Source organism: Talpa europaea, assembly GCF_964194135.1.
Source record: "Talpa europaea genome assembly, chromosome: 7".
NCBI lineage: Eukaryota > Metazoa > Chordata > Mammalia > Eulipotyphla > Talpidae > Talpa > Talpa europaea.
The window spans coordinates 134,680,325-134,801,414 of record NC_140074.1 but is presented as its reverse complement, the minus strand read 5'-3'; the positions used below and the strand labels follow the sequence as shown (position 1 = coordinate 134,801,414).

General features: G+C 57.2%; 2 protein-coding genes across 2 annotated transcripts; one reads left to right on the top strand and one right to left on the bottom strand.

Moving 5' to 3' along the window:
- Positions 1 to 2,107: 2,107 nt before the first annotated feature.
- Positions 2,108 to 12,772, top strand: TMC6 (transmembrane channel like 6; the record flags this gene model as incomplete). Its single annotated transcript, XM_084236527.1, is given in 21 exon segments — positions 2,108 to 2,163; positions 2,278 to 2,420; positions 2,562 to 2,657; positions 2,905 to 3,060; positions 4,156 to 4,261; positions 4,369 to 4,465; positions 4,649 to 4,906; positions 5,136 to 5,326; positions 6,018 to 6,019; positions 6,022 to 6,215; positions 6,513 to 6,668; positions 8,571 to 8,716; positions 8,805 to 8,886; positions 9,046 to 9,143; positions 9,756 to 9,851; positions 10,093 to 10,168; positions 10,616 to 10,749; positions 10,916 to 11,092; positions 11,203 to 11,281; positions 11,824 to 11,891; positions 12,469 to 12,772. Coding segments are annotated over 21 exon segments (2,478 nt in total). The 3' UTR covers positions 12,536 to 12,772.
- Positions 12,773 to 16,248: 3,476 nt separating this feature from the next.
- On the bottom strand, positions 16,249 to 103,887 carry TNRC6C (trinucleotide repeat containing adaptor 6C; the record flags this gene model as incomplete). Its single annotated transcript, XM_084238695.1, has 23 exons — positions 103,781 to 103,887; positions 72,849 to 72,948; positions 72,096 to 72,117; positions 59,544 to 59,870; positions 48,945 to 51,551; positions 42,206 to 42,421; positions 39,998 to 40,164; positions 37,479 to 37,559; positions 36,305 to 36,362; positions 34,743 to 34,885; positions 32,794 to 32,943; positions 31,517 to 31,663; positions 30,066 to 30,185; positions 28,183 to 28,266; positions 27,709 to 27,940; positions 26,249 to 26,416; positions 25,219 to 25,410; positions 24,722 to 24,865; positions 23,438 to 23,554; positions 22,001 to 22,195; positions 21,150 to 21,220; positions 20,546 to 20,685; positions 16,249 to 16,609 (listed from the first exon to the last, which is right to left on the bottom strand). The coding sequence occupies exons 2-23, from the start codon at positions 72,909 to 72,911 to the stop codon at positions 16,249 to 16,251; spliced, it is 5,805 nt and encodes a 1,934-aa protein (XP_084094821.1). The 5' UTR covers positions 72,912 to 72,948; positions 103,781 to 103,887.
- Between the last annotated feature and the right edge of the window lie 17,203 nt (positions 103,888 to 121,090).

Here is a 121,090-nt window from a genome sequence, read left to right as displayed (position 1 = left end):
TCACCCTGCGGGTGGCCGGGGAGGGGCCGGTCAGCAAGCAAAGGCCCCATTTGAAACTTGAGGAAACTGAGTCCCACGGAAACCAGGCTGTTCACCAGCAGCTGGGACACTCGCCAGGGCTGCCCAGCCCAGGCCTGGGGGCGGGGTGCAGGCGGGGCCGGGGTGCAGGTGGGGTTGGGAGCAGGCCGGGCTCGAGCAGGGGCGGAGGCGTAGGCTGGGCGGGCAGCTCTGGCCGCCAGGCGAGACAGTCGCAGGTCGCCCCCGACCCTCCCAGAGGTGGTGGTGCCCAGGCCTGTTCCCGGCCCGTTCCCAGCGGCCCCTTTGGGGGACAGGTGAGCCACTGGCGGGCTCCCAGGTGCCTCCCGGGTGAGTGGGCAGGGTCCAGTCCATCTGGGCAGGACTGCAGCTTCTCGGGTCCTCCATCTCCTCCTGTCCACCCCGGGCTCGAACCCCTGACCAGGTGGCTCCGCCCCCTCCAAACTCCTTTCGGCCTTGGGCGCTGGGCAGTGCGTTCCTTCCTTGGGTTCTGGATCTCCACGTTCTGCCTGGAGGGGCGGGCAGGGAACTGCCGCCCACCGCTGTCCTCCGGCCCTCCCGCCCCCAGGACAGGGTGGTGAAGTGTCCCAGCGGGATACAAGGGCAGGGAGGCCAGTACCACTGGCCGCAGCGGGGGATGGGGAACTGGCCGGCGGGGGTCCGGGAGCTCCCGGCCTTGCTGCAGCCCCCGCCCGGAGCCTGGGCTGCGGCTCTCCGGGTGGCAGCAGCTCCCAGGACGCCCAGCCTGCAGGCCGAGGCAGCTGGGTGAGGTTCCTGGAACGCGGCCCACCCTGCCCCTCCCAGGAATGGTGCGCCCTGGAACGTCCCCGGTCCCGCCCCGCCTGGAGTCGGGTGTCTGAAGGCCGCACCAGCCGGGCGGAAGTCCGCCGCAGTGCCCAGGTGAGCCCAGGTGTGCTGGCACGGTGGGCAGCAGGGGCTCCCAGGCCCTCGGGCTCTGGCGCCATCTCCCTCTCCTGCTCCCCCCCACCCAGGGGTGGATCTGAGCTTGGGAGGGTCTGTCTGGAGGGGAGTCCAGTCCTAGGTGGGGCCTGGACTGCGGGTGAACCCTTGGCCTCTGCTCCCGACCTGCTGGGCTGAGTGGGGTCCACTCTGACCCCACGGTTTCCCCAGGCTGGGCCCCTCCTGGGGCGGGGGTCCTGGGCTCAGAGAGGGCCCTCCTTGGGTGCCCCGATGGGGGTGCACTGGCTGGGACCTGCTCAGTCTGAGTGCCCGCGTCGCCCCCGGCCCTCCCCGCCCCAGTGCTGAGCTCCCCGCGGCTGGCAGGGCGCAGCTCTCCGGAGGCAGCTGCTGGGAATTTGCCCGCCACGCCCCCACCCCGCCCCCACTGGCACAGGGGACAGAGCCCCTGACCAGGCCGGCCTGGCCCCAGCTGCCCTGCTGACGGCAGAGCCTGGACAAAGGCGGCCTGTTAAGCAGCCCCAGCCCCCACCAGCTGCCCCGCCCACCTCTGGGCGCTGGAATGCAGGGGAGTTGGTCTGGGAGCTCTGGCGACCTCCAGCCGCTGTGATGGGTGCAGGGTGAGGGTGCAGCTGGAGGAGGCACCGTGTCTGCTGTGGCCAAGGGAGGGTGAGGGCCCAGGCTGGGCTGCCAGGGCGGCTTTCCTGAGCGGAAGTGCTGTGGGTCACCCGCGGGCGCAGGGAAGGCCTCAGCTGCCCTGACCTTCTCACCCGGCCTGGAGTGGAGGGCCGTCCGCAGGCCGGCTGTCCTGTGTGTCCCCGGGCAGGGGACAGGGAGGAAGCCCATGGGGCCGGCCCAGGCCCCACGCCCTTCCCCACACCCTTCCTTCCTCCCCCGCTCCCTCCCCGGTCTGCTTGGGGGTGAGGTTTATGCAGAGGCGCTGGGGACTGGGGACTGGGGTGGGGCTCAGAAGGCCCCGGCTGTGAGTGGCGCCTCCCACAGTCCCTGGGGACAGGGTGGCGGGGCTGCACGGTGCTGAAGGCCGCCTGTGGTTCCAGGTTCCCTGCCCCGTCAGATGAGCAGAGGGAGGCTGCCGAGGCCAAGGCCCGGCTCTGAGCTGCCCGAGGTCTAGACCGGCTGCGCTGGGCCAGATATGGCCCAGCCGCCGGCCTTTGTCCTCAGTGTCCCCGAGGCTCCAGAGGATCAGGGGTAAGTGCTCGGGGTGGGGGGGGTGTCTGGGATGTTTCAGTTTCGAGGGGCCTCTGGGGCATGGCCTTCCGGGCGGGCGGCTGCTGGCAGGATTCCCAACCCCCTGCCCCCCAGCCTGCAGGAGCCCAGCCCCTACGACGAGAACGAGGTGCACGACTCCTTCCACCAGCTCATCCAGGAGCAGAGCCAGCACGCGGCCGGGGAGTGGCTGGAGCTGCGGCCGAGGGAGCCAGAGGCCGGGACCCTGCGGGACTCAGGTGAGCCGCCCGTCCGGGGCTAGAGCCGGGGCCTGGCCAGATGGGAGGTCGCCCCTCCCGGCAGTGTGTAGGCCTGGGGGGAGGGGGCACCGTGGCCGGTGGCCTCTTGGGGACCTCAGGACAAGCCCCCGTGTCCTGTAGGCAGTGACCAGGAGCCCCTCCTGCGGCCCGAGGATGCCCCTCACCACAGCACGGCCACACTCCGCATCCTGGCGTGCATGCCCAGCCGCACCATCGGTGAGTGGCCCCTCTGCCCGTGGTGTCGGCCCGGCTGCCGGGGGTCTGTCCCGGTCCTTGGCCCGCACCCAGCCTGGCCGCTGCCTGGAGGCCCGGCCAACCCCCGACCGCCTCGCTGGGTTCCAAAAACGCCACGGGGATAAAAATAGGCTCTCAGCGAGGCCGCCCGTGAAGGAACTTTCCAGGGTCCAGGGAAGGGCGGGCGCCCAGGCGCGGGCCCCGCGCTGCCTGTCCCCGTCCCGCGCAGGCCGCAGCCGGGGCGCCATCATCTCCCAGTACTACAGCCGCACCGTGAAGATGCGCAGGGCCAGCCGGCCCCAGCTCAGAGACGCGGGGCGCTCGGCCCGGCCCAGCCTCCGCATGTACGACCTGGAGCTGGACCCCATGACCCACGAGGAGGAGGGTGAGTGACCCGGGCCCCCAGCGGTGAGGCCCCTTTGTGGGGGTGGGTCGTTGGCCGCCCGTTGCGGGGCAGAGACGCGGGGGCGCTCAGTCTGCAGAGGGCTTGGCCAGGCGTCCGCGGCCCCTGCCGCAGCTGCGGGCTCCGGATACAGCTCTGTGCCAGCTTTGGGATGGGATGGAGGCTGGTGGCAAGCAGGCCGCTCTGGCTCTCGTGTGGCTTCTGGCCGGCTTGGTGAGAAGCACGGGAACCAAGTAAATGGATAAACACACCACCAAAGCTCGGATCAGGGCATCTGAAGAAAGGTGCCCTGGGAGCGCCCAGAGGAATCCAGAGAGGCTTCCTGGAGGAAGTGTCACTAGCGTGGGCATTTGCAAAGGCCCTGTGGTGGGAGCATGCCTAGTTTTCTGGGCTGTAGGGGGCCAGTGTGGAAGGTTCTGGGAGCCAGGGAGAGTGGTTGTGGCAGGGCCTAGCATCACGGGCTGGTCTTCTGCCAGGTGGTCTCTGGTGTTCAGGTGCCCCGGAGCCTGGCGCATCCCTGGACAACTTCCTTGTCGTTCCCTTTGGGCTCAGCCCTCCCCAAGCTGAGCCCCCAAGCTGGGCCTTTCCTGGGGCCTTGCCTGTGTCTACCCAAGGTCGCCCGGTGGGCGAGGGAGCACGGCAGGGCAGCCTCGGGGTCTGGGGATGGTCCCTGTTGCTCTGTCAACCTGGCCAGGACCAGCTTTCTGAGGGCCATTTTTATCAGTAAAATGGGGTTAAGACAGCGCCCCTTCCAGTGCGGTTGTGAAAAGAAAAGAGGTGCCAGGGTGGACCTCAGGCCCTGCCTCCCCCGTGGCCCCACAGCTAGGCTGGCGTGGTGGGGGTGGGGCGGGGACCTCCACTGCTGAGGGGACACTGGGGGTCAGACCACGATGCTGTGGGTCCCAGAAGCCCTGGGGCAGACAGAGGGGGACTGGGGCGGGTCTCAGAGGATGAGGGTGCTTAACGGAGCCGGCACCCCAGCTCCGGGCAAGGGTGGGTGAGGAGGCGGGGGGTGGGCGGCGGGGCGGCGGGGGGGGGGGGGGCCGGGGAGATGACCGCACGCCCGTCCTCTCGCAGAGAAGCGGCGGCTCCTGGTGAAGGAGCTCCGGGGCCTGACGGAGGGCCAGCGCGAGCACATGCTCCGGGGCATGCCCCTGAGCCTGGCCGAGAAGCGCCGCCTGAGGTCAGTGCCCACAGCCAACGGCCCCGCTTGCCTGGCCGGGCGGGGTGGCGGCCGGAAGGCCCCCGAGACTACGCCCAGCCGGGCACCGACTCAGCCTCTGCCCGCAGGGAGGACAGCGGGACCCAGAGCGGGAAGCAGGGGGCCCGGCCGGACCGCCGTGGGCGTCCCGCCTGCTGGAGCCGGCTCCGATTTGCCTGCATCCTGGTAAGGGCTCCTGGCTCCACTCCGGGGCCACCCTCTCCCGCTGAGGCAGCGGCCCTCCAGCGGGTGGGTGAGCCCCTCCCTGAGCAGCGCCGCCCCGGCACCCCCTAACCGGCATGTTGGGAGGCGGCCTGCGGTCACTGCCCCCGCCGGGCCGCGTCTCCAGGGCTCCCTGTGGTCCCGCAGGGCCTGCACAGCCTGGGGCTGGCGCTGCTGTCGGGGCTGCACGCCCTGGCCCCGTGGCGCTACGCCCTGAAGCGGATCGGGGCCCAGTTCGGCTCCAGCGTGCTCTCCTACTTCATCTTCCTCAAGACGCTGCTGGCCTTCAACGCCCTCCTGCTGCTGCCGCTGCTGGCCTTCATCGTGGGCGTGCAGGCCGCCTTCCCGCCGGCGCCCCGGGGCCCCCACCCCGCCTTCACGGGCCTGGAGCTCCTCACGGGCGGGGTGAGGCCTGGGCTGAGGCCTGGGTGGGGCGCGGGGCGGGGAGCAGGCGCCTGCGTCAGGGCTGCCTGTGCCTGTGCGGGCACTTGAGACGTTCCTCCTGACTGAACTGGGGTCAGGAGGTCGGGGTCAGCCTGGGTCCTGCTCTGGCCCCGCCCCGGCCCTGCCCTGGCACCCTCGGGTGGGCCGGGGGAGGGAGGGGACCCCTGACTCGCTGGGCCCCTCTGCGCAGGGCCGCTTCACCCACACCCTCATGTACTACGGCTACTACAGCAACGCCACGCTCAACCAGCCCTGCGCCGCGCCCCCGCCCGGCGGCCAGTGCGCCCCCGCGGCCGGGGGTCTGCCCTACAACATGCCCCTGGCCTACCTCTTCACCGTGGGCACAGCCTTCTTCGTCACCTGCATCACCCTGGTGTACAGGTAGGCGGCCGCCCTCCTCGGACAGCCTGGCTCCCGGCGCCCCGGACCCGCCCCTCCGCCCACCTGCCCGCCTTCTGCCCCCGTCCGGCCGCCTTCTCCTTCCGTCCACCGCCCTGGCGCGTCTGTCCTCCATGAGCCAGCCCGGCTGCCTTCCTGCCGGCCGTCCTTCCCTGCCTCCGCTCTCCCACCCTCCTGCCCCCGTTCACCCCCGCTCCCGCCCTCCACAGTCACCCGCGGGCCTGCGGGCCTGGCTCGGGACAGGCAGGCGGGTGAGATGCCCGTCCGTGGGGAGATTGCTCCTTAGGGGAGAAGATGGACCAGGGGGAGGCCGGGAATCCAGGCGTCCCGGGGGGCCCTGTCCAGGGCTCCCACAGCTTTGGAGGAGCCAGGCGGGGTCCCCAGTACTTGCCCCCGACAGGGAGGCTGAGTAAGAGCAGGTGTTTGAGAAACACGGAGGGCGTTTGGTTACCGGGTTGGCAGTGCCAAGGCCCCAGTGAGCCAGCGTTTCTGCGCCCGTGTCCGGGTGGGGAATGGCCCCCGGCCGCTCTCCTAGCCACGCGCCCCTGCACCGGGCATGGCGGCGGAGACGGGGCAGCAGCCCAACCAGGGGCCGGTGCTGGGCGGGCAGTGGGGCGGGAAGGGGCAGCCCAAGCGGAGCCGGGAGGCCGCCTCCCAGTGGGGTGGGTCGCAGTGTCCCGGGCCGCGGCCCCTGGCGCCGGTCACCCTGCCTGCTCTGCCCCCCAGCATGTCCCACTCCTTCGGGGAGAGCTACCGGGTCGGCAGCACCCTCGGGGTCCACGCCATCACCGTGTTCTGCTCCTGGGACTACAAGGTGACTCAGAAGTGGGCCTCCCGCCTCCAGCAGGACAACATTCGAACCCACCTGAAGGTGAGCCACCCGGGGCCGGGGCCCACCGCCCACCCCGCCCGCGGATGGACGACCGGGCCTTGAGCAGGGCTGTGGCCAGGGGTGGGGCGAGTCCAGGGTGGGGACCGTCAGCTCCCTGCTGCAAGTGAGGCCCCGAGGCAGTGTCCTTAGCCTGAGACCATAGGGGGCAGGGACAGGTGACCCCATGGGGGGTGACCCCCAGTTCCTCCAGCCTTCGGGGGAGGAAGAGTCCTTGTGTGTGCCTGCGGGTCTCTAAGTCCATGCGGGAGTGGGTGACGGGCCTGCTGTCGCCCGCAGGAGCTGCTGGCCACGTGGCAGCTGCGCCAGGGCTGCCGGAGCCGGTGGGGGAGGCTGCGGCAGGTGGCTGTGCTGGGGCTCGTGTGGCTGCTGTGCCTGGGGACCACACTGGGCTGCACCATGGCTGTCTACACCTTCTCCGAGTCCATGATTGAGGTGCGGGGCGGGGGCAGACGCCCACTTCCTTGCACTGGGCCTAGGGAACCCCAAGGTCCCGTCTCCTCGCCGGCACCCCTCTGTCTCAAGCTATCCCCTATATTCCTTTTTTTTTTTCAAAACACAACAAAACACCCACATCCATGCATTGCACCCCTCCAGCCTGGCCTCCCTCCCTCCCTCTCCCTGGCCCTCACCAAACCCCGCCCGGCTCTGCTGACCTCATTTCCTCCCTCAGTGTCTGCTGAGGGTTCCAGGTCTCACATGCAGGTCTTTAATCTTTTGGGACTTATCTTTCTGTGTGGAGTTAGCGATCTGGTTTCCTTGTTTTGCGTGTGTCTGTCCATTTGCTGGAGAGGTTTTCCTTTCCTCATTGACGGTCATGTCTCCGTCATAAAGTAGGTGTTGCGATACGTGTGGACTTTTTTCTGGATTCTCAATCCTATTCCATCGATCCATGTGTCTGTTTTCATTTCCACACCACGCTATTTGAATTACTGTGGCTTTAGAACGTAGTTTGAAATCTGACTACGCGATGCCCCCATTTTTCTTTTTTCTCAAAATTGTTTTAATTACTTGGGGTCTTTTTTGTTTCCATATCAATGTTAGTATTTTTTGTTCTAGTGTCTTGAAAATATATAGGAATTTTGACAGAGATTGCATTGGATCTGTGTATTGATTTAGGTACAACAGTCATTTTTGACTGTTAATTCTCCCTGTCCATGAACATGGGATAGCTTTCCAACTTTTTGTGTCTTTTTCTTTATCTTTTTTTTTTTTTAAAGATTTATTTATTTATGCATATAAGAGTAGGAGTACAGGCCAGAGGCGTGGGGGGTGAGCGGATTCACCAGAGACAGAGCAGGGAACAGTTGTTTTTTATTTTTTAACAGTGTCTTAATGTTTTCATGTATAGAATTTTCACCTCCTCTGTTAAATTTATTTCCAGGTATATAATTCTTTTCCATGTTTTTATAAATGAGACTGTTTTCTTAGTTTCTTTTCCTTCTTGCTCATTATTTGCATGTCAGAATACAACAGATTTTTGTATATTGATTTTGTAGCTACCGCTTTATAGCTTTTTTGTTTCTAATATTCTTTTTTGGGGGGAGGTGTCTTCAGGGTTTCTATATATGTTATCACAATGTCTGCAAATAGTGACGATTTCCTTTTTTTCCCCTCCAATCTGGATTCCTTTTATTTCTTGTCTAATCATTCCAGCTAAAATCTCTAACATCAATTAACGTGGTGAGAGTGGACAGCCTTGCCTTGTCTTGCCCTTAAGGAAGGGTCTTCTGCTCTTCTCCACTGAGTGTGACGTTGGCTGTGGGTTTGTGTATATGGCCGGCGTTGTGCTGACGTGGGCTCCTTCTGTTCTCTTTTTGTTGAGTCTTGTCGTAAGTGGTGCTGTCTCCGGTCAGGTGCTTTCCCGCACCTGCTGACGTGACCCCGTGATCTTTCCTCTCGGGTGCTGAGCAGTTGCCCAGCGGCTTTGCCTGTGCCAGACGGGCCTTGGAATAATCCCAGGTGGTCGTGGCCTGTGACCCTTGTACTGCTGTTGAATTCAGTTTGCTGGTGTTTTTTTACCTCTGTGTTCACCAGAGATATTGGCCTGAAGTTTCCCTTTTTTGTGATGTTTATTTCTGTTTATTTTGTCTTTGTTTTTTCTATCTACTGTTCCCTGCCCACCCCCCCACCCCCCCCCACCCCCGCTTCCTGTGTGGTTTGAGCACGACAGGCCTCGTGGGCCCTGTCTCAGGGGAAAGAGGTGCTGCCTCCAGCCCTGTCTGCTCCTCCCGCCCCGGGGCCCCTCAGTCCTCCTACCCCTCCCGTCCTGGGACCCATCCGTGGACCCAGCTGCGTGGATGGGTCCCTGCGCTGACCCCTGCCACCCCCCATCAGAGCCCGGTGTCTGCTGAGCAGGACCTGCTGGCTCTGCCCCTGGTGGTCTGCCTCTTCAACCTGGGGGCCCCCTACCTGTACCGTGTCCTGGCTGTCCTAGAGCGGCACGACTCCCCGGGGCTGGAGGTGTACGTGGCCATCTGCAGGTGCGCATCGGGAGGGGCAGGAGGGCTCCCTGGGCGCAGCTTCTTCTCCGGGCGCTTCTCCCCAGCCTCACCCCCCCGCCCTCCACAGGAACCTCATCCTCAAGATGGTCATCCTGGGGATCCTTTGCTACCACTGGCTGGGCCGCAGGGTGGCCACCCTGAAGGACCAGGTGAGGGCGGGCCTGGACGGTGTCGGGGAGGCCTGAGCGCTCAAGAGGGGACCCTTGGCCAGGGGTGGGGTGTAGGGGGTGCAGGCCATGTGGCTGTCAGGCTGGGTGCAGGCAGATGGCGCCTCCCGGGTGGGGGGTGCTGAGACCCGGTCTTTTCAGTGCTGGGAGGACTTTGTGGGCCAGGAGCTGTACCGGCTCATGGTGATGGACTTCATCTTCACGCTGCTGGACACGCTGTTTGGGGAACTCGTGTGGAGGTGAGGCCCTGGGGGTAGAGCTGGATGCCGGTGGCATCCAGGGCACCTGGGCTTCCCCACCCACAGGTGAGCCTCCTCCCTCCTCACCTGTGAGGCGGGGAGGGGCTACCCGGGAGGGCCGCAGGCCTCTCTGACCGGGGCTGTAAGTCCCCCTTGACCGGGACAGGTCGGTAAACTGTAAAGACACTCAGCGGCCGGGAGGCTCGGGAGGAGCCAGCTGCAGCGAGTGCGGCCCGTCTGCTTGTCAGAGGCGGACAGGGCGGGACGGGATGGGCGCTGGGCCCCGGTGCCTCCTGCGCTGGGCCCCGGTGCCTCCTGCGCAGGCCACGGCCCAGCGCGCTCGCCGCCCTGCAGGGGCTTTGCTTTCCCCCATTTTGGTTTTCCTTGACGATGGATGAATTTAATACTGATGATGAAATAAGAGTTTTCGAAGGCAGCAGAGCGCCGGATGCTGAGAAGGGTGCTGGCGTCTCGGGAGCCTGGGGGGGGCAGGAGGGCGCAGCCGTGGCCGGGGGGGCCCCCTGGCCGGGACCAGACCCCGCCCCGCCTGCGGGCTGGACGCGAGGCCGGTCTGGGCTCGGCCGCCGCTGTGACCTCAGGCCCTCCGCACAGGCTCATCGCCGAGAAGAAGCACAAGACAGGGGGGAAGCCGGAGTTTGACATTGCCCGGAATGTTCTGGAGCTGATTTACGGGCAGACCCTGGCCTGGTGAGCGTCTTCCACTTGCCTCCCACTGCCGGCCCCAGCCGGGCTCAGCCCCTTTTCCTTCTGGGGCCACCATGGAGCCAGGCCCTAGGGTTCTGCAGTGACAGGGCCCCGACGCCCCACCTCCTAGGGTCCCAGTCTGGCCGCTCTCGCCCCCACCCCGTGGTCCTGCAGCCTGGCGTGGGGTGGGCGCAGCGCAGGGGTCATGCCTGGCTCCTGGACTGCAGCCGCCCCCTCCCCCCAGGCTGGGGGTCCTCTTTTCGCCCCTCCTGCCTGCCTTGCAGATCATCAAGCTGCTGCTCCTCTTCTACATCAAGAGGGTAAGGGTGCTGCTGGCCTGGGGGTGCCGAGGGGCCACAGCGGGGCCCTGGGGCTCGGGCGCCCTTTCCACCCGAGCCGTGTGGGGCTGGCAGTCCAGGGCCTCCCCAGGGGTCAGTCCATGGGTGACCCCCAGTTCAGCACCACTGCTGGCAGATCCCTGCTGGGGCTCACGGGGCATCTGTGGGCGGCGGGCGGGGGAGTTGGGAGGACTCTGAGCCTCAGGCCCTCCGGCCTGCGGGCACCGCCCTGGCCCCGTCCTCAGGCAGGTGTGCCGGTGGGTGAGAGCCAGGTTCCCTCTCTCTGGGCCTCTCTCCTGGGAGGGGGCAGCGTCGGGCCGGGGCCTGGGGGTGTCCTGGGAGCACAGCTCTCTATCAGGCAGCCCCGCCCCATCCCTCTGGGAGGCCCCGCCCCGGGGAGGAGGTGACAGAGTGGACCTTTGTCTGCAGACCAGCCTCATGGCCAACTGCCGGGCGCCCCGAAGGCCCTGGCTGGCCTCGCACATGAGCACCGTCTTCATCTCCCTGCTCTGCTTCCCCTCCTTCCTGGGGGCCGCCATCTTCCTGTGCTACGCCGTCTGGCAGTGAGTGGGCCTTGGCTGGGGGCTGGGGCTGGGGGGCTGGGAGGTAGGGGGCAGGGGTGCAGGGAGCAGGGGCCTGGGGAACTGGGGTGCTGGGGGCCCAGGGTATTTGGGTGCCGTGGAAATTGCCCGGGCCTGGCCGGAGGGCTCAAGCCGCCGTCGTGCCCAGGGTGAAGCCGTCCGACACGTGCGGCCCCTTCCGGAGCCTGGACACCATGTACGAGGCGGGCAGGGCGTGGGTGCGCCAGCTGGAGCAGGCGGGCCCCGGCGTGTCCTGGCTGCCCTGGATCCACCGGCACCTGGTGGAAAGCACCTTCCCCACCTACCTGGTGTCGGCCCTGCTCATGTAAGCGAGGGCAGGCGCGTCTCGGGGGACCAGCCCGGGGGGGCCCACCCCACCCCCTCCGCCCCTCCCCCGGCTCCGCAAGGGCCCCAGCCCGACTGCCGTCCCCGCAGGGCCGTGATCTACCTCAACATCCAGGTGGTGAAGGGCCAGCGGACGGTCATCTCCATTCTCAAGGAGCAGATCAGCAACGTGAGTGCCCCCAGCCCCGCGACGGCCGCCGAAGCCCGTCGGGCGCCTGCGCGCTCGGGCCTGGGCTCCGACTTCACCTGCTCATCACAGTCCCTCGTCGCGGAGCGCGGGGGCTGCCCCCAGCGGCTCGGGGGGGCCCGTCCGCATCTTCCGCCCGCGGTTCTGCCTCATTAGTGGCGAAGGGGGGTTGAGGAAGCAGAGAACGGAAGTGGCTCGGCCGATGCCCTTGCGACGGGCACGTTTCTGACTTGGAGGCCAGAGGGGAGGTGGCCGCCCAGGGCAGGGTGGGGAGCGGCGGGGCTGGCTCTTTGGCCCTCACCGTGTGGCCACATTTCCCTTTTCGCCTTGGCTGCTGGGAAGCGGAGATCTGTCTCTCTGCGCTTGCTTTGTCCTTGCCCGGGTTTTGGTGCCTCTCCCCTGGTCTTTAAACTTTTGCTCTCGAGACGGTCAGTCGGGGCCCCCTGGGAGCCCCTCCAGCGCCATTCTGGACGGCGGGCGGACGGGCAGCTGCTTCCTTAGCCCTTGTGTTCTGGCCTTCCCAGGAGGGGGAGGACAAGATCTTCTTGATCAACCAGCTCCACGCCGTCTGCCAGCGGAAGGAGAGGGCCGGGTGAGGGCTCGTGGAGCGGCTGGGCCACGCCTGCGTGAGCGGAGGGAGAAGCCGGCCTCGCCCCCGGGTCTCCAGCCGGGGGCTCCCTGGGTGCCTCTCGGCCTCTTGAGCGCCCCTGCCTGCCCTCTGCCCGCACGCCTCCTCCCAGGGGCTGGGGGCACTTGGGGAGGAGGGAAGTTTCCAAGGTTGTCAACAAAGAAGGAAACAGAAGTGTGTGCAGGGGGCAGGGTGGACCTGGGGGGCTCGCCCACATCAGGGGGAGGCCCTTGTCCTCAGGCCCCTCACCCGCCTGTCGCTCTTCCCGACGGCTGCCCGGGCCTCACCCGCTCCCCCCACCCACTCCGCTCAGGCAGCCGCGGTCGAGCCCCGGCAAGGGAGAGGCCCGATGCCCGTCGCCCTGCTGCTCGGCCGGCGCAGGCTGGGGCCAGCGGTTCTGAGGCCAGGAGCCCCCCCTGGGCGGCAAGAACCCACAGACGGAGCCACCTGACCGGGGAAGGCCGGCCTGCAGCTCCCTGGGGCCGGAGAGACGCCCGGGGCGGTGACCACCGCTGCCCTGGCTGACTCCCCTTTCTGGCAGGGCTGGTAGGGCCCCGGCCACGGAGGCCCCCCAGGACCAGCTCACAGATGACGGTGACGCCAGGTAGGACGGCCGGCCCGGCGTCCGCTCAGCTCAGCATGCCCTGCCCTGCGCCCCGCCATGTCGGCAGACACTGGCCTGAGGCACGCTGGCCTGCCCGGGGGACCCCCAGGGACCTGCCTGGGACACGGAGGCGGTGACAGGACTCCGCGGCCCGTTCAAGCGGCCGCCAGAGAATGGACCAGGCGGGTGCCCGGGGGTGCCCCCCTGTGCGGAACTTATTTATTCAGATTAAATGTGTTTTGCAGAATGGGCTCGTCTCCGGGGAGCCTGTGCCCCAGCCCTCCTGGGGACCCCAGCTCCTGCACTTGCCTCCCTTCTGTTCCTCCGCGCGGAGCCCCACCCCAGGCCCCCCAAGGGCCGGGAGATCCCCCGCGGGGCTCCCCCAGGGTACCCTGGCGGGTGGCCGGCGGCGGGGGGTGACTGCGGGCCCCCGGCTGCCACTCGGGCAAGCCTGCGGGCTGGGGGTGCGGGGCGGGCGGGGGTGACCTTCGGGGGGGGGACCCTCCCCGGCGGGGGGCCGGGCCCAGAGAAGCCGGGCGCTGCGGAGGAGGCCGTGACGGAGACGGGAAGGCGCCCGGGGGGTGGGGGGGCCCTGCAGGCGCGGGGACAGCGGGTCAGGCGCGGGGACGGCCTCCCCGGCCGGCGGGGGGCGACACGGACACCCCGCGTCACCCGCCCGGGCCTCCGCGGCCGTCCTGGGGCTCGGACCCCCGCGGCCTCCGCCCTCCGTGGACGTCGGGGCGTCTGGGCGGGGCCTGCTGCGCGCGGGCGTCGGGGGGCGCCGGCTTGGGGGGCGCGGGCTTCTGCTGGGAAGACGCCGGGGCGCGCGCGGCCGCGGGCCCGACCGAGCTGGGGTCCCCGTCGGCGGCCGGGGGCGGCGGCCGGCCCGTCCCCTGCGGGTCCTGGGGCTGGTTCGGGGCCCGCCCCGGCCCCGGCCCCGGCCCCGGCCCCGGGGTGGAACCTCTTTTCCAGGCGCTCCAGTCCGGGGAGCCCCGCCCCCGCCCCCGCGGCACGGGGCCCCCTGCGCCCCAGGCCCTGCGGCCCGGCTGGGGGTGCGGCTTTCGGGCGGGGCCGCCAGGCTCCATCGGGCTCTTCGCGGCCCAGGCCCGGCTCCTCCGGCCCCCGCCCGCCTCGCCGCCCCCCGAAGCCCCCGGCCCCGGGCGCGTCTCTCCGCCGTGCGGGCGCGGGGAGCCCCGCGACGGCCCCGCGTGCCCGCCGGGGCGCTGTGTCCACGCCCGTCTCCTTCCTCGGCCCGCCCCGCCCCGCCCCGCCCCGCCCCGCCCCGCCCCGCCCCGTCCCGCGCGGGCCCTCGGCCCTGGCGCGGCAGCCCCCGCCGGGCAGGTCCGGCCGGGAGCGCGTTCCCCGGCGGCTGGGCCCGTCGCCCGTCCGGGGCCCGCCTCCCGTTCGGGGCCCGCCTCCCGTTCGGGGCCCGCCGCCCGTTCGGGGCCCGCCTCCCGTTCGGGGCCCGCCTCCCGTTCGGGGCCCGCCTCCCGTTCGGGGCCCGCCGCGCGCCGGCCCTCGGGAGCCGCGTTCGGGCGCTCCTCCGCCGTCACATTCTGTGAGGAAAACATTAAAAGCCACAAACTCGCTTTTTAATCTCAGAGTCACAGACATTTTTGATTCAAAAGAAAAGGTCAAAAAAAAAAAAAAAGACAACAGAAAAACGGGGACGGAACGAACAGACGCTCCTCCGGCTCCAGCCGCGCGGGGTCCGGGGCGCGAGGCGGGGCGGCGGGGGCAGCTGGCGCCGGGCGCGCGCACGCCGGCCCGGCCGCGTCTGCGGGCGCGCGCACGTGCGGCGCGGGCGCTCGGGGCCGCGCCTGGCGCGGGCGGGGCGGGGCGCTCCTGATCCTCGGAACCGGCTCGTGCTGCTCTGCGATCCGGCAGGCCCTTTTCGTGGATTTTTATGTCTTTTGTTCTTTTTTTGCTTTTTTCCTTTTGAGAAAACCGTTAAAAAGCTAATTAAAAAAAAAAAAACGTAATGCACAAGGTTCCTGATCAAGCAGGCAGGGGCACAAGGTCCATATACGTGAGCACACGCGAGGGTACGTCACTCCATTGTCTTTCTTTCTTGCAAAACAATCAAAACATTGATCATTTTTAAAACATAAAGCAATTTTTAATATATAAAGCACTCTTCAAACATCTATTTCTTTTGAGTCCATTATTTGGTAAATATGTAACTGCTACACATTAGAGATTAGGTATGTTTCTTCTTTGTGTTTTTTCCTCTTTTTTCTTTTTTTCTTTCTTTTTTTGTTTGTTTTTTTTTTTTAAATAACATCTTCAGTGCTAGGAGTCGGGTTTAAAAACGCGCCTCGGCGCCGGGCTCGGGCGCCGCCGGCCCCGGCCCTGCAGGACGCGCCTGAAAATAGGTCTCTTTAGGGCGGAAGTCTCTTTTTTTAAATTCCGTTTTAATTTTTTTTTTTTTTAATTTTAAAGTCTGAAGGAGAAAAAAGGTCTGTAAACAGGCGGGAGCCCACGCGCGGGCCAGAGCCGTCGCCACCGCGTCCAAGTGCTTCTTCCTCCCCGGGAACCCCCCTCCTCCGCAAGTATCTATGGCCACAGTTCAGCAACAGTTTTTCTCTTTAACTTTATATTCCAAATGGAAAAATGGTGCAATACTCTGGTAATAATTCTCTTGCATTAGTCCATAATAAAAAGCTGCTAAAGGTAGGTATACATATTATTTCTCCAGAGATATACACTGTCATCTTTAAACGCAATAACAGAGTCCTTGAGTAAACATTACACGTGAATTGTCGCCGGCCCTGTCCTGTGACTTCTCTGTAACGGTGGGATTAGCTCAAGGAAGGGCAGGGACACTCAGTGCAAAGTTAGAAGCTAATAATAGTAACAAACGTCTGACCAATGCGCCAAAAAAAGCATATACTGAATACAAGGGAAACCCACAGTTGAATCCCACACACACGGCACACGACGCAGAGTGCGCGCACGCGTGCACACGCAAGCACGCACACAGCCGTGCACACACACACGCGCACACAAGGCTATGAACTTAGAAATGTCTCCTAGAGCCTGCTTCTGCGTACTGATGTCGACCTGGAAGTGTAGATTAGACTTAGAAAGTGTTCACATTTCATTATTGGCCTGCTGGATTCAAGTATTTGCATGTTTGATATGTCTCTCTTTTTTTTTTTTAACTTTTAAAAAATATCTTTTGGGATAAAAAAAATGACATGAAGGAGCATGAAACAAGGGAAATGTGCATAGGCGGCCCGTGGCGCGGGGCCCGCCCGCCGCTGGCGAGTGGGGCCGCTCCAGCCGCCTCTGTAATGTGCATAATCGTCACAGGCTCGTTTAAATAGGCTTCTCGTCTCCCTCCCGCCCGCCCCCCTCGATAAAATAACCCTTTCCAGCCCACAATCTGAAAAGTGCCCTTCATGATAAAACTATTCTAAGCAGCTTTTATACTTAAAAAATCAAAATGACAGCACACCATACAAGACACGACGACGACACAGAGGAAAAGCTATGAGAACATCCTGTCATTCGTGACACTGACCGCGCAGCCCGCACTGTCCCGGACAGTTCGCAAGGGCTGCGCGAAGGTTCGTCTTCAGTACTGGACAGAGGTACTTGAGGGGCTGCCGGGCTGCTTGGGTCCAGCGGGGTCCTCTGCGGTGCCCGGACTGGAAAGGGTCAGCTTCTTCTTCCTAGTGCTGATGACCGTGGCGCCTGGGCGTCCCCAGGGGCCTAGATGGACTCCCCGCTGAGAAGGTCACCCGGAAGCAGTGTATTCAGGGGGGTGGGGCTCCCGATCACCCGGCCATCCTCGGTGCTGGGCGGGCCCCACAGGCTGCTTGAGTACTGGGGAACCCCGCCCCACAGCAGGTCGCTGCTCCCTTTGCCGGCCAGGCACGGGGCGTTCCAGTGGCCGGCATCGCTCCGCACCAGGCCGTGGGAGCTGCCCGAGGCTCCCAGCCGCGTCTGGCCGGTCCCGGAGCTGGACTGCCAGCTGGAGCTGGGCGGCAGTGCCTGGCCTTGGGCTAAGAAACGATTCACTTCTTCTTCGCCAGCGAACTCAGCCAAGATGGTAGTGTTTCCCAGAACACACCTGGAAGAGCAGGACAGCAACAACTAAGCTGCTTTTTCTTAAAGATAAGGCAAACTGACGCCCCTCTGGCTAGACGAAGGGAAGAAAGAGCAGACAAGCCAGAAAGGAAAGAGGAGCCCCACGAGGACCCTGCAAACAAGGTCTGGAGGCCGCGGGGAATGGCTGGGCGGCGACAGGCTGGGCCACCGGGAAGAACGGGCAAGCTCCAGAAACACCTGCACTTCCAGGGCGGAGTCATGAAGCAGCAGAAAATGTGGACAGACCAATGACAAACTAGCGAGGGAGCCAGTAATGAAAACCTCCCAACACAGAAACAGCCAGGATTGGGCCACACCACTTCGGGGGTGGGAGGGGGGGAGGCCCTTGTCATTTCAGGAACTGGTGCTTCTCAAATTCTGAAAAAAGGGGCAAGGTGGGGACCTCCAAACTCACCCTGTGAGCCCAGAGTGACCCTGAACTCAAACCCAGAGGAGGGCAACTCTAGGATAAACGGCGGGCCAGGAGCCCTGATGAGCACAGACGCAGCCGTCTCAACAAAGCACAAGCAACAGGTCGACAGCACTGGAAAGAATCTCACGCCACGATTTCGTGGGATCCCCCTGGGGGCGTGAATGGTTCCACACACCACATTCATGATGAAAGAGATCACACGATCATCTCGACAGACACCGAAAACACACACTTGTCCTTTCACGACAGCCCTCGACGACAGGGCGAAAGGAACACACCTCGATGTAACCGAGGCCCCGTGACGGACCCACCGCAGCTCCCACCACCGAGCTCGCGGTGGAAGTTTCGTGCTCCCTCTCAGGCTGGGAGCCAGACCTGGGAGCCACGCCTGCCACTTCCACGAGACACAGTCCGGAAGCCCTGGTGAGAGCACCAGGGAAAAGTGTCCAAACTGGGAAGAAAAAAGTAAAACTGTCTTTCTGTGCGATGGCACGGCCCTAGAGACAGACAGAAGACCCGAGAGACTCCGCCGAAAACACTGCTGAGCTCACCCACAAGCTCAGTCATGCTGCAGGACAGAAAACCAACGCACAGAAAACAGTTGCGTTTCTATACACAACTCAGAGATATCTGAAAAAGAAATAAAAAAAATCCATTCACAATAGCATCAAAAACATATTTAAAACATTAAAAAATTAAAAATATTAAAAATTTAATCTTAAAAATGGTTTGTACAATGAAAACTAAGATAGTGATGGAAAAAAATGAAAATATAAGTGACAACTTGTCTTGTGTTCACAAATCTGATGAGTTTTGTTAAAGATATGCATACTAGGGCCTGCCTGGGGGCGCAGGGGTTAAAGTCTCAGCGCTATCAAGTATCGCCAGCCACTGCAGGTTCGGTACCCGGCCAGGGAGCTGACCTACAGGGTGCAGCAGACCTCTCCTGTTTCCCTGCTGCTCCCCTCGGCAGTGGATTTCAGTCAGTCTGCCTGCTCTGCTCCCCGCACCTCTGGCCTACACCCCGGTTTTTGTATGCATAAATAAATAAAAAATAAAACTTAAAAAAAAGATATGCATACCACCAGGCCATCCACAGAGTCACTGCCATCTCTGTCAAAATGCCAATGGCGTTATTCACAGATTTAGTGAAAACAACCCTAAAATTTCCATAGAGCCACAGAGACCCTGAACAACAAAACAATCCTGGGAAAGAAGAATAAGGCCGGAGATATTACACTTTCCAATTTCAAACTACATTGTATAACGATATTACAAAGCTATAGTTACCAAAACACTGCATAAAAAAACAACTTGCAGGCCAATGAAACCGAATTAAGAGTCCTGAATTAAACTCATACCCATGCTGTCAGCTGATCTCTGACTAGGGAGCTAGGAAACGGGCAACCACAAGGGTGCTTCTTGCACCCCTTGCAAAAATTTACTTGAAATGGCTCAAAGACTTAAAAACACAAGATGTGAAACCATAAAACTCAACGCCAAAAAAACCACAAGCGACAAAAGCACCAATCAACAGGTGGGACATAGCAAACTCTTCTTTCTTTCTTCTTGTTTTTTTTTTTTAAACGATTTATTTATTTATGCATGCAAGAAGTGAGGTACAGGCCAGTGTGCAGGAGGTGAGAGGATTCACTAGAGACAGAGCGGGGAACAGAACAGGCAGACTGACAAATACACTGCTGAGGGGAGCAGTGGGCGAGAAGGAGAGGTCTGCCGCACCATGTGGAGAATCTCCCTGGCCGGCCGGGGATCGAACCCGCGCTGCAGAGGCTAAGGACAGCTTCACAGCGCTGCGCTCAACCCGCTGCGCCACCGGGGAGGCCCGTAGAGCAAACTTTTCAAATGAAAACCGAAGTGCGCAGACCTCATGCCTGTGAAGATGGTTGTTACCACAATTATGAGAAACTCCAGCTACCAATGAGGGCACCTGAGGCCTGCTGATGGGCAGGTAAATGGTGCATTACACGAACCACGTGACCAGCCCCCTGGCTCCAGGATGTGCATCTAACGGAAATGAAAACGGGGTCTGCGGGTGCTTGCACCCCCATGTTCATTGCAGCAGTAGTCACACAGGTGAGACGTGGACGCCACTGACGAGTCAACCAATGGATGAGGGGAGAAAGATGACGTGGAGTGCATGTGTGTGCATGCGTGTATGTGCATGTCATAAATCATGACATGTAAATGTTACTCAGCAGGAGAGAGTAGGAAGTCCTGCTACGTGTGGCATCACGGATGGGCCCCAGGGCCCTGTGCTGGGAGAGGCACATACTAGACGACCCCACTGCAGAGGCGGGGTGCGGCCGTGGTTATGGGGGCTGGGGCGGGGAACAAAGCAACAACCAGGGATACACAGCACAGGGAGCGGGAGAGCCCGGGGGTGTGGCGTGCAGCACGGCCACCGCAGTCGCGATGCCGCAGAGACCTCAGCGTCCTCAGAGTGGATCTGGGATGTTCTCGCCACAGAACAGACACGCAGGCACGTGGGGGCGGCAAGCCCACCGCAGCACGTCGAATAGGGCGTCGGCTTGACTCACACAGTGCCACGTGCCAGTTACATCAACAAGCAAACAAACACCAAGCTCGTTATGAACCTGCCACCCCCAAAAGCAGGGAAAGCGCAAGGACTTCATGTCACAGGCCACCCAGGGCAGTCCCGGCCACGTCTAGCACTGCCACTCCTACACACTTGATCTTAGCCAAAAGGCCGAGAAGCGATGTAGCACTGCCACTCCTAAGCCCGCGTGTGACTCTGCTCCCTCGGCTGGGGCTCCCAGAGCGCGGGCCAAGCAGGCGTGTGAACGCACCATTGAACCAGGTGGCGTTAGGGTCCCTGTAATTAAATCTACATCCTGGGCTAAAAACGGGGTGACTAACCCTGAAAATCAGAAATCACATCTCAAGTGATGCGGCTGTGCAGGCAATGCCCAGGGCGCAGCAAACGCATCCCAAGGCAGGAGGGGCAGGCTGTGGGGTGCTCCCGGGGCCTGCAGGTGTTGGCTTGGTGTGGCCGCGCTGGCAGCAGCCTCCTCCTCCTCCTGTCACTGGGGAGCCTCCCCGTGGGGGCCACGGCCACTGAGCCGCAGAAGAAACTGCCAAGTCACACACAGCTGCTGGGGTGAACCATGTCCCTCCCTAAATTCTCATGTTGAAGTCTTGACCCCCAGTACCTCAGGAAGTGCCTGTCTGGAGAGGGTCTCTGAGGAGGCGATGGGAGAAATAAGGTCACGAGGGTGACCCTAACCCACTGTGACGGTGCCCTTCTGAGGGGAGGAAGGTAGGGCACAGGCGGGGTACATGAGAATGGGGCGACGCAGCCAAGGAGACGGCCTCGGGGAGCTCAGCCCACCAGCACCCGCCCCCGGACCTCGAGACAACTGATGCCACGTCTGGGGGCCGAGAGCTCAGTGACCCCACAGCCCGCCCTGGAGCTGCCAGGGCCGCCCAACCACGACAGAGACGTACATGTGCAGGGACTTCTGGGCCTTGGCAGCCTCCTCCTTGGAACTGTAGCGGACCACGGCGTTGCCCTGTGTCAGGTTCAGGTGGAATGTGATGAGGGGCCCGTGCTGCAGGCACAGCGTCCGGAGGGTGGAGCCATCGATCTGGGGGGAGGCGGAGGGCAGTGACCACCTCTGGCACCCGGGCACGGCCGTCCACACAGCCCCCACGCGGCTGCGGGCGCGCGCCTCTGCTCTAGCCGTGGCCGCGCCAGGCCACCTGAGGCTGGCGGAGCAGGCCCGCCCACGCGGTGGCCCCAGACCCACCGGCAGCAGCCCAGCTAATGAAAAGGAGGTTCTGGCTCAGAAGCCCCTGAGGTTCTGGATCCAGAGAGGAAGGAATGGCTGGCGGGGGTGGGGGCCACACCCTGGAGGGGCGTGGGGTGAGGCGAGCAACTCCATTCACGTGTGCCTCTCAAGCCTCCCCAGAGTCAAGGGCAAACACTTGATGAGGGACACAGCTCATGGGCTGGGCGAGCCTGCCCTCGGCTGCCCGTGGCGACTGGCCCCTGCGCATGGTGCCGGGCGGGCCCTCACGCTGGGGATACGGGGCTGCGCAGTGCCTGTACCTGGGGCGTGAGGTTGCGGAGAACGAGCCAGCTGCTGGTCCTTCCCGAGGCGTCCGTGCTCCACGCCGAACCTGGGGGCGGAGGGGCTTGTTAGAAGCGGACGCCATGCGCTTTTTCAGCCTCAGGGAGCCCATGTTATCTTTTGGTTTGAACCCAGAGTCTCAGTCCCTGCAAACCCCAGGGGTGGTGTGATGAGAGGGAGGGGAAGTTCCGGGCTCCCTCTCTGCCCCCCAGAATCAACGCTCTGACGTGGTTGTGCTTGTCAATAAAACAAAGTGGACCCAAAGGGCTGCTCTCAAAAGGCTGAAAGGGCTATTTTCTTTTCTTTTTTTTTTTTTAAAGATTTATTTATTTATTTATTTATACATACATACAAGCACTGGGTACAGTCAGAAGCGCGGGAGGGTGAGAGAATCCACCAGAGCCAGAGCGGGGAGCAGAGCAGGCAGAAGGACCGAAGGACACTGCTGAGGGGAGCAGCGGGCGGCAGGAGAGGTCTGTGCGCCATGTGGGACCCTCCTCCGGTGGCCGGGGAGCAGCCGGGGATCGAACCGGCGCCGCAGAGGCTGCGGGCAGCTTCGCAACCCAGCGCTCAACCACTGCGCCACTGGGGAGGCCCTGAAAGGGCTATTTTCAAACTCTCTCTTGCTGTTTCCTAAATTTCCAGGATCTGTCCCCCCGCCCAGCTCAGAGCAGCGTGCCTGGCGGGGCAGCGGGCTGGGCTGGCCCTGGGTGTGCGTGCAAGTCTGGCCTGGGGAGCCTGGCCCAGTGCAGGATGGCGAGAGCGAGTGGCGAGGTGGAGGTGGGGCCCGGGCTGTGCCAGTGGAGGGGCAGGTGGGGTGGATGCGTACCCGAGGAGTAGGAGCTGGTCCAGCCCAGGGGGCTGGCTCCCCAGCTGGAGGAAGGCTTGGGGTTGGTCAGCCCCGGAGGCGGCCTGGTGGGGGCAGGAGTGTTTCTGGGCACCTTCCACAGTTCGTGAGACAGAGAGGCTTGCGCGTGGGAGGCAGGGCCGGAGGACCACGTTGATTTGATGTCTGATAGTTTACCTGCAAAGGCAGAGAAATGGAGCACAGGCCTTCCTGAGACACGGAGGAGAGTCCCTGCCGTGTTTGGGGACGTACTTGGGCTCGGCTTCCGCGATGCGCACAGTGGCCCCATGGGCTGGGCTGGGCAGAGCCACGGCGGCCCGTCCACTAGAGACCTGGCCACGGCTCTCCTATGCGATCAATTTGCTTGACTTGCTAGACACAAATTTGCCACCAAGAAAACAGCATTTTTGCAATTCTACCGGGACATGTTTTGCAACATCACAGGCTAATGGGGTTGAGAGCCGAGCAGCTACATTGCTATCACTTTCCCTGAGGCAGCCCCTTTCAGAGAACCCCCGCCCAACCCCCAGGTCTGCTCTGGCTACAGACACGCGTTTGAAGGCTCTGGGGTTTGGCTGGTTTGGGAAGATGCAGGCCAGCGCAACCCTAGCCCCGCGGCGAGGGTGGAGTCTCCGGCTGTGTCCCTGGGACCGCGCTGGGACCCGGCTGACCCAGTGGGGGGGAGCCTGCTCCCACCCTGGCAGCCCCCCAAGGTGCCGGGAGGCAATCGTGTCTGGCCCTTCTCCTCAGTGAGGCGCGTCCCTGCATGGCCAGCGCGAGGGTGGGGGCAGGAGGAAGGGTGAAGCACTTCTCTCTCTCGCCCTCTTTTTTACTGAGATGCTGAAAGATATCACAACTGCCTTCCCCTCTGGCCGCCGGCATCGCAACCTTCTACTTTACAAAAGGCCCGAGTGCGGCCAGCGGAGCACCTGCTGTCGCTGAGCCTCCAGGTTTAATGAGGTATTTTCCGACTGCTACTCATCTGCACGTCTACACCTTTTACATTCTTCAGGCTTCCAGATTCAAATGCCTCTGAAGTTTTTATGATAAACAATTCTCAATTCTCCCCTAAGTCTAAAAGAAACTCATGCCTGAAATGACCCTTCACGCTATCGCACAGAAACAACACAGGCCCTGCCTTGATCTGGACAATGGGGTGCGCTGAACCGTGGGCCTGCGCCCCTGACAGCAAGCCCCAGAGCCGTGGTGGCCTCCGTGTCTTCCCTTTCCACTTCTTGGTTCTATAGCCATGGGGGTGGGGGGACAGAGGAACGTGGGCCGAGGCTGAGGCCCCGGAGGGGAGCACACCCCATGCGGAGCAGGCCCGCCCAAGCGGTGGCCCCAGACCCACCGGCAGCTGGCCGAGCGGTCCCATCAGTGGCAGGAAGAGAAGGCTGCCTGGAGGAGGGGGGCGTGTACCTGCGATGCTAGGTGCGGGCGCGAGGCTGCTGAAGGAGCGACTGTAGCCGGAGGCACTGAGCGGCCAGGCACTCGAGGAAGGCAGCGTGGCATTCTGAGATGATGGTGGGGAGGACCCTGCAGAGCCAAGCACGGCACTGAGAAGGTGGCCGCCTCCCCCGGGCTCGGGGCGAGGGGAGAGGCCTGAAGGTCCCTGAGGAGCAGCTGCCCCAAGACAGGCAGGGTGGCGTCACAGGCAGGGAGGTCTGTAGTGCTGGGCCTCCCATGCACAGAACCACTGAGACCCGCCACTCTGAAACAAACCTCTCCCTGCAGGTGAGACTTTAGGCAGGAGCCTCAAGGCCCACTTTGGAAAACAATTCCCGGGCTCTCCCCAGGACAAGCCCCCAGCCCCGCCCCCTCCCATGCAGGGCTCCGGATGACCGCAGGCCACCTGCTGGCCACCCGCAGGTCACCCGCTAGCCGCCAGGGCCGGGCTCCATGGCTCTTTTCAGTGTCAGGTCTGGACTCTCTCTGTGAGGGTGACCCTGGCCCTGCTGCTGGGCCTGAGAAGGACCTGGAGGGGCCCGAGGGTGCCTGGCGTCAGGTGTGCCAGGGCAGATGCCGCTCGTTTTGCCAAACTTCTTCTTCTTTTTTTTAATATTTATTTATTTATACAAGCACTGGGTATAGTCAGAAGCGCAGGAGGGTGAGAGAATTCACCAGAGCCAGAGCGGGGAGCAGAACAGGCAGAAGGACCGAAGGACACTACTGAGGGGAGCAGCGGGAGAGACAGGAGAGGTCTGCGCGCCATGTGGGACCCTTGCCGGCAGGCGGGGATCGAACCTGCTCTGCCGAGGCTGCGGGCAGCTTCGCAGCCCAGCGCTCAACTGCTGTGCCACCGGGAAAGGCCCCGTTTTGCCAAACTTCTTATGGGAGGGAAACTGAGGTGGATGAGTAAAGAGTCAGTTCATTTTTAGTTTAGGACAAAGAAATTTCAAGGGCCTCCCCTGGTGGCGCAGCTGTTGAGCGCTGGGTTGCAAGGCTGCCCGCAGCCTCTGCAGCGCCAGTTTGATCCCCGGCCACCGGCGAGGGTCCCACAAAAAAAAAAAAAAAAAAAAAGAAATTTCAAGTCAAAACTTCTCATATAAGAGCTTAACGGTTAATACAGCGATTTTACAACAGGCTGCTGGTAAAGAAACGAGGGGTGATAGATAAATCCGCACACAGCCCCCCGCCGCAAGTGCCCCGTGAGCAGGGCCTTGAGAGGCCCTCGAGCTGCTGCAGGCCCCGGGGTGGCCTCACCTCCACTCTTGAGGAGGTAGCGGTTGACATCCTGTATGGTGGTGTTGATGGTGGGCCCGGTGGGGACGCTCCCGGGGGTGACGTCAGGGTCGTTCTCGGGGTCTATGTTCTGAAGTCCTTTCCACGGAACTCCAGGGTGGAATTCTGGAAAATGCCAAACAACAGGAAAACCGAAACGGATCAAGCACAGTCATCTAAATCCTTTTTTTTACAACCTGAGAATTAAGCTAAGGCGTATGTTAATTAGACTTTCAGCAAACGGCCAACGCTCAGGAACAAACTCGCACTGGGTTTCGGCTCCCCCGCGCCCCCCTCTTCTGATGGAACCCAAGGGCCACAGAAGAGTCCCTGACACCCACCACACCCCAAATCTATCTGACAGATGGTCTTCCGTAGAAAGCCAGGGCAGCTGACTGCGGGGCCCAGCTCGTGCCCGGGCTCCCCGGCCTCGCCCCCGCCCAGGTGCGGCGGACAGCTCTGCGGCCACGCATGCTCACCTGGGGGCCAGTTGATGCTGGAGCCATTTGAGATTTTGTCACTGTCGGATTTGGCACGTGACCAGCTATGGGGAACAGCTACAGGAGGGCTGGCTGGTGACTCACTGTTCTGGATTAAATCGTACCGACCGTAGGACTCGTCGATGGAGGACTTGGCTGGAGGCCCGATACTCAGCCCTCCAGGGATAGCACCTGAGGGCAGGAGACGGAGCCCGTGAGCAGGGCCCCTGCCCCCCACTGCCGGCCGCGCCCTCTGCAGCGGAGCCCTGCCACCAGCCTTGGCTGCTGGCACTTTCTGAGAGCCGGCTGGGACTTTGTCCCTGAAGCACCGAGGCGCTTTCGGAACCACATTACTTTATCAAGTGGGAGATCCACACAGCGCTGGGAGCTGCCCACGGCACGGCTTTCGGGGGCCACTGTGGCCAGCCCCTGAAGCGGCCCTCTGAGCCTGCCCTGCCCTGCGCCTCCCCAGGGAAGGTCTGGTTACACAGACAACTCAGCCGGCCCCGGCCCTCCTGCCAGGAAAGGGCCAGATGAGCTGAGATTTCCTCACAGAATTCCCGGTCAGGCATTTCCCTTTCCTATTTAGAATGCCTCACAGCAAGAGAACTGTCTAGATGAGACACTGCGTTTCCCCTGCCGGCCGAGGAAAAGGCTTGGTTTGAGAAACAGCCCACACCAGTGGGCGCCTCCTGCAGTCACCAGCCCGTGATTTCTCCTCTTCCTAACATCACTTTCTACTGTGCTGATCATTTTATTGAAGACAATTTTCAGCACAGTCCAACTTTTTGTTGAAATATATAGGCGTACATAAAGACGTCTGCAGACCGATTTATATTCTTTGCATTTTCAAGTACTTTTGGGCTTGGACTAAGATCTGGGGCTTAAGGCTTCAACAAGTCTGGTCACTGCCCAGTGGGATTTCCCGCCATGACGGCAGCATTTTTTTCTCCACGTGGGTGAATCCTCTGACAACACGGGCGGCGTGATGGGGGCGGGGGGGGGGGAGGGCGCCCCTGCCTGCACGTACCATGCTTGCTGGGGTTCTGATCGAGAGGAGAAGCAGCACCGGGTAAGTTATCCATGGGGTTGGGGTGTGTCCACTGGGGGAGGCGAGACTGGGACTGAGACGGGTCCTTGACCGACAGACCACCAGTCATGTCCATGCCGCTGACATTCATATTCGGGTTCAGCCCAGCTGGAAACAAAGACACTGTCAGGCTGTGCCTGGCCTCAGACCCTGCCCCGGGGTGGAGTCTGGTGGGTCAGACCCGCCTGCCGAGCACAGTCCTTGGCGCTGGGTCTTCCTGCAACCCTGCTAGGAATACTGTGCCTGAGCAGAGGGGAAGCGGCAGTGAGTAGCCATGGACTAAAGGAGACCAAGGACGCTTCCTTTCACGTGTTTCGGGGCTGACCCTGGTCCCGAGGCGTCTCAGTCGGAGGCTGGAGAATGAGTCCAAACGACCAGGAAAATCTTTCCTGACATTAGGGAGGTTCACGGGAATGCATCAGAGCAAAACACGCTTTCAGGATGCTGGAGCCCCAGCTCCTGGATGCCGTGGCCAAGTTGGGCCCCACAGCCCCCCAAGGCCCTGTGCCGGGTGGCGTGCCCAGACCCGCGACTACTCTCTCAGACGTCTGCCCAGCAGTGGCATCTCAAAGGGCATTTCTCAGGATGCACCCCTGGCTGGGCATTGCGGGGCAGTGTTGGAAAGTGCCCCTCAGCGTGAGGTAGTGGGCCTGCTGCCCAGAAGCCCGCCCCTGGGAGCTCATGAATCCGACAGCTGACTACACTTGGGCCCCAGCTGGCTGGAGTGTGGGTGGGGCCTGTCCGGAGCCGGAGGGGCAGGTGCGGGACTTGCTTCTTCCTCAGCCCCAGAGCCGGGTCCAGGGCCCTGCCACACATTCTCAGACTCTGATGCTCAACCCACAGACAACCTGATGCCCTGCCTGTCTCGGGGTGCTCACAGCGACGCCTCACAGGATGGGTTTCCTGGCCCAGCCCTCCCGTGGCGGTTCAGCCTGCGGCCTGGCGCTCTGGCTAGCCTGCAGCCCCTGGGTTACAGGTTAGGGTCCTGTGGGTTCGGGATCCCATGCGCTGCTGTCTGAGTCTAGAATTCACACTCTCTACAACGTGAGCTGTAGGCCCATCACTGCTTTTGAAGAACCGCCTGCTTTGCTTCAATCCAAACCCCCTTACGGCAAAACCATTCCACTCTGCCCTGCACCCTGGCTTGGAGGACGGTGGCTGTTACCGACAAGCGGGAGTCGGTGAGGATCGGAACAAACCGCAGGCGCCCCGCTGGGCTTGGGCAGCGTGTGCTCTCCCTGGCACGACTGGTCAGGCTCTGCAGGGACAGCTGCTGCTGCCTCCTAACCAGGGGGCCTGTGCTCTGCTCTGACAAGCTGCAGCTGGGGCAGCCCTGGTCACACCCCCTAGGCCTCCGGCGCCCCCTTTAGCTGGGCGGCCACTCCCACGGCGGGACTCACCGAGAGGGTAAGGAGCGAAGGTGCTGGGTGAAGATTGCTGCTCTTTGGTCTGCAGGTCGGGCAGGCCGGGGGCCTGGGGGTGAGGGGGGAAGCTGTCCATGGCCGATTTGCCTGCAGAGGGGTGCAGAGACAGGTGCGGCGCGGGCGGCGGCGGCTTCACGAGCAGGGCCTGGGCCAGCTGGCGCTGGTGCTGCTGGATCTGCTGCTGCAGGTTAGTGATTGTGCGCGCAACCTGGGGGAGACGTGTGGGTGAGCGGCTGGAGGGCGCCTCTGGTCTGTCTGCACACGGGGCGCATGTAGCCCGCACCGCCTTCAAGCCTGGGTCACCACCGGCAGGGCCAAGCCTCCACCCCAACCTAGGGGGCCCCGGGATGTTTCAAGGGGGGCTTCAGGGGGAAAACCAAGGAGACGACACAGCGGCGCCTGAACCTCTCCCGGCGGGGGCGCTGCCCAGGCGGGGCTGGCGGCACCTACTTGCTGCTCCTGCTGTCTCATGGGTCCGGACACGTTACGCTGGGCCTGCAGCATCTGCTGCTGGATCTGTAAACGCTGGTATGCCTGTGGGCAGAGGACAGCGGTGAACGCATTTCAGGAGGCCATCGACCGACGCTTCCACTTCTGCACCAGACGGACGGGAGGAAGAGGGCCAGGCTGGCCCGAGCACCGGCGGCCACGCGCTGCGGCAGGAAGGCCCCGGGAGCAGGAAGGTGTCCTGAACTCGGCCAATCCCCTGGTTATCATGTTAATAGCAACTATTTTTCAGTTAATGAGGGATCAATTTTGTTCTCTGGACCTACACAAACTAAAAATAAAATGAAATGAGGGGGAAAATGAAGCACCATTCTCAGATGGCGTGGAGGGATGCTGTCCAGAGCAGCCGGCCCGGAGCTGAGGGCGGTCGAGGCCACGTGGGGTGGGAGTGGAGGTGCCCCTCGCCCCCCCCCCAACGGGTCACACACCGGCCCAGGGTGCCGCCTGCTGCGCTACGTCTGGTAGGCCTGACCCGCTCATTGTTTTAAAATATCATGATTTTTTTTCTTACAACATGGATATTTAGAGACATTCTTGACGGGATTTATTAAAACAGAACCCCAATAAAGGTGGTGATTATGGTAACAGAAATCAATAATCTGTAAATCACGGAGGAGAAAAATACTCAGTAAACCCTTACAGAACTAACACTTTAGGATTCACTGAAGCTTTATTTTGTCGTATTTTCTGGAACAAAATGGGGAAACAGCATACATTACTGAATAGAATAGAATATTCTAAGCACCACTCAACCCTTTCTCACTGTTTTCATACTATAGGGGGTCATGAAAAGTGGGTGTAGATAGGGAAGCGTGATGATGGGCCAGGGGGGTCATGGCAGTGCCCACAGTGTTTTTGGGCATGGAAAGCTACTTTCCTCTATAACAAGATTCTAAATTAAATGCTTTTAAACATGTGCGTGATTTTTGTGGTTGTCTCCCTCTCTGAGGCCAGTGTTCTCCTGCGGCTGCTGGTGGCGGGCGTGCTCCTGCTGGCAGCGAGCCCCCTACCCCGTCTCAGTGAGCCCCGCCACCGCCTCCCCTCCACCGCGGATGACCAGTCCCAGCCTGGGCGACAGCCACCCACGGCTCATCCAGCATACTCCCCTGTCCCCCCACCCCCGGCTACTCCGGCGGCTAGAGGCGTCCAGGAACAGAAAGGAGTCGGGCCTAGGGGCCCTGTAGAGGCCTGGCCTGGTTCTGTCTACCAGAGGCCTAGTTCTTCTCTTTCCTCATGATTCCTGGACATGGGGTAGCTGAATAAGACTTCTAAATAAATCGGGTGTTACCATATTAAAGGGAGAACACGCCAGGTCTCCTCTTATCTTCTTGGGATACAGCGACATGGCATTTTACGGCAACACAAGAAGATTGTTGAAAGTTAAAAAACGCAGGATCGTTAAATTATAAAGCTTTCGAGAATGATTCGGCCACATCAGCTTTATCACTGGAGCTCTGAGAGCACGAAGCCTGTGCGGCGAGCTGGGCCCGGGCACGGCACCCGCACAACCAGCCTGGGGGAGCCCGGGCAGCCGCTCAGATGGCGCTTGTGTCCCTGGGCTCAGTGAGAGTCTGGGGGAGAGGCTGACGTGTCTGCAGCTAGAGATGTGCCTGGTCGGAGACCTGGGGGCTCTGAGCGTGAAGGAGCCGAAGAATTTACAAGCGCTTAGCAAAAGCACCACAAGGAGAGCTTTCCCATCTATTTTAACAGTTTAAAAACGTCCTAAGTCTCAGTGGCAGCCCCTGACACGAGGACGGCGTGGCACCCGCGGCTGGCACCCTGCAGGGCCCCACTTGGCTCTATAACCCCACGAGCCGCCCACTCACCAGCTGCAGCTGATAGAGCTGGTTCAACATCGTCATATGCTGAGGATTAATTGGCGAGGTTAATAGTGCAGGGTTGAGACCAATGTTTTTTGCTGCAAACTGCAAAAGCTGTGCTTGAACCTGTTAACACAAAGTAAGGCATTAGGTTCTGAGTCCGGTGACTCAGGAGCCAAACTATTTAAATGACAATTGCATTTGGCTCCTGAGTAAACTTCCAAAAACATTAAAACTGCAACACTTTAACATTAGTGAGCTTATGTGAAGAGCAAGGAAGGGAGAAAGGAAGGAAGGGATTTTCCTCCACGCTTTCATTCTGAATAAGTGGCCGACAGCCCTGGTCACTCTGGTCAGCTCCGGACAGAAGGTGAATCCTTCTGTCCCAGGGAAAGCCTGTGGTGACGATCTGAGGCCTGGGGACATGAGATCGGGGAGCAGCAGGCTCCACCACTCCACCATCCCACGGGGCAGCCAGGACACGCCACCCCCAGAGGGGCCAGGCCTCACCCTGGCCATCATTGGCGCCTTGGGGCAGCCTGTCTGCGGGGTGTCCCAGCTGGACACCTGCCAGGTAACATGGCCCACGCGCAGCAGAGACGCCAGGCGCAGGCCCTGTGGGTAGGGGCGCGGACGGTGGTGCCCGGATCCCCGGCCCTGCTGAGGTACTGGGCACTGTGCCTGTCCCCATTTCTCCCCCTCACCCCAGGTTTTCGGGGAGTGTGAGGGGTGTGGTCCATGCTGCTCCCAGGCAGGGTGGGGCTGCCCGGCTCTTGCTGCTTCTGCCGTGGGGCGCAGGCCAGAGGGGCCTCCGTGCCCGCCCACAAGTGCAGGCCGTGCTGCCCCGACTGGGCCGAGGCACTGCGGTCACTTGGCCCAATTTCGGCCATCAACTCCACGCACACATCTGGGCTCAAACAACTGTGAGGTGGCCATTACTCGCAGCGAATTCTGTGACGTAACAGTGGTTACTGAATACTTTTACGAGGGATAACAACTGTAACGAAATTAAAAATTCAGCCCGCAGCCTAAATCACGCCGTGTTGCATGTAATGGATGCTGGCCCGGAAGCACTGGCATCGTGCTTCAGAGCTCTGTAACGTGGGAACACCTTAGGATTTTCCCTCGTTCTCTCTGAGTTTTAAAAAGAACCTCTGGCGAAGATCATCATCAAATAACGACCCTCACGGGGCCGGCAGCAGGGAGCCGCTGCACGGGCCCGGCAGTCCCACCCCTGCAGCGGCGCTAGCGCCCGGGTGGCGTCCCCGGCCCTTCCCACCAGCCCCAGGACAACTCCCCGGGTGGCCTGAGCACTCTCTCGAGCCCAGCGCAGAACCGCGTGAGGCAGTGGGTGTGTAGCTTGCAGTCTGGCTGGCGGAGGCCCCTGGGGTGGTCCTGGAAGGCCTCATCCTGTGCCACCTCGTTGGGGGCCACGGGGGGCAGTGGGCGGGGCTGACCTGAGGGGTTAGAAACTGAGGCACTTGAGCACGGAGGCTGGGCTGGGAGGAGTTCAGCGGCGGCGCGGGGGGCTGCGGCGGCGGCTGCAGGGTCCGGGCCTGTGCTGCTCCGCTGCTGCTGAACACGCCCACGCTGCCACTCGGCATCTGCGGGCAGGAAGGGAGCTGAGCTGCAGGTGCTGGCCCCCTGCCCTTTCCCCCCTCCCCACCCCTCCTCTACCCCTCCCCGCCCTGGGCGTCCTGGGCCCGGCCAACTCGGAGCAAATGCTGGTTCAATGGGCCACGGAGCTGGCAGCAGCGGCCACTGGAGTGAGGCGTGGGGACTGCCAGCTGGGACGGCTGCATGTCCCGGTGGGCAACTGAGCAAATGGACAATTCAGGTTGTGGCCCATGTGTTACATGAACGGAAGACCTGACTTCAGTGGTACTTCATGCTCTCCAGGAGCAGAGACGTGGTGGCCGCAGGGGCCCATCGGTGTCCCCTCAACTGCCCCCAGCTGCTCGAGCTGCGGGTGCTGCTGTGGGGTGGGAGGGGAGGAGGTGTTGCCCACCACCCCCGGGACGGCAAGAAAACACCTGCAGGGCTCCTGGAGCACCTCAAACACTGCACCTGCTGAAAGTGGAGCCTCCAAGGTGCGAGTCAGCCCCACCCATGAGAAAACCAAGGAGGACGGGAGAAGACGGGGGTGGGGGCGGGGGAGGAGGGGGAGCAGGAGGAAGGGACCAGGAGCGGGAGGAAGAGGGAGAGGAGGTGGCAGGTCGGCCTCACCCCCAGGCCCACCCTTCAGCGAGGGCCACAGTGACCTTCACCTCCCCCAGAGCCAGGCCACCAGGACCTTCCGAGACGGCACTGCCACTTCCGGGAAAAGGGCGAGTGTGACGTCCACGAGATCCCGTATCTACGGTTTTCCTTGCAGGGGCAAGAGGAGGGCGCCACCTGCACCTACGGTGGCCCCGGCAGCGGGGGACCCTCTGTGCCGCGGGCGTTTAAACAAGGAGCCAGTCGGCTCCCAGGGCACTGAACTCAAAGCCGTTTTAGTCCTGGGCGAACACTGACCCGGCTCTGAAACGCTGCCTACACGGGGGTCAAACTGCAAAACCTGGATTCAACCCATGGCGCCAGGAACTCACTTGAAGGGAGATCCTCACTGTACTGCAATGACCTTTTGGGTCATCCTTGAAAATACAGGCCCCAACTCAACAGAAGAGTTCACGTCTCAACCACATTTTTAACGGCAGGTAGGATAGACCATGCAGCTCTCCCCCAAGGACCTTACCTGTCGAGAAGAATTCAAGTTTTGCATGCCCAGCCCTGAGGCAACCCCACCCAGGGCCTGATTAGGGAGTGCACTGTTTGAAAGGGGGAGCTTCAGGCTTGGTGAAGGCAAAAACGGTGAAGTCGCGGGCTCTTCCACTAGGCCGCCATCCTGATTGGACAAAGAAAGGGAGAGCTGTGTGCAGCGCCCGTCAGCGGACAGAGCGCAGGTTCCCAGGGAGAGACGGGGAGATGGATGAATACAGAATTAGAAGAGCCATGGAGGGCACGGGCAAAGGAAGAGGGGGAAAGAAAAAAGAGAAATAGGATTAAGATGCTGTTTTCATTTAAAAAATGATTTAACAACACACATCCTAGCTACTGTCTTTTCATACACGGAGACCCTGCCTGGGGGTGCCGGGAGAGTGAGAGGTGTGGGCAGAGTCTTATTTGGAAAACACTCTACAGCCACTTGCACACAAACAGGCTCACGTGAGGAGCCATGGCTAGGCCTGTGTCTGGGCCTGACAGCAGGTTCAGTGAGAAAATAGGAGCCTCACTAGAGACTTTCTTACATCCGTTGAGGTCACACTGTGTGCCAGACTCTTTGGAAGTTAATCTCACGTACCACAACCCCGTGGCCTTATTCACCATTTTAAAGACAAGGAAAGAAATCAGGTTCCCTACACAGGGCTGCCAAGTTCAGCAGATAAAACTCAGGACGCCAAGTTATATTGGAAATTAACATTTTACAATGTGCATGTTCCAGCCGTCATCTGTCGTGGATCTGAAATCCCAGTTTCACTGGGCACCCTGGGTCAGAGGCCACACACCACAGGGCAGTGCGGGGCAGGGCAGGGCAGCAAAGCCCTGGCCCGGCCAGTGCGGTGGGCGAGGGCCAGGCCCTGCTCCTGAGAACAGAGGGCAGGGGTCTCCCTAGGGGCACAAGGGGCTAAGTCTCAGCACTATGAAGCTACCTACAGCCTCTGCAACACGAATTCGATCCCTGGCCAGGGAGCTACCCACACGGCGCAGCAGACCTCTCCTGTCTCCCCACTGCTCCCCTCAGCAGTGTGTTTCAGTCAGTCTGCCTGTTCTGCTCCCCACTCTGTCTCTGGTGAATCCTCTCACCCCCAGACCACTGACCTACACCCCAGCTCCAGTATGCACAAATATTTAAAAATAAAAAAAAGAACCGAGGGCAGCTCAGCTCTTCTTCCATCTTCACTTTGTTAAAACTTGTCCTTTCTTGCATCAATTTTATTTTCAAGTTCCAACTGTCTGGCTGAGTTGGTGAGCTGCTGCTCCCGCTGCGGCCAGGCCAATCTGGAGCAGAGTGCACGCCCGGCAGCACTAGCAGGACCGCGTGGCGTCAGGCTGGTTAAGCCTCCCGGGGGCTCCAGGACTGAACTGGCCAAAGCCACGAGGGCCGGCCAGCTCCAGGGCCTGTCTCTGAGGTTAGGCACAGAGCAGTTGTCTCTGACTGGAAGAGCTGCACCCAAGTCAGGCCAGGACCCAGACAGCTGGTGACCCCTGTTCACTGGGCAAAGTGGGGAGCAGATGGCTCAGCCAGGTTCTCTCAAGCGAAGGAAAGTCAGTTTCGACCTCAGTGTTTGCACTCTTGGCCCCAGGGCTGCCCCATGGGGTCGCGCATCGTGCATAGGGCCCAGGCCCCGGTGCCACTGCCCGCGGCCTCAGTCACCTGTGCATTGTCGCAATTGTTCTATCTTTTCTGTGACTGATTTATAAATTAAACCTTATCACAGGCACGGATGTATAAGGAGGGACAGTCTACACAGGGCTCAGTGCTCTCTGCAGCTTCAGGGGACTACTGTGTATTAGGAAAAATGGGCAAAGGTCACTTAAGTGACACAGCCCAGCAAGTTTTTAATCTGGTTTGCATGAAGGACAAAGGTAAAATAAAAAATAGCTCTCCTCGGAAAACAAGCCCCAAGCCCACCTAATCCTTACCTTGTCAAGAAAGGTGGGGCGGTCCACGGAAGACTCTTTGGAGATTGGTGGGCGGCAGCCGAGGGGCTTGGTGACCATGCCATTGTAGTCGGTCACTCCCAGTCCACGCTTGTCCATGTCCACCTTCTTTTCCAGCAGAGCGCCTGGGGCACAACCAACAGCAGCGACACTGAGGCCAACATCCCAGGCCTGGGGGCGCTCCCGACTCGAGGCGGCCCTGCCAGCGCGGGAGGACCAGGACCTCAGCCCCCGGGAGCGGAGGGTCTTGGCCTGGCTCCGCATGCTCTGCCCCAGTCTTGCTTCAGCCACACTGACCCCCTCTGGTCCCCAGGGGCTTGGCCCTCTTCCCCACTGGGGACCACCCCTGTGCACACAGTGTCAGCCGCCCTGACGCTGCTGTCGGCCAGTCCCCACCCACCCTGTGACCCCCCCAGATTGCGGGATGTCGGGACACAACAACGCAGTCAGCCAGCCTCCAGCCTCGGCCTTCCCTCCGAGGTGCCATCTCCTGCGCCTCTTCCAGAATCCACCCCGTCACGTGGCTTTCTCCATCCTGGCAGCTAATGCTGTGTGTCCTCATATTCCAGAATCCATCACTCACTAACATCTACTTGCACGCCCATGCCAACACTGTGGCCCTTTTGTGGCCACTTGTGGCTACACACATGGAAACACGTGATCCAACTTGTGTTCCAGACCCAATGGAACCAGGCCCTGCCTCTCCTCCTGCCCCCACGGTAAGCGTCCTTTGGTGGGCTGCTGAGAGCCCTGGTGTTTGCATTTTGTGCTTCTTGTTGGTTGGTGACTTTGTTGCTCAAAATGGCCCCCAAGCCCAGAGCTGCAGCGCTCACAGCTCCTGGGAGTCTGAGACCACAGGAGGGCACATCTGGCAGGCGCTGTGCGGCGGGAGCCCCCGCCGGCGGTCACGGAAGAGTCAGAACAGGAGGGACGGCAGAGCACTGGGGGCCGCTGGGCAGAGCTGCACACGCAGCTGGTGGCGGCTCAGGCGCTGGGGGCAGGAACAACGGACAGCCACGGGAGTGGCAGCCCAGGTCGGCGCCGGCCTCGCCTCCAGGCCGATGGCTCGGGATTTGCTCATTGCCTGGTGGTCCTCGTGCCGCCGACGCGGAGGGCTGGCTGTAGTTCACTTGCGAAGGTTTAACCCAACTACTGCTTTCACGGCAGCTCTGGGGTGGGGGCTGCCATTCTCGGGGCAAGGCTCGTTCTGACAGGCGCACGGGCTGGGCCAGTGGCCTGGGCAGGGCAGGGCGCGAGCTCAGCAGGCACCCAGGGACCCTCTCTGGTGTCCCAGCACCCTCTCCAGGGCATCGGGACCACCTTACCCCAACAGACGGGGAAGATTTCACCTATTTGTGCTGGAATCAAGTGAAAAAAGAAAATGCTTCCACGTGGCGGTGTCCACATGCCCCAGAGCCACGCTTGCCCTGGACAGGCACAGCTCCTGGCTGCAGCCGGAGGCCACCCGCACCCCGCCCCACGCAGGCCTTGAGGGATGCCCAGGAGCCCGCTGCGGGCCAGACGCCGGCGCCCATGCTACTTACTCATGGCCTGGTCAAGGTTCATGTTGTTGCTCTTCAAGGCCTCTTCCGCCGGCTCTCTCTGGGCGGGAAAACAGAGTCGTTAGGTCGGGTCGTGGTGGGGGGGGGAGGTCAAGCACTGTCAGGCATTGGCCCGGATGACGGCTACTGTCCTAACAGTGCCAAGTTTGGGAACTGGAAATACCACTTTCATCGTGGCGAAAGTCACAAATGTCTACTAAGTTATAACATTTGTAGTAAGGAAACGTACTGAATTGATTTTTAGCTTAAAAAACATTTCACACTTTAGAAACAAAATACACGGTATCTGGAGAATACTGCGATCATTTCTGTACCACACCAAGTGCCGACAGTGCGGGCACCAAGTGCCCGGATAGGGCAGGGGCCTCGGGACCCACAGGGTCTGTCTCCACGTCCCTGATTCCGGGCTCTGCCAGCAACAACTTTCACCAAGAAATGTGAAAACTAAACAGGACCGGGGCGTGTTTTGAGGACTGTCCCCTGAGGGACAGGCCTAATCTGAGGGCAAGACTAAAGGCAGCCGGGTGTCGTGGCCAAGGTGCAGAGTGACTGGACTCGGGCAGGCCCCTCGTCCTCCCCGCCCCCACCGGGAGGCTGGGCCACCGGTGCCCGGCTGCAGCGGCAGCGGCTGTGCCCACCCGGATCCCCAGGGACACCCCAGAAACAGAAGACATGCACCCGTTTGACAAGCCTTTGGGAAGAAGACGCTTGAAGGGCGCGAGTGGCCCAGGCCTCCCGGGCGCCCCGGCCCTGGCTGGGAGGGACGCCCGGGGCTCGGCCACTCCTGGGACCTGAGCTCAGGAGCCAGCGGGTCCTGGACGTGACACTGTGCTAAGTTTTGTCATCGCGGCCACTGCGCCCAGACTCGTGGAGACTGACTTTTCGCGATGACATAGAAGAAAGCGAGCCGTGTAAGGGAGAGTAGGGCCCGCTCAGCACGGGTTATTCTAGGAAAAGGCCCTCACACCTTTCTCGTGAGAAACGACGTGCATCTTTGCCAAAGGCCAAAGCAACGACCCCGAAACAGAAGTGCCGGGGAAAGGGGGTGTGTGGGGCAGGTTACATCAAGGCTGTCCCTCAAGAGTCTTCCTCCTCATCACATGCAACAAGTGTGGACAGGACACGGGGCGGGGGCAGTAAAGGAGGGCGCAGTCACCGGGAAGCCCATGTCCGTGAGCTGCTTGATCAGCCGGTTCATGATCCAGGCCTCGTCCTGCTTGCCGGCAGCTTTCAGGCCCTGGAAGGAAGCGGGAGGGACGGTGCGTGAGCGCTGGGCGGCTCACAGGCCCGGCACCACGGCAAGGGAGGTCACAGATTGGGTCAGTGCACAGCCTGAGGGGCGCCCCGCAGCCCAGGGCCTTCAGGCGGCTCATCTGTGCAATTTCTAGACTTAAAAAGCAAGATATTCTGGGCCTCCCCAGTGGCACAGGCGGTTGAGCACTGCACTGTGAAGCTGTCCGCAGTCTGCAGCGTGGGTTCGATCCCGGCCAGCCCACATGGCGTGGCAGACCTCTCCTGTCTTGCCCGCTGCTCCCCTCAGAGTGTATTTCGCCAGTCTGCCTGTTCTGTTTCCCGCTCTGTCTCTGGTGAATCTTCTCACCCTTCCGCGCCTCTGGCCTGTACCCCAGTTTTTGTATAAATAAATAAATCTTAAAAAAAAAAAAAATAAAAAAGCAAGCTATTCCTCCTTTCCAGAGAACCCAGCTCATCACAAATATTTGCCACTTCCATTATCAAGTAAGCGCAGCCAGTGCCGGGAACAGGCCTGCGTGGACACGGCGGGGGCTGCTGAGAGCCTCCCGGGCCTCCCCTCTGAGGAGCCGAGGTGACACGCAGGCAGGCTCGGCTCGCAGGGCGGGAACGCAGCAAGGGGCACAGCCTGCCCTTGCCCACAGCCCCCGGGGAGAGGGAGAAGAGATCTGGGCCCACTAGTAAAGCCCTGCAGGCCAGGGCGGAGGGGGAGGAGCAGGAAGGCGGCAAGGCTCAGAGGCGACGCCTCCTCTTCACCACCTCCCTCCCTCTCTACAACCACGAAGGCTTCCACAGGGCCAGAGGACCCTGCAAAAAATGCCCCCAAAAGGATTCGTCAAGTGCTTTTCAAGACCACGCCAGCAGGGACGGGAGAAGGCGCAGTGGGGAGCCCGGTGGGGCTGTCCCGGGACCCGAGCCCACGCCCTGGCCGGGCAGACTCTCTGGACACACTCGTGGTTCCGGCGGGTCACCCACGGCCCTCCGCCGGCCGACCGTCCCTGAGACTTTCTGAGGTCTACAGTCACGTCCACTCCTTGCCAACAGGGGACCCTGATCTCGGTTTCTGCGTTTTGCTGACCACTAATTGAAGCTTTTTCAAATTAAATTTTTTCGTACAGACAGCACACGCGTGTGGCCAGGAGGGAAGAGGGAGCATGGAGCACCTTCGCTCTCCCAGCCCCTTCGCTGTGGTTCACTCTGGAAGGAAACCACTTGGCAATTTCCTATGTAGCCCTCAAGAGGATTCTCAATTTCACAGAGAACACGAAGAGTGTGCGTGGGCACCTGCCCCACGGGCACATGTTTTCTGTGCTGTCTTCTCACCTAACCATCTAGCTCGCCGCCTCTTTCCAGCCAGTGCAGGCAACACGTCCGCTTAGCAGCGCGCAGCTTCCCAGAGCATGGGTCCTGTGTGATTCGACGAGTCACCCCGTCGATGGACAGCACCGGCCGGCACCTGCACCCCCCGAGGTGGTGCTTGCTGACCACTGGAGCCCTGGCCAGTCTGGGAAAGGATGAGGGCGCCCCCTGCGGCTCTGGCCTGGACACTCTTGCGCGCCGGGTGAGGGCTCTCCGTGTGCTGGAGCCGCGGCCCGCTCCTTCGGACCATCTACCCACAGTCTCTGCTCCCTTTTCCTTTGGCTGCTGGTTGATTCTTCTCAACAAACCCTCTTTGTAGGACCTCTGTTTCTATAACAGGGAGGTCAGCCCTCCCTAGGATTTCAGCCACAAATACTCTTTTCCAGTTTGGTGTCTGTTTTTTGACTTTGATCACAATATTTTCTGTCGCACAGTTTTCATCAGCTATATTTCACAGTCTGACTGTGTGCCGCATAGATTCTGGCCAGTCAGAAAGGCTCTGCCCCTACCAGGCTGTTTGCGAACGGAGCCCTGGAGCCTGCAGGGCTCGTCCCAGCACCCGCGAGCGTGGGCTTGCGCCAGACCCTTAGCCGCCGCCTGCGCCCTGCAGGAGCCCGGGGCTGGGTCTCACTGGCCCCTCTCGTGTACACTGCAGCCCTACAGAACGTGACTTTACAGGGTTGGGCCATCAACGTTCACACGTAAGGAATTAAAACTGAAAAGCTGAAAAATGCTTATTACTTTGTTTTAAAATATCAACGATAAACTCATTATATGTCAACATGTCAACTTTTTGGAAGGGAAAATGATTGTATTTTCTAAAACAGAATTTTCCAGTGGGGAGAAAGGCAGTGTGTGCCCGTGGCCCCCTCACCGCCGGTCCAAGGGCAGGCCGGGTCTGCACTTCCGGGGCGGCTTTGGCCCCAGCACCCCTGGAAGGGCCCCCAGGCCCCTGCGGCTCTCAGAGCTGGGAGACCTGCAGTCCCGGCCACCACTAACGGCAGACGGGGCTGGTACCCGGCTTCTAAGTGCCCCCGACTTTTGGTTTGTCCAGAGCACACGCACCTTTTGGAGTCCCTTCTTGGGGGCGCTGCCCCAGGAGCTGCAGGAGGCGGTGCTTTCCTGGGAGGCGGCGTTGTTCCACACGCCCCCTTCTTCGTCCTCCCACTGGCCGGAGCTGAGGCTCGTGTCGTCCCCACCACTGCCCCAGCCTTCTTGCATAGATTTTGCAGCTGGAAAGAGAGGGACAGGAACTGACCGAGCCGCCTTTCCTGAGGCAGAAGCTGCTGCGCTGTAATGTCACTCGGGGCGTGGCAGGACAGAGAGGTGTGCGGTGGCCTGTCACCCCTCACTCCCCAGGCTCCCTAACTGAATTTCCCTCTGGGCGGTGATATGTGTTTACGTGTGTGCAGTCCCCCCAACGCCAGCACTGGCAGCTGTACCCGGGGCGGCCCGGCGTCCGGGCAGACTCTGGCGCCCAGGAAGGCAGCCCCGCCCCCCCTTGTGGTCTGAGTCGCCCCTGATGCAGCTGCGCCCCGTGGCACTGCCCCCACGTGCGGCACGCAGTTGCTGGGTCCGCGTGCAGGTCTGCAGGGGGCAGACAAGTTCCCGAAAATGGGGGGGCCTCAAGGAGATGGGGCTACAGATTCAATACTGCGTTTGCTTCCAGAATATTAATTTTTCCTCTTTCTTAATAAAGTAATTTCTGGTGTGAAATTTGCCCCAAATTTTCACTTGCTGGGAGCCTGAAGGCCAGAGAGGAGAGTGCAGTGGGCCGGGCCTGAGGATGAGGGGGCCGCGGGCTTCTGAGGGAACAGCCGCAGGACTGGCCCTCCATGGACAAGTGGCAGGAACAAACCCACGGGCTCCAGCGGCACAAGGCACCAACACCTGCCAGGCCCCGCCCTTTAGGCTGTGCCGCAGAGCCGGGGAACCAGGTGGAGGCCGCAGCGGGACAGCCCGGCTCAGCGTCCGGCCGCCTCAGCGACCCACGCATGCCGGGCAGCGCCACCTGTGGGAGGACAGAGGGCTGCCCTTGGCACGGAGCCACGGTCAGGCCGCGCAGCGGCATCTTGCCCATGCCCACCCCGCCGCCAGGCACCCCCAGGCAGAAGGCCGCCGGGCTAACAAGAGCTGGACGGCTGCAAGTCGCGCCGGACGGGATTTACGTGCACGCTCATTACACCTCCTCCGGATGGGAACTCAGCGCGCTTTTTCTTTCCTTTCTCAAAAAAAGACAAAGCACAAGTCTGGAATTTCTTTCTTTTTTTTTTTTTTTTTTTTTTTTATAGAGGCATGTTTATTTATTTCTTTATTTTATTTGTTTGTTTGTTTTGTTTATACATGCACTGGGTACAGTCAGAAGCGCGGGAGGGTGAGAGGATTCACCAGAGCCAGAGCGGGGAGCAGAGCAGGCAGAAGGACCGAAGTACACTGCTGAGGGGAGCAGCGGGCGGCAGGAGAGGTCTGCGCGCCATGTGGGACCCTCCTCCGGTGGCCGGGGAGCAGCCGGGGATCGAACTGGCAACGCAGAGGCCGCGGGCAGCTTCGCAACCCAGCGCTCAACCGCTGCGCCACCGGGGAGGCCCAAGTCTGGAATTTCTAAAGCAGAATTTTGTTTATGAGACAAAAGTAAGGCAGAGTGTCAGGCTGCGGTGAAGGAATGCAGCTTCCCAGCCTGGGCACACGGGAAACAGGGGCCTGTCCACTCCGCCAGGGTGCGCGGCGAGGGCTCTGCTCAAGAGCTGCCCACCCACGAGGGGCCGCGCTGTCCTGGTTTCTGTGTTTGTTTTTCGAAAGCAGAGAGTGTGGACTTCTGCTTATGGTCCTCTGTGTCGCGTATCAGACTTGGCAAATATTTCTTTATAGTCTCGGTTTAATGTTAGACTTAAAGTGCTAATAAAATGATGGGCCTCCCCAGTGGCACAGCGGGTTGAGCGCCGCACCGTGAAGCCATCCGCAGCCTCTGCAGCACGGGTTCGATTCCTGGCCAGCCAGGGAGCTACCCACAGGGCACAGCAGACCTCTCCTGTGGCACCTGCTGCTCCCCTCAGCTGTGTCTTTGGTCCGTCTGCCTGTTCTGCTCCCCGCTCTGTCTCCGGTGAATTCTCTCACCCTCCTGTGCGCCTCTGACCTGTACCCCAGCTCTTGTATAAAAAAATAAATTCTAAAAAAAAATGAGGTGCGCTTCCTAAAATGTTAGCTCTTGGAAGTCAATGAGAAGCAGCCCTTCAGGTACTGCGCTGACCCCCCCCACCCAAGGACCCCGCTTACCTGGTTTGCACAGGGCTGGGGCGGCAGCAGGGGCGCTGGCTCTTCCAAAGGTGGCCGCCGGCTCGGCAGGCTGGTCCCCCCACCCGCTCCCACTGCTGGGCGGTTTGCCCCACGCTGCTGTGCCGTTATCAACCAGGGTCGACGGGGAGGATGGTTCTCCCCAGGAGTTTTCAGCCTTGGAGTGAACATTAGGCATTTCTCCCCAGCCTGACGAAACTGCAAAGGGCATGGAGGGAGACAGAAAATTAAAAACAGTGCAACCAAGAAAAATACAAATGGTAATTTCAAATTCAAAGTAATTTTGAGTCGTCTGTCTTTAGGATGGCTTTTAGCCGGAAGTGAAAGGGAGACATTAAAGCTCCAAAGGCTGCAGTGTTCTCACTCCCAACCCCACCCACTTAAAACTGAAAGTCTACTACACATTAGAAACTATTAAATTCACAGTATTTGCAACTTGTCCGGGTTTGAAAGAATAACATCTAATGTTTAAGAAATAGCTTTTATTCGGTTTTTACTTCTGGTGAAGATAATGACCTGGACGAAATTTTAGGCGCCATTATTCTCTTACAAGGAAATTTACAAGTTGAAAATGTAAGCTCAAAAATTATTCTCGTCTATCTCTTGACCAACCATCGCAGACACAGACCCCGGCAAAGGCACGAGAAGTGGGCAGACATCCCGGCCGCCAGCAGCAGCAAGCGCAGAGGCTCTGGTCTTAGAGACGGGAAGAGAGGGGGCCTCCCTTGAAGCCTGGGGGTCGGTCTCAGGCTGTCACCGCTGCGGCCTGAGCTCGATCCCTGGGAGGGACCCACATGGCGCAGCAGACCTCTCCTGTCTTCCTGCTCTCCCCTCAGCAGGGTATTTCAGTAGATCTGCCTGTTCTGTTCCCCACTCTGTCTCTGGTGAGTCCTTTCACCCCCTGCACCTCTGGCCTACACCCCAGCTCTTCTACGCAAATGGATAATTAAAATCTTCAAAGATACTTAAAAAAAAAAAAAAAAGATCATATGATGGAGGTGTCACCGCCACGGGGGTCCCGGCGGGCACGGAGGGTTGAGGTAGAGGTCAAAGGTGGCCCAGGCCTGCCCGCCCCACCAGGGACTAGCACCGGCACCCAGCGCGTTACTAAGGCATCACTAACTCCAGGGACAGGCATCACAGGGACAGTTTTCTCCATCTTTACACTTTACTAAGAAAAGGTTGTTACATATGGAAACTTTACTTTTCCAAATCAACTCAAATTCTGATGATTTTGCTCCTGCCCACGAGCTGGCCCACAGGCGGGCAGATGCAGCCGGTGCTGGCTGTGAGTTACAGACAGAGCTGCCCGGAGACAGGTGCGCGGGTGCGCTCAATCTCACTGAAGAGCAGAGAGCAGAAAGCAGCACATGCAGAGAGGTAACAAACAAAGCTTACATGGGTTGGTCACAAATGGATGTGACTTTAAAAAAGGTCATATTGCAACCACAAAACATGAATTTTCTGACTAAAAATTGCACAGAATCTGCTCCCTTGAAGCTCTTCACCACAACACAATGCAATGATGTTGGTCAAGGACAAATGCTGTGCAGGCCAGGACTCGCCCTGCTTCACAGCTCTGAGCTGAGCGACACGTGGTCTCCAGCCCGATCAGCTCGTTGTTCTACATTGGGAGTTTTACAAATTGAAGGGACAAAATTAAATCAGGAAAATTAACGCAGCAGATACAAATAACGGATGTTTTGGGAAGACAAAATCATTTCGGTTGCTGAAGATTGATGAGTTGTAAAAATACTAATTTATGTCAAGTAATATTGAATTCACAGAACATTTGTCATCTTTATACTCTCATCTCTTTGAAAGCAAAACTACAAATTATTTAACTAAGACAAAACTAAGAATAAAATTTTTTAAAAAAAGATTTATTTTTATTTATGCATACAAGAACTGGGGTACAGGCCAGAGGTGTGGGGGGCGGGTGAGAGGATTCACCAGAGACAGAGTGGGGATCAGAACAGGCAGACTGACTGAAATTCACTGCTGAGGGGAGCAGTGGGGAGCCAGGAGAGGTCTGTTGCGCCATGTGGGTAGCTCCCTGGCCGGGGATCAAACTCATGCCTCAGCGGCTGGGGATAGCTGAATAGCGCTGAGACTTAAATCCCTGCACCACCAGGAAGGCCCTAAGAATAAATATTAAGAACCTGGTAATTGTAGTTACCTGATTTTCTTTTTAAGTTTTTAATTCCTGTTGGAACAGCAGAGATGCTTACAGAGTGTTTTTATATAGAAGACAATTTGTAAGCGGTAAGTTTCAAAATCTTAAAAGTAAATGGAGGAATAATTGCTTACTCAAAAATAAGAAAACAGGGCCTCCCTGGAGGCTCAGGGCTTACGTCTCAGCACTATGAAGCTATCTCCAGCCACTGCAGCACGATTCTGATCTCTGGCCAGGGAGCTACCCATGGCGCAGCAGACCTCTCCTGTCTCCCCGCTGCTCCCCTCAGCAGTGTTTCAGTGGATCTGCCTGTTCTGCTCCCCACTCTCTGTCTCTGGTGAATCCTCTCACCCTCTGCATCTCTGGCCTATAGTCCAGTTCTTGCATGTGTAAATAAGTCTTAGAAAACAAAACAAAATGAGGAAACAGCATTTCCATTTTAAATTGGTCTCTAGTTTACCCGCAGTGCCAAGCTAGCGTCCCCGTCAGAACGTGAGCAGTCCAGGCTGCAGAAGGCTCTAGACCCCAAGGAGAGACGTCAACAACCCAGGATGCAAAGCAGGCATTTTCAGAAGACAGAAAACGATACTGCTAAAATAAGTCTAGTCTCCACTGTTTGCTGCTGGAGTAACTCTGGTCTGCTTTTCGTCAATAACTTTATAGATTAGTTTAAAGTGGCACTTAAAAGGCAGAATAAATTTCTCTCTTCCACTTAAAACACTGACATTAAAATTTCAAAAAAGGCCCTTCACACCCTACTGCCTTCTGTGCTGTAGATTTTAGGAATCAGTATCTTGGTAATAAAGTAACAATAATAATGACATGCCACCAGATTGCTGGCTTCCACTAATTTCAAGTATACATTTTTCATCTTTCTTGCAGAATGGAGAAAACAGTGCCTCAGTGGCAGACATCACCCAAGGTCAGTATAAAAACAAGCTGGAGGCAGGAACAGGCCCGACATAGGATGGGGAAGGCCCCGGCCCCGACGCAGCAACCCCACCAGAGCACCGTGGCACTCTTACTTCGTGGAACAAGAAACCCACTCTAGCTGCTCTACGGTGCTCCCTACAGTTACGCAGTCTCTGAGGGGACAGGGAGCCCTTTTCAGGAAGAAAGTTTCACTTTTTTTAGGTGAAAGAAGAAGGACTGAAAATTTAAGCGACGGGCACCTGCTGTGAGCTGGGTACTTTCAGAACTGACTTAAATCTGTACGAGATGGGATTTCGCTTTTACTGATGGACTTTAAACATAATGGACATTTTTTATACTGCTTGGTCTGTTGCCTGGTTATGTGGGGGACAGAGGAGAAATTGGTAGTAGCTGTGGCAACAATTTTTCATATTTGAAGTCAGTACAGGTACTTATCGAGGGAGGCGCTCACAGAGAGTTTGCTCAGTTGATGGGAAAGTATCCCCCTCTGCAGACAGCCTTGTGGCCGGGCACTTACTTGACAGGTCTGTCCCTAAGTCAGGGGACTCTATCTGAGGGTGACAGGTGGGGGAGTGGTTTTCAAAAGTTGTCCGTGTGACCAGAGAGGCCTGGCAGCCTCCCAGAAGCGCTGTGCCTGGCTGCCCTGCTGGCATTCGAGGGCAGGAATCAGAAAGACAAGCAGTCGCACATTAAGGCATGTCTTAGCGTATCAGTACATATTTTACATTTGCTGACTCTCTCTGATTAGTGGGTGGGGGGCCAAACGGTATTTTTAACTGTCTTCTCATTTATTCATTTTGAATTGAACACCTAGGGTGAAAGTCGTGTGTGGGATGATCCTTCATCTGGGGACTCCCTGGAATGACCCCCCCCACGCTCCCGCCCTTCTGGCTTCCTGCTCCTCCTCCAGGGCTAGCCCCCTCCTGCCTGGCAAGTCCCTCAAGCCCAAACCCAAGAACATCCCACAGCCACAGAGAGTTTAACAGCTCACTTCTGTTTTTGTAACGACAGCCTGATGCTTAAAGTAGAAGGACCGCGAGAGCCGGCAGGCCCGGCAGGCCCGGCTGTCATGGTGCCTGCTCATCCGCTGCATCTGCAGAGGATGGCATTTTTGCTATCAGTTTTATGCCAAGGAATGATACCGGAGCAGGTGAGTGCTGGCCTCTGCTCTTGAGCAGACATCTAGAAACATCCCAAGTGTCTGAGTGACCTAGGCAGGAGCGTCTTCCAAATTTAGTCCCTGTGGGGGCCAGGCCTCTGTAGGGATAGCTGACACCACCCTGGCCGGGCTCACGAATGTAAAAGCACCAGACCGAAGTCCCCCTTGAAGTCCAGCGGAGAGGTCAAGTAGCCTTCTGCAGCCTGCCCGGATGACAGACTCTCCCCAGCCCCGTGGACATGCCCACTGATGGCTGATGAGACTCATCCAAGCAGCTGGGAGAAGAGGCAGAAGACGGGTTGGAAAAGTACCCTGGAATGCGCCCAGCGCCTCTGGGGTATTTCTGGCTTTCTGACTTGCACATGTGCGACAATCCCCCCACCCCACTGCTGCGGGGCCTGCTCTGTTGCTAGGCCGGCTCCGGCCAGTCCGCGGTGGCTTCACACTGGGCTTCACAGTGATCTCTCTGCCCTTGGCCTCCCTGGACCTCCCCCGCCTCTTTCAAATGATCTGAATGTTCTGGTGAAACCTGACTGCGCAGAGATGGAAGGAGTCTCCTCTGGTTCGCCCCCAAGTCAGGTTCTGACGCCCGCCAGGAGGTGTTAGTCAGCACGGTTTGTATTAATTAACATTCCACGTTCTCCTGTGTCTGCAAATTGCCTTTTAAGAGTCCTAGAATGCTTATTTCTAAGTGTACTAGAAAACCAGGCCACTGAGTATTTCAGGACTGGCTTGCCCTTCCTGAGAAGCCTGAGTGTGTGATGCTTGCCCGCCTCATGTCTGGCCCATTGCGAGTGGTCACTGGCACCCCAGGCTCCAGCCACCGTCTGGCCACGGCGGCTCCAGCCCCTTTGGCTCAGGTTGAGCTGCGTCGGGGCAGGTGAGAAGGAGCTGAGATCGCCTAAAGCGTCTGTGGGCAAGTGACCACAAGGTGGACATGGGGCAGTTCCCGGAGACACTGCGTCTTGTGAGGCCGAGGTCAACACCCGCAGGTGGGAAAGCTCACACTTAAACCCCAACTTCTGACACTGGGGGGGGGGGTCTTGTGAAATCATCACAGGCCAACAGGACACCAGGGGGCTGCTCAGGAGTCACCAGGCCTCTGGCTCTGGCGTGGAGAATCCCAGTGCATCTGTGAGGCCGGGTCTGCACGGCTTCAGCCCCCAGCTATCCTGGCCTGGTGGGTGCTGCTGCACTGCTGCCACTCCCAGTGCCCAACCCTCTGCAGGGGTGGGGGCTGCCCAGCCCTCAGCGGAGCCAGCACACTGGTGTCGCTCTCAAGGAGTGAAGGTGTGTGTGTCCCTCAGCTGGAGGGGCAGCCTGGGGTGCCAGGGAGGGCGGACATCAGGATCGCCTGGAGCTCCCGACAGGGGTGGGCTCTGCTCTCACCGCGAGTGCGCCTGGGTCAGGCTTGAGCCTTGACTGCGAGGGGACGGGGGGGCGGCAGCCCACATAGCCCCTTGGTGTCAATGGTGGAGACTGTCACAAACTAAACGATGACCCAACTCGCCTGTGCACCACGCGGACTAGACCCAGCTCTGCGCGTGGCCTCCCGGCTGGGCCACACGGGTCTGCTGTCTGGGGCAAAACAACTCACAGCTGCTTCCCCACCGTGAGTCTCTGCCAAGGCCCTCTGGGTCGGGGACACTCCCGGGGCGAGGGCAGGGCTCCTGTGCTTGGTGATAAATGTGCAGTGTGTTCAAAAGATAGCACCGCTACATATTTTTCAATAAAAGAATGATTGGCCCCTCTGACTAGATAAGAATGCCTTTTCCAGAGTGAGTTCACATTCTTTGTCTACTAAAGGTCAGTAAGGGTAGATTTTACGGGAAACGGATCACAGGGTCCGAAATCACCGGCAAACGGGGGCTGCGCTCCCGGGGGTCTCCGAGACGCCGGGGTCAGGCGGCCCGCGAGCTGCTGGGCCTCCCACCTTTGTCCCTCAGGCAGGCCCGCGGGATCACCGGGCCAGGCATGTGGCTCTCCCCGAAACCTGAAGTGGGGATCAGGGCCCTGAAACGGCGACCTGTGAAGATCGGTGCTGGGAATGAGGATCTCGGGGTCTCGGGTGGCCATGGCAGCACCCTGGCTTCCCTCCAGGCCAAAGGCACAGGAGACCTCTGACTTATGGGGCCGTCAGCCCCGAGCTCCCAGAAAACTGCTGGCTCAGCTCCCAGAGACATGAAGGCTTGAAAGTAAACAAACTCACTTAATGGTCCCCAAACCTCTCCGAAGTGGACGTGGTTTTCCCCGGGACACCCTGCCTTACCTGTCCCCTCTAGATGCTGCTCACAGGCCGCTGCCGTGCGGCAGGTCACGCGCACCACTGCCTGCCATCGGCCACCTGCACAGGTTGGGTGCACGTACGCTTGAGGCCGCGCGTGCTGCCGCCAGCAGCCGGAGGCATCCTACCTGGGCAGTGCGCCCCCGCCAGCAGCAGGAGCGCGTCCTACCTGGGCCAAGCAGCGGCGAGCGTGGCAGCTGGGAGCCCGGGTGCGCCGGTGGCACCTCGCCCGTGCTGGCGCTGTTGCTCACGGTGGTGGTGGTGGCCGTGGTGGCGGCGCTGGCTGTGGTGCTGCTCTGGATGCCCGGGTTGTTCCTGTCCCACATGTTTACAGTTTTATTGTTGTAGTGGCTTGGGTCGCCCCAAGCTGAGGTACCATCATCAATCTCCATTTTGCGTCGAATGGACGGTGGAGAAGGCTCCTCCCAGCCGGTGGCCTCCCTGCTGTCCTTCTGTTTGACAGGGACAGGCCCCCCGACCCACCCTGTTCCTGTCTGCTTGACAGAAACAGCTCCGCCCCAGTTACTCACGGTGCTGTCTGGGGGCTTGCCCGCCCAGTTCTGCGGGGGGCCAGGTTTCAGGGACTCCCCCCAGTTTGTGCCCGGGGTCATCTTGGCGCTCGTGCCATTGCCCCAGCCGCTGGTCCCAGACCTGGCCGTGTCACTCCAGCCAGACCCTGACCTAGTACTGTCGGTGTCCCATCCAGAGCCATTTTTCTTCCCTTCCCCCAAGTGTCCCAGGACAGCAGAGGAATCTGCCCAATCTCCCCCTCCTGCACTCCAGGCTGGACTGGGCTTCTGTCCGTCTCCCCAGTTTTGAGGTTTGGGTTTCGGAGGCTCCCCCCAAGTGGGCGACTTGTCCTCCTGGTGTGCGGTCCCGCTCCAAGCCTGGCCGCCCTTGGCGGCAGCAGCAGCATTAGTAACAGCAGTAGAATTGATCGAGTCCCCCCAAACCCCTGGGCCGTTTGGCGCTTTGCTGCTGCCGTCTCCCCAGCCCGTGTGTGCTGGCACAGCAGTCGGCGGTGAGCTGGCCCACCCAGATACTGAAGAGGTATTTGTACTGTCCACGACGGACCCGCCGTCCTTCCCGCCCGAGGCCGGCGGCTGAGCAGCCGCGCAGCCCCAGGCCTCCGTCCCATTGTCATTTTTCCGCTCCGACCTCGGGGATTCTTCAAATTCCCAGGCAGTGTTTTGCTTCACTGGAGTCTGTCCCCAGCCGGTGTTCGACAGGACTCGCGGGTCGAGGTCATTCCTTGGCAACTGGACATGCCCTGGGTCTCCACTCGCCTTGTCTCGCCTGCGGCCCTCTGCTCCCTCCCTCCCGGCGCCGCCCTCGCCGTGCCCGCCAGAGCCCTCGCTGCTGCTGCCCTCGCTGGCCGTGGTGCTGGAGGACGCCGCCTTGGCCCAGGAGTTCGTGTGTTCGCTGCCAGGCTGCACGGCAGGGCTCTGGCTGCCCATGCCAGGGCTGCCCCACCCTGTTGACCCTTTCCCGCTGACATCACTGCTGGAATGCTGGTTTGGGGGCTTTCCCCACTCCCCATTCACCCCGCCTGAGGTGCTTCGGCCGGGGTGGCCCCACGCTCCCGAATGGATATTGCCAACACCGCCGCTGCCGCTGCCCCTGCCCCAGGCGAGTATTCCAGGACCAGCGGGCGGCCCCGAGTCCCACGCGCTCCCGCCACTCCCCTCCTTCTGCGCGGCGTTGCTCGATCCATTTTGCTTAGCACTTAATGCCGAGTTCACAGTGTCTCCATTCCCCTGATTGAACCCAGGATTGCTGTTGCCTGTGGCGGGGTTCCCTGGGGACAGCCCCCACACAGAACCGCCAATCCCTTCACCACCCCCTGCACTGACTTGAGAAACCGATGATCCGTTAGCACCAGGAAGGCCTTGCAGGTGAGGCGGGATGATGGCGCCCACGCCGACAGCCATGCCCCAGTTGGGCAGCCCGTTTGTCTGCATTGCATTGACAGGGTTTGCTGAAGAGTTCATGGGATTAGTGTTATTTGGTCCGTCAGTGGAAAGGTTCTGAGGTTGGACGCTGAAAGACACATTCTGAGAAGCGGGCGTCTGGGGTTCTGTGCTCTCCTGCGGCAGCAGGTTCCCCCAGGCCCCCAGGGTGCCTGCGGGGCTCCCGTTCTGGTTGCCCATGTTTTGACCTATGGCACTGACCGGACTGCAAATACTGGAAGGGTTGCCCGTGGCCACAGCCCCTTCATGCCCCAGCACAGGCCAGGCGGCGGGGTTGGCACTGGGGTTGAGGTTGAGGTTGACGCCTGCACTGGAGCTGGGGGCGCCCCAGCAGCTCTGGCCCCGCCCGTCCCCCGTCATGGTGTCCATTTTCCCGTCCCCCCCACTGAGGGGGCAGTGGGCGAGGCCCGAGCCGGCCCCGGCGGCTACTCCCCACACTCGGGCAGCGTTCCCGTTCCCGCTGGCTCCCGCCGTGCCCAGGGCGCTCTGGCTGGAGGGGCTCTGGCCGAGCGCGCCGTTGGGGCCGTTATTGCCATTCGTCTTCTTGGTGTGTCCCGGGAAGCTGCCCTGGGCGCTGCCCGTAGCCATGCTACTGCCCTCCGAGCCGCAGTTGGGGGCAGCGTCAGTGTCCGCCGGGCATTCTGAGGCGGCTTCCGCCTCGGCTCCGGTGATGGAAGGCCACGCCTCCTGGTCGGCCCGGTCCACGATCACTTGATCCCAGCCGCAGCCGGCGTCCCCTCGGAAAGTGGCCTGCTGTCCCCAGTGGGGATTTTCATAATGATCTGCCAGTCCGCTGTGACTGAGGTCTGAAAAAGATGAAAACAGATTCAAAATGAGATCTGCCTCCCATTTGTCAATGCATCAACAGTCAGCGAGTCGCGGGGAGGCTCTGGGTGACAAAGGCTGAAAGATGACAGAGGAAAAAGTTCTTTGTCTTCTTCATAACTCCCGTTTAAAAAATAGTTGGCGTTTCTGAAATTACACTAGCCCTTAGCACTCTGGCCTGCCGCTACCCCTCGGGAGAGTCACAGGTGCATCGGCACGAGTGGCTTTGAGAGCCCTGAACCGCACCCGGGATGTGGGGGACCCTGAGAACGCTCACTCTGGGGGCGCTGGCACCGACGGGAAGCATGTGGATTCTGGACCCTGACCTTGTTAGCCACAGGACTCTGCAGGTTACAGAGACCCGCGGGTGCATGACAGGCTGTGGCAGGGCACAGATGCTCGGGGCGAGGGAGAGAAGGCGGGGGCCCAGGCCCCAGCTCCCGAGGGGCGAAGCTGCAGACACCTGCCTGCCTCCCGCGCACAGGAGCGTCCTCGGCCCAGCCCGGGGTCTTCTTGGGTCTCGGGTTCTCTCCACACATATTTAGCCTCTTAGAGTTACTTGTTTCGGAGCTCCACGGAACTCCACGCGCGATCTGCCTGCAGGATTTATGTCACTTCACTTTCATGATACATTCGGAGATGGCGCGGTTTCCTCCTTGCTGGAGGAGCTCTAACACTGCCATCAGACTGGGGTTCCGATGGACCGTGGGGGTGCCGTCAGGGTGGGGATGGACCCTGACTGGCTGCGAGGGCCGGGGGGGGGGGCCCGGTGCTGACACCGTCTCAGTGCCCGGAGGCGCCTCTTTACAAACTGCTCTCGGCCCACCGTTGGGCGCGTCCCCACGCCAGGGCAGCCACAGTGCCCTCAGCTGACCGCTCCCCTGGACGAGCAGGCCCAGGAGGACACATGACAGGTATGGGCTGCCACAGCCCTGGGCCTTAGTTTCTCCTTTCATTTACCTTGATTTATTTTTTCCTTCTCAAGAAGTTTTAAAATGGTCCGGTGCTTTAATAAGATCACGGTTCGAACATAAAAATGTATTCAAATGCTGGAAAGATCAAAACTAGAAAGTAAAACGCTCCAATTTTAACACACTGTTAACAGTTTTCAAATTAGACTCCAGTCGACTTGAAAACGCCGCTCCCACCGTCTTACTGCTGCGTGACAACAAGCGCTGACACCCACCGCAGAGCCCCGCGGACGCGGAGACCAGCCCTCCGGACAACAGCTCCTACCCTCTCCAGCTCCCGGACGCCTCCAGGGCTCTGTTGGCCCCAGCAGCACAGTTTGAACAGCACTTCGGGCCGTCCTTCTTGTCCCCCTCCTCCTCCTAGCCGTCCTGCCCACAGCCTCCACCACGGACTCGTTGGCACGTCCCCACAACAGGGCCTGGCGCTATCATTAATTCCATAGATGAGAATGTATAAAAAACCCACTTTTATTCTCTTAGAAGTATTTTATGCTTCAAAAATATTTGAATAACCTGCATTTCAGAGCCAAAGTCTCCTGACTGTGCTAGTAATTCACAAGTCCTGCATCTAAAAGATACAATTATGTGAAAAAAAATGTGTGAAATGACTGAACTGTACAAGCCAGCATTTTGAAATGGACAAAAGCTCTGAAAGGAGTCAAAATGGAGCTTCCCCTGTAGACACCTGGATGCCCCTCGCCACCCCACACCACCCAGGACCACGGGAGGCCAGCACCCAGCGCCTGGTGCCCAGCAAGTTGCGGGGAGCTGCAGGTGCATCTTGACGGCCACATGACATCACAAACGTCACGGCATCCGGAAGTTCCGGGTGGGTCCGTCTGAGCTGCCTTAGGCTGACCCGACCGTGATGTGTGCCTCGCAGACATGGGCCCAGAGAGGCGAGCCTGGGAATGGGGCCGCGACTGGAAGCTGGATGCACGGAACTGAAACCTGCTTTTCAGAATGAAATTCACGTGCACTTTCTATGTCACTTTATTATTAAAATAATTTCCCCTAAGAAAAGCCTTAAAGGGAAACGAGGAATGAAGCTTGCAAGTCATTGTAAATTCTCTTTTCTTTTGCTGTTAAAATGGTTTACACATTCTAAAAATAGATGTCTCTGTGAAAATCCAAGTAACATAACTGTCTTAAGTGATTGCATTTTAAAGCATTACACACTAGCATGGTTTAAAGAGAAAGGCTTTCTTTTTATTCTTAAATTGCAAAATGTTACTGAAGATAATTTTTCCAAGGAAAATTATGTAACAAAGAGCTTCCAAAAGCTACACTAAGCAAAATTTTAATTAGGTATCAAATTAATCAGTTGGGGGAGTGTGGACAAGATTTACTCAGAAGTGTGCAGAATTCCTAATTAGTACTAACCTTGACAAATAATACATAATTCATTCTTTATCATCACAGTCCTTTATAACTGAAATTACGAAATAAACAACCTTACACTATAAAAAAAAATCCAGGTGCTTTCCAAAGCTGAGAGTGTAGCTTACCAAGGCTTGCGGATAATACCAGTTCCTCCCACTTGGCTTTCCAGGGGCAGGAGAAAAATCGCCACTCTTCACTCTTGTCAGCTTTGGAGACCCTAAGGCACCTCCCGCCCCCACGGCCCCCACGGCCCCCTCCCTCCCCCCCTTCACCGCATGTGAAAACTGAGCGGAGAAAGCGCACTGAATTCAGAAGCCCTTTGCCGGACAGGCTCTTAAACATTTCATCTGTCAATATCTACAAATGCAAGGAATTATGAGAAGCAGAATGGAGTGGAAGGTTTACGGCAAACAATAATCAAAGTGTCCCAAAGAATAAGCTTGTTGCCCTGTGTTTTTCCTCACAACGGCAGTAAAACAAGGTTGCTTCCTCCAGGTTCAGAACCTACTAGAGCAACGCTAAAACTGGGGGCCAGACAAGCTTGCTTCAGGCTTTGGGAGGGCCGGCCACAGCTAACAGAGCCCAGGAGCAGCATTGCGGGGAGGCCACATCAAGTCGGCTTGGAGTAGGTCTTTAGCAGACGCTTTGCCAAGACGCCATTTTATCATGTCTGAACCGCAGCCAGGAGCCCGGGCGCAGGACTGCCATGGAGCTCTGGATGGCGGGAGGCGGCCGGCTCGGGGGAGGCAGGCACTGCTGGCTTCGGGTTTGCTCTGCTTCTCCTGCTTCCCGGGCTCCAATACCTGCACAAAGGTGCCGCCCCACCCCCCAGGAGACACGCTACCTGGCAAGCCGGCTGCCCGGACGCCTGCGTCTAGGGCGGTCTGGGCTCTCGGCTCCGCTGTGTCGGCCGAGCAAGGCGACAGCCTCACCCTGTAGCCCTGCCAGGAAAGTCCCTGTGCAGGCCTGGCTGGGCAGACTCAGGCGCCCTCGGGGCAGGGGCTGGCCCTCTCCACGCCAGGAGGTGTCCGGTTCATCCTCTCCACCAGGGGTGGAGGCAGCGGCGGGTAGGATTTGAAAGCTTTGATTATCTAATTGTAGCTGACACTAAACCAGTCTCCCCTCGTCCTTAAATTCTTTCCACAGTCATAAACATTTCTCTCGGAGACCCGGTTCCACAGCGTACCAGAGCTGCTTTTCTTCTGCCTTTTTGAAAGTCAGCCAGAGAATGGCGGCACATTGCCCACTGGCTGCGCGGCCAGTGCTGCCCGGAGCTGCCTTTGCTTTCCGTGGGTTCTTTCCGCTTTTCCTAAACACCCTAAACACCCAGCGTCCCCACACTGGCCGTCCTGCCCTCCATGAGTGCCATAGGGAAATTGGCACGTGGCCAACTTCTTAATTACTTTCCTGCTTCTATCTAAAAAGATCTAAGTAACAAACCCCACCGTGTTATTAATCAAAGCCGCTGTTTAAACACATACACAGCAGCCAACAAGACAATACTTTGTCCTGCTCTCGGCACAATGAAGAAAGTTTTTCAAATGAGATAAAAGTTCTCAAGCGTTTCCAGCTGGAGTTACGCTATAGCCTGGCAAAGTCTGAGTCAATAACAACATGATAAAATGACATTTTGCTGAAGCCTTAATAGGACGAACTGCCCACTTCCCCATTTGGACCTGACCAGCTAAACGTTTTTGCCAACTGGCCACAGGGCCTCCCCTCCAAAGCAATACACAAATTTAGAAATCCACCTTCCTCTGTATTATTTTATTAGAAGGCTAATGTTTGATTTGCCGGAGTCTTTCAGGACAAATGGCTGCTTTCCACAGAGAACCTGGACCGGGCCTGGAGGAGCCAGCCCATCTGTCTCTCAGGCGCCCCCACCCCCACTCCCACTGGCGCCTCTCACCACGCCTGGGGTGCTGCTATGGCGAGGAGCAGGCGCCTGCAGGGCCGGACTGGCCCCACCCATTCTGCGTCCGCCCCCTGGGGCTGCCCAGAGTCGGGGTGCTCTTCGTGGGCGACCTTTGTTCTTTCCAGGTTCTTGGAGGGCGCATCAGGCCTCTGGCCCGGCTGCTCGAAGATGCCCCCTGCAGCCACCGCGGGCGTGCAGAAGGGGCCGCGGCTGTGCTGAAGAAGGGAGCATTGTGGGGAGAAGGCCGTTTGAGTTGGGAGCCCGAAGTCTGTGCCGTAGCTCAGAGTCTCCCTGTAACACCAGCGCTGCTGCCTCGACAGTGACTAGCGCTCGTCTGCACGCCAGCGTTGAGGTCTCAGCTCCTCAGGCCCCGGTGCTGATCTGGCCAAAGTGATGCCAAAGCAAGACTAAATGACACCGACGCCACACCCGGGGCAGGAGTGGGATGCACTGGGCCAAGAGGAAGCAATGCAGCTGGGGGGCGTGTGGGGAGGTCGGGGGGGGGGGGGTGTGTGGGGGTGGTGGTGGTGATGCAATCTGAAGTGGGGGCCATGGGAGGAAGTGCTTGCATTGCTATCCTCTGAGACCCAGCCAGAGCTAATAGGGCTGCCCCCGCCAGGGGTGAGGCTGGTGGGAACACCACCCACACTTGGACCTTTCCCAAGAAGCAACAGTCAGCCCCTCTGCCCCTACTCCCTCTGAACAGTCTCAGGCCAGCCCCGGCTCCCAGCACAGGGGGAGGGATGGGGCCAAGGCTGCCAGTACAGGCAGAGCTCTTGGGCTAGAGGAGACGACCCACACCTGAGCAGGGGTCAGGGCATCGGAGCACCTTGAGTGTTTGACGTTCTGGCAAAGGCCCTTCTTAAAGGTTGAACCGGTGCCCACACCCGCCTAAGCAGGTGCACGAACCGCCTAGCCCACACGCTCACGTGAGGACGGCCGAGTTCAGGTGGGCTGCGCAGCACGGGCACCGCCACCTGCTCTGCAGGGCCGGGACAGATCTCAGGCTCTGGGGACGTGGTGAGTGGGACGCGCACGTCACAGTCGTTTGATTTTTTTCCCAGACCACAAGTCTTGCCGTGTGCCGCGGACGTGAGTCTCCTGATCTGCCCGTTCCCGCTTTGCCCGTCCTCCTGCTGGACTGTCTTTTCTCCTTGTTGAGTTGTAGGAGGGCGTGGCATTTGTCCGTGGGTTTTACTTATGGTCTCCTACAGAAGTTCTGACTTTTATACACTCGCATTTGTCAGTTTTTCTCTTGATGGCTTCTTGTTTAAGAGAAACTTTCATCCCAAGAGCTGAGAACCGTCTCCTGCATGGCCTCCCGCAGCCCGGCTCTGCGCGCTCCCCAGCACTTCTTCCCACCACGCCAGCACCCCCACCTGGCCTCCGCCAGGGCCGCCTCCCCTGCATCTCATCCAGAGGCCTGTGCCTTCCTGCTGGGGAACCGCTGCATGATCGCCAGGGCCCACTGCCCCTTGCGAGCTCACACTCTTTCCCACACCTGCCCTGGCTACTCCATGCGCGTTTGCTCTTCCAGACGAGCTTCAAAAGGAGCCTGTCAAGTCTCAAAAGCAATTTGTTGGAACAGGTTTGAATATTATTCCATTGGACTTGACCATCACGGTAAGTTTTGTGATTGTTTATTGGTATGACTTGATGCCAACAGCAGCCCCGCCCCAGCCCTACTCTCCTCGCCGCCTGCCCCTGACACCCAGAGGCCTGCGACTGTGGGTCTGTGCCGCGGTGCAGGACGTCCCACTACCTGCTTTGCAAAGCGAATCCAAGACTCAGGTCACGCTCCCTGGCCTAGAGGACTCTCCTTGGCGGCCCCACCCTTGATCTGGGTTTGCTGCCTTCCAGTGTGCACACGGCACCTGCTGCTATCTCCACTGCAGACTTGCAAAGTGTCTGTTACTGGTCACCCCAACCCACGCTGGCCGTGAACTGTGCGTCCCCGCAGCAGATGCCTGACACTTGGCAGGTGCTCAGTAAGTTTTGCTCAACCAGCGAACGACACTATGCTTGACGAAACTAGAAACCGAGGCATCTTCTCCCTCTTCTCAGGGGCGTGCAAGGTCAGCGTGGCACTGCTGCCCAGACACATTAATGGAGTGAGAAAAGGAAAAGAGAGTGAAAAAGTACTCAGCTAGCATGCCCGCTTGTCGAGGAAGTGGCAAAACGTAGGGTAGCATTTTTCTGTAAGAGCAAGCTGGACAGGTTAATGCTAATCACCAGGTGAACCCCAGTAAGACGTCGTGAGAGTCAAACGTGCTGCCCCCCCAGGTCTCAGGAAGCATGTGGCACATAGAAAACAGTGATTACACAACTGTCAGGTCAGGCCTCTCCCCTTTCCACTAGCTGTCTTGTAGCACCAAAGTATGTTACCTGCATGTAACAAGTATGTTACCTGCATGTACAAGGCTAAGAAAATGATGAATTCAGTCTCCAGTGGCTTTAGTTTTCCCACAATTGCATGACGCCATGCGGCATCCTGCCACCCCTCTCCACTACGGCGGGGCAGAGCTCAGACTCCTCCCCGGGGAAGAGGCAGCCAGTGGTCAGACACTCTGGCGTGAGGACACCGGCACCTGGGCCGACCTTAGAAGGCTCACACTGCTGCGCCCGCGTGGCAGGGCAGGAATTGACTGTATAGTTCATTACGTGCTGCCTGCAGCTACGTGGGTGGCTATATGCTGGTCAGTGAGTATGCTGGATCTTTTTTCCTTCCTTGTTCTTTGGTGACAACCATCACCTGCATCCACTCTACCATGAGCGTGGCCGATGAGTCAGGACTCAGAGATACAGAGTTGTCTAAAATTATTTGTTCTGAAAATACCACAAAGGCATGGTTTTGAGAAACATTGCTATAAATACTTGTAGGTCATGTTGGAATTACTCCCCATAAGGCAGCACTGAAAGAAAAATAGTAATATGACTGTGACATGTTTCTTTCACATTCCAGGCTAATCCAACAAGCCTGCTCGCTTCTCTGGTTACAGACCTGAGTTTCACTATATCAGCAAGTGTGGCTTCCACGCCCGGGCCAGGGCCAGTGGTGAAATTATTTGAAACAGAAAGAGTTAAGAGAATAACAGATAAGTGAGGCAGCTGAACACACACACACTTTGCTTGCTTCCAAAAATTCCTCTAAAACGACAGTAAAGAAAGCGTGCAAGTAAAACCTGAAAGGTCAGGAGGACAGGACCGGGGTCAGGAGACAAGGGAGGTCAGCATTCTGGAGGCTAGCGGGCAAAGTGGCACTGGGGTCAAGGAACACTGGCAGCCGACACAGCACGGCGGCCAGCACCGAGCAGGTGGGTCAGGTCACGGCCATGTCAGGGCCAAGCAGCCCCCAGGGCTCATGTGTGAGGGACGCTTCCAGCAGCACCGCAGCCTTCCTACATGACTATGAGGGTGCCATCCCGAGCAATCCCAGTAAACTGTAAGAAAAGGGCTTTATAGAGAGGCTTCGGGGCAGGATTCTGGTCAGGAGCTGCAGCTGACCTGGCTGGCGCCATCTGAGAAACAATACAAAGAAGCGGGAAACAGAATTCAACTTCAACCCCGACGGCAGTGACCGGCGGGCCCAAGCTGGTGCGCTAGCTCCCGCATGTGAGCGCGTGGACGGAACGGGGCTGCTTATCGCTCAGCAGCAACCGTGAGCCCCAGGTGAAGAGAGTGCCCCCTCACCTGGTGTGCATTACCTGGTTGGAGCTGGCCGGGGCGCTGCTGCGCTGCGGCTGCAGTGGGGGGAGGCGGACTGGCCCCTGCAGGCCCGGCGCCCCTGGTGGGGCTGGCGCTGGCCAGAGCCCCTGCGGGCAGTGGTTGGCCTCTCTTTAACAGCTGCTTCTGTTCTTGCTGGCGGAAGCGGGGAGGCACCTCGCGCGGCAGGTAGCGGGCGGCGGCGGGCTGCTGGCCACTGGCAGAGGTGCGCTTGCCATTGCTGCTGCCAGGGAGCGGGCCGGTGGGAGTGCTGGTGCTGGTGCCGGTGGGCTGGGGCGGGCTGGAGCAGGCCTTGGTAGGTTCTGGCACTAGAGGGAACAAGACAAAAAGAGCCCAGAACTTCAGTGACATGTTCTTTAAAACCCAACCCAGACCAAAGAAGTAAAACAAATCTGGGAAGAGACGGCAAGGTGGCCGGAGACGGGGCTGGGCTGAAGGCGGTGCTCCGAGGTGAGCCAGTTCCCACAGCCCGACCACGACCCCGACCAGGCTCCCCATCTGCGAAAGGAGGCAACTCAGGTGGGTCAGAGCAGCAGTCCTCGCGCCTCAGATGGTCCAGCCCAGGCGACCCGGTGGCGGTAGCATGGTACTGTGGGAGGGAGGCTGAAAAGACGCATTGCCCAGAAACTCACTTCCTGAAGCCCCAGGCGAGAAACAGCACTGGGTCCCCGGACCACACTGAGAACCACCAGTCTTGGTCAGTGGTTTTTCAGAACTCAGGGGTCTTCCGATGTCCACGAACTTATGAATGTTTTAATTCTGATGACAATCTAAAAATGCCAAAATGCTCTCCGAGGGTGCAGTCGCACTGAGGCTTCCCAGTCATATAAAAAGAGAAAGGGAGCGGGGCTGGAGTGGGGCCGCGGGGCGGCGGCGAGGGAGAGGAGCCCTCCTTCACGCGCCCCTGGGCTCCGGAGAGCTCGCCCAGGACCTTGAACATCACCCCCAGCAGCCCCCGCACTCCCTGGGCCCGTCTCCAGTCTCTGCTGGGCAGTGCTGCCCACGTCAGTGCCCATCACCCTTCACGCTCCAAGGGTCAAACAAGAGTTCTCTGCGGAGACGGTTTCTCACCTCAGAGAAGGGACAATCAATTGGGGAATAAAAAAGCAGCACACAGGGAGGCTGTGGAGGAGACCGTGGTTGGTCACGCGGGGGACGGTGGCCGCGCGAGAGGGACGTGCTGAGGACCAGGTGCGGAACAGGCGGCCGCTCTGCTGCTGCTTCACATCGATTGCGCGTAGAAATAACTTCGGGGTATGAGTTAAAAATGTTATTAAAAGTCATCTCACTTGTTTTTCAAACCTACTAGCATATTTAGAAATTGTTTCTGTGGCTTGTGTGTGGGCCTGAGGTAGAGCCCGCGGAACAGCCCAGGGGGAGAAATGGCACTATCTTCTCAAAAGAGGTGAAGCTTGAACCGGCTTCTCAGGAATACCCTACGTTTCAAGAGCTACATGTGCTCATGAAGGCCGAGAGTGAGCCGGAGGCTGGCAGGTGTCGTCAGCATGGGTGATGACCGCTTCGCCGGGGTGGGGGGAGCCCACCCTCGGGCTGACGGCCTCTGCCAGAGTCCCGAGGCCCCCAAAGCAAGCACAGTGGCCGCGGGCACACCCCCGGCTCACTCCCGCGCTGGTACCTCCAGCTCCTGGAAGGCTCGTGCTGTGGCTGGTGGCAGGTCCTCCCTGGGCCCTGAAGGGAAACCCTGTGAGCAGAGGCGGCAAGCGCTGGGCTTCTCCGTAGGGACGCGGGATGCATGCCTCCAGGGGACAGCAGCGTTTTCCGGATCTTCGTGGCCAGCAGTCAACATGCGTCCTCACCCTGGTGGGGGGCCTCCCGTGTGGGTCGTGCAGGGGGCGCTTCTGCCAGCTGCACGTCCATCAGGCCACGGGTCTGCCGACAAGTCAGTCCCTTCCTCTCCTCCAGCAGCGCCGAGGCCAGGGCCCTGCCGCACGGATGTCACAGGCGGAACAGCTGGGTTAGGGGGCTCTTGGCTGGTTTTATTGATGGAGCATCACCAAATCATGTGTTTTATTTAGAACAATTAAGACAGCAACCACTGACCGGCCCCGCAGCTGACAGCAGGCTGGAAATTCCGGTTGCTCTCAAGCTTCTCATTTTTTTCTTTTAAATGAGGACGACACCTGCTGGCGAAAAAGGTGGAAGAACCATCATCCTGTAAGGAAGTCAGTCATCTCAACAATTTTCTTTCCTGGAAACCAATTTCTGCTCAGTGAAAATTTTTAGCCAAGTCCTCGACAACTCCCGCCTGTTTCTTTTCCAAAACAACAGGCGATGGTGTGGGCAGGGTTCAGCCGCCCCCGGGCTTGGGCGGCTCTTGGGGTTCCTTTCCAACCTGCCGTGGACCTGGTGGTCTGAGGGCCCTGAGAGGGGGCCCCACTGGTGGCTGCCACCTTCGCGTGCAGCGGGCCCGGCCCCGAGCAGAGTGTCCCTCCAGGACCGCGCGCCCCCAGCCTGGTTCCCAGAGACTGAAACTAGGAAGCGTCAAGACCTACTATGTGCTGACTCAGCCCCAGGGCTGCCAAGAGGCCCCCTGTACCTGAATGCGATCTGCCAAAGTTTCCTATTGCAACTGCTTGAAACTTTCCTACGTCAGTGCCACCCATTCATGTCCGAGCGCCGAGCGCGAGTGAGGAAGGCAGAGCCCCGAGGTCCCTGGAGCAGGGGAGGGAGGTCACAGTGGTGCGTGGCGGAGGAGATGAGGGCGCAGACCCAGCTTCCTCATTTTACCCCCACAAAACGTGTCAGACACCTCCTATTCTCTCCTATTTACTTTCTTGGGAAATACTTCCCGAGCACCTCTCCCGTGCCAGGCGCCGAGAACACAGGAAAAGAAGCAGATGTAGCCTCTGTCCTGACGTGACCTAGTGAGACAGACGTTATCTTACTGCGCGGCATAAGCGTCCGCCTGCAGCAGGACGGTACAGCAAGAGTGGGACAGGGGATGCCGACTCGGGCTAGGGGCTCAGAGAAAGTCCCTGTGGACAGCGACAGCGGAGCTGAGCGTGGGGATGGGCCAGCCCGGGGCGCGTGTACACGTGTGTGCAGGTCTGCAGGCCGGCGCCGGGTGGGGAGGCCCTGGCCTGCAAGGGCTGCATGTCTTCCAGGAGGAACGTGGCTGGGGCTCAGCACCCGCGGGAGTGCTGCCAGTGAGGTCAAGAGGTGGGCACAGCCTGCAGTGGATTTTGGGGTCCTGGTGATGGCTGGGGAGCACGCGAGCAGACTGGGGGATGGAGATGCTGGGGAGTCTGTCCTGGGAAGGCGTCCCAGGGATGGGCCCGGAGGCGGCACTGCTAGAACTGCTGCTGGGGCCTGCCCCACTGGCCGGAGCGCACCCGGCGGAAGCTCCCTCTGCAGAGTGGGGCACAGTGCCCAGGGCACTGAGGGCTTCCACCGCATTTGTTACCCAAGTCGCACTACCAAGACATTCTTTTCTTTAAAAATTCATTCTGAAGTACTTTTAAGATGCACAAAAAGGCATAAAGACCCATGTGCTAGTGGGCCGCGTGTGCTAAGTGTACGTATGCCCACACAGGATAAGCAACGGCTCCATGAGACTTCACCTCCAGAGCCCAGGCCCCTCGCCCGGGCTCACCACCCCCACGGAGACATGGCAGATGTGGCGGACACGGTGGCTGCTGCTGGGGCTGCAAGCTCAGTCCTGCCACTTACTGCTGATGACCCTGGGGGAGTTCTTCACCTTTGTCACTCACTGTGCCATCTGAAAAGTGCGGGTGGCAGCTTCCTGGCAGTGGACTGTGGGGGTGACTCTGCCCTTGAAGTCAGCAGCACCCATGGGGTCCCCAAATCTTCCTGAGGGAGCAGCTCTTCGGGAAGATTCTTTGAAATGACTTTCTAGGCGATCCCTCCCCTGCCTGAACTCGCTCTGCCTGAAACAGTCGAGACTCCTGCTCCCTTCAACCAAATCCTGGCCAAGAGCACAGGGTTTTGGTTGGTTGGTTGTTTTTTTAGCAAGTTCCATATCCAGGTCTTCCACTTGACAGCAGTGCACTGTATGGTAGGAGCTAGACGTTTAACAACTATTTCTTTCATGAAATTGACTGACTTAAGTACACCGTAAGTCAGAACCTCACGGGCCACACTGGCTTGGGCACCCACCGTATTTCAAAAGTAACTCTTTATAGGTAATTGCTAATCACCCACAAGGGACATTTTAGCCCACACATTTTAACAAGTCTTATTTCTGAAATTTGAATGCATCTTACAGCTGTGCATATACTGAAGTTTCCTCACTCACCTTCCAACAGTAAGACATTATTAAATCAATGATAGGTTCTGTAACTGATGACATCTGAGAACTTCAGAAATAGAAGTTTTTGTATGATAGAACAGGCACCACACAATGCCAAAACATCACAAAATTATGCATCAATTCCAGTCATTTGGAATACGTTTTTAAAGATCGAGTTTCTCTAAAAAAAAAAAAAAAATTCAGTGTCTTAAAATCTTAAATTTACTCAAGTACACACGATTGCTTTCAACTCTGGTTGCAAAGAGAACGGTTCTCTTTTTCTGAGATAATCAGTGCGTGCAAGGGCCGTGCAAGGGCCGTTCCCATCACTGCCACTTCTCCCGCCACCCCGTGGCAGCCAGGGCTGCAGCGCGAGGCTCCCGGAACAATGGGATGCCAGGAGAAGGCTCTGGGCGCAGAGGCCCATCTGCCGGGGTGTCAACGGCCCTGTGGGGCACAGAGCCCGTCTGTTTGTTTTGTTGACGGCTCCTGGCTGCTCTGTTGCCATGGCAACTTTTGGAGCCCAACTCAAAATGCGCACAAACTCATTAACTACTAACTACGGTAGCTGAGTGTCTGCTGCTAATGAGAAATGCTGTTTAGAGATATTTCCTATTCTGATGTGCTACAGTTACCTCTCTAAAAGGCATTGAATTAAATTAAATGCTACTTTTAATAGATGGGATACTATGAAGCTAAAGCAAAATTGTTTCAATAATGACTGCTAACAATAAGAATCATTTCATTAAAAGGGTACTGTGGTGACCCTTAGAGTCTTCTTAGAAAGTGCACGATTTATCACACAGGAAAATATTTCTAAGTTTTTTTTAAATAACAGCAGGTTGATTTAGAAGGTTAAATAGAAAGTTCTGACTCCAGCCTGTGTCCAAGCATAGCGGCCGACGTGGCACCTGTCCGTGTGGACCCGCTGAGACACCACCTGGGCAGACAGGAGGGCAGCGGCCGGCCCTGCGCTGTCCTACCTGGCACCGCCCCTGTGCTTCCCCAGCACCACCTGACCTCGGCGCGCGGCGAATCCCCCGGACCATAACGAACGCCTGAAACAAGCAGCAAGTCCTAAGTGCCATGAGACACTGAAGCTTAAAGGAAATGATGTCTCGACTGTGATCTCCCAAGTGTCTTCTGCAGGAGGACCTGTGTGTGTGTTCCTTAAAAAACCGTGGGCCCATCCTCCCGGGCTGCTTTTCCTACCACTGCCAGAAGAGGGAGCCCGCGCCCCCTCGCAGAGACCACCGAGCAGGGAGGAAAATGGCCAGATTGCAAATGAATCCCAAAGGCCTCCTCACCGCTCCCTGGAAAGGGGGACTCCCCCAGGGCTGGCCCGCATGCCCACCCGCACCCCTGACACACCACTCTCCTCTCTGCCACTGGTTCAGTGCCTGGAAAAGGCCCCACTCCCGCCAGCCAGCCCCCAGGAGTGCTGTTCCCTCGGCAGGCGGCGTCCCTTCGCCCTTGCCTTTCCCTTCCCGCCCACGAGGCTCTCTCTCAGCTCAGGGCACTAAGTCCAGGCCCAACGTAGATGCTTCTGCTCCATCTGCTCCGACAATGAGCTCCTGTCCTCCCCGGCCGCCTGTGTCATCGTCATGGCCACGCTTCTGTCCACCCCCACACGACCCCGGTGCCATGCAACAGGAGCAGACCTGTTTTTAAAAATCTTTTCCTCCCCACAGCACAGTGCCAGGCAAGTGGTGGGTCCTCACGATTCACCTGCGGGACCCAACAACTGACAGCCAGCTGGTCTCCCAGTCCTGCCCCAGCCAGCACCTGCCCCCTCCTCCCTGCCCACGCCCAGCTTGGTCCTGGGAGCCTTGGGACAGCACCACTGCCTCCCTCCTCGCCCCAGCTGCTTAGAGCACCTCCAACCTGGCGCGCATGGGGATCTTTCTGAAATATCTCATTAAAGCTCCGATGCACCCTCTAGTCTGAAGATCATGCCAAAGTCCGAGGACAGCATCAGGATCTGAGCCAGCCTCTCCACTCGTTACTGCCCTAACTCCCTCCTTTTCTCGGGGACACAGTCCGTGAAGAGCTCGACTCTCCAGGTGGGAAGACATCTTGGTGCAGAGCTAACCTGGAAGGGCCCAGTCTGGACATACACTGACGTCACTCCTAGGGCTCTCCTCTTCCGGAAGCCGCTACCCGTCCCCGCAGAGACGGCACGGGGAGCGAGGTGACCAGGCCCTCGCAGCGCCGATCCTTTCAGGCAGAACATCAAGGATGAACAAATCACAGTGCATTTGGTTGCGTTCACTTGCTTGTGTTCCCACCTCTCCTCTGGGTGCATCCCATGGAGAGAAGGGGCTGATCTCTGCCTGTTCAGGGAATCAAGAGCAAACCTGACCCAGCATTCCAGCGGCCTGTGCCGTCTCGGGAGCTGCGACCGCACCGCAACAGGGACGGGCTGGATGCGCAGCAGCCTCGGGCCTCACGCTGTGATGAGGAGCCACACACACACGGGACAGGGGCTGAGGCCGCAGGAAGCCAAGGGCAGCCCCGCGTCTCTGCTCGACTCAGGAGGTATGAGAAGCCAATCTAATAGGAAAGCAAATAACTCAATAAAAAATGGCAAAACATTTGAACAGAAAACATGCAGGTGGCTGAGATGCACACGAAGACATCCAGGGCCGCCAGGGACAGGGGTCAGAGCCGGGGGACTGCGGGCCTCGAGCGCCGCGGCTAACATGGGCCCCGCCATGCGCTGGTGAGGGTGCCCAGTGGAGAAGCAGCCCCTTTGAGGAGCGAGGTGCGCCTCATCTAAGCTCCGGCCTTCCGCTCCCACAGATTCCGAGGACAGGAGTCCGTGAGGACGCGGGTCCTGGCGGAGCCCGGGGCTCACGGCGGCTGCAGGCGCACAGCTGCGGGCAGGCGGAGGCAGGACAAGACGAGACAGAGACAGACGAAAGCTAAGTGAGCAGGGCGCGCGTGCGCGGACCCCTGCGGGAGGCCTGGGGAGCAAGTCTGGGGGAGCAAGCAGGCCCAAGGGGCAGGGCCGGAGAGGGGGGCGGCAAGCGTGCAGCAGGCCGGTCACCAGGTGTGTGTACGCCGAACAGCTCCGTGCACGCCCTAGGTCTACCATGTGTCGGCGCTCAGCGAGACTGCTGGCCGCAGGAACAGTCTGGAGCACACGATTTCTCAGAGAGCAGGCTGCCAGCTGTGTTAGGCTACTCACGCAAGCTCTACGTGCCGGGCCCTCACCGAGGAGCGAGGAGCGTAAGAGCATGTCGCCGTGGGAGGGGTGTGCGGTGGGGGAAGAAGTGGCAGCGGCTCCCCGGGCTGCTTCCTCACTTTCCTCTAGGATCGGATCAAGAACTTACACACAGGAAGCGCCAGCTTGGGCTGTTTCAGTCAACAGTCCTCCTTCTAAATGGTCCCCAGGCTGGGGACAGATCACATGTTTGCACACTTTCATCCCACGAAGAGCAGTCATCCACTTACGCTGGCTCCCTAGGGGCCTGGCAGTAACCTGAACAGCCTCCTTAAATATCCAGCGCCATGGCTAGACACATCTTATAAGGTGCCATCCCATAAAGACCTCATATAATGAACGTCTGAGGAACGTCTTTCAGCCGTATTTGAAAGACCCTAAGTTACTTTCCAGAATGACCACTGTGACGGTGGACATGTGACAGCGCTGCCTCTGCGCCTTTATATGCTGACAAGACGACCTGGCACTGACAACCAGCAGGTGAGGGTCCTGGTTCTGCCACTACCCAGTGTCAAAATTTGCACAAATCATTTAACCTTTTTGAATTTCATTTCCTATCCAACATAGGAGTAGGATAACCTCTAAGATCCTTCGAGTTCTAAGATTTTACTAATTTTGCAGTAAAGTAAGGCAAGTGAAATGCCACCTTCATAACACAACGGTGCTGATTGTGCTAACTAGGTCCTTAGCTGCTGGCTTGTAGGTGTAACTCACATCTCAAAACAACACTTGGCGTGGCCAAGCCTCTGTGAACACGAACACATGCACGCTTGAGGGATGTGGCCGATCCGATCAAGGGTGACTCAGGAAACACAGACCTGCTGCTTTGTGGCCACACCTGCTGACTGGTGCTGGAGGCCTGGGAGGCCGAGCGGATGGCAATCGCTGCTCCGCCCATGGAAGTGCCTCCTGACTGGCCGAGTGCAGAGCCGCGGGTCTCATTTCTCTTGGCTTTTATCTGTATCTGACTATGGAATCGGGAAGATAAGCTTTCCATCTCAGCTCTCACTACATTCCCTTCCTGTTGAGAAAAAGCTTTCTAAGCATGTTTAGAACGAGCCTTAATCGCAGTACAGTGCACACAGGTAACTGGTGACCCCCGAAAACTTTCTCGCCACTGAGAAAGAAGGCTACTGAGAGTGGTTTCCACTGATTTACCTAAACAAAAGCACACGAAGGTCTTCACATTAACACAACAAACCGAATCCACGGCAAAGCTAAACACATGACTACAAAACTTACAGTCCTTTCAAACAATGCTAGGAGAATATCAAAATACTTGATTTATAAGAGCATATGACTCAAAGCCACAAATCATCAGTCAAACTAGGTTTGAGCCATGTTGGGTCACCGAGCTATCTGCTCAACTTTGAGCTTTTGGTATGACAACGTCTACTGTATGAAAATCTGGCAAGAACCCCCTAGAAAGTGCCTGACCCTCGGACATTGGTCCCGCCACAGCAGACACAGCACGCCTGTTGGTGGTAATTCTAAACAGCAACCCGACTCCCTTCACCCCAATAGCAGAGCCGCAGGCTCTCTCTGCGTTAACAGGTGACTGTCTCTTCCGGGGTCACCAACGCAAAGGCAAGGCTGGGCATGCACAAGGGACACTCTGTGGACAGGCCCCCAGAAGCTGGCACTCGGCTTAGCCCAGCTCCTCACGCGGCAGGGACCGGAGGTGCTAACTGGGAGCAGAGAAAGTCAACATAAAACATATCTATGTGTCGTCGTCACAAAGAGAAAGAAGTGTTCGAGGATGGCTGACAAAATGCTAACTGTAAATATCTCTAGATGGAGGGATTTCAAGCGAACTTTTTTTTAGATGATGCTAACCTTATCCTCCACAAGAACACACTGTTTGTATTTTTCATTACAAGAGGAAACTAAGGAAATGATGAGCGCAAGCAGCCCCACGGGAGGCGAGAGGCAAGGAAAGCGCGCAGAACTGCGACCAGACCTGGAACCCAGACTCTGCGGGGTGGCAGGACGCACAGGGCGGGCCAAAGCAGGTGGGCACCTGGGCGGAGGCCCGAGCAATTGGCGGGCCGGGCCCTGCAGCCGTGAGCACAGCCGTCGAGGGGCTTCAAGCACACTCACCCGCTTGGCCTGAGCCTTAGGGAGAAAGTGACCTAGTAAGAAATCTCGAGTCAGGATTTGAAGAAAGAGAGACGAAATTTAGTCTCACTTGTAATTCTGTAAAGCAGATTTCCTAGAAACCTAGTTTTCAGATTGGGAGGGCCGGGCTGTGGAGGCAGGCCATACATTAGATGAAGTTAATAAAAAAGATAAATTCCTAGCAAGATTCAGGTTCAGGTGACTCTTTCAAATGAAGATCCAAGTCCAAGCCGGGTGGTGAGGGCCAGCTCAGGACACTTAGGGGTAAATACGCTGCACCAAGGCAGACCCATCAGGGAGGCCTGGGCTACCTTCAGCAAAAAAGTACAGTGGAGCTATAGTGTGCAGACTGCAGTGTTCTCCGAAAACATTTCAGGTAAGTCAGTGTTTAAAGAGGAGGTGCGTGGAGGCAGCACTAGGTGAGGAACCAGCAGGAGTGGGAGGCGTCGGTTACACAGCAGGGAGGTCATAGCTGACTGGGTTTACTCTGAGCTGATTGTCAGGATCCAACCAGTTCAAGTCTCTTTCCGCCATGTTAACTGATTCAATATATTGATATTAAACGATCTAATTTGTGATTGTAGCCTTTCTTTAAGATTATTCACTTCTTGGACTCACTCGAGAAAAACTAAACTCTTTTTTGGCTCCAACAACGCAGGGCTCTGGACAGTGCCTGGCGGTCAGGGCAGGTCCAGGGCGCTGGAGCGTGTCCCGTCTGCTCGGGAGATGACGCGGCTGGACGCAGAGGCAGGATGGGGCGGAGCTCTGCCCTGCTAGCTCTGTGGCTGGGGTGCTCTGCCACAGCCCCGAGCGCCCCCTCGGCTGATGCAGGGCTCTGACAAGGCACAGGCCCTGCGGGCGCGGAAGCTGCCTGAGGAAGGCTGGTCAGCACCTTTCCCGGGTGCGGTGAGTTCGAGACCTTTTGGGTTCTCTGGTCCTGCCATTTGCGAGCTGCGGTCTTGGGGCCTCTGTCAACATCCAGTCTCAGCTGACTGTGCTCACAGGAGACAGTGCCAATGACAGTCAGGCATGGTGTGAAGGCAACTGCTAGGAAAGGGGCCGGGCTCAGGCTAATGCGGCTGCAGCCGGGCATGGGTGCAGGGGAGCAAGGTGGCCACAGCCTCAGCTGTGCAGGTGCAGGAGAAGCCGTGAAGGGTCTGGAAGGTCAGAAGAGCAGATCCCTGCGGTGCAGGTGCACTGAGCCTGGCCTGTCAGGCCCGCCGGTGCCACCCCTGTCCTGTTGGGAACTCGGAGCCAGGGCCGTGGGCAGTTACTCTGACTTGAATCAGTGATGATGGAGTGTGGAGAAACGGAAGCCTTGATGCTACTAGGACTCATCCGCGAGTTACCTAATAGGCATTGTTAGATTATTTGTAATTCAGAAAGCATTTCTTTTTTGTATAGAAGGACATTAATAATCATTATTACAATCAGTGATAGGCTGGTATGAAGTTAGCGGTTCCTGACAAACTGAACCCACAGGAGCGGTAGATCAGAGAAGACGGAAGGAGAACATAAAGACCTACTAGGGTTGGCGTCCGCAGCGGAAACACTCAGCAGAACAGTACCGGAAAGTAAGGACGCAGTGTAAGGCAGCAGGGTCCTGGCTCACTCTCTGTAAACTGTCAAGTGTGTTACCGTCTGAAGACAGACGGCGACGATGACGGTGACGAGAGACACAGCTGGGACTCAGGTTGCAAAAGTTCAAAATGTTAAAAAAAGGAAATGAAAGATTCAGAACAATTCTGTAATGCTAGATGACAATGAAAAGAAACCCTTTTTTTCTTATTCAAGATCCTAAGTTCACATATGCCCCAGGACCACAGCTGTCTAGACCCTTCTGAAAAGAGGTCAGTCCCCACTGGCCCTGGAGTGTGAGAGGCGTGTCCTTCTGAAACCCACCTCCCCCTGGACACCGAGCAGGGCTCCGAGCCTGTCTGCCCAAGTCCCACATGACCACAGCTGCCAAAGGCCAGCCACTGGCCACGCTACCCTCTCAGCCGCTCCACGGTAAATGATGCTCGCCCTGTGCGATTATGGCATCTGAATAAGATGACAGATGAGTTTTTACTTTGAAATCTAGAAACCGCCAAACCAAAGCAGAGTTCCCAGAGTCGCGGCCTGAGGTGGCCTCACTCAGGCTCTTGGGTGAGCACCACAGGCCACAGGAGCAGGAACGGTGGCCGATGCAGCTGCCCCTCCAGGCAGGCCTCACTGTGGTCCCCACAGCCTGTCCGGAGCAGCTCGCTGCACACCTTCTCCTCCTTTAAAACACGACGACACCCAAGGCTGGAAGGCGGAAGCCCCTGCCCCACCACGCTGGCGACTGCAGCCACTGGGGTGCCCATCCCCGCCAGCCCGTGTGGCCACAGCAAGAGCCTGGGGGTGCTGCTCCCTTCTACTCGCTCCCCAGCAGGCCCACGGGCTGCCTGAGTCACCGTGTGGCCGCCCCATCCCCACCAGCACCCACTAACACAGCAACGTGCGGATTCTGGACTTGGAGAATAAAGAAGCCTTTCACACGCCGGTGAGAAAGGAGGGAACGCGCATCTCCCCAGGATGAAGAGCTGGCAAAGAGAAATTGGAAGTTTGAAAAAAAAATTCCATGTCCTTTGGTTGTTCTCATTTAGCAGTTTAGTCTTTGTCTGGTGGAAATCAAACCAAAGGAAAATTAAATTATTAAGAAAGTTAAAATAAAATTCTTTGGCATTTTAGAGAAAACAGATGCCAATGATTCGCAGATGCAAAGCCAGTGAAGAAGGAAGAATTTCACAGTGAATTGAAAAGAACAAACAAACAAAAAACCAGATTCAAAGGCAAGGTTAGGTTTTGTTCTCAACCATCAATTTTTCAAAAAGTCACCATCATCACAAAGTTTGATATTGACATAAAGCATGTCCCCAAATGAAATAGACTTACCTTTGGTTTTTTGATCAGCAGCCTGAAAAAAAAAAATCAGAATCTGTTTAGAATAATGTTTTATTCAAGTTTATAAACAGACATTAATTAATACTAAAAATTTTAAAAACATTTTTTCTCAGTTAACTTATTAAAATATACTATTGGGGAAAATGCATCATTGTCTGCACGGGTGACTATATCGATCTAAAGGCCAAAGAAATCTTAGAAGCTATTCCATTCACCCTCTCTAGCGCTCTCCATTTTAACACGGTCCAAGTATGCACACAATTAAACTAGGAGCTGCATTAATCTAGGCAAGAACATAAAAGCAAATGGCAAAACTTGGTATAAATGCCATAAAATTCATTGACAGTAAGATTTCCAGGAGGACTTCGAGCTTTTGAATATTTACTAGTAGGATTTATAAAAGGACATTTGCCAAAGCTACCAACGCTATTTCCAGTTATTCTAATGAAATCAGTTAAGTGGCCCCTTCCTCATTTCTTGCACAGGGTTGTTCTGGAAGGTCCGTTTCAAGTAGAACAGCATGGACATTCCTCACCACCAGCGAAAACCAGCCTTTTTAAAAACACCGCTCTGATGGTCTAGTTCTTCGAGGAAGCCCTCCTGGGCTTCCGCCTGTACTGATTTCAGTAGCGCAGTGTCTGCTTTTCACTGGTTACAGAGGCAGCTGTTGGCTCAGGGGAACGAGGGGGCTTCGCCAGGCCGCTGCCCACAGCCACGGAGGACACCGCAGCCACTCTAACAGACCTTTTTCTGAGCGCCTTCCTTCTTTTTCTTTTCTTCCTGCTTTTTCTTTTTCTTTTCTTCCATCAAACGTTCCTCTTTTTGTGTTTCTTGTTCTTTCTCTCTGTTAAATATAAAGAGTGTTTAAGTCAGAATTTCATGTGGGGCAGGAAGAGCGCCCACCCGATCCCGTCCACCACCCTCACCCCCCAAGCAGGCTGCGCCCTCAGCCCCCGGCGCTGGACGCCTGCCTTCTATCAGGTGGTGCGGCAGGGATGCAGCGGGTCAGGGACCGAGCTCCGAAGTCTGGCCAGGCCTGAGCGGCTCAGCATGGGCTTGGGCGCTTGGGGGCACCTGCACAGCCCCACCCAATCAGAGCCGTGGCGGCAATTCTCATGTACATTCTAATCACATGCTCCTCAGGCAGACTGTCGTTTAGACACAGGTCCCCCCGCACGGCATGTGACGTCGGACGTGCGGCGTGGCAGAGCAGCTTGGCCTGGGGAGGCGGGCCCCCTGAGCGTGGTGTGAGCACTGGGCCAGCACAGCAGGGGCTGCCAGCACTGCCCCCCATGTGCGCCTCACGGGCAACGCTCCTGCAAGCACTTCTCCTGGCCATGGACATGGTGTGGGGCTTCCTCTGGAGAGGTGCTGGGGACACTGCAGGAGAAGGGGCTCTCCCACTGCTCCCATGGGGCATGAGGGACCCTGTGGCCGTGAGGGCCTCGGGGTGATCCCAGCCACCAGCCCAGAAAGGGCGGGCTGGGTCCTCAGCGACCTGACAGCCGGCGGCCTGCTGTCTTGCTCGGCCCTCTCAGCACAGACACTGGGCTCTCCAGGCATCGGGCCCCTGGCCCCACCCATGCTTGTCTCTCACCATCCCAAAGACATGGGGACACCGGCGCTCCACTTCAGGCCGCCGCGGCACTCGCCCGCCCATGGTTAGCTGCGCTTGGCACTGAGGACCGGCACCCCGAGGGCCTCCCCACCAGAGAGCGGCTCTGGGAGGGACTGTGCTCACCCTCGCTTCCCGGCCTCTCCGCAGCGGGCGCCTGGGCACTAGGGCTACTCTCACGGCCGACTCTCCCCTCAGACATGCCCGTGGCCCCCAGCTCCCGACTGGGCCCAGGCTAGCCCAGAGGAGGGAGGACCACGGACTGAGCAGACAGAATGCCAGACATGAAGCACAGCAAGAGAGCACCATCCGTCCATAATGCTGGTCTTGAATTTTTAGCTTTGGGTTTCAAATGTGCACGCGCGGCTCATACACAACTATACCTGTGGGCCTTCCAGCCGAGTCTCAGTCTGCGCATATGTTGATGCTGTCATAATAAAAATAATTTAAATTGACATGGGGGGGCACCTCAACAGTGTTTTTGAAACCAGGGCCCCGCAGCGTGGGCCGTGGGGCAAGACCAGCCCTTTCCCCCCCTCCACGCAGGCGGCAGAAGCGGTGGCGAGCTCTCACCAGACGCTCGCAGCCAGCGCCTACGGGCGGCCCTCCCCGAGCTGGCCTAAGGAGCTGCATGTGGCGGTGCAGGCGGCAGCGGTTCCCCTGGTCCAGGGTCATGGGGAGCCACATGGGCCCTACCAGGCAAGCGCCATGGCTCCTCCCTGCAGTTATGAGAGGCCCCAGGCCAGGCCAGCGCGTAGGCTCCCGGGGAACCCTCTCTGCAGTGCTGCTGCAGGCTCTCCCCCTTCACATCCATCGTTATATTCAGTGCCTGGATCGTAGAATGGACCTCTCAGGGGCAAGCTGTGAGCCGATTCGTGGTAAATGGTCCGATCAGCCACCGGCTTGAGGCTGTGGCCATCAGGACTGTAGATGGGAGCCCTGGAAGAGGATGTGAGGCGGGGCAGGCGCCAGTTTGCAACTCACACAGCTCCTGACCTCCAAAGAAGAAAGCAGCAGCAGCCCAAAGGCTTCCCAGAGAGGTTGGAGAGCATTTGCAGAGGTCAAGGCTCTGCCCCTGCCCCGGACCTGCCACTGACACCCCCTGAAGGGGCACCAAAGGCCCAGGCTTGTGTCCCAGAGAGCTGTCTGTGGTCGGTGTGGGCCAACCACCCCAGGGAGCTGTGAACATGGTGTTTCTGACACTGATGCCTCCGGGGGACTGGTGGTGACCGGCACCACTGGCCAGTGCTGTCTAACACCATGGACAGGTGTGAAGAGAGTGTGGACACTCTGGTCAGGTCACTTTTGAAGGCTGTTAACTGCTCCTGGTCATCCGGCACCGCCTCCCGGTGCTGCTGCCCATTTTGTCTGGTCCAGCATCCGGGACCGCCCATCCCCACCTTCAGACTGTGGCCAGGGCCGCTGCGGTGTCATCTCAGCGTCATCACATCCCCCTACTCACAGGCTGCCACCCGCCCCAGGCCCTTGTAGATGGTCAGCGCCATCCTGAACGAGCAGCCTTTTGTCTGGGACGTGGGCACTGTGGACACTACTGAGGATGAGAGGCCGCCTGTGGCCTTAGAAACTGTCTCCCCATCTGTTCACTAGCCATGTTGCTGTGGCTCCCGCGCCTGAGTGGTCCTGCACTTGTGCACGCGGGGAGAACCCACAAACGGGGACTTGTCTCTTGCTGGCCAGCACCCGGGGTGCCCAGAGCCCTGAGACCATGCGCTTCAGTTTCTCAGCCTTAGCTGCTCACCAGAACCACCCGGCAAGTTTTGAAAACTCAGTGCCAGGGCTGAAGCCCTTTTCTGTGTAATCTCTAGGCCCGGAACACAGGCGTCGGCAGTTCTCCAGGCTTCCAGACAACTCCGCTGCCCAAGCTGGGGCAAGCGACACTGCAGAGATCTGTACCCCCACCAAGTTCGAAAGAGCTACTACCTCAGATGCCACTTGGCGGAGTTATTTTCACACCACAGGTGCAGACCCTAGGAAACCCGCCCCTGCGCAGGCGCTGCTGGGCGCGCGGCTGCGGACGGCTGGGAAGGGGCCAGCCTGGCGGGACGGTCGCCACGGCCGTGACTCATTCCGACCCGCAGCGCCACAGGTGCCGTCAGTTACCTTCAGGTGTTACACCTAACACAGCAGGCAGGATCGCCGCGCTTCTAGAAGGTATTCATTAGAAGATGGAATAAAAACGATTTTTGCTTAATACCATTACTCTGAAAATTAAATCAATTAGTCCACTATTCCCCAGCAGCACAGCGGAGGCGTCACGGTGCTGGTGAGACAGGCGTGGACGCAGCGCCCGCGGCCGGGGACACTGCTCGCCGCGCGCTGCTCGTGGCGCGAGACCCCGTGTGGGCCTGTAATCGGGTTTTACCTAATTTCTCACTAACAGTGATTTCTTCTAACTCCCAGTGCACAATTTCTGCCAATTTTTTTTTTTAAGATTTATTTATTTATTTATAGAAGCACTGGGTACAGTCAGAAGTGCGGGAGGGTGAGAGGATTCACCAGAGCCAGAGCGGGGAGCAGAGCAGGCAGACTGATGAAACACACGCTGAGGGGAGCAGCGGGCGGCAGGAGAGGTCTGCGTGCCATGTGGGACCCTTGCCCGGTGGCGGGGGATGGAACCGGCGCTGCAGAGGCTTGGGCAGCTTTGCAGCCAGCGCTCAACCGCTGTGCCACCAGGGGAGGCCCAATTTCTGCCAATTTTTGATTAATAAAAAGCAACAGCTAATCACATTTTACTTTATAAAGTGATGCAGGCTTATGGAAAAAATACAAATAGGACAAAAAGATAAGAGGGTGAAGCTTCCTTCCCCAGAGCCCACAGGTCCTCTCCTGAGAGGGGACACGTAAAAAGCTCCTCGGGAATCTTTAGGAACCTTTTCTGGGCCTCCCCGGTGGTGCAGCCGTTGAGCGCTGGGTTGCGAAGCTGCCCACAGCCTCTGCAGCACCGGTTCGATCCCCGGCTGCTCCCCGGCCACCGGAGGAGGGTCCCACATGGCGCACAGGCCTCTCCTGCCGCCCGCTGCTCCCCTCAGCAGTGTCCTTCGGTCCTTCTGCCTGCTCTGCTCCCCGCTCTGGCTCTGGTGAATCCTCTCACTCTCCCGCGCTTCTGACTGTACCCAGTGCTTGTGTCAATAAATAAAAATAAATCTTAAAAAAAAAAAAAAAAGAACCTTTTCTCCACATGGACCACACGTTTATCTATCAGTTTAAAGAAGATAACGAATGACCATGTGGCTTTTCTCAATAACACGCTCCCGTGGAAACGGAGAGAAACCCCCACACACGTGCTTGGGGGCTGCCCTCACCAACCAGTGCGAGACGGCAGCGCCTCGAGTCCTGGGATGGCGGGGGCTGGGGCCCTACAGCGCCCCCACCTTCCACTCATCACTGCCTCTCAATAAAGAGCGTTTGCTTTAGAAAGACTCTACAGACGCCGGCCGCAGAGCAGGTAATGTGCTGTGATTTTTCATTTTTGTGTAGCTGTTTTTTTTTTTTTTAATAGAGCTGCCAACTATTTTTCTCTTCCTTTTGCCAATTTCTTTTTATAAACATTCACTTTTTGCTTTTTTACACTTCCATCCTCCCCCAGTTTAAAACATGAACACTTCTGGCCTCCCTGGTGGTGCAGGCGGTTGAGCACAGCGCTGTGAAGCTGTCCGCAGCCTCTGCAGCGCCGGTTCGATCCCCGCTGGCCCCAGAGATATCCACATGGCGCACCAGACCTCTGCTGTCTCGCCTGCTGCTCCCCTCAGCAGTGTATTTCGTCAGTCTGCCTGTTCTGTTCCCCACTCTGTCTCCGGTGAATCGTCTCACCCTCCCGCACATCTGGCCTGTACCCCGGTTCTTGCATAAAAATAAATAAATCTTTAAGGAAAAAAAAAACACCAAAACAAAACATGAACTCTTCCTCCACCATGGCATTCCAGGACCTTTCCGGAGCCTCCCTCCAGCTCATCCTGGGTTGGGGACTCTCTGGCTGGAGCACTAAAGTCCTCTGGTTACTTTTTTTTTTTTTTTAAAGAGGCATATATTTTTATTTTATTTATTTGTTTTTGTTTATTTGTTTGTTTATACATGCACTGGGTAGAGTCAGAAGCGCGGGAGGGTGAGAGAATTCACCAGAGCCAGAGCGGGGAGCAGAGCAGGCAGAAGGACCGAAGTACACTGCTGAGGGGAGCAGCGGGCGGCAGGAGAGGTCTGCGCGCCTTGTGGGACCCTCCTCCGGTGGCCGGGGAGCAGCCGGGGATCGAACCGGCGCCGCAGAGGCCGCAGGGAGCTTCGCAACCCAGCGCTCAGGCCCTCCTCTGGCTACTTTTTAACAATTGTTTAATTGTGGTAAAATACATACAAGACGTATCAACCACTTACAAGTGATGTCACATTTGCACTGCTGTACAACCAATCTCCAGACTGTCCCCATTAAACAACCCCCAATACCCCCACCCAGCCCCTGGCAACCCAGGTTCTATTTTGGTCCCATGAGTTTGTCTACAGAGAATCTCACTGTGGTTTTGATGTTGCATTTCCCTAATGATTAGTGATGTGAGTCATCTTTTCACATTTATCTTTTCGAAGTTTTTACTCTTTTTGTCACAGTGTAACTCTTTATGTAAAACTTGTTTGTAATCATTTCTGTCAACTACGAGTGACGCAGGGCTGAGCTGCAAACCCCTCGGGACAACTTCACCACCCGCAATGGTGTGATGATTCGGACTCCCAGGCTCAGCCCATCCTGCAGCTTCCCGTCTTCCTCCCTGGATTACGCCCTCGATTTTCTGGAAAAGTATCTTTTCAAGGAAGGGTGTGGGGACGGGTAATTTTTGGAGACATGCTTGTCTGCCCTTTTTGTTTGAGAGGAAACTTGCTAAGTATGTAATTCTGGGTTGAGAATCAACTGTGAGGCCTCCACTTTACGCTGCTCCAGCACTCAGCACCCACACAAGAAGAGTCTGGGGCCATTCTGATTTTCAGTCCTTTTTAGGAGACCTTTCTCCCCGAAGCCTGTCTCTATCACCAGAATCCTGGACTCACGAGGCTGCACCGGCTGTCTGTCTCCTTCACTGCTTGAGCTAAACGTTGGACTGATGCTTTCACAATAGGGATGCTTCTTTCGGCTCTTTTTTTCAAAAACACTCTGATTTCTAAATTACGGCACACTGAGCCTTTTGCATAGATTATCTATCATTCCTACTTTCTATTCTGTTCTCAATTTTCTTTTTTTGTTCTCAATTTTCTAGATACTCAGTTTAACCAGGCCTTCCAATCTTACTGGGTACCTTATTACACAATATTTAAAATTTTAATAACTTTCTTAATCTCTGGGTAATCTTTGCCTACAACGCCTGTTCCTGTCTGATGGCTACAACGTTGCCTCCGCTTGAGCTGAGGGCATGGATTAGGGTTTTTCTGAAGTTCTCCTGAAACCCCACCACATCTTTCTCTCCTTTTGACGTGAAAGGCTTCCCATGGCTCCCAGGTGACCGCTGGTGGCTCTGGCCACTCTGGGTGTCTGTTCGTGAGAGGCACCAAGAACCCACGAGCTTTGGTGCACGGGCAGGGCTGGTCTCGTGAGGGACTTTGCTCTACTTTGACTAATTCAATTAGAGCTTCCTGGCAGTGTTCAGGTTAGGAAAGGCTGGTAAAGTGTTATTAGGCAAAAAGGGAAGGGGAATGAAGGGTATTCTGTCTAGTCCGCACAAAAATATTTATGATTTTTAATTATTCAATATGTATCTAAATAGCTGCTCTGTGTGGGAGATACTCACTAAAACCTTGCAGACAATATGAGGTGGGTAAGACATAAAGTGGTCTTAGGCCTGGAGAGGCACAGACCCCAACAGGAAGGTGCAGGCAAGACCTGGCTTCTCGTTACCTGTGGGGAGACTGGGGAATAAGCAGAGAAGGTAGTGGAGACGTGTGTCCAGGACCTGGTCGCAGGCGGGGCCTGGAGTAAAGGCCACGGCACACAGAAGGCCAAGAACATGCAAGTCAGAACTGAATGGGCTGCCTGAGGACCATGGAGTCCTTAAGTCATGGAGCCACCCAGTAAGTCATCCAGGACTTGGAGGAGAGGAAGGGACAGTCTGGGGAGCAGGCGCAGAAGGGGAGAAGCGTTTCCATGTGAGGACTAAAGGGCAGCGCGGTCCACAGAGACGCAAGGTCTCCCAATGGCCACACCCTTGTATGATCCTCTCCCTGGGGTGTGGAGGGGACCCTGGACTTGTTCTCACCCTCTGAACACAGCAAGGGTGATGGCGCCCCCTCTGGGCCAGGTGAGAGGGAACTCGTTGCGCCGGCAGACAGGGTCAGGCTCCCGCCGGGCTAGCCTGGAACAGTTCCTCGAAGGCTGCTGCTCCAAGGGGTGACTTCGGCCGACAGGCTCGGTGAGCGCGGACGCCCACTCTTTCCCAGCTAAGGCCCCGAGTGGAAACCAGCCCTGGCTTTGCCCACAGCCTGCAGGGGAACGGCTAAGTCACACCTGACCCACAGAAATTGCCAAGAAGTGTGAATTGCTCTAAGCCACAGTTTTGGGGGTTAATCGTGATGACGTAGAGAAAACTAAGGCAGGCAGCAGTTTGAGGCTTCTGGGGCAGGCCACGGCGGAAAAGCCCAGGACAGGCGCGCTCTGCCGCTGACCGAAACACATGGCGCAACGTAGTGCAGCAATGCAAAGAATGACAAGTCGACAGACGCGGGACTAAGCCTGGGGGGCCAGCATGGGGACGGTGTGTCATTCCCCTCCTTTCTCTGGGGTGTCTGTTGTTGCTGTGGCGAGCAGGACGGGCCCAGAGCGGGGCTGGCGGGCAGCAGTGCCAGGCAGCTCCACCGAGAGAACAGAGACTAGGGGATGGTGCTCCTGGGCTAGACGGTGCAGGGGATCCCAGAGAGGAATCAGCCGGGACCCCACATCTGTGTACAAACGTCCGGGATGCTGGGTTCACCTCTGAGTCACGCCTGCACGGTCTCACACCAGCAAGAAGCTGAGAACTTCACTATGGTGTCAAGCGCCCTCCCCTCTTCTCCACAAGCCCCAGACTAATCCCCGGACGGCGCGGGTGTGGCCCAGCCAAAGCAGCACGGGGAGTCTGGAGAAGCTGAACCGACACGGGAACGGCTGTCCCAGACGGGGAAACAGACTTTGGAGCCTGAAGCTAAGCAGCGGGCCGGCTGCCAGGGCAAAGCAGCCACAGTGGCAGAAGCAGCAGGCCGGGGGAGCCAACAGGGCACCGGACCCACAGAGCATGTCAAAAACGTCCAGGATAAACCCCAAGTTACTCCTAAACAAACAACAAAATGGGACCAACTGCCATCACAGCAGCTGGGAGGACACCAGTTCCCAGGCCCAGGTGGGCCCACGATGTCCCTGGAGCCTGTCACCTGGCTGCCAACACAGCTGCGGCCACATCCCTGTCCCACCACCTTGTCCTACCTTCTGTTACTTTCCATGGCTTGTTACTGTGGAAGAAACCATGCTCCTCCCTGTGGCTGGCTCTCCCCTGTAAAATCGTTTCCACCTCCATGGGCCTTTTGCGACTCACCTCCCGTCCCTGCCCTGTCAGTGCTGCGGCGGTGCCCCCGAGCGCCAACCCCCCTTCCACTCTCCTCTCTGCTTCCAGGGCAGAGACAGGCCCCCGGGAGCAGCGTGCCAGGCCGCGTGCGCACAGGCGGGGCTCCGCACAGGAGCCGTCAGAGATGGGAGGAGGCCGACAGGGCGGCCTGTGCCACCGCGAGCAGGAACCAGGTCCCGGCACCCGGCGTGCTCTGCCTTGGCCGCTGCTGCTGGGCCAGTCAGGACTCTCCTTGGGCTGAGACCCGAGGGAGTGGCAGACGGTGGGGTAGTCACTTCATCGCTGAGCCCACGACCACTGCAGACACCGCTGCGGTGTCACTACATCCGCGTGTCCGGCACAAGTGCAGGAGCTCCAAGTACCATTTTGTGAAAACCTTTATTTCATTTCTGAGTTTAACCTAAGATTAATCAGAAAATGACACTAATTTTCAGAGGGCCCCGCTGCCATAGTCGGTTTACACCGCGACACGTGAGTACATGTACTCAGACATGCCTGAGACAACGGCGCCCCCGACCAGGCCCCAGCCCCGCCGCCCCGCGAGCACGCTAGAGTGGAAACACTGGTCGTCAGGCTTTCTTGTTAGCAAGGTTTTAAATACGTGCTGTGAGACAGTGATAAGCATGTTTCCCCCAAAACGTCTACTTCCAGCCGCTGAGGAGTCTGCAGGTGGGGGCCGGAGCCCCACGCAGCCCTGCGGCTCTGCCCCGGGGAGGCCTGTGAAAGCGCCTCCCTTGGCCAGCGGGCACCACGCCGGGCTGTTCCAGTAGAGGGCGCTAGAGAGGCAGAGCTGGTGGCTGGCCCCAGCCCGCCCCACCTCCAGGAAGACCCGGCCAGTGACTTCTCTGCCACCTGCTGGGCCACGCCTGTGCCCTCTCCGATGAGGTCTGGACTCCAGCTGCGGGGCTCTGACTCAGCCCCACTGCTCCTTCCTTCTTAAAAGCTTCTCCACCCCCGACGGCCAAGTCCCCAACGTCCCTTCCTCCCGGCCAACTTTCCCTGCGGCCTCATCCCAACCCCCCAATTAGAGCCTATTTCAATCCTGTCCACACACCGGAGACTCCCTAATACCGTGATGCAAATAAACAGCTCTCAGACGCGCCCTGCTGACGAACGCCATCCGCCGAATGTAACCACTGGCTCCCCTGGTGCGAGGCACTGCCCTGCGGTAGCCACCTGCCCAGGATATCGGGCTCTGCGGCACGCAGGCCCGGCGGCCAGAGCTGGGCCGTCTGCACAGGGGCCACAGCAAGTGGAGAGAGAGGGTGCCGCCCAGCGCCTTGATCCTGAAGTAGGGGTCGCAGCCAAGGACAGCAGGAAGAGGCGTCCAGGGCGGACACTGGAGTCAGGTGTGATGAGGGTCTCCAGTGCCCGCCCACGCGGACTGTGAGGAAGTCGTAGAGAAAAATGGCATGACACGGATAGAAACCCACAGGCACCAAAGGACTTGAACACCAGAGGGCCTCCCTGGTGGCGCAGGGGTAAAGTCTCAGGCTGTCACCACAGCAGCCTGAGTGCAGTCCGGGCCAGGGAGCTACCCACACGGTGCAGCAGACCTCTCCTGTGTCCCTGCTGCTCCCCTCAGCAGTGTGTTTCAGTGGATCCGCCTGTTCTGCTCCCCACTCTGTCTTTGGTGATCCTCTTGTCCCCTGCACCTCTGGCCTGCACCCCAGTTCTAGGTAAAATAAATAAAATTTAAAAGACAAGTTTCACACTAAAAAGGTGAAATGTAAAAACTCATTTCAGAAATGACAGATGATAAAGATCAGAAATGATAAAGAAAATCTACTGAAAAAACTCAATTTAAAAAATATTTCATTTTCTGTTTGGTCTTTAAACACACTCTAGGTTCATGTGGTCAAAAGAGCCTAGACGAGGGCCCCAGAGGAACAGCGCGTCAGGAAGCAAGCCTCCCGCACACGGCACGCGCGCCCATGCCCGTCACGCTCGAGAGGGGGGAGGGAGGGGCTGCGGTGGACGCGCCCGCCTGCTTCTCCTGGGCTGCGGCCATGCGGCCGCGCTTAGGTCAATGCCCAATCTCTACACTTTGCTACGCGGCGTCAAGTCTCGTAAAAATATTTAAGCAAAAAAGTAAAAGTGGTCTGAATTTGCTGTTCCGTCCTTGCAAAGCCGGGCCCAGCCCCGGCGGCTCACCCTGCAAACAAGAGCGAGCTGTTGGCAGCAGTTGGCGCCGGGCCGTCCCTCCCGGGCCCAGCAGCAGGCGCTCAGGGTGGAGGCTGCACCTCCTGCCTCCAGCTGCTCGGAAATCATGCAGACGCCAACAGCCCCAGCTCTCACACCGTTTACTTGTATAAACTGCGGATGCGACACTACGCTCATGTAATTTAAAAATGCAAACACTTCCTATTATTCTTACAAAGTCAATTTACTGCTAGTGCCACCACTTCAGCTCTCTAATTTCTTAAAAAAAAAAAGAGGAGGCAAAGGTCTCGTGTTTGTCTCCTCAGAGACCCTGTCCAGCGGGGCGCGCCGGGAATGGACTCTCAGGTACTCCGTGCGCACCTGCGATTCGCCACAGCAGCGGGCAATGAGCAGTTTACCAGACATGGTGACATCACACAAGTTAGGTGACTAGGTATGAGCTACTCCCTTCCCTCCAGGGTGTCTCGTTAACAGCGATGCAGAGAAAGGAAAGCCTCCCGGTCCTGGGTGTGCAGGGCGGGCTCCTGTCAGCCACTCTGCGGCCACCGTGGGGTCAGAGGCACGATGGAAGACCCGGGGGCTCCTAGAAGACTCCTGGGAAGACAAGGCGACGTCGCCCACGCACGAGTTTCGACAGTGCTGCTTCACCCAAAGAGAGAACCCAGAAAGCGAGACGATTCCCCAGACACCAAGTCCAGCGGAGAGCCCGTCTCAGGGATGACCCGTTCCGCCTCAAAGGAACTTTGCTGGAACAGACACCACCCATCGGAAGTTCCGAGGCTGCGAGGGAGCAGCCCGAGGTGACACGGAGCGTGGCCATCTCTTATGGGGAGGTGTGACCACGCTGCACCCCGAGGACCACCCTCTTGGCCACAGACAAGAGGCAGGCTCTGGCTTCAGACGTCAGGCCAGCGAGTGGTCTGTACGGGGGACCCAGGAGCCCACCCAAAGCCCTCCTCTGGCTGGGGCATCGGCTGCAGAACAAGCAGACCCGCTAGACCTAAGAGGCCCCCAGGCACGACGTTCTCAAGCAGGCCCGGAGGCTGGCCGGGCATCTTGGCTCGGCGAGGCCATCTGGGGCCCGAGCGCCTGCACTCACTGGGAGGGAGGAGCCCCGAGGGCCATCGCGCCCTCTGCTCATGTCCCTCCCGCCCAGGAACCAGAGCGCCTGCATGGGGATCCATACAAGGAAGGCTGGAGACAGTGTTTCCAGATGTGTCCTCAAACGTCTTCCAAGCAAATAAATAAATGAAAAGTCTTCGGAAAGGAAGGAGGCGAGACCCAATCATGGCCGGACCCCACGTCTGCACCCCGCGGTGGCCCGCCCGCCTCTGCAGGGGGATGGGACAAAAAATTTTTCCAAAACAAATCTGAATCTATTACTTGAAGAGATGGCGCACAGATCGGGTGGCCAACATTCAACACTACATGTAACGTGACCAAAGCGACCTTAGCCGCAAGACTTCTTCACCGGGCTAGGGCCTTACCTGCTGCAGTCGCAGACAAGGCCCAGTCAGGTGAGGGAGGACCGAGGAGCACATGTTCCCGGGACATCTGCGGCGGAGTTCGTTACAAAACCCCGCCTGTTAGCTAACCCGAGGCCTTCCAAAATGAGATGTGCCGTTCTTTCATGCCCCGGAAAGAAACATGGTCGATTATGCTGTGAGCGCCGCGCAGAGGGCACGCGCCACTCCCGCCCTGTGCCAAGCGGGGTGGTTCTTAGAACAAAGGGAGTACAGTAGGCCGCTGAGATGACAAGCCAGACTGCTCTGCCCCGTGAAGTTTCTGGATAAAAAACCAATTACATTTTTGGAAACACGCCTCCGTAAGACAGCGTGGCCTGCCTGCTCTTCCCCCTCCACAGCTAAACTGTTCCCGCCGGGCCTGTGGGAGGGCAGCCTGGCTGCGCAGAGCCAGGCAGGTCATCCCGGATTCAGGAAAGAGTCGGGGTGCGGGAACCCTGGAGGGCGGGAACCTACACACACCAGAGCCAGGGGGCGCTGTCAGGCGGGGCACCTGCAGGCCACGCCCGCCACGCTTCCCGCCACGAGGCGAACACCTGGCCGCAGCTTCGGGTGCAAGAATACCGTGGACACGGTCCGGAGGCCCCGATATGAAGGCGCTGGCAGCTCGTGAGTGAACAGCCCCAACCCGCGGCGCGCAGCGTGGCAAGACCAGCTCGCACGGCACAGCGACGTCGACACTGAGTGTTACATCCTTAACCTTTCCGGTCAGACAGAAAAGGACCTCACTGGCCTTCATTTACAGCTCTGATTATTATCGGACGCATCTCCCCGTATTTACTGACTCACATGAATTTAGTTTTCTGCGAATTGACTATCTCCTGGCCTGCCCCTTGGGTTCTTAGTTTTTTCTTTATCAATGTGTAAGTTTATACCTTACATGGATTAACCTTTCATCATGTTGCCGTAAACAACCTCCCTCTTTAATTTGCCTTTTATTGGATACAAGGTTTAAAGTGCCACAAAATCCACAAAATACTTTCATGAGACTTCACTTTTAGTATAGAAATGTTCTCCAAATTTGTTCTTTTTATTTTCCAGATTTCCTACATTTTTACACAGACGACATTTTGTTTAAAGTCCACCTGGGTGTCTGGTGGGCAGCAGGACACACCTCGCCTTCTTTCTAAACCAGGCAGCTGCCCGAGTGCCCGCCTCCCCTGGCACGCCCACCAAGTGCGACCCCAACTCTCCACGGCCACGGTCACTCAGGGCAGACAGGCCTGAGTGCTGTTCTGTCCTGGACGCGGCCGCGCGATTCCGCCAGGGCCGTGCTGCTTCCATTATTCCCGTGTCATAAACTCCTGCTTATCCGTTACCACGGTTCCCCCATTACTCTTTTTGAAAGAATTCTTTCACATACTTTTATCCTTCCAGATGAAATTTATAATCATTTTGTTACGCTCTCTCCAAATACACATATTTTTTATTAGAATGATTTAAATCTACAAATTAATTCAACTTAAAGTTGTAAGACTGTTTTTTTTTTAAAGATTTATTTATTTATACAAGCACTGGGTACAGTCAGAAGCGCGGGAGGGTGAGAGAATTCGCCAGAGCCAGAGCAGGGAGCAGAGCAGGCAGAAGGACCGAAGGACACTGCTGAGGGGAGCAGCGGGCGGCAGGAGAGGTCTGCGCGCCATGTGGGACCCTCGCCCGGCAGCCGGGGATCAAACCAGCACTGCAGAGGCTGCGGGCAGCTTCACAACCCAGCACTCAACCACTGCGCCACCTGGGAGGCCCATCTCTCATCGTTTTTTTAAAGATTTACTTATTTATTTATTTATACAAGCGCTGGGTACAGTCAGAAGCACGGGAGGGTGAGAGAATTCACCAGAGCCAGAGTGGGGAACAGAACAGGCAGATGGACCAAAATACACTGCTGAGGAGGGCAGCGGGCACGGCAGGAGAGGTCTGCGGGCAGCTTCCCAGCCCAGCACTCAACCGCTGCGCTACGGGGGAGGCCCTACTCTCATTTTTGCTTGATAAAAATTTCTAAGTTGGCAGTTATTTTCTTGCAATTCTGTGAAGACACTTTCATTGCCTTTTGACTTTCATTTCTTCTGCAAAGTCAATTGTCAGGGGCCTCCCTGGTGGCTCAGGGGTTAAAGACAGCACCATCAAGCTATCACCAGCCACTGCAGCTGGAGTTCCATCCCCAGCCAGGGAGCTGACCCACATGGCCAGCAGACCTCTCCTGTCTCCCCGCTGCTCCCCTCAGCAGTGGGTTTCAGTAGATCCGCCCGTTCTGCTCCCCACTCTGTCTCTGGTGAGTTCTCTCACCCTCCCCCCCCCATCTCTGGCCTGTACCCCAGTTCTTGTATGCATATTTTTTTTAAGTCAGTTGTCTGTTGTGCTTTTAAAGATAACATGTCTTTTTTCTCCTTTGGCTAATCTTAAGACTTTGATTGTCAGCAACTTTTCCTTTTAGCTTTTATTCTGCTAAGGCCCATATTCTTTAACTTGTGGCTTGACAGCCTTCGTCGCTTTTATAAGATTCTTAAGCATTATTCTTTAAATATCGCACCTGATTTAGTCTTTCTTATTCTAGGGCTCCAATTGTAAGTATTGTAGACTTTCATAGTGTTCCATTTGCTCCTTTTTTTAGTTTTCGTGCCACGCCTCGTCCCCGTCTCTGTGCTTGGGCCTGGGTAGCTTCTGCTCTGGCTCTTCAGCTCACTGATGCTCTTTCTTGGCTGGGACCGAATGCCGTGAAGCTCTGCTGTCACTGTCCTCTTCAAGCCTACATTTCCCATTCTTTCATAGTTTCCAGTTTTCTGCTGAAATTCTCCATTTGTCAATTAACTTTTTGAGGCAAAACCCTTCAGGGTTACCTGAAAGCCCCAGTCCGCTGGCCTGGTGTCTGGCTCTCCTGTGCTTATCCTTGCTGCTGTCTTTTCTCTGGTTTCAGCCTCTGCAGAGGCCTGTTCTTGAGTGACTGTTACACTGTATGTAAGAAAACAAACACAGTGGCCACTTGAGGCTCTGGATGATTCCTTCCTAGAGAGAGGTTGCTCCCTTTGCTCCTGACAGGCCCGCAGGCATGGAGCTACATCACTGAAGTCTGTTGAGCCGGTTTAAGGTTGAGTATTGAGAGGGTGGCTTTCAGGACCACCTCTGCTCACACTACTCCCAGGTAAGACCTCTGGGGGTGGGTGCTGGGATGCGTACCGGGGCCCTCTTCCTCTGTCATCCCTGAATGGCAGCTTTTGAGGCCCTGGGCTCACCACCCACCTGCTGTTCTTGCAGCATCAGCGTCCGTTCAGCATCTTAGTCATCACTTTTGAGTCAGCAAAGGCCCCGGCAGGGTCAGGTGACAAACCAAGTATTTCCTTGGCTCTCTCTTCTTTGGGGGGGTTTGGCCCCTCCAAGTCCTCAAGGTCCTGGCGGGTTTCGTGCCTTGAATCCTGGCTTTTGGTGGTCTGCCCAGTGCTGGCCTGCAGCTCTCCGCAGCCGGCTTGGCGCGGCACAGCCAGTCTGCCTTGGCTGGAAGCAGAAGTCCCAAAGGATACAGAATTTTACTCAATGACTTTCCAGGTAACAGCTGAGATGTTCTGACTTTGTTTACCGGATCTACTGCTGTAACAGAATATTAGTGACGTTCTTTGAGTTCCTAAGATAGGCTTTATTTGTCTTACTATTCTACTGTTCAAACATGCTGCCACATTTCTCTCAAATTGTTTAGAAAGAGGTTTTAAAAAATACTAACACTGATGAATTATGCTTTCTTACAAAGTAATAGTCTCAAATGATAGTCATATGACTGAATCTAAAGTTAGCTTTGTTGCTATCATTTTCATATTTTTGGTATCATAATTATAGTAGCTTCATAAATAAACTGGGTAGCTTTCCCTCTTAAAGTGCTGAGATAATTTATATAGTAAATATTAAAGAGCATAGAGAATTAATTTATTAACATATCTGAAAGGGAAAATCTTTTCAGAGACAAATTCTTTCCTGCTTAACATTTCTTCCCCATTCCAGTGAGGCCTTCTAGATTCTCTAAAGGGTCTGTGACACCTCTGAAAGTTTAGCTCCAGTCCAGACTCTCATCCAACTGTGGAGAGTTGGTGTCAGCAGAAGTCAGTGCTCCGACATGTGTGAGGCTGTAACTGTTCAGTCAAACGATATCTACCGAGGGCCTATTGCGGATAAGTCAGTACATTTTATGAAAGACGAAAAGCAGTCGGCAATGTGTTAAGCATGCTCTCTTGCTCATTCTTTCATTTGCTTCTAAAAGAAGCCAAATCCTAGCTTTATATCTAAAGTGACTGTGTGACTGTATATTTCTTAGTAGCTAACCTTAGCGAATAACAGCGTTGCCACATTACCACAGTTAAATGCCACAGGAGACTGATTCAGAAGCATTTCTGTGTGAACTACAGTAAATTAAACTGACAATATGATTACCACAAGAAGAAATCTTAATGACCTACAAAGACTACAGGTCCCTTCTCTCTACCACACCTTTCGCTCGTACAATAAAACCATCTATCAGCACCTGTGCTGGTTTTCAGGGTAAAACAACTCCCCTTCCTGCACCTTACAATCCCTGCTAAAGTGAACACTGCAGGCGCACCTGTGATGGGGTTCAAATGCCACCTCTTCCCAGCCTGGACTCCCTCCTCTGAGATTACAGCAACGTGCTCAGAAACAGAAGGTGACCATGTCGCCGTGTGATGGTGGGGGAGATTTTCCGGGCTGCACACAGGGAAGACAGCGCACGCCCTCACACAGCCCGTGCACCTGCCCGGCAGGCATCACTACCCACTTTTTCCAGATGGGCAAACAGAGACGTTGAAAACTAAGGCCAGAGCCAGCTAGCCAGCAAGTGGCATCCCGGAGGTGACAACACTCACCACACTTACACCGGGGCCCGCGGGTGTCAGTGGACGGTGCGGAAGGAAAGAAGGACGGGCGCGGGAAGCCTTCTCATAACACGCACTCAATCCACAGGCCTCTTCTTTGCGCGAGGTGGTCTCTGTGGTCACTCAGCAAGGATGGGAGGTCGGTGGCAGGTTTACTCAGGGTCTCGCGTGACGACTCTGAGAGACGGTGGCCGTGCTCGGCGCCCGCTGTTGTTACTGGAACTTTACTTCCATGTGAAATCCAAAAGCCTCTTTACTACCCTTTTCTATGTTTTCAAAAAACCAGATTTTACCCCAAACAGGAATGCTTTGAGGAGACCCTCTTTAAGAGAGACTATTCCTCCAAGAGTGACAAATATTTTTACGCTGTTCTGTGAAACTGCCTCCGTAGGCCAGATGCGAGGGCGGCACCTCATCCTGCCACCATCATTTCCCCAGGGGCACCTAGACTGACTTTTTAAGGTTTGCTTTTAAATTTTGTTTCTCTGCCCCACCAGTGCCCCTCCCACCAATGCACTTTAAAACTCACCTCACGGGTGTGCCCGGCTGGTCTGTGGCAACGGCTTCCCAGGTGTCTACCCACACCTCGCCGGTTACGGACCGGTGCGTGTCACACGCAGCACCTTGTGCGCCGTGCGCATCCTTGATAAAGATGCTTTAACAACGACCTCGCCCGAGCGGCGTGGTACCCAAGTGGTTTGAGACGTGCAGTCGCTTTCACAGCCAGAAGGTAACTGGACCCATTTTCACGGCACATGTTCACGAGCCACACAGGAATGGAAGAAATACGCTTCTCTTTTCTCTTTCTCCTTAGGATTGTATTTAAATGTTGCCAACTGAGTATGTTTAAAAATGTTTATTATGGTTTCTTTAATTTGCCTTCCTTTAATTGCTGGCAATATAAATTAAAAATACACGCTTGCTCACAAATCTGTTTTGTAAGTCGCTTTCGCCCTTGCTGCTGGCCTGTGCCAGGAGGCACAGAAATAGTTTCCCACAAGACTTGGGCTACAACCCGGCACTGTCTCTCTGGAGGGAAGTCACACCCCCTCTTTGGATGGGTTTCTCTTGAAATCCCCTATCTGTGAATTTTAAATAGTTTAAATTATTTAAGACTTATTCTTCAAGGGCCTCCCCTGGTGGTGCAGCAGTTGAGCGCTGGGCTGCAAAGCTGCCCGCAGCCTCTGCAGCGCCGGTTCGATCCCCGGCGAGCGTCCCACATGGCGCGCAGACCTCTCCTGCCGCCCGCTGCTCCCCTCAGCAATGTATTTCGTCGGTCTGCCTGTTCTGTTCCCCGCTCTGGCTCTGGTGAATTCTCTCACCCTCCCGCGCTTCTGACTGTACCCAGTGCTTGTCAATAAATAAAACAAATCTTAAAAAAAAAAAAAAAAAGACTTATTCTTCAAAACACAGATACACAAGACGTAACGCTGGTTAACACTGTTGTTGCTAATCATTGTCACCTTGACTATAAACAACACGAGACAGCAATGGTAATACAAACCCAAATGAAGCCAAGCAGAAACAACACACACAAGAAACAATGCTGCTATTTATATTTTTAATAAGATGACATTGTCAGATAGTGAGTATACGCCTCTAATACACATCAAAGGTTTACACTGTTGGGATGGTAGGTGTTTTTTTATTTTGGTCTCTTAAAGAAGGCTTGCAGTAAATTTGTAAAGTCATGCAACCATAATCGTAATCCAGTTTTGGAACATTTTCATCACCCCAGAAGACCCAGTGCTGGGCGACAGTCAATCCCCACCCTCAGACAAGCACTTGGAGTCTAGGGCTCTGCCCTCTCCTCAAGGCGCGCTGCACAAGGCGCAGGGCGAGGTTTGTGAGGTCCCACACTGGAGCGCCATAGTGCCATCGCGTGATATGTTGTATCTTTTTATTGCTGAATAGTCCATTGTATGGAAACCCACATTCTGTTTATCTATTTCCCAGTGGACTGCCCCTTGAATCATATCCACTTTTTGGCTACTGCAAATAGAATCATGGCCATACTTTTGTGTGAAGGCGTGTCTTGTCTGTGTTGGTGGTGTTACATAAGAGAGGAGTCACTGGGTCACATGGTATATTTCTTAATTAACTGCCGAACTGTTTTCCAAAGCCTTTCTTCCCAGTGACATATGAGGGGTTCCCCTTTCTCCAAATCCTTGTCATTGCCTTTTTCATGGTAGCCCTTCTCATGGATATGAAGTGGCATCTTGTGGTTTTCATTTTCATTTCCTGAAAGCCTAATGATGTTGAGCCTCCTATGTACTGACGATTCATTTGTAAATCTTCCTTGGTGAAATGCCTACTGAAATCCTTTGTCCATTTTTAAATTGAGCATTATTGAGTTATACGCGTTCTTTAGCTATCCTGAGTACAAGTCCATATATGACTTGCAAACATTTTCCTCCGGTCTATGGATTGCCTTATTCTTTTTTTTTTTTTTTTAAATAGAAGCATGTTTTATTTATTTATTTGTTTGTTTGTTTGTTTGTTTTTGTTTATACATGCACTGGGTACAGTCAGAAGCGCGGGAGGGTGAGAGAATTCACCAGAGCCAGAGCGGGGAGCAGAGCAGGCAGAAGGACCGAAGGACACCGCTGAGGGGAGCAGCGGGCGGCAGGAGAGGTCTGCGCGCCATGTGGGACCCTCCTCGGGTGGCCGGGGAGCAGCCAGGGATCGAACCGGTGCCGCGGAGGCTGCGGGCAGCATCGCAACCCAGCGCTCAACCGCTGCGCCGCCTGGGAGGCCCCCTTTTTATATTCTTAATGGTGTCTTGAGCACTAAGTTTTTAGTTTTGATGAAGTACAACTTATCATTTTTTCCCCTCATTGGTGCTGTATTTATAAACTTTTTTTCTAACTAAAGATAATTTTTCTCCTACATTTCTGCTAATGGTTATAGACTTCAGTTCGTACATTTAATAAGTCTGTGACCTATTTTGAGTTCATTTTTACGCGTGGTGTGAAGTAAGGGTCTAAACCACCTTTTTCATGTTGGTATCCAACTCTCCCAGCACATTTAATAAAAAGACTATTTCTTTTCCTCATTGAAATGCCCTGGCACCTCGGTCAAACATTAGTTCACCATAAAGGTTTATTTCTCAACACCCAGTGCTGTTCCGGGTATTTATATGTCCACCCACATGCCAGATGCCAGTATCACATGGCCTTAAACGCTTTAGCTTTATGGTATATTCTTAAATTGGGGATTTTAAGTCCATCCTTTAAAATTGTTTTGACTAAGTCTTTTTCATTTCTATATAAATTTCAGAATTAGTCTGTCAACTTTGGGGGGCAGGGGAAAAAAGCCTTCTAGGACTTTGATGGGGAGGGCACTGCACATAAATTGCTGTATTCCCACCCATGAACATGGAACATTGTTCCAATGATCTGGATCCTCTCTCATTTCTTTTGGCAAACTTCTGCAGTTTGCAGTATAAAAATGTTTCACTTCTTTTGTTAAATTTATTCTTAAATATTTAATTCTTTTGGATGCTATAGTGAATGAAACTGTTTTTCTTAATTTCATTTTCAAATTATTTACTGCCAATATATAAAAATGCAAGTGATTTTTTTGTCTACTGATCTTGTTCCCCATGAGCTTGCTATCTCTGCGCGTGGATTCCTTTGGGTTGTCCACACACAGAATCACGCCACCTGTGGCTAAGAGCAAGTTACTGCTCTTCCTGTCCAGGTGCCTTTTATTTTAAACTGACTTTTATTCACACCGACAAAGGTGTGAATGCACAGGCTAGACTCTCGAGTAGAATAGTGAACAGGAGTGAAGAACATGGACATTCCTGCCGTTTCCAGTTTTAGAGAGAAAACATTCCATCGCTCATCTGTTAACATGATGTTAATTTATTTTTTTTACTATTGTGCTCTTTATTAAGTTGAAGAAGTCCCCTTTTGTACCTACCTCACGGGCATCACCTTTGGGGACTGGGTTTTGTTAAGTGTTTTCCAGCACCTACTGAGAGGACTGCGGTTTTGTCTCGGGAACAGCACTCTGGTGCACTGCTTCAAGTGATTTTAGGACATTAACCCCGGCTTTCAATCCTGGGAGAAATTCACTTGGTCATAATCGTTTTATGTGGTGCTGGCCCTGGCTCCCTAATGTCTGACTGCAGATTGTGTTTCTATTTAGATTTGTGGAGCTGCTTCCCCGTGATGTCTTTGGCTTCGGGTGTCAGAGTAATACTGGCCTCACAGCTGGGCGGTCTCTCCTCTTTAATTTCTGGAAATGTTATGTGAACGTTTGGCATTGGCTCTCTGTATGTTGGAAAGAATTCTTCAGCGAGCCAATATGACCTCGGCTTTCTTTGAGGCAAGAGTTTAAATGATGGACTCTCTTTCTTCACTTCTTGTATTTCCATTCAGCTTTTTCATTCTCTTGAGTCAGTTTTGCTAATTTGTCTGTTTCTAGGATTTCGTCCATTCCATCTTAGCTATCTAAACTGTTAGGATAAGTTATTAATAGTGTTTACTTACTTTCTGTAGCTCGGTACTCATGCCCCGCTCTCATTCTTAATGGTGGCAATTTGTGTCTTGTTTCTCTCCCAGCCAGCCCAGCTACAAGATTGCCAATTTTGGGTTTTTTTCCTTCTCTACTGGCTTTTGTCTCAGTTTTATTCCTTTTGCTTGCTTTGATTTAGTTTGTTCTCCACTCTGAGTTCATTTATTCGAGATATTTCTCCTTTTTACATTTAAAGCGGCGGCGTTCTCTCTCAGCACTGATTTGCTGTGTCCGTGGGTTTGGCATGTTGTGTTTTCTTTATTGTTTCAGTTTAAAATATTTTCTAACTCTTCCTTGTGATATCTTCTTTGATCCCAGAAGTGTTTAGAAAAATCTTCCTTAATTTCTTCCGGATGGTACATTATGAGAAGGAGGGGCGCCCACGGGGGTCTCCGAACCTCCTGACTGCACACCTAGGAGGAGGGAAGTGTGCTGCAGGCAGGAGGAGCGCAGTCTGGGCCTGGGGTGAGGGTGCTGCTCTCCAGTCGCCTGAGGCGTGGGGAGAAGCTGACACGCAGACATCGGGTCTGGAGAGCTGTGCAAGTTTGTGATGGAAACTCGGGCATCTTCAGGGCAATGTGGTATTTACTTATTTATTTATTTTTAAAGATTTATTTATTTATTTATACAAGCACTGGGTACAGTCAGAAGCGCGGGAGGGTGAGAGGATCCACCAGAGACAGAGCGGGGAGCAGAGCAGGCAGAAGGACCGAAGTACACTGCTGAGGGGAGCAGCGGGCGGCAGGAGAGGTCTGCGTGCCATGTGGGACCCTCGCTCGGTGGCCGGGGATCGAATTGGCGCTGCAGAGGCTGTGGGCAGCTTCACAACCCAGCGCTCAACCGCTGCGCCACTGGGGAGGCCCCGAATGTGGTATTTAAAGTCACAACCAAATGAGGTCACCAAAGGTGTGACTGCAGCTAGAGAGTTCACACGAATGAAGTTACAGGTAGTTTCATGAAAGTGGCGGGTGGTGTGCCAAGTATGGCGGCACACGTAGAAGCTTATCTGGCAAGGACAGACGTCAACTCCAGTGCTCTCCCAGCCACGGATGTGAGGCAGGTGTCAGCACGTGGTAGCATGTCACACCTGTGACAAAAGGATGGTGACAACAAGAGACTTGAGGGAATGATCTCAAGAGACAGGGTCTCCAGGTCCACACACACATGCCAACATGAATGTACTATGGCGTGCAGGCGTGCATTTACGATGGCTGTAGTGCCTTGAAGTTGTCCATATAAGCAAAACAAGGTGCTTCTCCCCTCACATCTATTTTGTTCCTATTTCCCTATGCCTCGCTACCAATGTCAGTCTCTAACAAGTATGTTTCTGAGAACTGTGATATCAAAATAAAGCAGCAAACTTGTTACCCTTCCAGCCAGAGAGCCAAACAGTGCCGCCGAGAGAAAGTGAGCTGCTCCCAACACAGGCATCCGCTCACCTTTCTTATAAAAATCTACAAGGGTTTACAACACCCCATGCCTTCCAACGTTATGTGTTGAAGAAGCAGAAGATATAATACAGAAGGAAAATGGGTCAAGTGAGGGAAATTGCTTTCCAGCTGAGATTTGAGACTGAATGGGAAGTCGCTGCATTAGACAGAAGCAAGGCAGTCGCCGCCCTGCTGCACAGAGGCGGCTGGCTCTAGCTGGCCCATTAAGCAAAGCATTCTGGTTTCAAGGTGACACAGGTTTTTTTCCAGAATGTCTCTCCACTTTTAATAATTTGGATCAAAAGTAGGGTCCCTGTAAATAGGTTTCAATTCATTAGTAACATGAATTTTCAAACAATGCTTCAAAGAAAAACCTGCTGCGATGGCAGGAAAAACCAACGAGATCTGGGTTATCTCAGCCTTGCGCCCACCTAAGTTGCAATCTGGACGCCAGACAGAAATCAGGGAAAGTACAGAATCTACCATCGCGTTTTTCAAATATAACACATATTTGGTTGCTCTTACATATCTTTAGAGCCCAAAATGATACTAATTGGAGCCGTGACCCCATGATACATAGATTATTTATGTAACACTAGGGGCAATTTTTATGATCAATAGGCCCGTTGCTACAGATGAAATCTGGGGCCCCCAAAGATCTCTTGTCTCCTCAAACACGATGAAAGTCACCGTCAGCCCGAGCGAGGCGGCCGGCCGGCAGGGCCAGGTCGCTGCGGCTGGCAGGCCTGACCTCCCCGTCGTGCCTCGGTCTCCTCCTCTATGGTCAGAACCGTGAGGCGCCATAATAAACGTTCTGTATTTGGCAAATGATAATAAGCACTGAAGAAACTACAGCCATCAGGAAGTCTGGAGTCCTTTCTCCAGCGAAGAGCCAGCAAGCTCAGCAACACACCATCCATCGAAAAGAAAGCAAGCAGGCTGGCCCCCTGCCGCCTCAAACCCGGCCTCCCGCCATCTCTTAAGTGCGGTTTCCAGAAGAAGGGAAGGAAAGGAGAGAAGGAAGAACATGGAAAGTACACATGGGAAAAAGGGGGAAGGCTGTGGAGGAGACAAACAGAAGCAGGGAACTTCTGAGGGACCCTCAAGGCGGATTCTGGAATTGACTTCCACGTGGTGAAGATGTGGTTGGGAAATGCCAAGTTAAAGAAAAAAGCCATTTCTTGAAGGCAGGAGGTCTGTGTAATCTAAATTCTGCCACCAAAGGTTAAGCAGGCATCGTGTAAGCTGTCTAGGTAACCCCAGGTAATAGTTCTGCCAGAGGAGAGCTGAAATGATGAATCAGCATAAAGTGATTTCCAGGGAAAAAATTCTGACAACATTCTTTTATAATTCGGTCCGAGTTCTACCGAGCCCCGGATCAGAACAGAATGACAAACGTCACGGACGCTAACCAGACGATCCGGATGGCCGGAATGACCCGTCAGCCATAAGGCTTGCGCCTCCCACAGGCCAGTCTCCGGGGACAGTCGCCGAGAGGCAGGCTAGGAATATGCCCAGTCTGCCCAGTGTGCCTGGGGTCACCGTCTGTGAGGAGCGTCACACCTCGTGTCCTCCCAGTGCGGTAGGCGGCACTTGCTGGTAGCGCCCCGGGCCTCAGGGAAAGGGGCACCCACAGAAAAGCCGGCAGGGGTCCCGCGAGGACCGTGGGGGCCCGCGCTGTCCTCCTCACTGCAGGCCGCCCCACAAGATGGCCAATGCATTGAAAACAAGGGCGGGCACTACCCCGAAAAGGCTAAAAAGCAGTGGAAAAGTATTCCCGCAGCAGCCGCTCCCTTCACCTGCCACAGCGACATCTCTGAAGAGGCAGATGATGCAAAATGAAACTGAAAATGTGTCTTCCGAGCCACAGGGTCCCGCAGAGACCGTGAGGTAAACAGTCGTTACCTCTGCCACCGGGAGCTAAGGCTGCCAGACACGGGGGTGAAGGGCGACGCCAGGCGAGCAGGAGGGCGGCGGGTTCTTCAGCCTCCCGCCCACTCCCCGGGGCCAAAGAGGGAAGAAAGTTCATTTCGTTCATTTAAGTTTTTCTTTATTCAAAAAGAATTTATTCCCCCCCCAGCTTAAGGGCGCGCGGAGCCTATGTAACCTACAGAAAGTTCTGGCGGCGGCACCACCGCGGACAGGGCCCGGCTCTGTGCCCTCTGGGGGCCGAGACGTCTCCTTCCCGGGCCGGCTCACAAGCCCCAGCCCAGCCCCCGCAGCGGCCCGCAGCGGCCCTCGCCCGAGGAAGCACCTGTGAGGAGCAGAACCCTGTCACGCGGGCTCGCGCAGAGCCGGGCCTCCAAGCCCAGCCCGACGCTCGGCGGAAGCGGCCCTCAGGAGGCGGCTCTCCTCAGCGGCGTTTTCAAAGGCCCCGCCACATGCATGTTCACGCTGGTCTGCAGCCGTGATCTGAAGCGCCTCCGGCGCGCTGCAGGAGCGGCAGGGAGGACGGGTCGGGCCTCTCAGCTGCCCTCGGCGCGGCCGCCCCGCGCCCCGCAACCCCGTCTCCAGCCGGCCTCGGCCGCACCTCCTCGCAGCGGGACCCCGCGGGCCGGCCTGGCTCGCTCAGGCTTTCCGAGTCCGCCCCCCGCAGCACCTGGCCGGCCCCCCGCGCCTCCTCTTCTCACGGCCTGGGCTGCTCCTCCACACCCCAGAGTCCATGGGGGCGGGAAGGGAAGGCGAGGTTTACCTGCCACGGAAGGCGGGTCCACGGGGAAAACGGGCTGAAAAGGGAAACACGTTTCTTCGGCGCTGGCCTTCCCCAGTCCCGCCAGGCTAGAAGGCGGGTCAGGAGGGGCCGAGGCCACCTGCCCTGGCCGCAGTGAGCCCAGCAAGGCCGCGCCTCGGGGCCCCTCAGTGTCTCCGCCTGCTGCGGCGGCTTGTCTCTTGCCAGGAGCCAGGCAGCCACGCGGCCATGGATGTGGGGACGCGGGGGGAGGGGGACGCGCCAGGGCACGGAGGCTTCCCTTTCGGGGTTCACCAGGCCGGTGAGGAGCCCGCGGGGGAGGCCCTCGCGGGACGGAGCGCAAATCCCGGGTCCCTCCTGCGAACAGCAGTGTCTGGTGGCGTCACCTCCTCTCCCTCCTCCCTCACCTCACGGGTGAGGCGGGCAGCGTTGCGGGCCAGGAGGGTGAGGCCGTCGAGGGCAGGCCCCAAGGAAGCACCCCGGGATCTTCAAGGCCGAGGCTACCTGAGAGGCTGCGTTCTGACCCCCCCTCCCAGGGACTCGGATGTACCCGCTCCCTCCTCCCTCGCCTCATTTCCCCACCCAGGAACCCTCTCCGAACCCCAGCCTGCGCAGAACAAAGCCTATTAAATCCCTCATTCGCTCTCCCCTCCCCCCGCATTTCCCAAGCAGCGTGAGAAACCAGAAGGCAATCACCGGGGTTAGTTTTGCACCCTGCCCCCCTGGAACTCCGCAGGCCGCTGCGGTTAGGGCTCTCCCAGCACCCAGCCTCTGGGAAGGCGGTAAGATGTGCCCGCCGCCCCTTCCCAATCCCAGGTCTGGCTGTAACTGCCCACTGCTATTTTAACTTAGGTTCCTGGCTTATTGAAAGAGTAATTAAAAAGAAATTGTCTTTGGGAATAAAAAGGAAACAATACCTTTGCCAGGCTCCACCCAAGCAACGGTCTGAGCTGGGTGAGCCCTCACCCTTCGTGAGCTGGACCGGCCACGGGGTGGATGAGACAAGCGCGGGTGCCCGACAGCCACCCTGGCACTAACCTGTGTTTGCCGGTCGCCAGTCTGGCTCCGCGGACTCCCCCCCAGAGAGCGGCTACCCACGCCGAGAATAATCTGACTCGACAGCGTGCACTGTAGACTGCAGCTCACGCCGTCAGAGGAAGGACATCGCAAGGGCACGCGCATTAGTTTCTAAGATGTTCTCAAGGAGGAAAACAGGGTCATTAGACTAAGGACTACGAGGGCCATTCAGGGGCCCGCACGCCGGAGGGCCACGGGGGATCAGGAGGGTTGACACCGATGGCTGCCGGACATGGAAAAGGCCGCGACCTTGTAACGGCGGTGAGCTGACGTGTTTGCACTCTGTCTCATTTTCGTGTTTCTGTGCAAAAATTTATAATCTGTTGTGTCAAAAAAAGTTTACAAGAAAGCAAAGCGGGACCGGAGCCACGGCAGACGGCCCTCTCCCAGGGCTCCCTCGCGAGGCGGGCTGCGGGTGGCCTGCGTGCTGCGGCCCTAGGCCCAGAACTCGTGTCTTCCGGCAGGTTGTTCTCCAGCAGGAAAGACTCGCCGTGACGAAGAGGGGGACCGTGGCCCAGACGACTCCCTGCTCGTTTCCTAGAGCAGATATGCAAAGTCCTTGGCATAGAAGAGATTTTTCAGGGGCGATGTTCTTGTCCTCAACAGAGAAAACCAAGTCCCCGCCACAGCTGGCAGTCTGCGCGCCGCGGGAGTAGTGAGCGCTCAAACCGCAGTGAAGGCCGCGTTGCCAAGGCCCTTCCTTCTGCTGTGGTTGGCAGCGCAGAGGGCTCAGGAGGGTGCGAACAACTATCTGTGCCATAGCAGTGATGTTTCATGGCTGGGTGCCCCGAGGGCCTAGCTCTGCACACAGCTCCGCAGTCTTCTGAGGACTCCAGAGGAAGAGCGCGTTCTGAGCAAGCAGCTCGCCATCCCTGCCACAGCTTCTCCAGTCTCTGAAAGCATCTGCGGCCAAAACAATTTTGCTTCTAGTACAACTCAAAAATATGGCACAAAGGGTTTGGATTTTCACCATGTTTTCAAAGTGCAAAAGCTCGTCACATCCCAAATGGAGAATTCAAAAAATACACATTTTACTTCTCATTAAATAAGTTACAGTTCATATGTGTGACGTGCAGAATGGAAAACTTACAGGTGATTTTAACCAAGTTATTCAATCAAGTTCACTAAGCAAAAACTACTCATTTCTTAGTTTCAATTCACACAATCTCTACACAAGATGCCACGGTTATTTATGACAGGTAACCTTATGTTTTCAAGTGGTTATATTCCTGAAAAGCCATGGATAAACTCCATGTTTGTGAACGGGCACATCCATGTTGCACGGCAATCCATTTAAACGCTTATTACATATCATTTTGCAAAGTAAAGAATGCTCTTGTGACGACACAATTATTTACAAACCAACTTCCAAAAATTCAGACAGCCATGATTAGGCTGGCTTAAAACAAGAAAATCCACAAAATCTACCTAGACAAAAATGACCCATCACTTCATAAGCTGCTCTCCCTTCTCCGTCATCTTCAAGTCACACTGTTAAGATGTTCAGTGTCCTAATGAGGCAAGTAAAACCCAATCACCTTCCCTGGGAAGCCCGTCATCACGCTAGCAGACCACGTCACAGCGCTCTCGGAATCACCCTGACAGCCCCCGCGGTCGGAAGGTCTCGGGAGTGAAGGGAAACGAAAGGTGAAAGTCTATTTGATTGTCTCAAAATCAGGGCGGGAAGCCACGCCCATCCCGGTATGAAAACAACAAGCAGCCCCCCACCGCCACCCTCCCTCTCACGCCTGCCCAGGGCTCTCCCACCTTCTCCCCACGCCACCCCCCCCCCCGCCCCCGCCATAAACCCGCCCCTTGTTGCCTCTACCCCCCCTCAATCCACCCATGGCTCCAGCAGCAGGGCCTGCCGCAGTCCTCTTAGCTCCTCCGCCCCAGTCACCCCCATGCTGTGCTGACAAGACGTTACCGCAGCCCTCTGTCCCTTCTGATGGCGTCTCGGCCGCCACTTGCACACGACAGACCCTGCGTGAGTGGTGAAGAACCATCTAAAACACCAGCAGCCGTCTCCAGGCCTAAATCCTCCACAGACGGCCAAGAGACAGGCAAGGAGTCCCCGAGGGACTGGAGTTGTGAGGGAAGTTATGGGATGAGCATAAGGACATTCTGTGTCCTCAAATCAAATCATGGATTCCTAAACTGATTTCCACTAGTAATCTCTTTTTCCAAATTTAAAATTAGTAGCTTTCTTAACTCCAGCAGGAACAAGCCCGAGTCTGGAGAGCGCCGCCCTGGCTTCGAGTGGGAAGCAAGCAGGCAGCGCGCCGCACCAGCCCACAGGTGTTTCGCCCTCACAGCGCTGCCAGGGCGCCCTCACCAGGGACAGGGCTCCCCTCCCGCCCCCCTCCCTCTCCGGCGTGGTTTTGGAAGGGAGCCGAAGGCAGCATTTGGAAAAGCACAAAACCATCTCAGGAAAGCCAGATGTTTAGCAAAAAGGTGGTGGCGGAGAGAAACACTGCAGGGAAGGTTTCCTCCATCCCCCACGACCTGGCTGCGTGTCAGCCAGGAGGGTCAAGGCAAACATTCGCCCACTCGGCCTCTAATCAGCGCTCTAAAGGCAACTATAGATTCCAAAATTGCAAAGCTAAGGGAGTGTAAATACAACCTGCCACAAAACAATCTCCAAGCGTTAAACATGAAGCACTTGAAAAATAACGACAGTCAGCATGGTTCGGAAGAAAATCAAAATCTACAACCACCTTCCACGCGTGCCCAGGTCACCACCAAAACACTGCAGCGCCGGACTCCAAAACGCAGCAGGGGAGGGTGACCCTCAGGGCAGCGTCCGGGGCAACCTTGTCTAACTTCGCGCCTTAGTGGTGAACGGAGACTTGGGCCGGCAACATCTTCAGTTTGGACAAGAAGTCTGGAAGACTTGGTCGCGCTTCCCAAAGTCCACTCTCACCGGAGACATCGGGCCGGGTGTGACGGTGCGTTTTCTTCCACACCTGGGCGCCCACAGACCCATCCTGCTGCTTGAGACGGCGCCAGCTGGAGGAATTCTGCATCGCACAAGTGTAATTTAATCTAACTAACACTTTCACTACTATCATTGTCTTTGTTTCCAATTTCTCATGATCCAACGTCTGCAAGAAAAACAGATCCTGAGACTCTCTAGTCTTAGGGAAACGCGCACACTGAGTCTCCTCTACCTACACGGGTAAAGAAAACGACGGCTCGGACCAACACGCCTTCTGCAAACCCCAGCAACAACACGGATTCCGCCCCACGGCCGCGCTGGCCGTTTCCAAAGCCTCCGTCCGCATCCCTGTCCCCGCGAAGCTTCCCAGGGGGCCGCACCGAGGGCGTCCGCGGGCCGCTCGCCCTGCGGCTGGGAGCTGACAGTTCTCCCGGGCGCCCTCCGCCAGCCGAGCTCGCGGCCCGAAGCCAAGTGTCACCCGCTCCCGCCAGCGGCGCGAGGGCGAGTCTGGATCCGCGCAGGGGATGGTCCGCGGCCCCGACACCCTCGCGCCGCGGCCCCCCGCGGCCACCGGCGCTCCACGCGGGGGGCGGCCCGGCCGGCTCGGGTCACCGGCAGCGGCGTCCGCAGGCGGAGGCGGGGGCCGGCGACGCAGCGGCCGGGGCCGGCGGGGCCTCCGACTCGCCCCCGAGAGACGCTGGGTCGGACCCCGGGCAGCCCCGCCGCGCGGACGGCGCGTTCATCGGCCGGGCGGGGGCCGGGGGCGCCGCCTCTCGCGTCCCGCGGAATCCCCGCGGCCGCCGGGCGCCTCCGAGGGCCCGCGGGGCGCCCCGCCTCGGGCCCCGGCCCGCGCCCCGGCCCCCGCGGCCGCGCCGGCTCGGGCAGGCGGCCCCGCCGCGTACCTGGCGAGCGACCCAGGCCCCGGGCCGCGCCCGCGTCCGCACACGGCGCCGGCTCCGCCGCGGGAGGCCGCGCCAGGGACCGCGGCTCGCGGCGCGGGGACGCGGCCCGGGCGATGCAGGCTCGGCCCCCGCAGCCCGGCCCGCCGCAGCCCCGCGCCGCCCGCGCCGCCGCCCCCGCGCGCCCCGGCCCGGCCCGGCCCGGCCCGGCCCGCGGACCCACCTCCCCGCGCGCGGGCGGCGCCCCCGGCCGCGCCGCGCGCCCCTTCCCGCCCGGGCCGCCGGGGCCTCGCGCTCCGGGCGCGGCCGAACAAAGGGCCGCCGGCCGCCCGGCCCCGCGGCGCCCCGGCCCGCGCGCGCTCACCTGGGCTCCGTCCCCGGCGGCCGCGGCGGCGGCTCCTCGGCGGGGCTCCCGCGGCGGCGCGGGCCCGGCGGCGGCGCGGGCGGCGGCGCGGGCGCCCTCCCCGGGGCCGGCGCGGCGCTCGGGCGGCGGGGGCCCGCTCAGCGCCGGCGCCGCGGGCTCGGGGCCCGGCGCGGGCGGCGGCGCGGGCGGGGGGGCGGCGCGCCCCGGCGGGGCCAGGTCCGGCGGCGCGTCCTCCTGCGCGCCCGGCGGCGGCGGCGGCTCCGGCGCTCCCGGTCCGCGGCGGCGGCGGCGCTCGGCCGGCTCCGCTCCTGCGCCTCGGGGCGGGCGGGCCGCGGCGGCGGCGGCGGCGGGCGCGCGGCGGGCGGGCGCGGCCTGGCGGGGCGGCGGGGCGGCCGGCGCGGCGCTCAGGGCTGCGGCGCGGCGGGGCCGGCGGCGGCGGCTGCGGCTCCCGGGGCCGTCGCGCTGAGGTGCGGCGCTGCCACCGCGGCCATCTTGGGGCTCTAACTGACAAGAACCCCCCTCCCCCCGCGCCAGCCAGACGGGGCGCTCGCGGCCCGGCCCCGCCCCGCGCGGCCGCCAACAGGAAGTCGTCCGGGCCCCGGGCACGTGACGCCGCCGCATCTGCATACCGGGGCGGGCGGGCCAATCGGCGCTCGGCCCCCGCGCTCCGCCCCCGCGCGCCCCCCGGGCCCATTGGCTGGCCTGGGCCCGGCCACGCCCCCGCCGTCCGCCTTAATACCCGCCCGCGCGGGGCTCCCCAGACCGCGCGGGGAGCGCGCCGCGGGGGTGCGGGCGCGCGCTCCCCGCCCGGGCGCGTGCTGGTCCCCGGGGCTTGCGGCGCCCCCGGCCTCGGGGGCCGCCGCGGCCCGCGTTAGCGCGGGGAAGCCGGGGCGCGGACCGAGCCCGCGCGCGCGCTCGGGGTCCCCCGCCGGCGCCCCGTGCTCGCCCCGCGGACATTGCCCTGCTCGCGGCGGGCCGGCTCCCGCACTGGCGCGCGTCCCTCCGCGCCGCGCACCCGCCCGGGCCTCGCCGCGGGGCTCACGCGCGCGCTGCGCCGGTCCCGGGACCCCGCGGCCGCGCGCCTCCTCCCGCCCCTGCGCGCGGCCGCTCCCCGGACAGCGCCCGCCGGCGCCGAGCCGCCCCGCTGCGAAACGGCCCCCCGGGGCACGCCCTTCCCCGGAGGGCGAACACCCCGCCCCCGCGCGCTGGCGGCCGAACCCGGGCGCCCGGGCTCCCACGCCCCGCCAGGTCCCGCCGGCGTGCGGGGCTCCCGCCGGGCGCCCCTCTGCGCCCTCTGCCCCGCGGGCGCGGGCCGAGGCCGGGAGCGGGGTGGCGGGTAAAATTCTGGATTCCAGTGACGAAACCAAGAATTTCCCCCAGTGCACGGGGGTTCCTGGAAGCGGCCGGTTCCATTCCGCTGCCGCCAGGGCCGAGCTTCGAACCTCGGGCGCGCGAGGGGCAGGACGCCCGCGCTGCTCTGGCGGCCCTCCTGGGTCGCGGCACCTGGGGCTCCTTCTCTGCCGAGCCTGGAGCCTCTGCCAGTCGGTGTCGCGAGGCGCCCTGCAGAGCCCCTGTCGTGTGTTCCCCCCCCCCCCCAAAACCACATCACTCCCCGCGACCTGGAGTCAGGCCAGCTGGCTTAGGGGCTTGGCTTGGGCCAGCACTGCGGCCCTGCATTTTCTCACATCTTGCAGAGAGAGAACCTGCCTCCTTTTAGTTTCTGAGAGACAGACACCAGCCTGTGCTCCGGGAGGGAGTGCAAAGCAGTAACCTCTTCAAAATATGCAGAGCCACTAAGTAGATGACGCAACCAACGGACGCAGATACCTGTCCTGTCACCCTGTGATGAGCAGAACTTCACTTTCTTGAAAACTGAAAAAATTACATATTTCGTATTTGTCATTATTTTTCTTATCTGGTTCCCTGTCCAATCTTCCTGCCTCAACTCAAACCTGGCAAGATCATCCTCTCCTCCTGTTTACGTGGATTGTAGACACCTGGAGAACAGGCAGTAAGTACTCTGAGCAACAAGATTTGCTGCACAAGGAAAATTGGGCACGTGGCGTGGCATATGGACCCATGGTCGTATGGGAAGTCTGGACCAACCCAGAAATATTGAGGCCCACGAGGGATGCCCACACACAAAGCGTGGCTCATGGTGGCACCCATTTGTGGGTGCTGGGACCGAATAAAGTGTAAGGACCCCCAGGGAGAGTTGTAAAATGGGTATGGGTGCATTTGGAGTCTGCCAGCCCCTTGTCAGCCCCACCACTCACTACCCCCTCATTGTGGGTTCCCTTGCGCTGGCTACTAGCTGCCCACTCATGGGCAACTGTGACCTATTGGCTATCTGCAAATCATAGCAGAACATTCCTTGACTACAGAGTAGAGCCCGAATCACGAGGCAGGCCGGGGACGCCAAGGTCACTGGTGACCTGATTACACGGCTGTCTCCATGGTGGTCTCAGGATAACTCTGCCTGGGATGACATCATACTTTGCTGATGTAAATGCCTTAACACATGGCCACGATGTCCCCTTCTCTGTTCCTCATAAAACTTTGTCCCCCACTCCTATCCCACCCTCCGGACCTTATTCCTCATACCATTGTCGCATGATCAGCTTCTACTAGCCTGGGTGCTTTCAATAAATGGCACAAGAACTTCTGCTCCAGCAGCAGAGTCTTGTCTTGCAAACCTACTCCACAACTGCTGTGTCCCTCACTGTGTTCCTGCTGCAGAGCGGCAACCAAGTTAATCTATAAAAATGGGCCAAACCAATAGAATTACGTTAAAGAAGATTAAATGGTAAAGGTCAAGAGCTCTTAAAATGTCAACTTGTTATGGACAGCTGGAGAAGACCTGGTTGGACACAAGCTCATGTACAAAAAAATTCTAGGCAACCACATGCTCGACCTGGCTACAGGTGGGAAATGGTTTGTCAAAAAGCAGACAGTGTCCAGTTCAGGACACTGTGCTGGGATCTGGTCAGGTCCCACATGGCGTGTTATGGCCAGCGCCGGGCACTAGAGTATGAGAAAGAAATTGACAGATTGTCTTGGAGAGACGGCTGGCTGCCGATGGGGATCCCCCTCCCAAACCGCCCCGAACCCAGCCTTGAACATCCACCATAGGGGAGAAGAGGTGGGTGCAGGGAAGGAGAGACAAGCAGAACAGGATGGCTGTCTTCAGACACGTCGAGAACTCCCGGACAGGCGCAGGTGTATGCTGAGAATGACGGAGACAGACCCGAGGTCTGTAGGTAGGTTTGGGGGCAAATTTCGGTTCCATTCAAGGAAGAATCATGAGCACTCTCTGTTGAACTCCTGCTTAAAATGTGACAAGATCCGCGTCCAGTGTGAGCAGAGACACAGGTGATTCCATCCCTCACTCCATCGACATTGCCGAACAGACCGCTGCATGGGAACACACAGGTTGGATGAGCCGGTGGCCCGCGGTGAGGCCCGGCCCGCGGTGCCGTGTCGCCTGGGAGCTTGTGGGAAATGCATCTTCCTATCCCAGGTGCCAAATCTGCTGAATCAGAAGCTCCGGGGCGGGGGCCCAGGTGGCTTCCTCTTCGATCCTCCAGGTGATTTTGGTGCAGGTGAAAACTTGAGCAGAAACCCTGAGAAAGGGCACCTTTCCTTGCGGCTCAGGGCGCGACACTGGCCTCCCTCCCTTTCCCAACCACTTCCTGCTGCACAGGGCCGCGTTGCTTCCTGGCGAAATGTGGGCAATGGTTTGTTCAAAAAAATAGACAATCGCTTTCAGTTCATAGTCTCTTCATCCTCCTCCCTCTGCAGATTCTGCAGGCACATGTAGTTTGCAGCCTCATGGTGGACTCAACGGGAAAAGCTTCGGGACTCGCACAATTGCTTCTCAGAGACAATGCAGAGACTGGACAGGGTGCGCCCCGCTTGTCGCCAGCAGGGAGCGAGTGACTTGGCCTCAGAAAAGCTGTGATAAACTTGAAAGATTTTCCTAACAGCCAGCAGGGCACGGGGCTCTGGTCTCCAATTCTGTCCAGAAGGATCGCCCAGCGGGCTTGTTGATTGCAGATTCGCACAGGCCCTGGGGAGGCCCATGAGTGCATGTTTAGCCCGGTCCCCCGAATGCTTCTGGGGCCATTGTCCTCCTCTGCCAGGGAAAATACCCACAAGGAGAAGAGAATCTCACCCTAAGGGCGAGGCTGAACCCCGCTCCGCTGACAGTGGCTGACTCCGGCAGTGCTCTGGGCCTCGTGCTAGCCCTCACCCTGGCCTCACCCAGGAGGGGATTCTCCCTGATGCGCAGCGTGTGCAGCAGTGGGCCACGTGCTGGGGGTCAACAGCTGAAAGCCACGGCTGACTTAGGGCGGCAATACGTGCACAGTGCTGAAGCAGGCGGGAGGGACCCGATGACTTGGGAGGGCTTGGAAAGACTGGAGGCCGGGGCGGTGAAGGTCAGAGCTGAAGACAGAGGGAGGCCCCTGTAGAGGACACAGAAGGGAGTAGCGTGGTGCTTATGGGGGTAGTGGGGCTGGGCCTGCTCGTGGGTAAGAAGGGAGAGGAAGGAAGCAGGAGAGATGAGCAGGGCCGGATTACAAGGAGCATCTCATGTTATGTTAAGGAGCCTGGATTTTATCCCAAAGACAGTGTAAACCCTCCAATCATGCTAAACATGATGCGCGGCTGTCTGCGAGCTCTCTCTGGAAACGCTGCAGCGGAGCACATGGAGAAGGATAAGGTGGTGAACAGGGGGTGACCGCACAGGGCAGGAGGTCTGCAAAGTTCTGCAGCCCAGATGCCAGAACCTGTGGAAGTAACTCGGGTGGCGGGAGAGGTCTAGTGGAGAGGCCCCGCTGGAAGAGGACTGGACTCTGGAGGGTGGGGACTTGGGGGCCAAGGCTCATGCAAGGAGGGTGGCTCTGGAGGCTCAGGCAGCTCAGGTTTCTTGTTGGGTGGGAAGGGGGGGGCGGGGGGGGCACGAAGCCTTAGGTGGAGCTTTGGGGAGGGACGGGTGGGTTTGGTTGGGTATCTTTGGAGTCAGGAGAGACTCCGGGCTGGAGAAGGCTAGCGAGGATGGTCTGCCTGGGCCGTGGGCTAGGAGGGAAGCCGAGAGGGCTGAGCTCCAGCCTGAGGATCAGCGGGGAGGGGAAAAGCCCCCCAATATGAGAAGAAACAGTCCGAGCTGTGGGCTCCCAAGGGAAGGGAAGGAGCTGGATGAAGGAGTAGCTGGTTCACCGTGCGCCAGCAAGGCCTGCGTAAGGGCCACCCACATGGCTGCCCCGAGGTCACGGAGTCCTAGGCAACACGGGGCAGGGGTGGGGGGGACGGGATCCGCAGGCTGCAAGGTGCACAGGAAGGAGGAGGATGGGCAGAAGAGGTAGGGAGGACCAGTCTTTAAGTGTGACCCTTGATGTGGACTGACTTGTGCCGCCCGCCTCCCCAAACACTTGCTGAGTCCTAACCCCCAGGACCCCAGAGTGGGGCCTCATCTGGAAATAAGTTCTCCACAGGTGCAGACAAGTCAAGATGGGGTCCTGGGGGCACGCCCTGCTCCAGCGCGGCCGGTGTGCTTGTAAAGAGGGGCCGTTTCCACGCAGATGCTCATGTGCTGGGGAGCGCCCTGGGAGGTGAAGGTGCAGTGGGCCGAGGCACCCACCAGCTGGGGATTGCCAGTAAACCCCCGGGGAGCTAGGGGGGACCAGGGCAGACTCCTCTCCACTCAGGGGAACCGCCCCCACCACCCCGAAACCTGCCCCCTCTGCCTCCAGGCCTGTGCCAGGATTCTTGCCTGGCAGCTCCCACGTGTGGGAGGCCACGCTCAGCGGGAGCCCGGAAGGTGACTCCGGAGGAATGCGGGGCCCAGAGAGTGGTTTTCTGTGGGTTTGTTTCTTTAAAGAGAGAGATTTGAGCTGGTTACTCTGCTGAGAAGGTGCCTGGGCTGAGGACCGTGCTGAGGACGATGTCTGTCCGCCTGTCCGTCTGTCTGACAGGGCCCGGCATAGTGGAAGCGGGCCTCTGAGCGGATGGGGGGTGTGCTGGGGGAGGGGGTGTTCTGTTGTGGAGACCAGAGGGAGGCAACACAGAGGGAGGCGGGGCGTGTCCCATGGCGTGTGCGCCAGAGTGTGAGCGTGTGCGCAGGTGTGTTGTGCGTCCGGGTCGCAAAACAGCAAATGTCATTACGACTTTTTTTTTTTTTTTTGATGGCGTTGAAAATGGGCGCCCATTCTGTCCGGGGCTGCGATTCTGTCTGCAGCTCTTGGAACTCAGTGGCGCTCGGGATACAAATTCTCGTTTCAGTCTGCGTTAACAGCGATGCACTGTAGCGTGTCGTCTGTGGGGTGTTGCTCCTTCTTGCGGCTCTGTCTGTCACTGAAAGGCGCCCCGGCCCCGGGTGCTAAGGGACCTCGGACCTGACGCAGGGAGGCCTCGCCCGCTCGTCTCTGGTGCTCAGATCTGAATCACAGCGGACATTTTCAGTGTCTTGGACATGAGCCTCGCCAGCACCCGAAACTTCCCAGTCTTTCTCTCTGTTGGGTCCATTCCTTCCAGATCGAGGGGTGAGCATCAGTGCAAGGTCTCCCAGGAATCTGGGGGGACCAAGTGAGTCATGATGAAGGTAGTTCCCGCTTGGGCTCAAGTGTTTAAACCTGGTCTAACAGCCTTCATGATACTGGCAGGAGGCTTTTGGGGGGTGTGTGGGCACTGGGGTTTCTTTGTTTTAAAGATTAATTTATGCACACAAGAGCTGGGGTGCAGGCCAGAGGTGCGGGAGGTGAGAGGATTCACCAGAGAGAGTGGGGAGCAGAACAGGCAGATCTCCTGAAACACACTGCTGAGGGGAGCAGCAGGGAGACAGGAGAGGTCTGCCGTGCCCTGTGGGTCACTCCCTGGCCGGGGATCGAACTGGTGCTGCAGTGGCTGCTGATAGCTTCATAGTGCTGAGACTCAGCCCCTGCACCACCAGGGAAGCCCACAATTTTAATATATTGAATAATTTTCCATTTTCTCCTCCTCCCAAGTAAGTCCAAACACATACTTGATTGTGAACAGACAATGAAAATAACTGTCAGTTATCTGTTGCCGAGTAATAAATTATCCCTCAAATTGGGTAACTTGGAACAATAAACGTATCCTGTCACCCGTTTCTTGGAATCAGGGACGGGGGCAGCGGAGCTGGGTGGCTCTGCTGAGAGGCTTGCGTGAAGCCAAGACTGAGCTGCTGATGGGACTATAAGGCTCCAAGTTCACTGTCAAGCCCTCGGGCAGGTTTCAGGGTCTTGCCACAGGCACCTCTCCATCAGGCTGCCCCTTGTGGCTCCCCCAGGGTTAGTAATCCAAGAGGGAGATCTTGCCAAGGGAGAAACATAAGTCCTCTGCACCCAAGTCCTCCTTGCACTGAGGTTTTAGGCAACCAGGGTCAGAAAAGATGACAATAAGATATTGAAAGAGAGAGAGCGGGAGAGAGAGACAGGATCATGGAGAAAGAGCAAGTGTACTCACATGCCTTATGCTGCAGTAGCTTGCTATAATATTCTATTTTATTATTACTTATTGTCATTAATTGCTTACCAACTAAAAAATGTACTGTCTCCTACGTATATATGTATAGGGAAAAGCACAGTATATGTGGGGTTGGTACTATCTGGGGTTTCAGGTACCCACTGGGGGCCCGGAACATCCCCTCTGAAGGAGGGGCACCGTAATACCAGGAGCCCCTCCCATCTCCACGTGCCAACTCCGGGGACCCACACACAGGGTGTGACTGTCAGGAGGTGGAGCTCGGGGGTCATGAGGCTGATTCCCACAAGAGAGATCCACAGGACCACTGGGGTCAGCTCTTCTGAGGGTGCTCAGCTCAAGCTCCTGGCCCAGCTAAATTCAGATCATGACCTATCACCTGTCTTTGAAGTTCCTGCAGAATCACTGCAGGAAGGTCTGCTGCGAATGCCCCATTGGGGGTGCCCACAGCCCCCTCAGCTCATTTCCCTTCTCTGGTGTCAGAGGGGATGGTCCCTGTCCTAGGGCCCCACCCCACTCTCAAACCCTGACTCAGAAATTCAGCGTCAGTGGCTCCACAGCTGCTGGCTATGGAAACAATGAAAGCCTTCAAAGAGGAGGTGAAATTTTCATTTGAAAACTCCTGCTGTATTTAGCTGGGAGCCTGGGGCTGCACAAAGTTCCCCGAGAGGCAACCATTAGGATAAGCGAGGGAGGCACTGGGTGGAGCCTGGAGTTTGGATATGGTGCTGTTGATAGCAGATGTGGCAGAGATGCCTCCATCAAAACCCACCCTGTCCTTCCATAGCTGGAGTTTTCACAGAGAAGGGCGGCTGGCCAGGGACTACATTTCCCAGCATCCCCTGCTCGTCCAGGTCAGACCACGTGATCAGTTCTGGCCAATGAGATTTGCATAGAAAGATGTTTTCCTTCCACACTGGACACCTGGGGGGCAGCTTGCCTTCTGGCTCCTTTCTCCTCCCGCCTGGATGCGGGCACTTCAGAGCCCAGGGCGTGGGAGAGCCTCAAAATGAGAAGGATCTGTGTGCCTGAAACGTGAGAAGGAGAAATGTCTCCTACAGGCCAGGAAGGGCAGATGAGGGAAAATGCACCTGTGTTAGGTAAAGCCCTCGAGAGTTCGGAGTTTGCTTGTTCCGGAAGTTACTACTGCCCCGACACGCTCAACCAGACCTTTGTCAAGTCTATCAACAGGGACTGCAGAGAAAAATAGTCTTAGGGAGCCGAACATGTGATTGATCAGTGGGATGGGATAACCAGGGAGAAAGTGGGCGCAGGAGTCAGGAAGCTGCACCCCACTCCTGCCTCTGCCTCTGCCTCACGGGGCATTCCCAGAAAGGACAAGAGTAACGAGAGCCTTTCCATCTCATGCTGCACACCTGACACTCATACCCTCATTTAAGACCTTAGGTCTTATCTCAATCGTTATCTGGCTACATTGTAGGCATTGGTGACAATTTAAAAAATGAATCCATGTGAAAACAATTTTTAAAAGCCTACTCTATCAGTTACGTTCTACTGGTCTTAAAACCAGACAACCCCACTCCCACACCCCTCCTGCCCTGGACCCTGCTCACCTCTATCCTGAAAAGCAAACATCTTCAAGTCCTTTAGTTGTTTCCTCTGACATTTATATTCATATTTCTAAAACAAAAACAAAAAAAGCTTTTATTCTCCTTTCTTGATTTTTCCACTGTAACACGGTGGAGTGGCAAGCCTGAAGGTTGCAAATCTCGGAGCTCTGGCATTCCCTCGGGATCTCGCCTCCTCCAAAATCACACCGCTCGCCCTCCCGGCCATCTCTGGGTGACGCCACGCTTGTACCCCTGGCCTCCAGGCTCAGGTGTGCACACTTAGGCACAGCTGACGCCCATGCTCAGGTGTCCCCAATCAGGCCTGCATGCCCCGCGCCCGTGCTCCAAGCACCTTCTGCATTACACTATCAAGGCCACCGGGGCTAGTGGCATGGAAAGGCTGATAACTCGCCCTCACATGACTTTCTACTTGAAAGATGAGGATTTGGCTCTTGAAGATCAAATCCCATCACCCTCACAGTTTTCTCTCTCTCGACAGCAGAATTTGAGCTGAGTTTTCTAGACAGACAAAACAAACAGCAATAGTTAAAATAGTATGAAGTTTCCTCTAGAGGATTCAAAAAGCTAGAAAGTTAGGTTGAAAACAGCGTCTGAGTGCCCTGGGGAATCAGAACTTAACTCTGGACCATAGGGAGCCATTGACAATCTGAGGCAGGAGGTGAAGTGAATAAGAGCCAGGCAGCGCCGTGGGTGGCCATGGGGGGACGGGTCAGGGCAAGAATCACAGGACCATCTGAGTTGTTGGCCGTGGACTCGTGCCTTCATCCATCCATCCATCCTTCCATCCATCATCCATCCATCCATCATCTATCCATCCTTCCATCATCCTCCATCCATCCATCATCCATCCATCCATCCTTCCATCCATCATCTATCCATCCATCATCTATCCATCCTTCCATCATCCATCCATCCTTCCATCATCCATCCATCCATCCATCCATCCTCCTCCATACAATCAACTTTCTCATCATCACTCACACATGGGCCCCGTTATGCTCCTCGCTCCCGTGGATTCTCTCCACAGCCGTCTATGGCACTTGTCCCAGCGCTCACCACTCTTGTCCAGTGCCGGCACTGCTGGCCTAGGTGTGGGGTCCCCGTGTGCTTCAGGAGGGACAGACAGTCGTTGGCATTGGGGCTAAGCAGGGTGGAGCTGTGATAAAGGAGGTGGAGGCCTTTCCCAGAGAAACAGGAACTTGGCCACTAATTGGAGGGCAGGAGCCTGAGGGAGCGTGAGTGACTCCAAGCGAGGAGGCCAGGGGACTGAAAGAGCGATAGTGTGGGGAGGAGAAGGTGAGGGGCGAGTAAACCTCCACACGATGGCTCACCTGCCGCGCTATCTGCACGAGCAAACCACCAACCGTGCCCGGTGTGTTAGTAAAGGTGAACCAAGAGCCCCCTGATGCTGTTGTCCCAAGTGCGTGGCCATCGGCTCGGACGTCGGCTTGGCTCCCGCAGCTGGATGTGCACGGGTGTCCTTGGGGCATTTCCACACACACACAGTCAGCATGTGGCACATAACAGGCGCTCAACAAATATTTGTGGGATGAATGAGAGGTTCTTTGCACCAGGCATGGCTGGTTGGCTGCCTGGGGGGTGAGGGAAGGAGTCTTGGGAGCCAGGAAGGGACAAGCATTGCAGGATCCGGGCTTAGGCACGTACAGGCGGGAGGAGCCAGTCTGGAGGGACCAGAAGCAGATTCCTCCCAGCAGCTTGGTGGCCATGATGACCTCAGTCAGCTGCAACCCTTCCTACAATCAACAGGGTGAATAATTGGAGGAGCGAGGCCAGAGAGAGAACCCGCAGGCGCGTCGCAGCTGCCCGAAGCACAGATGTCCGCAGGCCGATGCAGTGGAGAGGAGGCAGGTGTGGCTGGAGCCTGCGGCTGAGCACGCCCCTCCTTCTAGGGTCGCCTCCTGCCCTTAGACCCAGAGGAGGGAGCCTGTGTTGATTCTCCAAGTCGCTTCCAGAACAGCCTTTGTGCTGGAAAGCCTGACTGGGAATTGCTGCTGGGACCTGCCTCAGCCCAGCTGTGCGTCTAGGGTCCACGTCCCTGGAGCAGAGCGATGCTGGCATCTGCAGAAGGAGCCCTTCTTCCTGCCTGGACATGGTGTCGGGGACCCCAGAACTTGCTTCTTGCAGGGGTGCCACCAGTGTTGAATCCCACCAACCAGAATATGGAGATTCTGGGGTGTTCGTGCATGTGTGTGTGTCCGTGCGTGTGTGCATGTGTGTGCGCGTGCACGCGTGCGTGTGTAGAGACAGAAGTGGGAAAAAGAAACCCAAACCTGGCCAATCCAGATGTTGCCAAATCTCTACATTGGCATCTGGTACCTGGTGTGGCTGGAGTCGGCCGGAGCGGCTGGTGCTCGCCACTCGCACTGGGCAGGGCTCCCGGCTGCCCTTCGCTGACCATGGGCATAATGTTGCCTGGAACATGGCAGAAGCTGGATGATGAAGGCTCCACCCTATTCTCTCATCCTAGCAACCACTTGTTTGTTTTTGTTTATTTTTTCTTTCCAACTATAAAATAATACATGCTCTTTATGCAAAAAACACAGAGACTGCACAGAGATGGAAAGAAGAAAAACATCACATTGTCCCGATCCTCAAAGAAGCCAAGGTTAGCTTGAAAAGTGTCTCCTTGCAGGCTTGCATCTTAGCGTCATTTGAAAGACCACAGCTATGTTGTGCTCCACCAATTGTTTTTGAATTACTCTCTGGGGAAAGAGAAGCATGTTTAGTCTAGGAGTAAAAAAAAAAAAAAAAAAAACAACTTTTTCACATTTTTCATATTTTTAAAATAAACTCTGTAAAAGCCTCTTAACAGCAGACACACTTGTATCAAATGAATTTGCCGTCATTTACATAATGAGTCTCCGACTAGATGCCAAAGGATCTTAGCGCTAAGTCCTCTCTCAGATGGGGCCTGGTAACTCTTATTAGCGTTTAGAGATGCTGAAGGCGATGACAGGAGGGGGTTTTGCTACCCACCTGCTTTTCCAGAGAAGTCGCCTCTGTGTTTCCTCTCCCTGCTTAATGACTGATATTTGCACCCGAAGAGCGGGTGTCAGTAACTGCTGCATTGGCTTGGGAAGTGCTTACTTATTTTCGCTGTTTTCATGTTTAAGGCAGGTGAAACAAGTAGGCCGGCTTTCTTGAGAAAAGTCAAAGTAAAGCTGTGTGCTCTTGACATGGGGCCTGCCACCCAGCAGGGCAGCTTTCTCAAGTTGACGGCCACTGAGGACCCAGCTCACGAAGGCCGCTGCAGCTGGCCCTGAGGTGGCAGTGCACCTTGCTTGGTTGGGAGCTTGCAAACATTCCCCTGTGGCACTGTTTTGGCGACCTCAGTTTACCTGCTGTGCCTTCAAAATCGAACTTCCTTCCCCAGCGCTGTGGGGAGGAGATGCGGCAGGGCCTCAGGAGGGGTGGTTCTCCTGCGAGCACCCTGAAAAGCCCAGGTGGACCCTGCCTGCCGTTGGCATGGCAACTCGCCTTAAGACCTGCGCACTTCAGCACCCCCCCACCTCCAGTTCTGCTGAGCAGGATTCAACGACTCCCCAAAACCCCGTCAACAACCTGCTCAGGCTCTGCCCGAAGACCTGTGTCAGAGCTGCAGGACACTTCCCTCAGCCGTTTGGGCACAACCAGGCCTTTGTGCCTTGGGGTCAAGTGCGGCTCCTAATGGGCAGTGTAAATAACAGGCCTCTGTTTCCAGAGGACAACGCAGTTCTGCAGCGGCGACACGTGTTTTGGTGTCAAAAAAAAAGGCAGCCTGACATGCCAGCGAAAATCTCTTTGGAGAATCCGGCACTTATCGCTGAAAGACCTTGTTACACAGCATCCAAACGGCTGCAGCCGCCTCCGCCATGCTCTGCAGCGGGATCCCTGTGCGGGGACTGTGAGCGCTGGGGTGGCTGCCATGACTAGCAGCTGAAAGATTTTACTGGGCTTGGTGGAGAGGCCTGGTGTGCCGGAAAGCCCCTCTACCCCAAGGTGGAACTCAAATTGAGCGCAACAGCGGTGAGAAAGCCAGACTTGCCCCTCGTGGATGGCTGCAGAGGGCGGTGGCAAAGTGCAGGCTCAGGGCTTCCCAGCCCCGGGTCCTTGAATGAGGGAGAGGAGAAGACACCTGTGGCCAGAACACTGGCGCAGGAAGGGGCGGCTCCCCAGGCTGTTGGTGGAAACTTCGAGAAGGGGGATCCTTAAATGCATCCCCTGAGTTTACTAGACTACCTCCCCCACCCCAGTTTTTTAAAAAGATTTATTTATGCATACAAGAACTGGGGTACAGGCCAGATCTGTGGTGGGGTGTGTGTGTGTGTGAGAGGATTCACCACCAGAGACAGAGCAGGGAACAGAAGAGGCAGACTGACTGAAATACACTGCTGAGGGGAGCAGCGGGCGAGTCAGAAGAGGTCTGCTGCGCCATGTGGGTAGCTTGGGGGTTGAACTCGCGCTGCAGTGGCTGACGGGAGCTTCATAGGTTGCGTCTTAACCCCTTGTGCCACCAGGGAGGCCCTAGACCACCTCCCTTTGCAGACCAAGTCCAGCAGCCAGTGCGGCTGGGAGCAGGAAGCGATAAGTGCCGGATTCTCCAAAGAGATTTTCGCTGGCATGTCAGGCTGCCTTTTTTTTTGACACCAAAACACGTGTCGCCGCTGCAGAACAGGGCCAGGGACCATGCTTTATATATTAGCCAGGGTTCTGCAAAGAACTGAACTAATGGGAGAGAGAGAGAAAGATTTTATATAAATTATTACATATATATTGTGTAGAGTACATGTATGTATATGTATCACGTGAGATATGTGCATGTATCATGTGACATATGTATCTTGTGAAGCAAAAGAAAGGGAAGGAGAGAGAGGGAGGTTGATAGAGGAAGATGTATTTTAAGGACTCAGCTCACCTGGTTGCAAGGGATTTCGAGGCTAAAATTTGCAAGGCAGGCTGAGGAGTCAGGGAAGAGGTGGTGGGGTAAGTGGGTTCTTGGGCCGCCTGGAGAGGGAATTCCTTCTCCCTCGGGTGGTGCCAAATTTATTTTTTTCTTGCAAGGCCTTCAACTGATTGGGTGAGGCCCACCTATATTACAAAGGGTAGTCCGCTTTTTTACTCACAATCCATTGATTCTAATGTTAGTCAGATCTTAAAAATCTGAAAAAATACCTTCCCAGCATCCTAAGCTGGTGTTTGACCAAACCACCAGGTACTCTAGTCTAGCCAAGTCAAGCTGATGTGTAAAATGAGCCATCATGACTGCCCAGGTCCCCGAGGTAGTTGTCTTGGTTGCTGGCCACTCGGCACGTGTGAACTATACCCGCAGGTGACTGTGTCGCTATCACCTCACCCACAGCCTGGCTTTCTGTCCTCGTATCTCCTCCCATCTGACATCCTGCGGTTATTTGACATCGCTCGGTCGGCTTTGTCTTTGGTGCCCAGAGGAGAGCCTGGCACATAGTAGGCACTCAATAAATCCTTGCAGAAGGAATGAATGGATGAATTACAGGGCAGCAATGTCCTCCAGCAGAGCATTAAACCAAGTGGTGCTCCTTCTGGGCTGGGGCCCCGGGGCCCCGCAGTGGAGCCAGCAGTGGAGCCAGCCCTGCAAGCTTATGCCATTTACAGCACTTTGCTCACTACGGTCACCACAGGGTTGTGGAGTTTTGCTCCCACATGGAGGCTGGGAGGCAGAGCTGGGCCCATTCCGGCCCTCCCTATTTCCTAATGCCTGGCACCAACCAGTGCGCTCAATAAAATGCTGAATGATTGAATGAATCAATCGACAACTTAATTACAAATCCCTCACAATTGCTGCGTTCTTGACAGTCTCCAAATTGCTACTTTAACGTGGCTTCTTACCCCTCCCACAGCAGTAAGCAGGATCTGCCTCCCAGAGCCTTTGGGGGAAGTGGAAGTTGCCCAGTCTCGTGGCAGCCACCCTAAGGCTCACTTGTTCTCACCCTCCTTACCCCAGCGCTGGGCGTCCTTTGTCTGAGCCTCTCCACAGCCTCTTTAACCGAGTAGCGGGACCTCTGGTGATGCGGGGGATTTATAGGCCCCCACCACCTATCAGGGGATCTTACAGTCATCCAGCTCCATTAGACGATCATTCAGAGAGAGATTAAAATAATGAAGGTGAGAATAAAGTGTACCCTTGTCCTGCTGGAACCCCATTAATCATCATTTGTGGCCTAAAGAAAGAGTGATCACCCCAGTCCATTAGAGAAAGCTGTCACTTGGGCGCCTCAGGAGGGCTCAGAAAATGGCTCCCTGAAGAGAATGTAGGGGCGGCCACAGCCCTGTGATGAAGCCATCACACCCAGCCTGGCTCTGTGGGTGGTGCTGGACGTGTTCGGGATGCCCAGAAGTGTCCTCCACGGACCACGGTGCTGAGGAGAGCCGGGGGAAGCTGGGTGAGGCAGCGCCTGAGGCTGCCCAGCAGCCCAGGTGGTTTCCTGAGATTGGGCTTCACCGCTTTGGAAAAAGTTACCACTTCTCCCAGATTCACAATTTTAAGGTGCGTCAAGTGTATTGTTATGCTACAGAGATGTAGAAAATGTTGCATTCGATTCATATGCATTGTCTCCATGTATTTTTTCTTTTTATTTATACAAGAGCTGGGGTACAGGCCAGGGGCACAGGAGGGTGAGAGGATCCACCAGAGACAGAGCGGGGAGCAGAACAGGCAGACTGACTGAAACACACTGCTGAGGGGAGCAGTGGGCGAGACAGGAGAGGTCTGCTGCGCCATGTAGGTAGCTCCCTGGCCAGCTGGGAATCGAACCCATGCTGCAGAGGCTGCGGACAGCTTCACAGCACTGTGTGTGAGCCACCGTTTACTGTCTGCAAAACCTGTGGGTTGAGGGGGCCTCCCTGGTGGCACAAGGGGTTAAGTCTCAGCACTATGAAGCTATCGGCAGTCACTGCAGAGCGAGTTTCAATCCCCAGCCAGGGAGCTGACCCACAGGGCACAGCAGACCTCTCCTGTCTCCCCACTGCTCCCCTCAGCTGTGTATTTCAGTCAATCTGCCTGTTCTGTCCCTCACTCTGTCTCTGGTGAATCCTCTCACCCCCGCACCTCTGGCCTGCACCCCAACTCTTTATGCATATTTGTATGCATAAATAAATCTTTAAAAAAACAACATGTGGGTTGAGCGAGAAAAGTTAAGTGTGGGTGAAAGAAAGTAAGCCGTCACACAGTCAGGTATTAGGAGCACAGATGCATAGAAATGTCTACATGTAGAAAGAAGACTGGAAGGAAAAGCATCCCTAAAATGCTAATAATTGTTGACTTTGGGCGGCGAGATTCTGGGTAAATGTTTTTACTTTTTATGATTTTCTATGTTCTCAAAATGTTCCTATTAAGCTAGTGTCTTTTCTAATATATGCCATGTGCTGTGTCCTGGTTTTTATTTAGACAAGTGTAAACTTCAGAAGCAGGTATTTAATTTGTAGTTGGTATAGAACTGTCTAGATGAAAGTAGAATGATGGTAGTCTAGCCAGGGCATGGGAGATGATATTTTGGTCACTTTGGTTACCTTAATTCTCCTTTTGAAGTCAGCGAGGTTCACCTATGTGCCCCCAAGACTGTAGGGTGGGCACAGATTCCACTGCAAATGTACTGCTGGACCTTTCATCACATCTTCTGGTCTAGAGATTTGCTACAATGTTGATAGGAAAAAATCCATTTATTGGATGTTGAATGAAAGGCATTTGGTTCCTTTACATTGTTTCCAAGAACCTGTCACAATGGCTGGTGAGGACTTATGGGTTTGCACAATGGATGCTCAGCATTTCCCAGTTTCCAGTGCTGGGCCAGATCCTGCGAGCCAGGGGAACGGGTCGGTTCCCTGTTCCCCCTCACCCAGGACCCCATCTGCCTGCACACCTGGAGCCATCCTGCGTCAGGTGCATCAGCAGCTGCTATTTCTCACGTCCCTGCTCCTTGCGGCCCCAGGACGCCAGAGGCCAGCATGAGAAGTGAGAGCCAGGGCTGCAAGCTTGGAAGGGGGCTCCCCAGAAGCGCCCACATTTCCTGGATGCTAGAGTGGGAAATCCAGAGGGAATTTTGCCTGCTGCAAAACAGGGCTAGAACAACGCCAAAGGTCAGTGCCAAGGTGGGAGACTGGTCACTGTCCGTGGGGCCTCAACCATGTGCGAACAAGCGCAAGATCATTCAGGCTCAGGGAACAGTGGGTTTATTGAACA